Raw genomic sequence first — 144179 nt, 5'->3', positions numbered from 1 at the left:
CCACGAAAATCTATACAAGGGCGTAATGATCCATCCTTCTTTTTGACGAAGAAGAACCCAGCTCCAGCGGGAGAGGTGGAAGGTCGAATGAACCCACGCTGGAGATTCTCCTGTATGTACTCAGATGTGGCTTGAGTTTCAGGTAACGAGAGAGGATAGACCCGACCCCTGGGAGGAGTCTTGCCAGGTAGAAGGTCGATCGGACAATCCCAAGAACGATGAGGAGGAAGACGTTCAGACTGAGCTTTATCAAACACATCGGCAAATGAAGCATACTGAGGAGGGAGTCCCGGGGAGGAAGATGAGATGGAAGATTGCTGTACTTTAAGAGGAATAACTTGAGAGAGACAACGATGGTGACATTCAGGCCCCCAAGACGTAACTTGAGGGGTGCGCCAGTCAATCTGGGGAGAGTGACATTGAAGCCATGGAAGGCCTAAGACAATCGGACTTGTCGTAACAGGAAGAATTAAAAACGAAATTTCTTCATGGTGTAGTACACCAATCTGAAGGGTTACTGGAGACGTACTCTGGGTGATGAGACCATTGATGAGACGTGATCCATCTATAGCCGTCACAGTAATGGGTGTTTTTAAAGTGATCACTGGTAGGGACCATTGATTCACTAGTGATTTAGAAATGAAATTTCCTGCTGCTCCGGAATCAATCAATGCCTGTGACTCAAAGGATTTGGTAGCAAAGGAAATCGTAACATCGAAAGCGCAGACTTTAGATTTCATAGACAATGGAGAGGACTCCAGGGACCCTAACTTCACCTCTCCAGAACTAGTTAGGGCCTGGCATTTCCCGATTTCTTAGGGCAAGAACTGAGCATATGTGTGGAATCAGCACAATAGATACAGAGTCTATTCTTTACTCTTCGTTTCCTCTCTTCTAAAGATAATTTGGAACGTCCTATCTCCATGGGAATCACAGAAGGTGAAACTGGACGAAATTGAGGGTTTAAACGAAGAGGTGCTTTAGCAGAAGTTGTTTTCTCAGATTCTCTTTCACGAAATCTCATGTCTACACGATGGCAAAGAGAGATCAAATCTTCTAGTGACGAAGGAAGCTCTTGGGTAGTCAGTGCATCTTTAATTTTATCGGAGAGCCCCTGCCAGAAGGCGGCAACTAATGCTTCAGTGTTCCACTGAAGTTCAGAGGCTAAGATCCTAAATTGAATGACATACTGTCCTACTGTATGGGAGCCTTGTCGCAAACGAAGAATGCTGGAAGCAGCGGAGGTCACACGACCTGGTTCATCGAACACACTTCGGAACGTGGAAATGAATTTGGCACTATCTTGTAGAATTGGATCGTTTCTTTCCCACAGAGGGGAGGCCCAAGCCAGGGCTTGTCCAGAAAACAATGAGATAAGATAGGCCACTCTGGAACGATGGGTAGAAAAATTTTGAGGTTGGAGTTCAAAATGGACTGAACATTGGTTAAGGAAACCTCTACAAGTTTTGGGGTCCCCGTCATATTTTGACGGAGTAGGCAGGTGAAGCGTAGGAGCTGTAGACACCTGGGATGGCACTGGGGAAACGGAGGAAAGCACAGGAGCTTCAATACTAGCTGTAACAGTCTGTCCAGATGTTCCTTGGGAGGTTAACGATTGGTAACATTGAAGTAACAGCTGTTGGCGAGCATCCTGTTGCTCCACACGGCTGACCAGATGCTGCAGCATCTCTTTAGCAGTAGGTTCCGTATCTGGGTCTGTCATGGCCTGATCTTACTGTCACGGGCACTAGGAGTCTTTACCCAGGGATCACCAGGTGATAGGCTTACCAGAGCAGTATAGGTGGTAATATGGTACTCTGGTAGCAGGGTGATCACGGAACAGGAAATAGCAGATGATGAGATGCTCAGGGAAGTCTATGACTAGCAGCACTGGCAATATGGAGGTAGTAATACACGAGGAACTGTATGGACAAAGGACACGTGAAGGTAGTCAGTGGTCTGCGGTAGCAAGTTGTACCACTGCTATAGTGAGGAGGAATGTCCAACAGAAACGAGGAGGTGATGAGAGTCAGCGGTCTGCGGATAGCAAGTTGTACCGCTGTCAGAGTGAAGGAATGGAATCCAAGTGGAGGTATCCGGGGAGTCAGTGGTCTGCGTTAGCAAGATGTACCACTGCTATGTGAGAGGATACTGGAACAGGTGAAACTGTAAACAGGAGTCAGTGGTCTGCCACTAGCAAGTTGTACTACTGAATATATATGTGAGGAGGTGCACGGGGAGAGACTGCAACACAATATATACACGGGCACCTTGACTTTGATCCACAGTAATATGCACAATATAAATGTATAAATGACTGAACAACACTGCCAATATAGAAAGTCTCTTGAAGTAATCCGGCATAAGATAACACAGTCAATGATGGCAGTAGAGTCAGCAGATAGTACACTCCAGAGGAGAACCAACACAGTCCAGCAAGGTATGCAATACACAGCACAGTCAATGGGAAGTATGCATACCGTGGTTCAGGAGAAGGCAGTCAGACAGGAGTGCAGAGATACCTGAAGGGCAGGAGGCCAGCAGGATACAAGTCCCTGGATGGGTGAAGCAGGGGTCTAGCAGGTGCAGCGCACAGGTAGGTAGACCAGCAGGGAACACAGGAAGGCGTGGAGAGCGGATCAGCAGTAGATGGATGAGTAGCGCTGAGAAGTAACAGCAGCGGGTCTCTGCGGGAACACGGAGGTAACCAATAGCAACCAGCAGGTGCAGTAACGATGGGACACCGGAGCAGAGTAGAACTGGAACAGATGATCACGGAGAGTAGCGGGTAGCAATAGTGGCAGCAGACTCAAGGAAACACGGTAGAGTAGACAAGGACTGAAGACTGAAGCGCACAGAGGCAGCGGATAGGAATCAGCTAAACAGTCACGATGAAACACAGACGGGTTGCAGGTTGAAGACTGTAGTGCACGGAGGCAGCGGATAGGAATCAGCCAAACAGTCACGATGATGAAACACAGACGAGTTGCAGGTTGAAGCCTGTAGTGCACGGAGGCAGCGGATAGGAATCAGCTGGCAGTCACAAACATGAACAGGTGAGTGGATGTGGTTGAAGCCTGTAATGCACGGAGGCAGCGGATAGGCATCAGCTAACAGTCCCAATGATACATGGTAGAGTTGAAGTGATTAGAAGACTGTAGTGCACGGAGGCAGCGGATAGGAATCAGCTCACAGTCACGATGATACAGTAGATGGTAGAAGTGGTATGGGAACCACAGTAGCAGAAGTGGTTTGGAAACCACAGAGATAGAAGTGGTTTGGAAACCACAGGAATCAGCAGGGCTGAATAAACAAGGAAACACAGGAACACCTTCAGAGACTCATGGGGAATGAGACTCCAAGATCAGGCAACGTGGTGTTGACCACAGGTGCTTAATATAGGGAGGTTGCCTGATCTGCCAATTAAGTTAAAGGAACATACACTGAAGGTTTGGAAAGGGCTGCGCATGCGCAGTCCCTCAGGATAGAGGACGTCCACGGTTCCTAATAGTCCGGGAAGAAGCACTCACAGTCCGGTGAGTGACAGGGTATTTAAATGTCTGCAGTATGTTTGCACAGTGCTCCTGAAGAAAGTCAGAGATGCTGATGAAAATGATCATTGGGCTTGACTATGTAAGGATTCTCTTATATTACTAATTAAATTTTGTTTTTCAATACTTATACCGGACTGTTCATTGAACACTGTTTTATATATATATATATATATATATATATATATATATATATATATATATATATATATCATTTATTTATTGTGGCAAAGAGGGATATTTGCCACAGTTCCCCTATAAGGGAACAGGTAGGAACACAGTTAGTCTGCAGCAGCAGGCTGCAGACAGGATTAAGTTTTCCCTAGGTTCCTCTTTTAGCACATATACACACTGGTGTTCCATATGGTTGTATTCGGTGTTGCTTTGCTGTGATTTGTTGTAGTGCTGGGGTGGAGGATAAAGGCACTGTCTGTATGTGTGGGTGGGACCACCGATGCCAGTAAGTGGCCGGCTTGCAGACAGGGAAGTTATGTCCAGTAGGTAGTGGGGATTTTTGTGTTACAGTTTCTGTATGACTGCTGTACCTTTGCTGGTGCTGTTTACCATCCCGACAACTGCTGATAAACAGATAAATGGTTCAGCATACCTGTGTCCGGTTCCTGTGAATGCTGTACTTTCTCAATATATATATATATATATATATATATATATATATATATATATATATATATATATATTCTTATTAATTAAATAGCAAAGCTGAATCATCTTTACTTTTACATATTAAAATCTGCATCTTTAGTTGAGTTCCCTTTAATGTCCCAGCCGCAGCAGCGATGACAGATATGTATGCTCGTCTTCCTGTGACTAGCCCACAGCACGCTACACTGGCCCCCCGTGGCAAATATCATTTCTCAACCACATCTTAATCATCACGTCTGTCACGCTGTTATCTCCCGTCTGATTACAGGTATTTCTTCTCTACAATATTTTGAAAAGAAAAGAAAATTCCATGAATGGTGTCTGGGATTGTTATGACTACAACATCTGTGACAAGAGAGGTACTTAACTACTTACCCAATAAAAATGTCAGCAATTTGTTGTTGGAGGCCAGGATTAACCCCTTCACTGCCAGCGCTGACTGCTAGACGTAAACAAGTGTCACCGATGCACATTAGTCATTTTGGGAATGTTGCAGCAAGGAGGAAACGGCAGAGTAAATGCTGCAGACTAGAAGAAATGGTCAGACCTGTAAATTAAACATACGGATGTCTTGTACAGGAAGAGTTTGTATGCTGATACACACACTTTAATGTTTTACCCATTAGGGGAAAAAACGGGCAATCCATTAGAAAAAAAATTGTTTTGAACCTAAGTTTACAATTGACAAAGACACAGCAGTATATAGTGGTGCAGGACAGAGTATGGCATAGAGGTGTGTGATGATCTGATATACTATAGAGTTTACTGGATACCCCCCGCTTTTGGGGTCTCAGAATAATAGGACACTGTGGGCCTGATTAATTAAGGAATGTAAGGCAAAAAAATGAGCAAGTTTTCTCCTGGAGAAAACCATGTTACAATGCAAGGGGTGCAAATTAATTTTTATCTTGCACATAAGATAAATACTGGCTGTTTTTTCATGTAGCCAACAAATACTTGATAGCTTTATTTTTACACTGAAATTTGAAGTTGATCTAGGACACGCTCCACCCCATCTATAAATCTGCCATCACATTTTAAATTTACCTCCCCCTCCAATGCCACATGTTTTTGCCAAGGTGTAAAGTTACTCACTTTTTTTCTTAACTGACACTTAATGAGTAAGACCCTATATATACAAGATAGAGGGCAGACAATCTGTGGTCCATTCTGTAGATAGCCCTGATTGTACACACCTTTTAATGTGCACACTTTTAAGGAGTACCCCATACCCCTCATTGCCACAGAGATTCGGGCCCCTAGTATGATGCATCAGTGTAATATTCAGTGTGAGAAAAATAAATGTAATTCTACCAATATCTACAAATTTTCTTCTGGCAATATCTCCCCTCATCATATCCAGCAAGATCATGCATCCCCGCATTCCTGATTGGACTGTCCCATAAATAAACAGGACTATGGGCAGGCATGAATAAGTGAAAGGTAAAAGAAAAAGGAGGGACCTTTTTAAAAAGCTGAATTACATCAAGATAAGGAGATAGGCCCAGGTCTTTGTGATCCGAACCTAACTGCAAATTGTCTTAAAGATCCAGCTGCCCACAACTGTGAGAGCTACTTATTAATAAATACTCAGGGATACTGGCCGGGAGTAGTAAGAGTATGGGACCAGGCTAGCCAAGGCCACACCCACAAATCTATAGGCTCTGGCTATTGAGTTGCTTACAGTTATATAGGCCAATAATTAATGGAATTTAATAGGCTTTTTCAAGTGTGTGTTAGCATATGTTTTAGCATATGTTCATCTTAAGTCTAAATGTACAAAATAATAATATATTTATTAACTAACATTTTTTATAAATCAAAACTCCCATTTTTAACACCATTTTTAAATACAAATGTGTTTTTGAATATGCTGCAAATTTATTGTTTAATTCCTCCATATGTTTTTTATTTGCCAATTTGGATCGCAGATGAGCAGAATCTGTGATATGTATTGTACGAACAATTAATTCCCTAAAATTGCACGTTGGTAAATATCAAATAACACGTTTGTTTACATTTTACTGCAAATAAGAAATAGTTGACAAAAGAGTGTGAATAGTTCAAGGAACAGCATGTCCATAAGTCTTTAGTGGGCATTTCTTCTCCACACAGCACAGACAATTTATAACGAAAAAAGCTCAATAGTTTATTTCATTAACAAATTTGGCATATCAGAGGGCAATTCAGTGGGCTTTGCCATGTTTTCCGTCTATGGAATATGTTGTAGGGGCCTACTTAAACTTCTAATATCGTCTATCCGAAGGCCCACTCAAGGATCCTCTTCCGATTTTCATTGACAATGTAAGTCTCTAAAGAGAACATTTCGTCTGTGGATTCCCCAGCATCTAACTTGAGGACATGACCTCTATTTTTTTTTTTAATTTGTTTCCCTCCTGTATTTTGATAAGTCCCGGAATGTACGTGAAAGCTCCTGACATTTCCCACCTCCCCTCAGAGAGAAACATGTAAACGCTTTGCTGTGTCTCGTGTTTAAGCATGTAGCTGGGTGATGCTCCATTCCAGAGACTTCCACTGCACTCTGTCTTCCTTATCAATCTGCATCGTTACATCAATAACCCGGTGTCTAGGTGCAGACAAAACACCTGCTCGTTTTAATCAATGCATAGGTAGCAATGCAACCCTGTCTGTTGTAAATTTGTTTGAAAATGTTCTGAAAATGCAAAGGTAAAGTAAGACTGCCCATCGATCTTTACATTATTTACTGTGCATTGACATTGACTGGTCACCTACACACATTGGAGGAGGTAGCCATTTTGTCAGCCACAAAATGGCTTCCTCCACCACATGTCTATTTTAGCATATGGAAATATATATTATACTGCACAAAGACATTCATTTGCATATATCAATATGAGTTGTTTTATTTGCAGAATATGTATATTACATTACAGCTATGTATATCCAAACTTTTTTTCAGTAAAAAACAAAAAATGGGCAAATACATTTGGTGGATTTCCCATTGCTGGTAATTAATAATGTGTAGACAGGGTTACACAAAGTTACTGCTATTGTAAATGGTATAAGACCTTATTTGATAATTTGTTGGCTTTTTTATGGTTATGTTGTTTGAGTGGGTCAGTATAGAATTGTGCTTTTTTGTTTGTATTATATATGGAAAAAATCAATTTAGATAATTAAAAAAAATGGGCAATACATTTCAATCTTGGTTGAGCTGAAACTGTCGTAATGTTTTTTTCTATAAGTGAGCAGTTGTGCTGGCCTGTACGTAATGAGAGTCCATTATGATTGAAATATTAATATCAGAGATTTAAGTATAAGAAGAGAAAACAATGTCACAGATAGCTGATAGCAAAGTGGTTTATTTACGTATCCATATCAGTGACTTAAGACGTGGGATGGACATTCTCAAGAAAATAGCAGCAAGCAGTGAGATGTTACTGATGTCTAATTTCTTGAGTAAGCAGAGATGTACTGACAGCCCGAAAAAAGGGTAATCCTGTATCACTTCACATCCACAATAACATATTAATAAAAAAAAATAAAAAAAGGTTTCACTTTTAAAGGCCAAATAATTTCCCCCTCCTTCTTAACGATTACCCAGGAGAGCATCAAGTAGTATGATCTGTATAGTACCCGGCCAGCCCCCTCCTCCATGTCCACTCTTTCTACGGCTACAGGTGCTTAGGACTTAATTGAGGAGAGGGCTATGGTGAAGACTCTCAAGGGTTAATTCAGATATTGGCATAACCAGCACCTTACATGTCCGACCCTCTCTCCGGAGGGAACGGTGGGGGAGAAGGGACATTTTTTTCCCAGAAAAAAATTCTATCTCTCTATAGATTTATATCTATAACAGATATTCTTTAGAACTTATTGATCGCACTGACCTCACAAAAGGTCATATAGTAAGTTCTACAAGGGGCCGATAATGGTTAATAATATAAACCAGCTGGATTCTGGGAGGAGGGAATTTCTTTGAAGTCAACCCGTATAACTCTAATTTTATGGTCTCATACCTGGTTGGAAGACATTAACCACATTAAAGAAAAGATTCCATCTTTAGATCTCCCAGTTCTATAGAAATATCAGCATTGTGGAACAGCATCAATAGAAGCAGAAAACAAAAATCTAAACAGGAACAGAGAATTAGGACTGGACCCCCATTCACCAGGTGTGGATTACATAGGGGCAGGCTATTTAGAATTCCAAAACAAGTGCATTGTAGTGTGCCTGCGAGAGACACATCTAAAGACCGGATCACGCTCGGGCCTTGATGTCCCAGTGGTTTCAAAGCAGCCATCAGATACAAGGAGCGATAAAGAGAAATGAGGGATGGTACATCCAGACAAAGAATATCTTACAACAAGACTCTGAAGAAGAAAATCTGAAGAATATTATGTAACTCATACTCTAAATTATCAGGGTATTAGGTAAACCCACATCCAAGAGTTTTTATATTAGTCACGGATATCTGAGGTGACTTCAATTAATGATAACTACAGTGATCATCCCTGTGGGTAGCTGGGTCCTTAGTGGACCTAGGCCCGATGTATGGCTGTGATACGGGGGTATCCATGACATCCTGATGTTGGTTTTTTTGTTAATACCGGCAATGTGGGGCAGCACGGTGGCTAAGTGGTTAGCACTTCTGCTCACAGCACTGGGGTTATGAGTTCAATTCCCGACCATGGCCTTATCTGTGAGGAGTTTGTATGTTCTCCCCATGTTAGCGTGGGTTTCCTCCGGGTGCTCCGGTTTCCTCCTACACTCCAAAAACATACTAGTAGGTTAATTGGCTACTAACAAAATTGACCCTAGTCTGTGTGTGTGTTTGTGTATATTAGGGAATTTAGGGATAAATGTATCAAGTTGCAAGTTTACTGCGGGTTTGAAAAGTGGAGATGTTGCCTATAGCAACCAATCAAATTCTAGCTTTCATTTTGTAGAATGTACTAAATAAACTACCACTAAAACCTGATTGGTTGCTATAGGCAACATCCCCACTTTTCAAACCCACAGGAAACTCGCAGCTTGGTACATTTACCAACAGTGGCTTTGTTAACTAAAGAGAAGCCCTAAATTGTTAATTAGTCCCCCATATCTCACGAGAGTGCATTATGATGGTTTATATGTACAGCACAGTACAACTTTTTGTGTCCTATATCCAGAGGACTTCTTTGGGGGTCCGGCAGGGGTGGAGTATGCCTATTATAAATGATCAGTATCAGTAAGTATGGATGATACTGAATTCTAGGTATGATTTACAGTATCTGTACCATTATCTACATCATAATATTTCTCTTGTTTTGTATGTGATTCTTAGCAGTGGTCGAAGTGGAAATTTAGAAGAGACGGTATGGAAAATGTAGTGGGAATGTAAGTGAATGGAATGTGATAGTGTTACAATGAAGGCAGTAGGAGAAGTGGTGGTATGACACCTCCACTTCAACTACTGATTCTCAGTATCCTCTTATTCTGTATAGAAATACGTACAGTACCACTTTTATTGTTGTATCCAGTGGTCGAAATGTTCTGGTATACGGTGGTACGTCATACCGCCACTTCTCCTTCTCTTTACACAAGGGGAATAATTACCAGTATATTCTACTGAACAAACAGTACCAGCTGCATTGTAATCATTCCCAGTATCTCTTCAAATTCTCTGAGCTAATCAGGATTTAAATGATGCAAGCGTAAGTATTATAAGTAAAACATTTTGGGTGGAAAAAAAACCCTGAATAGTCCTGGAAAAACCAGGACACACAGGTACCCTACGCATTTGTCAACTTTTTTTGAGGGGATGCACTACTCTTTGTCCACCTAGAGGGCGCTGTTTGTCAACCGTATAGACACACCGAGCCAATAGCTAAGCGTCCCTGGAAAATTGTATTTGTTTGTTGGCAACGAGTGAGATAAAGGCCGTAAGGTGGTCTGTGGTTGTTAAGCCCTGAAATTCTATCTGGAAATCAGCTCTGAGCTCGTGGATGGCGGACAAGTCCTGGCCTGAACAGTAAAAAAATGTTTTGACAGATTCACAGGCCAGAAATATTTTTACACTGGAAACTACAGACAATATTTAACATTTCTTCCCATATTCACAATTCCGACTCGTGACTTGAAAACGCATGAAGATAAATAGGAAGTATACTTTAATGACTTTTATTCTGTCCAATTTATAAACTTGGTGCTATACACCAACAATAAGAAAAATACCCGTGCCCACAGGGTTTCTAGTAAGGGATTGTTAAAATGCTTAATTTCGGAGCAAAGCAAAAAATAAATAAATCTTGCGCAATAAGTACGATAGAATCTTTGTAGTCAAATTGTTTTAGTGTAAATAGTTGACTCAAAAAAACATACAAGATGTTATCTAATAACATGATTCCAACAGTTTATTTTTACATTTTTTAAAAAAAAGTTTCCGTGAACTTCTGGCGATTAAGATTAGTTTATAGTCTATGGGGTATATGTACTAAACTGCGGGTTTGAAAAAGTGGAGATGTTGCCTATAGCAACCAATCAGAGTCTAGTTATCATTTATTTAGTGCATTCTACAAAATGACAGCTAGAATCTGATTGGTTGCTATAGGCAACATCCCCACTTTTTCAAACCCGCAGCTTAGTAAATCTAGCCCAATGAGTCAGTGACATCACTGAGGGGAAGTGTCTCAGTGATGTCTCGGGTTCCCTATCAATTGATGGACTATGGATATCAATATTGGATTACTGCATCCACTGTGTATATAAACAACAGGTGCATATTAACTGTGCGCAACATAAAATATTACTTTTATTCTTTTTTGGTATATAACTTAAAATATTACTTTTATTCTTTTTTGGTATATAACATAAAATATTACTTTTATTTTTTGGGGGGTACATAACAAAATATTACTTTTTTTTTTTTTTGGGTATATAACAAAAATTTTACTTTTATTTTTTTTTGGAGTATATAACATAAAATATCTACTTTGATGATTGTTATAAATGATGAAGTTTCTGTCTTTCACATAAAAAAAGAAATTATATCCGTTTTGGCCTTTAGAGGTCATACGATACGTTTAATGCCTGATCCAGTCTCCCTCCTTCACCTCCTGTACAGGACTGAATCCCACCTGCAGTCTATCTCTCAGCACTTCCACCTAGTTACACATAACAGACGAGAGAGCCTGGCTTCCCATCTCATGTATGTGTCTAGTCTCCTAAACTAAAGGGGGGGGGGAGAATTTGAGAAAAATCTACTCCTTAAATTAGGTCTCCGTAGCCTGGAGCTCTGAAAACTCTAATACTTGTGCCAGGATTTTCGGTTCTTGACTCGTAGCCAGCAGAAGACTGACAGATTTATGAAGGTTACAATAATGTTGGGGCATGTTTTTTTTTTGTTTTGTTTTTAAAGACTACCCTCAAGATATGACTTTTACCTGTTATATATTATTATTATTATTATTATTATTATTATTATTATTATTATTATTATTATTGTTGTAGTTTGCAATTTGAGTTTATTAGAAAACATGCAAATAATTATACTTAATTTTTGTTACGATCCATTTTCCTTAGCAGTCTGTCTTGTACATTTTTACAGACAGTCTCTAGGGCTATCTACGACAAGGTTCAGTCACTGTCAATACGCTGTCCACAGGCAGCAACATAATAACCAAGAGGGGGAGCATAAGGAATCCATTTATATAATGAAAAATAAGCTTTTTCCTATGTTTTGTGATTTAGAAAGTAGACTTTTTTTTTTAGATACTTCAGTGAGTATACAGGCCATAGAGTGAAGTTTAATGGTAAGGCTGTATTATTATAAGGTTATAGAAAAGGTTGCTTTTTGTTTCAACGGAGGCCAATTATGAAGCGCAGCCGGTGCTTGCTGCTAAATGCGTTAGTTTGTACTGGTAGGCATCGGTGGTTTGCTCAGAGCACTTAAAGGTGCACGCCTACAACTTGCGCTCTGCAGTGTAGATGTGGCCTGCAAATCCATTTCTCCGCCCAAGGGCAAAACGGAGATTCTAATCTGGTCTCATTAAAAGTACAGGATGAGATCTGGGGGTAAATGTATGAACATGCGGGTTCTTCAACACCCCCGGGTTCAGCGTGTTCGGCGATTAAATTTCAAGCGGCGCTGCATTGTAAAGGGAAGTTTCCCTTTACAATGCAGCGCCGCTTGAAATTTAATCACCAAACACGCGGGTGTTGAAGAACCCGCATGTTGATACATTTACCCCCTGATCTTCAAAATTCAAGTCTTATCGTGGAGTGGAAATGCTGCAAACATGCGGAAAGTCCAAAGGTGACTTTGCCATGCATAGCAGTCATTTTGCACTTTTTTGTTAATGACAACTGGCGTATAGATACAGCGGGCCTGATTCATTAAGGTAAGTAAAGCAAAAAAATGAGTAACTTTGAACCTTGGCAAAACCATGTTGCAATGCAAGAGGTGCAAATTAGCTTATTATTTTGCACATAAGTTAAATACTGGCTGTTTTATCAAGTAGCACACAAATACTTGATAGCTTTATTATTACCCTGACATTTAAAGTTGATCTAGGACATGCCCTACCCCAACTATAAATCTGTCCCCACATTTTAAATTTACCTTCCCCCTCCAATGCAACATGTTTTTTCCAAGGTGCAAAGTAACTTTTTTTTTTTGCTTTACTTTCCTTAATGAATCAGGCCCAGCATACGTCCCAAAATTTAGGCCACAACACCATTACTGCTAGACCAAGCTCTTTTTGTGGTGATAAAAGAGAACGTTTAAAAAGAATATGACAGTGGAGGCAGCCATTCATGAGAATGAGAATTGGAACTTCCCTAAAAACAGGGACACATTCTAGGGAATTTCTCTCTCTTTTTTATCTATGCATCACCCCGGGCTCAGAGGAATGGATTGACCAGGGAAGGACTTGCAACATTGGGGTAAGGGTGTGAGTTTAATTTTTTGACCGCTTATCAGGAAAATAAATTAATCATTAAAAAAATAAATTAAATTATAATTTTTGGTTCAGCCATTAAGAAATGATTTCAGAACTGATTTGCTGAAACTCAAAACTATCGGCCCCATCTAATAAATCATTCCTTGATCCGAACCGTGGAAATCTTACATATGCCACAGGCTGTGTGAATAACTTACATGGGTAGTGCTTCATACAAAGATCTTCAGTATTGTCCCCTCTTGAAATTGCTAAGTACTGTCCACAGACTGTACAAGATGGAATTCTAGTCTGATCCCCTTTCCGCAGTCGATGATCAGCAATACCAATCTTTGGCTTAAGTGCCCGGCATTAAAAGGTTTAATTTGAAAGTGGTCAACATTCCAAAGGTATCTGAAAACCGCGTGCCCGCATTAGCACATACTCTGTGTGCTTCCTCCTGCCAATTTGGACATGGTACAACCGTGAACAGATGCTCTGAATTCTAGGTCTCCAATTACAAAGCTGTCTTATCTGTGCTTTGTGTTTCAACACCATTTGTTCAATTACCTGCAGTTAATATTTTACATCAAATAGCTGTGTGTTCACGTGAAGTCTTGCAAGCGCCGATAATGCACCGACAATTACATTAAGTGCTCGTGAGTGGGTCTAATGCGGATGCCATTCCTCAGATGTGGACCACACCCAACAGCTGAATCTGCTACTTGTATGTCGGGGTCTGTGCGAGAGGACAGTGATATAAAAGTTATCCACTGAATAAAACAAAATATTATTATTATTATTATTATAATCATTTATTTGTTGGGCGCCACAAGGTGTCCGCAGCGCCGTACATAGTACAAACAGTAGACCATACAGGGTTAAACAGTACAGAACAATAAACACAAAGTACCAGTGCTTCAGAAACTCTGGGACAGACAAATGGAGTAAGGACGGAGCAGAAGAACAGGTGTGGAGACACGAGGGAAGAAGTGCCCTGCTCAAACGAGCTTACATCCTAAGGGAGGGTGGACGAAACAGACGCGAGATGGAGCGGTGGTGCCAGGGAGAGAGGGAAGAGCGAGCAGAGTAGGTGAGGGGTTAGGTGGATGGTTGGTAGGGATCATAAATAATAAGGATCATTTAAAAGGGAGGTCCACACCCAGCTGTTGTTTTTGTTTTTGCCATAAACCCCCCACTTCTGGCCAACAGCAGAGATAGGGGCTTCTACCCTGGATTCCCTTCCATTTACAATTTGTCAACTACCAGCAATTTTTGTAGCCAGACTATCTTTTCATTACCCTTGAGGTACTTCATTAATATACTGCAAATGCTCACACAAATTACTTACTTAATGAGGCCATTCTGATGCATCATATGTTGTATCGCTCACTGCGACAAATGCCCTTGGCGCACATTGTTTAGTAGTGATCATATTTACAGTTTCCATGTTCTCTACCGCAGGAGAATGAGCTTCTCAGAGGGTCCAATGGGGTATTTGGTTGTCCTGTAGTATGATGCAGTCTCAGAGCCAATCAATATCTATCTATCTCTCTCCTATCATCTATCTATCTCCTACCTATCTATCTATCTATCTATCTATCTATCTATCTATCTCATATCTATCTATCTAGCTAGCTATCTTATATCTATATATCTGTTTATCTATCTCTCTCATATCTATCTATCTATTTATCTCTGTTTATCTATCTCTCTCTCATATCTATCTATCTATCTGTTTATCTCTCTCTCATATCTATCTATCTATCTATCTATCTCATATCTATCTATATCTATCTCATATCTATCTATCTCATATCTATCTATCTATCTATCTAGCTAGCTATCTTATATCTATATATCTGTTTATCTATCTCTCTCATATCTATCTATCTATCTATCTATCTATCTCATATCTATCTATCTAGCTAGCTAGCTATCTTATATCTATATATCTGTTTATCTATCTCTCTCATATCTATCTATCTGTCTATCTGTTTGTCTCTCTCTCTCTCTCTCTCTCATATCTATCTATCTATCTCATATCTCTCTATTTATCTATCTCATATCTCTATCTCATATCTATCATCTATCTATCTAGCTATCTCTTATATGTCTATCTATCTAGCTATCTCTTATACGTCTATCTATCTATCTATCCCATATCTAGCTATCTGTTTATCTATCTCTCATATCTATCTAGCTAGCTATCTCTTATATGTCTATCTATCTCATATCTATCTATCTCTCATATCTATCTATCTGTTTATCTATCTCTCATATCTATATCTATCTCATATCTATCTATATATCTGTTTATCTCTCTCATATCTATCTATCTGTTTATCTATCTCTTCTATCTATCTATCTATCTATCCATCCATCTCATATCTATCTATCTATCTATCTATCTATCTATCTCATATCTATATATCTGTTTATCTATCTCTCTCATATCTATCTATCTATCTATCTATCTATCTATCTATCTATCTATCTATCTATCCATCTCATATCTATCTATATCTATCTCATATCTATATATCTAGCTTTTCCCCCAATATTGATTATTGGACTATTTATAAAGCATGTCTAGTAAATGATCATTCCAAAAAGTCACAGCCAAAAACTGATTTGATCCCATTACAGTACAAGGTTACTATTTGTGTGTTCTGAAGGGAAATGACAGTACTGCTCTATACTTCTCTTCTCTTTACTGGTTTGATGTGTGTGAAGCTGTCTGACTGTGTCAGGAATCCGAGCAGCAGGCTCCTCCTTCTTTTCAGAAAATGCAAATGAACACTCCAGCAAAGGTTCCTGCAATACAACCATTACCGATACAGTGCCAATTTCCATGCTCCAGAAGAGTATAGATATTTGTTATCCTCCATAAGATATTTTGGCCACATATAAAAAATAAAGCTTTAATGAGAGGGGGGAAAAAAATTCTTAATATAGTTTACAATAGTTAAACATGTTAAAGCCGCTATTTGATATAAATATATTTCAAAGGGTGTGTATTACTGAGCTGAATATAAATGAAATAACTGGAGTGTTTCATACATAACTAAATATCTTCACCTACTGGGCAGACTTGCTTTGCAGAAACGCACAGTGTTGATTGGTTGATTCATACACGGGCACAGCAGGGCACTATTCTTGTTCTTAACAGCGCTGCAGTGTAATGTAACGGGGTAATGCGGCATAATGCATTTTTATCTTCATGTCTCCTGTCTGAAAATGTTGGTTTGTGAGTTTTGAGGTCTGTAGAACAATGGAAATATGTAACAAAGGCAGTAACATTTTGGTGAAATATGAAACAAAGTGCTATAATGCAGGATACATTTTTTGAGACAGAGTTATACATTTTGAGTTTTGTTGTTCATTGAGCACTTATTTACATAAACATAGAAATGTACGGGTGTATCCATGACATCCTGATGTTGGGTTTTTTGTTAATACCGGCAATGCGGGGCAGCACGGTGGCTTAGTGGTTAGCACTTTTGCCTCGCCGCACTGGGGTCATGAGTTCAATTCCCGACCATGGCCTTATCTGTGAGGAGTTTGTATGTTCTCCCCGTGTTTGCCTGGGTTTCCTCCGGGTGCTCCAGTTTCCTCCCACATTCCAAAAACATACTGGAAGGTTAAATGGCCGCTAACAAATTGTCCCTAGTCTGTGTGTGTGTGTATGTGTGTGTTAGGGAATTTAGACTGTAAGCTTCAATGGGACAGAGACTGATGTGAGTGAGTTCTCTGTACAGCGCTGCGGAATTAGTGGCGCTATATAAATAAATGGTAATAATAATAAATGTAGCCAAGGTGTCCCATTTGTCTATGAGTCAGTCAAGGCAGTATACAGCTCAACTCCATTGTTTTACTAGTTGGGTGTTCTTTTTCCTGACTCTAATCTTCCCCATACACATTCCTTCTTCTTCTTTCAAAAGTAGTTAAGTTCATGGGAGAAAACAACACTAGTCTCCGGAGAGAAGGATACATGCTTTTTAACTTGGCCCAAAGTGTGTATGAAAGCAGATATAAATGATAGATATTGTGCAATTAAATTTTACAAGGACCTCGAAAAGCATTCTTCAATTTACAAGGAGGAGATAAGACTTTATCAGAGCCAAATTTTGGACAGGACAGAGAGGGCATTGGCACTGGCCAACCAGTAAGCAAGGATTTATTTTGGATTCACTAAACATTCTATAATTCTATATAGTTTTAGGTATATGGATGACTATGTCTTAGTCAATTATAGCGCTTTTTATTGTTTTATTTAATAATTATACATAGCTTTTGATAAATGATAGTGTTTTATGTAAAACGAACTCTACGTGTATTTATGTTCATCCCAGATTATTTTTCTTCTAATCCTAGCCAAGATCTTTATTTAATTTTCAAGTCATTTGCGTCTCAGGTTCAAAACCAGATACTTAAATGTCCAAAAATGCTAAATATTTTACTAGCCCTATGTATATATCTATTACTTCTATCTGTTATGTAACCACTTCTTCACCTGTGTGTTTGTGTGGATTCTTTTTCCTCCTTCCTGAGCACCGCCTGCCAAATTTTGATTCAACCGCTAGTGACAGGATTGTGAAAGGTATTAGAAAATTATTATAGGATTAAGAGCGAGAATATTAATTTGAGCTGAAGAAACATGTTGGTTCCTTGTCCTGTGTAGATAGTGCAACAAACAAGGCTGCGGGGGACATGGTGAACAATAATCCAGATTTGTGCTATTTATGTTACAAATTGACTCTGACCCTCAACAGTATTCCAGTTTCCTAATTAGGGGATTATCATGTACTGATAATTTTAAGCTGCAAAAATCGGGTAGATTGTGTAAACAGAGCCAAATTGATAGCAGAAAAACGCAAGTTTGTGTTTTGGATTGTCTGTAGTCATTAACCGCTTCACCATTCTTATTTTGCAGATAAATAGGTGGCAGTACAGGTAACTTAGAACATGCCTATGAACAATTTAAGGTGCGTTTCGTAATAGGAATGGCAGGGATCTTGTGGCAACCTTTTCTAGCCTTGGACAAATTCAGGCTCTCTAGCTTTTTTAGAATTACACATTACAGAATGTTCTACCAGCTATAATGTTCATCAATTTTATCCCACCTGTGGCGGAGGCATTAAAAATGTATGAATAATAGTATTTGTTTTGTAGGGGTTCCATGCTCAAATGCTATGCCTCAAAACAGTCAAGGTAGTATACAGCTTAAATCCGTTGTTTTATTATCTGGTTGTTCATCTTCCTCTCAGCAATCTTCCTCTCCTCATTGTTCTTTTCTCCTCCAAAAGCGGCTAATTTCAGAGACCCAAGGGCGGGGAGAGAAGGCTGGTTTCACAATGGCTGAAGAGCCACAGATCGCCTAGTTGTAGCCTAATCTGCTTGTACTCGCTAAATAGGCCACTCCCACTTGATGATTGGCAACAGTTTGTTTGAACAGTGAAATTTACAACAACAACTAAAGTTTAAACTTATCACACCAAGATAGAGTGAGCATTTCTTATAAATATTTTATATTCAGCATGACCATGTTCTATTAATGTAAACAGTTGTCTTATCAAGTCACTGTTTGTCCAGCTTTGCAAAAAGACGGGAAAGATAGAAAGCATGAATAATAGTGACATATGTAGGACTGTGAGGTGTATATAGGAGGAAAACATGTGTAATCAAGGAAAACAAGGAGTAAGGAGCACAAAGTACAAAATAGTCTTAAAATAGTAAATTATATTGGTAGTACTTGTAGATCCTTATCTTCATCATCATCATCTATTTATAAAGTGGCACTAATTCCACAGCGCTGTACAAAGAACTCATTCACATCAGTCCCTGCCCCATTGGAGCTTACAATTTAAATCCCCTAACATACACACACACAGACCGAGAGAGACTAAGGGCAATTTAATAGCAGCCAATTAACCTACCAGTAGGTCTTCCCATGTTTATAGTGTTGGAGTAGATTTAAATCCAAGTTGAGGGTGTCAATAGAGGCAGATTACTGCAACACCTTGAGGCAAGTTAGGTTATCAAATAGGGGCATGGAGAAGGTGGAGGGTGACATGTCGCAAGTTAATCCAATATTCAGGAGATTCTTCTTGTTGAAACAAGGGCTCCTCTCTCTTCCTAGAGCCCCAGGGGGTGAAAGAAAAGCTATTTTATGGACTATCTTGTCCTTTATTATTGTCTACTGATTGGCTTTGGACAAATGCCCCATTAGGCTTTATTACCACCAAGGCTGGGACATTATAATATAAAGAGGTCTTTTCCTCTGTTGTCATGATGAGGTGAAGTTTGCATGAAGACCAGAATGGACACAAATTGAGCATAGTATAACATAAATTGGAGGGTCTTCCATAAATACTCTAGCTTCATACCAAATGGTCTGGTGGAAGCACCTCCAAATGTATTCCTTCAGAGAAGTTGACAGGGTGTTAATGTAACTTTCCCAATATTCAAAGACTCTTTGAGTGGGTTTTTCTATCTGAAGGGACGCCTCCAACCAGTCCATCCGCACAATGAAATGCATTTTCTCTTTAAAAAGTTCAAAGTGTGGGAGAAGAACTCTGGATCCAGATGTGAAGAATGCATTTCCTGGCTGCTGCCAAAATTGCCATTATTATTTTTTGGCTTTCTTTCACAGTTCTCATATTTTGTGGTAAGAGACCCAAGACTGCCCACATAAGCGTATGTTGAGAAACATTTCCACATATTTGGAGTTGGAAAGTTTAATGCAAGTACTCAAGATTTTTAGTAGTATGTCACCACTTAATTTGGGGAATTGTGATAACTACTAAGGCCGGTCCCGATTGTGGCATGGTCTAAGACAGAGGTGTTCAAACCCAGTCCTCAAGAGCTACTAACAGGTCATGTTTTCAGGATTTCTGTCTGTAGAAATGGGTGGGATAATTACTGACCCAGAAAAATAATTTAACTCATAAGTACATTATTAAAATAATCCTGAAAACATGAACTGTTGTCAGCTCTTGAGGACTGAGTTTGAGCCCCTCTGGTCTAAGAGGTTTCTCAGAGACTTATAATGTAACGCCCTTTTCTGAGTAGGATTAGAAGTTAGAAGGGCACCCAGGGGATTATCCCAGTTGTATTCGGAAATTAACGCTATTATACTGATTGAAGAGGAGCAACCAAGGTGTCATCATGAATTAAATTAACACCCACTGTACTACACACTGTATACAATTTTATTTTACATTCACCGGCAGACAATGGTGCAGGTGCAATATAGCACAAAGTCTTTATATCACCAGCACTGGGTGTGTGCTTTTCATTATTTAAGAATATATGCAGTTATCACACAGAAAACACTATTGTATTTATTTTTATCTTTAAATCTATATTAAAGTTATAAGGATCTTTATGTGACAGAAATAACCCAGAGTGTGGATGGCATTAACCCAGCTTTCAATGACTGATACAGATCTGCACACTAATAGTCTTGTGGATTACCAATAATTGTGTTATGGGTCATCAATGGCAGTCGAAATCGATAATATTCTCCATGGCTCCGAAATCCAAGAAAGCCTCAGTGTCTACATAGCACGCCCCCCAGGAGAGTGCGACGAACAGCTTAAATTTACAGAAAGGGACGTGGAGGAAGAATTGCTGCAATGCTCCCTGGACTTGCCTCATGTTCTGTGATCAAAACCGTTCCCCGATGATTCTTACCGTTCCAATTCTGGCAACTCGTTCTTCCAACGGCCTCAGCAGCCCTGATAAAGACATCTGCCCATCTCCTTGGACAATCAACGGTGGCTTGTGAACTAAAGGGTGGCAGGGATTAGCTGTGTCTTGTTGATGATGTTGATGCTCCCGGGAGTTGTGACAAATGCAAAGTATCTCAAGACCGATGGTAAGGTCCTGATATGTGAGCTTGTTTGTCACTCTACAGCGCTGGTTCATGTTGAGGCACGAGCAAAACGTCAAAATGCTGGTTGCTCCCAGCAAAGAATCAGTTATCTGGGGTAGCTATCAGTGACAGGCCAAACCACTTAGTCATGGCGGGATGGGTCTTGAGAGAGGCTGAAGGTGATGGTTTCAGAAGGTAGAATTGTGAGGGAAGACGCTGAAGTTGATAAACAGGCAAACAAAACAAGACTCTGAAACACTGGCAGAGAAACTAAATTCCACTTAAATATTAGTAGGAGTAAGGGCCTTATTGATGCTGCGTTAAGGTCTCTTAGTTGAAACTGACTTGACCTTTAGCAAAGTGCTGATTGCAGCAAGTGAAACAAATTGTGCATTTGTGAATGTTGGTGGTGCACTGCCACCTGTTGTAGATACTATTGTGGCCGGCTCCTCACAGTTGGGAAGTATGTTAAATGGTGGTCTAGTGCTTTCAGACATGCCCCATCGTGGTGTAACCACACCCCATCACGATATTCCTTGGTCCCTTTCGTAGTCTAGATTCAAATAGCTGCAAAGTCGGGAGGTATGGTTATATATTGTCTCTCTCTGTGAGCTATGACAAAACTTTTCTGTCCTTGTGAGGCCTGGCCTCCCCACCACCAATATAGGAACAGTGTCCTTAAAATGTGTTGAAGAGGAGTTTTTAAAAAAAAAAACAATGTTCTAACCATTTTAGTTAAAATGTCATGTTATGAGTTGTTAAGTTCCAAGGTTCTACTGACAGCATAATTGCAACTGCTCAGCAGCAAAATATTTCTTGAAATTGTATTCAAATGCTGAAAACTATGCAGGCAAGGATGCCTGGAGAACATATAGGGTCAGTGGATGTCCCAGTATAGTTATAACTTACATTGATTAAAGGAAAACAAACAAAATAATGTACAGACAAGTGATTTCGCCAAATGTCACTTATGGCGTAGTGGTTAGCACTTCTGCCTTGCAGCACCGGGGTCATGAGTTCAATTCTCCCCCATGGCCTTATCTGTGTGGAGTTTGTATGTTCTCCCCGTGTTTGCGTGGGTTTCCTCCAGGTGCTCCGGTTTCCTTCCACACTCCAAAAAACATACTAGTAGGTTAACTGGCTGCTATCAAATTGACCCTAGTCTGTCTGTCTCCTCCATCATACTGTATACCAAATATGTTCTAAAGATATTTTTCTTTCTATTCTTGCTCCTATGTATATTACAATTTAAAAAAAAAAAAAAATTATCCCAAATATGCTAAGAAAAGAAAGCCCTGTTTGTCCCAATGAAAAATGTAAAAAAATATTGCGTTCCATAAAAAAAAATAAAAAAATATTCCTATGGGAACCTAACACTGTGGATATAAAAAAAACCTTACTCACCTCTATTGAAATTGCAGGTGTTTGTGATCAAAGTGTAAAATTAAGATAAATCGTGTCAGACCTTCTTCCACATTTAATGTAACTTTACAAACTACAAATTTCATGGGAAAAACAAATAGATAATTTTTTTTTCGGAAAAAGAAGTGAAAATAACAAACCTACAATACCCTGGTTGCATAAGTGTGCACACCCTTGCGTAATGGGTCTGTAGTTAATCAACCACATTCCAAATCATGTTCAAAGGTAATTAGCATACACCTGTCAGCAGGGCCGGACTGGCCATCTGGCACTTCTGGCAAATGCCAGAAGGGCCGATGGCTAGTTGGGCCGATCCAGCGAGGCAGGATGCCCGACCAAGCCGCGCAGCAAACTGCGCGCTGCTCGGCGGACAGTTTCAATGTGATATCCGGCCAGTAATCACATTGAAACTATCCGCCGAGCAGCGTAGTTACAGGGTAAGTGTGTATCTCAGTGGGGGCTGGCTGGCGCTGTGCTGAAAATATCATAATTCCTCCCTGTTCCTTTCTCTAACCTGTGCCCTCCTCATTATCATAGCACTTCAAGACTTTTTTGCCAAAAATATTGTAGTAATATTTTATTTATTGAGTTTCATACTGTATATTAGTATATGTGTTGGCCATGTATATATAGTACATGTGTGGGGCCATGTGTATATATAGTATATGTGTGGGGCTATATATATATATATATATATATATATATATATATATATATATATATATATATATAGTGTGTGTGTGGGGCCATTGTATTTATAGTGTGTGTGTGGGGCCATGTGTATATATAGTGTGTGTGGGGGGCCATGTGTATATATAGTGTGTGTGTGTGGGGCCATGTGTATATATAGTGTGTGTGTGTGGGGCCATGTGTATATAGTGTGTGTGTGTGTGGGGTCATGTATATATAGTGTGTGGGGCCATGTGTGTGTGTGTGCTGCCATGTATATAGTGTGTGTGGGGCCATGTATATAGTGTGTGTGTGTGTGTGTGGGGCCATGTGTATATAAAATGTGTGTGTGGGGCCATGTATATATAGTGTGTGTGTGTGGGGCCATGTATATAGTGTGTGTGGGGCCATGTATATAGTGTGTGTGGGGCCATGTATATAGTGTGTGTGTGTGTGTGTGGGGGCCATGTGTATATAAAATGTGTGTGTGGGGCCATGTATATATAGTGTGTGTGTGTGGGGCCATGTATATAGTGTGTGTGGGGCCATGTATATAGTGTGTGTGGGGCCATGTATATAGTGTGTGTGTGTGTGTGTGTGTGTGTGTGTGTGTGTGGGGCCATGTATATAGTGTGTGTGTGTGTGTGTGTGGGGCCATGTGTATATAAAATGTGTGTGTGGGGCCACGTGTATATATAGTGTGTGGGGCCATGTATATATAGTGTGTGTGTGTGGGGCCATGTATATAGTGTGTGTGGGGCCATGTATATAGTGTGTGTGTGTGTGTGTGGGGCCATGTGTATATATAGTGTGTGTGTGGGGCCACGTGTATATATAGTGTATGGGGCCATGTATATATTGTGTGTGTGTGAGGGGCCATGTATATAGTGTGTGTGGGGCCATGTATATAGAGTGTGTGTGTGTGTGTGTGTGTGTGTGTGTGTGTGTGTGGGGCCATGTATATAGTGTGTGTGTGTGTGTGTGTGTGTGTGTGTGGGGCCATGTATATAGTGTGTGTGGTGGTGTGTGCGCGCAGTATTTTAATATAATATGTGAGGGAATGGAGGTGGAAGGTAGGCTATTTAATGGTGGAGTGTAGATGGGGCTAGTTATTTAAGGTGAGGTGAAGGAACCTTTAATTTCATGCTGGGGTGGTTTAGGGCTATCAATTGAATATGGGGCTGATTTTGGGGAGGAGGCCTATTTATTAAATGTGAATATGAATTATTTATTGCTGGGGATGGTTGTGGAAAATGGCTATATTTATTAAACTTTAATGCTATTTCATTTATTGTTGGGACTCTCTGCAGGGAGGAAAATATGTTTTGAGTAAATGGGTATATTGTTAATTTAATGTTGGGGCTGGTTGGAGGGAAATAGGTCTACTTATTAAATGTGAATATTATTATTGTGGGGACTGGAGGGAGGCCTAATTGTAAAACGTGAGTGCTATTGTACCCCATTTTTTTCAGAATTGGACATCCAATATTCCAGGATCAAGACAAGAAAGAACTGAGCTGAAGAAACCAGCTGCTACAAGTGGTGAAAGTGACCAAGACAGGTAGGAGAGAGCAGGACAGTCTGCCAACTGTCCTGAATCGGTGGGCAGTCCTGAATTTGGGTGACTGTCTCACTTAGTCAGGATTTGGTTTGACTACAAGGACAGTTGGGAGGTATGTCCCGCTTCACAACGTACTGCTTGTGAAGGCAGAGCTGTATGCTTCTAACAGTAGTGCACACAGTATTGCCTATGTATTTGTCTAAAATGATAACCATGTTACATAATAGGGGCCCTGCTGTCTTAAATACCCCGGGTCCCCTGAGCCTTAATCCAGCTCTGGTTAGGGGAAGGGAACTGATAGCTGCTCTCAGTTCCCGGACAGGACACAGCCTGCAGAGAAAGCCGAGGATCTCTAAGTATCACAAGATCTGGTAATCTCGTGAGACAAAGAGCTTCCCTGCTCACTCTACAGGAAGTTCCCACCCTTATGGATGTCAGCACCACCAGAAGCATCCCCAGTGGGATGGGGATGGCGTGATGTGGCTGGGAGGGCATGATAAATGTAATGTTTTAATATAAGGTATGTATCAATTCCCCATGTTGGCCACACCCACAACACCATGTGGCCACGCCCTTTTCGGCACACAGTTTCTTTCATGCTGGTACTGAGTTGGGCCTGTGTACTTGAAATGCCAGGGCTGATTTTTAGTCCCAGTCCGGCCCTGCCTGCCAGCAAAGGACAATGGCAGAGATTGTGATTATGGACAGATCAACTGTTCCGGTAGGATTTCCTTATAGTTTTCTTGGTGGAGATTTATGGTACTGTGATCAGAATAAGTTATAGCCCTGTGTTTTACCAAAGATGCATAAGAAATGAAATAAAGGTAAACCCTGCTTAAAAAATATTTTCCCTTTACTGTAAAAACTTTTCCAAAAATGGCATTAGACAAATCCCGTAGTCGTCGTATTCAGCAGCCTGTTAGTCTTTAAGTTACATTCCATTGAAAATTAAAGTACTCTGCATGGTATCTAGTTAATTATTGGCACATAACCAGCCTGTGTAAGTTACAGGCTCCTACAATAGGGGAACGTCACATTTCCGAAATAAAGAGCGCGCATAAATGACCCCGGATTCACATCGGAGGGAGATATCTAGCCCTTTACAGAATTAGCAGCATGGTTTCTCCACCTTCTTCAGTCTGGTTTCTATTTGAAATGCAGACAGGCTGTCCCGGAGAGAATTAGACAAGAACATTAGCTTGCAGAATATATGCCACTGAGCTAATGGTTTTGACACATCCACAATACCAGCTTTGTCGATGGGCAGATCTGTTTTTCTATCTCCTATTTTTTAATGGGTGACTGTTTGTAGGAAACAAAATAGATTTATTATGCTGATTCCTAGGTATAATATCGAGGCTTATCGAGTTCCGGGCCCCAGGACTTCAGACGACTAACAAAACACATCTTACTTCTGCTCCGCTAGTTGTCTGTTATTCTTTTCACACGCAGGAATAAAGGCAGAGAGAAAACGGAGTTAGAAAGTAAATCAGCGCAACTCCCCTCTTCACCTCTTACCATAAGAACCCATCTGTTTAGAAAGGGATAAAACGGTAGCTAATTTACAGGACGCTGATGTGTATCATCTCCAACTACCTGTCAAGAAATAAGATGTTAAGAAATAAGATGTTTATTCAGCTTGTGACTGCCGCGGTGCCGAGGAAAATAAAGGCTGACACATAGGAGGGGGATTCCACCAAATTTACACCAGAAACAGTTTAATTTATTAGTTTTGTAATTGCTCTCTGCAAAGTTATTGCTAACTAAATTGCTTTTACTTTGAGGGGTAAAGCAACACATTTAGTAAATATTGCAGGAGTGCATGTCAAACACAGGAATTAAAGTTGCCTAAGGGTGGGGAACAGTGATGGAAATACTGTGGGTGCAGTAGGTAAAGGCCATTTCTACCCTCCCTCAGAGGCATGCTCAGAAGGGGCCCCTCTTAGCTTTTTTTCAGAGGAGGGGACCCGGGAGGCTACAACGGCAAAATTGTGCCTCTACCCAACTTTTTCTGTGGCCCAGCCCCTGGTGGGAATAGGAGAATACAATGTCTGTTTAACACGATTACATTTCACTCTGTCACATCAAGGTTTTGCAAGGAGGTTGCATTAAATGAATAATCATCATCATCACCATTTATTTATATAGCGCCACTGATTCCGCAGCGCTGTACAGAGAACTCATTCACATCAGTCCCTGCCCCATTGGAGCTTACAGTCTAAATTCCCTAACACACACACACACAGACAGACAGACAGAGACTAGGGTCAATTTTGATAGCAGCCAATTAACCTACCAGTATGTTTTTGGAGTGTGGGAGGAAACCCACACAAACACGGGGAGAACAGACAAACTCCACACATAATTTAAATAACTGAAAGATAAGCACCCTGGCTCCCGTTTTCTGCACAGTGGACGTTCCCCAAATTGTATTTTTGCATATGAGCATCAACTTCTATCTTTATGTTTAATAGTCCGGACTGATTGTAAGAATCTGCATAATACGGTGGTAAATATATAAATTATGCATAGTAATAATAGAAGGCCGGAATTAATCTCCCTATGGGCCTGAGTCATTAAGGAGCGTATCCCTAATGCGTACGTATCGTCAGCACAGAATACATTGCCCAGGCTCAGGACCGGGCGGAACGCAATAGAATCTGCATCCAAGTCAACTCCGAGTGCAAAGATACCACAACCTATGATTTGGGGAGGGGGGGGATTAGGTGGATTCAGGCAATGTACAGTTAAGCGCGTTCCAGTACAGCCACGTCCAAGACAATCTCAGCCGCACTCTGAAGTACTCTGGTTCTCTGCCGTATCTCTAGCTACAAATGGGGGGCTAGTTTAAGTTACGAATACTAGTGAGTATGTATGCGAAAACATGTGTTTGTAATCAGGAGCAAGTGTAAAAATGTATTTGATGTACAGTAGACATTAAGGGCAGCCTAATAAATGTTTTTGTAAGGGGAAAAAAAATCTGAAAAAAAAAGGTTGTTTTTTTACATTTCCATGTATAATTTAAATGATTATATTATTGACAGATAACATGAATTAATATTTTTGTTTCTGTGCATCCTTCTGAAATTTTATATCTCAAAAGAATGCACAGAACCCCTGTCCTGCAGTAGTGACTAGTAGAGTAGAGTCTACCTACACCCGTAGTCATCACCACACATCTGATATGTTTCTTGTTAACTTCGGGAGTATGCAGAGCCGATTTACAAACGCAGGATGTGCTCAGTACGCCCGCTTCAATGACTCGGGCCCTATATGTTTAGGTTACATCATACTTGCCAACTTTAGCAAGTTCTGCTCCTGGAGTTGGGGACGGGGGTGGGGCCCGGGAAAATTGCACCATTTGGCCCTGCCCCCTAAACTGTCATCACATTTCCTGGCCTATTACAGCAGGGGGCAGGGCCAAGATGATGTGTGAATCGCGTCACTAAGCCCCCCTTCCCCCGCCATTTAACTGTTGAAGTAGCCGGGAACCGGGAGGCTGCCCTGCTCTCCCGGGAGTCCAGAAATTCAGGAGTCTCCCGGACATTCCGGGAGAGTAGGTAACTATGGGTTACATTTATGTTCTTTCCATAGTACACTGTTTACTAAACATTTCTCCCTGTAGCGAAGCTTGGGCACGCTGTTATCTACGTTTTCAGGGCCAGCCAAGGGGAATGTTCCACAAGGTGTTACACCAATGGTTATTCATTTCAATCAAAATTCATCACTTTACCACTCTTATTTCAGTGTTGAAAAGTTAAGCAGTAAATTGCTGGAGGGCCTCAGGGACAAAGGGCCTGATTCATTAAAGAGAGCAAAGCAAGAAAAGGAGTAAGTTTGCTCCTGGACAAATCCATGTTACAAAGCAAGGGGTGCAAATTAGTTTATTATTTTGCACATAAGGAAAACACTGGCTGTTTTTCATGTAGCACATTAATACTTGATAACTTTATGCTTACACTGAAATTTAAAGTAGATCTAGGACATGCCCTACCCCAACTATAAATCTGTCCCCAAATTTTAAATTTACCTCCCCCTCCAATGCAACATAGTTTTGCCAAGGTGCAAAGTTACAAATTTTTTTTGCCTTCCTTTCCTTAATGAATCAGGCCTGAAATGCACATAGCCATTGATTGATGCCACCATTGGACTTACATGGGTGGCTCAAGGGCACAGCAGACATCATTTTAAAATGATCATTCTTTGGTCACGTTAGAAGGTTGTTATAGCATGTTGAGTGATTTGTAGGGCTTGTTAAAGTGTTTTGTAGTGTCTTTGTAGGAAACCTTAAAAGAATGTATGTTAAACCTGTGTTTTTGTTAGGAAAATGTATTAATAAATGTCAACAATTTTGTTGGGGTGTTAAGTTACTGGAAAAGTTAGACGGCATAAAAAAATAACTTTTGCCACCACTTATAAAACTCCCTCGGTGTAGTTTTCTGTTAATACCATTTTGGAATGAAACTCCGCTTTCAAGAGTCTGGGCTGTATTTATGATGTAGATAAAGTTGGTACTTCCTTTGGGCAGATGTGTTCCTTGTGGCATGACAAATTATTTAATGTTTTCTTATATTGCTTTTATCGTCTTTTTCTGTGTTTTATGTAGTCTAGTAAAAATAATGATGGAGGAGTGTTAGATACAGGGTCATGGGCATAATTCAGGATTTACCCACTATGGCATTGTCTATTGTGACTGTATCCCAGACAAGAGCTTTGTACCTGTAGCAGTGTGTGCATGGATAATAAGTGTCAGCTTATCACAGACCCACCACAAACTTGCAGCTTGATACATTTACTCCCTTGTGTGGTGTAACTGATCCCCGCACCATTTTAGAAGCACTGTACGGGGAAGAGGCGTTCCACACAGGGGAGTTGACAGAGGTTTGGGGGTCCGGCGATGGCAGATTATTTTGGGGCATTTGAGCAAATTGTAGTGCATAGACTCAGTGACACATGGCCACTTAGATAGACCTGCTGCCCTTCATAAATATCCCTAATTGTTCCACATAAAACTTGCATTTCAGGGAGATTAGAAACCATTAGAGGAAAATAAAAGTCCACAAGATGTGATAACCTCTGATCAGGTTTACATAATTAATCATCCGAGACGATGGCGGAATAAGTCGATACTTGACTTCCGTGGCATTTTAGCCGGTCTCCTCACCAATCTGTCTGTGCTCAAGAGTGACATGTGACCTTACAGCGCTGTATTTTGTCATCACAACGCATTGCCATGGAGACGATTTTGATGTCATGAATAAAACTCTTTGTGCGATTCCCAGTTCCTGGGTCTGGGTGAGTCATCGGTAAAACAACACACAAAAAAAGAAAAACGATTTCATCAGTTAAACATTATTAGACAATACATTAAACTCCACAAGTTTGCAGAACTAGCTAAGTGAAGTTCGCCTTCACTGAGAATAAGGCCGAAACAGCTGCAAAACTATCAGAACAGGATTGACAGATTTCTAGAGCATGTAAGCAAAGTGATCCCAAGAACTCACACTTTATGATTTACTTGTATTATTGTTATCATTTATATAGCGACAATCATATCACACAGCTCTGTACAGAGATTATATATCATTCACATCAGTCTCTGTCCCATTGGAGCTTACAGCCTAGTTCCCTACCACGCACACACATACTAGGATCCATTTCTGTCAGAAGCCAATTAACCTACCTATAGTAACAATAGGCACATACGTATATTGATGCGTCATGGTATTATCCAGCTGTGATCATGTCCAATAAACAGGTTACATCCAACCAGAGAGGGGGCTGTGCAATTGGCCATCAGAAAACAAATGAGGACAAATACTGAGATTTAGATCAAGGCTGCGTTAAAAGAGGAAATGTATTGTGCAGTTAACTATATATTCAGACTAAGGCAGGAATACAATTGCTAAAAAAATCCGGTTACTCCAGAACGCCGACGAGACACCTGGCCCAGATTTTTTTTTACAGAAATAATGCTCGTTTCTGCTCGCGCCCCATAGAGGTGCGAGCAAAAATGGGCGTAATTTTTTAACTGTAATAATGCGTGGCCGCGATGTTCTGAGGAATATCGTGGCCAGTTGAATCTGCCCCTAAGAATGCCTACACAAGAGCAACTGTCTAGATGTACAAAACAAGACAGATCCTGGGAACCATCTATGGTATTCATGACAACAAATGTCATACTGCACAGTGCACTTACAAACAGAAGAAGAGGATTCTATCCACATTTCAGAACAAGAGACAGCGGCATTCCAATCTGCTGTGTCCTCCCATATGCTAATCAGGGATAAGGGACTATAGCAAGAAGTTCCCAGAAAGTCCATGGATGGTGATGGTGGAAGCAGGCATACTGTAGACGTCTTTCACATGTAATGTATGAGTCTGCCATGCACAGGTCTTCTGGAAGCCGGGAATAAGTGAGAAATAAATCAATACCACTAATATACAGGATTCGCCATGGACCCAAAGTTTTGATGTTTTGATCCCCGAGCCACTTAGTTATCACTTTTAATAGGTGCTCTATCATGCTGGAAAAAGCATTGTACATCACCAAACTGTTCTTGGATAGTTGGGAGAAGTTGCTCTTGGAGGATGTTTTGGTACCATTCTTTAGTCATAGCTGTGTTCTTAGGCAAAATTGTGAGTGAGCCCACTCCCTTGGCTGAGAAGCAACCCCACACATGAATGGTCTCAGGATGCTTTACTGTTGGCACGACACAGGACTGATGGTAGCGCTCACCTTTCCTTCTCCAGACAAGTCTTTTTCCAGATGCCCCAAATAATCTGAAAGGGGATTCAGCAGAAAAAATGACTTTACCCCAGTCCTTAGCAGTCCAATCCCTGTACCTTTTGCAGAATATCAGTCTGTCCCTGATGGTTTTCCTGGAGAGAAGTGGCTTCTTTGCTGGCCTTTTTGACACCTGGCCATCCTCCAAAAGTCTTCGCCTCACTGTGCGTGCGGATGCACTCCCACCTGCCTGCTGCCATTCCTGAGCAAGCTCTGCACTGGTGGTGCCCCGATCCCGCAGCTGAATCAACTTTAGGAGACGGTCCTGGCGCTTGGTGGATGTTCTTGGGCGCTCTGAAGCCTTCTTCACAACTATTGAACCTTTCTCCTTGAAGTTTTTGATGATCTAGTAAATGGTTGATTTAGGTGCAATCTAACTAGTAGCAATATCCTTGCCTTTGAAGCCCTTTTTATGTAAAGCAATGATGATTGCACATGTTTCCTTGCAGGTAACCATGGTTAACAGAGGAAGAACAATGATTTCAAGCACCATTCTCCTTCTAAAGCTTCCAGTCTGTTATTCTAACTCAATCAGCATGACAGAGTGATCTCCAGCCTTGTCCTTGTCAACACTCTCACCTGTGTTAACGAGAGAATCACTAACCTCATGTCAGCTGGTCCTTTTGTGGCAGGGCTGAAATGCAGTGGAAATGTTGTTTTTGGGATAAAGTTCATTGTCATGGCAAAGAGGGACTTTGAAATTAATAATTAATTCACCTGATCACTCTTCATGACATTCTGGAGTATATGCAAATTCCCATCATAAAAACTGAGGCAGCAGACTTTGTGAAAAATAATATTTGTGTCATTCTCAAATCTTTTGGCCATGACTGTAAATACCAGGTCCGGCACTAAACGAGGCACAAGGGGCAGCAGGTAGGTAGAAGAGATCTTTGTGGCTTAAGTCCAACACTGCACATAATGGATTTGTGCGTTGTCTTCTGCAAATTCCCTGGTTTAATATATCATTTCAGATTTATTTTTGACTGTTAGATAAACTGATAACAATTTTGCCACACAACACTATGCGATGTGAGGACCGGGAAGTTTGGCACCTTAGCTGCATAGAACTGGTTTTTGGAGTTTGTGGATGATCCATTTAGCCAGTTACCAACCTGAATGCAGAACCAGGAGGTGATCGTTTCAGGGGGGAAAAAAACTAAACAAAAAGGTGTAAAAAATGAATAAAGGGGCCTTAACTTTTTCTGGTGTGGACATTGCAATATGGGCTCACAATCACGGGGCAGTGGTCGCACCAATTATTTACACGGTGGCACCCAAAAGTATAATGTTGGCGTTTGACCTCTGTATGCACATGGTGGACAAATAGGTTCTTCTCCCCTACGTTGTGTGCCAGTCATCATTGCCGGCTCGGACAGGGAACTGAGATCATCATCACCATTGTTTATTTATAAGGCGCAGCAAAACTTTGCGGCATAAAAACGGAATCAGTAAAGACGAGGATGATGAAGGAGGTGAAGTGGTTTATACAGTAATTCCGTAAGGGCTCCTAAAGGTACTTTTTCCATTGACTTCAAAAACTACCCTACTATTCCTCAGTCTTATGAATCAATCAATCTTTCAACAGAATCTACAGATAATCACCAAGTAGTTCCAAACTATGTTATTGCCATATTCCAGGTCCTTAGAAACATCCAACAGTATAAAAGCAACGAACCTCCCACTCAAATCCTCACTTTTGAAGGCTCACTAGACCCTGATGAAGCCGTGCAGTCTAGTTTGTTGACAAACCAATAGAGAAAGTGACGGTCCATAGACCTGTCTAACATTGTAAAATGTAACGAGTAATCTGATCCCAAAGCATTTCTGCATCTCAGGGAAATAAACGGTGAACTTCCTCATTCTTCACTGTCAGGAGCAGTTGAGGCCATAGAGCATTAGGCTGAAAGCCACAGAACAGTACCTCATTTCTGGGCTCACCTGTCCCAGGAGTTATCTCTGGGATACAGTTCCAGTCTACTGTAACGCAAGCAAGGGATTATGTGGAGGAGACCTTCGGGGCCACCTGAAATAACTCTGGAAAAAGGCCGTTAGTCTATTCAAGGACTTCCATAGGAAAGCAAACAAAGTCTGAATTCCAGAAAAGGGTTAACAGTAAAAAAATATATAAGACTGGTGCAAAGTTTGGCATTTTCGTGAACAAACAGTCTGTGATCTCCAGTGACAGAGAAGTAAGATTGACAGGCAGTAGATAATAATCTCCTGGCCCACCTAAGTTGGCCATTTGTTCTACCCGCTGCAAATCCTTCCAACCTGTGCCCTCTACTTTTGTTTTTTGTTTTATAGAAGGAAGAACGCAAATATATATTTATTCACAGGGCTTATTTTATTTGTAGTTGTCTTTAAATGCTCAGTCAGCACAGAGAGTGACATTGTTCCTACTCTGCATATTTCCATCGAATAATATTGATGGCAGCTGCCATATTGTTTGCTTGACCAATGTTGGACAGCGCCCCCTTGTGGCTAAAATGCTCTGAAAGGTGGTATATATTATTATCATTCACATTTCTGTATTTTATTTTTTTAACAGGCAGGTTCTTTTATTCAGTTCAGTAAAAAGCCTCAGTATAATTTGCCATATGAAGCACTTTAACAATGGCCTTGGTTCCTAGCAAATGGATAGGCAACTTTATCCAGAATATTGGTGCAGACGACAAAATCGCCGCGTCCACTGTGTGCAGACAACAGGTTCGATGTAAATGAGTTTTCACCTTCAGATTGTGTTAATGTTTCAGTTAATTTATACCCTCCTGCAGCCTTTACTAAATACACAGCTTTTCTGTTCCTGATATTTTATACCTGGAGATCCCAGAGAGTTATAAAAAGTAGGCAAGTATGCTGTGAATTGGATATAATCGTACTTAAAGGACAGTATTGTAGCCTATTTCAGGGCAATGAATATTAACAATTCTGCGTAATAATATAATTACACGTCTACAAATCACAAAAGCCCATAAGAGCCAATAAATTATGTTATCTAGGTTGCAATAAATCTGCTACTTCCACACTTCCGAGATCATAAGTGAGTGTAGAGTTTTATCTGTAGCGATTCCTATAAAATACTCTGCAGACAGCATTAGAATCTAAAGAATCAGCTCTCAGCACCTTCCACTAAAGATGTCAGTTGTCACCAGCCAAGTTACACAGAATATGAAATATGTGTTGACCCTTCCCCCCCAGCTTACACAAATACCTGAGCTCTGAATCTTGTCTCTGTTTAAATAACCTGGTCTGTGCAAAAAATGTCCATACTTCAGGTTAGCGTGGCTTCTTCCAGCCTATGTTTCTGAGTATTTCTACAGTCTGGTTATTTCTTAAAGGGGAACTCCACCCACCTATAATATTTGACACTAATTCCTATGATTTAGGCAAATTCATTTTCCCGTTGCAGGACAATTTTCAACCTCTCTACTACTGACTTTGTTGAGACCAGCTGCAGATTACAACTACCACAGGTCCCCACTTCACATTGTTGGTGCCGGAGCATTCACGGGTTTTAATATTATCTGTGGAGCAATTTAAGGGTTTAAATTTACATTAGGAGACACAGCACGCCCCTCATTACAAAGTGTTTTAATACATGTAGCAATCCTAATACTTAGAAAAAACTCCAATAACATCTCACCAAATTCTATAGAATACTCAGCAAGTAGCTCACCTCAAACTCTCTATTTTATACAGTGGAGGAAGCAGAAAGCGAGGGGATTTTGTAACACAGCAGACAAAGAGTGACTGACATTTCGTCAGACTTGTTAAGGTAAATTGATGATAAAATGGTGGTAAATGTGCTCTGTATTCTATAAAATCTCTAAAAAAAATTGTGTGGCGATAAACTGGAGTATAAGTGACAGTGTTTATTGTAGAATAAAATGTGCCAGGACTTTGCCAATCATGAAGGTGGTGTGCAAAGCCAAGGGCAGGTCAGCAGTGTGTGACTAGTGTGAGAGTTTTGCAATGTGCTCCTTCTTTGTGTTTTTAAAGGACCACTAAAGCCAAAAATCTAGGTTTACATTTACCCAACATTCCAATGCAGCTCTGATACGTAGTATCACCCCCTCGCTCCATTACAGACAGCCGAGACTGCGCCCACATCTGATATTGCAGTCGTATTAATTACTGTGACATAACTACCCTGTGTATGTGTCTACCAATCCATTCCGCATGTCTGCAAGGCAAGGCTGGCAAACTGTCAGTCACTCTGTGTCCACTCTGCAAGAGAAGCACCTCCCTCCTTACATAGGAACTTTCTGCAGATGACTGATAGAGAGTGTGGTGGACTTTTATTTAATGTATTATTATTATTATTAATTTTTATTTATAAGGCGCCACAAGGCGTCCGCAGCGCCGTACAGAGACAAACAAATTACAATACAATGGGAGACAGCACAGTACAGTAAACAGTAAGCACAGCAACTCAGTAAGCTCAATGCACAGCTAGAGAGGGCTGGGAAGGGGGAGGGAGGATCCGCAAATGACGGGGCCCAAGAAGGAGGGCGCGGAAGACAGGGAGACCCCCAGGGGGGAGGAGGGAGCGGGAGTGGACGTGGGGTGGAGGACCCTTGAGGAGGAGGGCTAAGTAGCTGGAGAGCAGAGTTAGAAGTGGTAGAAACAGAAGGAGAGATGGACCTGCTCAGAGGAGCGTACAATCTAAGGGGAGGGGTGGACAGACAGAGAGACGCAGGGGAGAGTAGGGGGACGGAGGCAGAAGATAAGGTAGGAAGTTAAGTGGGAGACAGAAAGGCTTTAAGAAAAAGGTGGGTTTTTAGGGCCCGTTTGAAACTGGACAGATATGGGGAAGTTCTGATGGAGGGAGGGAGCTTGTACAGCTCAGTAATACAGAGTGTTTGTTATGCAGTACAGTATATGAATGCCAAATAGCGGGTTTACTTGCTCTTCCTAATTGAAATATAATTAGCATTAGAAACTGTGCATTGTGTACCTTCTAACACAAACCTGAAGCTTTCTATGGAGTTTTGATAACGCCTGTAGAGCTTGTGAGTATGGAGTCCAACAAATTACCAATATATAGAGGAAGTTGTATCACAGTTATACTGCAAAACCAATATGGAGCTGCAAAAATGGTAATCCTAGGTCAATATTCTATGTAAAATTCAATTTTGCATTTTAAACATTCAAAAACACATACATAATGGTAATGAGGTAATTTACTGAATATATTTTAGACATTGTGTGTGCGCCTAATTTGTATTTAACAAGGCACGCTACATCCATATACTTACCTGTAAATACTTTAACATAACGTCACATAACTAATCTTTAGTCATAGTTTCCTACTATCCCAGAATCTGCGGAAGACTCCCAAACTAAGGTATGACCTTCCAGACTCCCAGAGGGCAGGCAAATTTACAGTAGCCTTATCCGCCGCACAGTGGGTGGGATGGGCTACGATGTGGCAACACCTCAGTACGTACCTAGTGGGCGGGAGTGTGATGACATCATTACCGTCATCGGTAATCAGAATGGACGTTGCCATATTTATGTGAATGTCTGTTGCATATCCAAGTCCCTTACATAAAGGACATACTGTCCAATGCTCAACAATGCATGTGACAGCCAACTGATGTTTTACCTGATTTTCTGCCTATATCTTAAATATGTGTTGCCTATTTACATGAAGATACAACGTATTATTTGCACAGGTTTAATTTGGTCGTCATAATATTCAGTTTTAATAGATGTTTTCGTTTTTGTTGCATGTAATTTTGTTTTCAGCTCATTTCAATCCTTGAGCATGCTCGTCATGATTTCCAGATACTCCTCTATTTACTCCCAGTACACACTGAAATGGTTTAATACGAAATAAATCCTGTGAGGAACTTTCTGCATATCTGCCCTCATTACTGATACAGAATAAGCCACACCCAGTTCTCCCCAAACCACACCCACACCCACCAAAATCATGCCCATTTTGCAGTAGGCCACACCCCGTTTAGAAACTAAAAATTGAGACCATGGGGTAAGATTTACTAAACTGCGGGTTCGAACAAGTGGAGATGTTGCCTATAGCAACCAATCTAGCTGTCATTTTGTAGAATGTACTAAATAAATGATAACTACAATCTGATTGGTTGCTATAGGCAACATCTCCACTTTTTCGAACCCGCAGTTTAGTAAATCTAGCCCCATATCTAAAAATCATGATTGATTGCAGGTATGCATTTGTGATATTAGGTTGCATAATCGCTTTCCTAGGATGAAGAACGGTTATAAACCCTGCAGCCATTGCAGAACCCCTAAAATACGATAACCAAACTGCCCTTCCAATCAGAAGTCGCTTCACGTCTTAATGGAACAGATAACCTAACATACAAGCTGCGGCTCATAAGAAAACACTAGCTGCATTCACAAGTATAAATCTTTCAGGAACTTATCAGAACTGAAGATATTTGAGACAGAGCTGGGATGGGGGGGAAGATTTATGTCTATTGTTACTACAAATATCCTCTCTCTGATAAAAATCTAAAGTCGCTGATAACAGAAAAGAGCAGCTTACGCTGCTCAGCTCCACAGCAAAGGCCTATCGGTAATCAGAATTTGTACATATATATCTGTGAATTCTAGAGGACTTTCCATACTGGGACTTCAGATTTAGGGGCAAATTTACTAAAAAAGCGTCTGAAAAGGAAAAGTGGAGGTGTTGCCCATAGCAGCCAATCAGATTCTAGCTATCATTTATTTGGTATATTCTAGAACATGATAGCTAGAATCTGATTGGTTGCTATGGGCAACACTTCCACGTTTCCTTTTTAGAAGTTTTAGTAAACCTACTCCTTAGTGTCCCTTTAAATTGGACCCAACACAGGATGATACCGGTGTCTTTAAATCATCAAACTATTATTTAGTCAAGATTTCACTGGACTTTTGTTTTAAAAACAGGACGTTTCTTTCACCTCCTTTTACTATAATTTCCTTAAGCACCGTGGAAGTGGCCATTTTTCTTTCTACTCCTCCCACTTATTTCCATCCATTATGGATGCCCTAAGACCAAGTTGCCTACTCTTCCGGAATGTCCGGGAGACTCCCAAATTTTTGGGAGTTCTCCCGGACTCCCAAGAGATCAGGCAAAAATCCCGGATCCAGCTGTCCCCGTTGTTGCAGATGGTGGGGGCGGGGCTAAATGCGCCATCGTGGCCCTGCCCCCGGTGTGATTGGCTAGAATAGCCTAAGATTGTCAGGGGCGGAGCCTTACAGCACACCACACGCGGCCACGCCCCCCTCGATGGACCCCCTCCCGGTCATCTGCCTTCAAAAGTAGGTAAGTATGCCTAAGACAAGTCGGCAGCACAGGGAATAGACAACCTAAAAATGCAAAATAACTACAAAGTAAACATTTATTGAACAAATAGCGAGCATTGATACAGTACGTAGGTAGTTGTTTTATATACCACTCCTGGTGATGGGGCACAAGGAAGTCCTGCAACAGCCGAGGTCCCGGACAGACAAATGGGAAAGGGCGAGGGCTGCGGGTGGTGTAATACCTAATCAATAATATTAATCTATCAATTTGCTGACACACAGCCGCTGTACTCTCTAGCACAGGGCTGATACAAGGTTAATACTCTAATTCTGTTCCAGTACAAAATAATAAAATACAAAGCTTAGGATCCCTCTATCAAGAGTTCAGTAGCACGGAAGATAGAAAAAAAAAAAAAAACATATACAAAAGACTCATCATAAGTCAGACAACTATAAGGTTAACATTTAGTAGAGAATTAAGACACAAGCTACCCGTTAGTGCTCAGAATTTGTTCGTACTATTAAAACATAAATTAATAATAATAATTTTTTTTTATGTTCATTACAATAATTCCAGTGTGACTGGTAGGTGATACAAATTGTACTTATTTTAACTGATAGTTGAGATTTGTATTAGTTCCTTTTGTTTGGTCCCTCCTCAGCAAGTCCTGCAGTTCTCTTAATATAATGTTGTTGTTTTATTTTTCTCTCTCTCTCTCTCTCTCTGTTCATTTAGACTTCTGTAATATGTATAATTTAAAATATCTACAAATAAACCCTCCGTCGTCGTAAAGGTGCGATGCTCCCGGTGGGATAGAAAATCCATTATGAATGAAGCATTCCCTCCCTGCCTTTAAGAAAAGGGTCTAATTTTCTTAATAAAGAAAATTAAGTGTGCAAAATGGCGCCATAGTGGTCCTGTAATGTTCTCTGGTTTTGACGGGCACCCCGGGCGTGCTTTACTTGCAGGTAAAAACTTCTGTCCTTTCGCTGCAAGTGTTGCATTTGACGAAACAGCACCAGTGGAACTTACAGTTGCACTGCCATACTTTGGTGTACTGGTGAGTGTTGTAGCCCCGGCCGCAACACATCAGGTCGCAACCGTCCACGTGCGGGGACGTGCGGTTACACAGCCGCCCCGCCGTCCCCACGCTCCCCGTCGCGCTGTCTTCCTCGCAGTAGTTCGGAGAACGCTCGATGTACACCAGATCCGTCTCCAAGGGCTTCTGGTAATTTTTTATTTTCTTGATCTTGAGGAAAGTGGGTTGGCGCAGCCGGTTGGCCCTCACCACCTCCACGTGTACCGCGTCGTTGTACTTCTCTTTCAAAATGAATCCGATATCCCGGAACTTCGGCAAAGTGTTCCAGCAGGTCTTTGTGGTACAGGAACCTGACACTCCATGACACTTACACTCCAGCTTCATCTGCTCTTCCAGTACCTGGGTGGGGAAAAATATTCATTATGGAATGTTGCACTGTGTGGTCAACAGAATCAAGTACTTCTGGCTAAATTCAGCTAGCAGGAACACAACACCTGGACATTGATGCATTAGAAGGCTACATAACACTTTCATTTTCTTATACCTTTCTTTAAAATGTTTATATGAAAAGCCCTTTGTGTTGGAATTATAGGTATAAATGTTAACAATACAAAAATATATATTTATTACTGTTATTATTATTTTATGGTAGATTAGAATAAGATAAGAACCCCACCCCCCCCCCCCCAATCTTTATAAGCAAGTTGCGTGCATGCGCGGTTTTAGTCGCTGGTTGTGATTACAAACATGCACCTTTCGCAACCACAAGGTTGGTAAAGAATGATTATTTTCTTCTGAGCCGTAAGCTAATACTTTCATAGGTTTGGCAGCCTTCTCATCTGAATTCCTCACAAAATGATGCTCTGTGAGGAATATTAATACCATGCTTGGCTTATTCTCTGCAAGCGTCTTAGGACATAGACTTCTGCGGAATTCCCACCACTGGCTTCCGGCCAAGGGATATAAAGTTAACCAGCTTCACTAGCGGCTGCCAGGGAGCCCCTGATTAAAGATTGAAAAACCATTAGCTCACATGATCCCTCTTATTTTACAGATCCATTAATCATAGATCAAGCCCTCACATGCAGCCTTATAAAGATCCACACTTTACTCCAATGCATAAAGCAAGTTTCCTTCATAACAACCATGCCTGAGGCGACTGCAGGACCTTCCATGTGCCCGAATAGAGCATTGTGCAACCAGAGAAACACAACGCAGGTGTAAAGGTTTGGCGTAGTGTCAAGGGAAACTAAAATGTGAGATGAACTAATATTATATGATATCTTGAAAGAATCACAGATATCTATCTATATATGAGCCACAGCACCTGCCTAATGTTGTCTAGTTCCCTCATGTGGCCAAAACAGCTCTGACCCTTGAGGCATGGACTCCACAAGATCTCTGGAGGTATCCTGTGGTATCTGGCACCAAGACGTTAGAATCAGATCCTTTAAATCCTGTAAGTTGTGAGGTGGGGCCTCCATGGTTCGGACTTGAGTTTCTAGCACATCCCACAGATGCTGGATCAGATTGAGATTTGAGGAACTTGGAGGCCCAGTCAACACCTTGAACTCTTTGTCATGTTCCTCAAACCATTCCTGAAAATGTCAAGAGTGTACTTGGTCTGCAGCAATGTTTAGGTAGGTGGTACATGCCATGAACGCCAGGACCCAAGGTTTCCCAGCAGAACATTGCCCAGAGCATCACACCGTCTCTGCCAGCTGCCTTCTTCCCATAGTGCATCCTGGTGCCATCTCTCCCCCAGGTAAATGACGCACACGCACCTTCCACATGATGTGAAAGAAAATATATAAACTATCCTAAACGTTGGCACAATGTGATCTATCGGTGATGTGTTTAATGTCAAGTTATTGTGCTCTCCGATCAGCCATTTGAGGCTCAGAAACGTTTCCTGCAGTGGTTTTCAATTACTGACAGGAATTGTAAAATGAAAGTGTCTTTTCTCACTATCAGGCCATTCTCTCAAGTATATTGAATTCAGGTAGAGCTACCAAAAATGTCATGTATTTGTGAATATATAGCACTATATATAGTACTTCTCCATGCCAATCATCTCATAATGCCCCTACATTCCCCAAAATTCCACCACTTGCCAGTCAGACCTCTCGCTTGCACCAAAGTAGCCCTCACACCCCCACTTGCCACAATATGCCCCCACAGCACTCAGACCCCAACTTGACATAAAATTTCCAAACAAGCCCTCAAATCGAATCAAATCCCCAGATCACTCACGTACTCCAAAACTCTCCATCGTGCCTCTCACACTTCCCCCACATGCCTCTCCCACTTCCACAACATGCCACACACACTTCCACCACAAGCCACACACACTTCCACCACATGCCACTCAGACCCCTCCCCCACCTGCCCTCACATACCACTCCAACCACCCCACATGTCTCTCGCACCTCCCCCACATGTCACTCATACTTTGCCCATATCCCACTCACATTTTTCCCACATGCCACACACACTTCCACCACATGCCACTCAGACCTTTCAAATGCCACTCAGACCCCTCCCCCACCTGCCCTCACATACCACTCAGACCTCCCACATGCCGCTAAAACCCCCCCCCCCACCTGCCCTCACATGCTATTCACCGTCCCCACATGCCACACACACTTCCCCCACATGACACTCACACTTCCACTACAGGCCATTTGCCGTCCCCACATGTCATACTTCCACCACATACCGCTCACACCTACCCACATAAATAAAAATACTTACCTGCACAGCCAGAACCCGCAGAGCAAGATGGGAGACCATGTGGTGCAGAATGCCCTGCACTAGCTCCTCCCCCTAATCTGATTGGTTATGCTGTGCCTTCTAGTGTGCAGAGGAGGTCACATGACACAGAAGCCAGCTTGTCCCTTACATTTAACAAAGCAGAGAATAGGTTAGATTGGGACACAGAGCTGGAGGCCACTAGTGGGGGCTCACCAGGCCACCCCTGCCACCACTATATATATTTAGATGACATTTCTGTTTAGGAAAGTGAAAATAGGCCTATCCTCAAGGAGCTGACAAATATAATAGCTTTAACATTACGGCCTCTTACTGTACCTAGCTGTTTGTTTTGGGCTGTTTGGGATCATTGCTGGAAAAAAAGCACATTCTTGTAGCAGATGTTGACTGCAACAGAATTTACACTGCCTTTTGTATCTGCTTGGTAGACATAGAATAACAGGCTTCTGCTACACGTCAATCAACATTATTATGAGCTCAGCTCTTGACTGATCAAAAATGACACGTATGCGAGGAATCTGATGCGGAATTCAGCTTGGTGAGCTGCTCGTTGTAATTGTGCATTTTACAAACATTCAGACACCTTCTGTTGTAATCATACTGGCATTAACAGCCCGCTGTGTATTCACACAGATACATGTCAGCAGTGGCTGCATGGGTGGATCTTGTTGGTTCTATAAAGCAGAGAGTAGAGGAACCTTCAGGTAGGGTCAGGGCAGGTGGAAAAGCTTTGAGCAAATGTTTAGTTGGGCCTCCTAAGAAACAGGACCAATAAAAACACAATGGAAAGTTGTAAAGGACAACTGGAGATCAGAAGACTATATCTTCCCTTGAATCTCCTATAACCAATGAGTTTTTAAAAGACATCTCCACTTGTTTTTTTTTTAATTATGCTGCCTTATGGTTTAAATACAGCAGTTACACATTAAATGTTAACTGTGTTCTAGAGTGAAAAGTAGTCCGGACAGATCTGAATGACAACAGCAGGCTGCTTGGGTTTGTTGCAATAAAAGCAACAAGGTAACCAGAACTAAGATAATAGATACTGCTTTAGTTAAACAGATGTGTCTAAACAACATTTGTAAGGACTGTATTTCAACCATAAAGTTGATGCTGCTTGGTGCTGGGATATTTTTGTGGAAGTCTGTCACTTATGTCGCGCTCCCATTTTTGCGTAAATGCACTCGTTTTTACAGGGAAGGTCGTAAGTTTGTGGGTCAAGACGGCAGCATCTGCAGAGATTTACATGGGAGTGTAGGGCATTGTCCTCCCCATAAAAAGCACTTACATTTTACTGGTACTCAGTAGCAGAATTAACCGGCCATCGGCAGTCGTCCTATACTTTTAATAGACTTTATAATGATATTTTCACTGTGTTCACCATGCACATATCCAGTCACCCCCACAATCCTGTAAATGGGAACACACATAGGGCTAGATTTACTAAGCTGCGGGTTTGAAAAAGTGGGGATGTTGCCTATAGCAACCAATCAGATTCTAGCTTTCATTTATTTAGTACCTTCTACAAAATGACAGCTAGAATCTGATTGGTTGCTATAGGCAACACCCCCACTCTTTCAAACCCGCAGCTTAGTAAATCTAGCCCATAGACTTTCCCGGAGCCAGTTATTTTTATTAGTATTAACATTTAGTTATATAATGCCCTGTACAGCTGGCAGTTCCACAAACTGGGATGTGGGCATCTATGAATGCACCAGGCAGACATATATAGAAATAAAAATGTCCTCTGCTTTGGCCCTTTTCTAAATAACCTTTATTGACTTTACTTAAACAATAGACAGCTCTGTTAGCAGCTTTGTACACTGCAACAGACTTCATTAACTTCAAATGCCTGCTTACATATTAAACTTAAGAAAATCGATAACCCTAGCAAAGCATTTCCATCGTTATACACTTTCCAACTTTCTTTGATTTCAGTATACATATGTGGTGTCCTGATTTTCTCTAGTATATGGCATTGTGCACTATAAGCCATTAGTGTGACCTCAACCTTACTTCAAAGTCAATATTAACAGAAAAGCTGCTTTTTACCACTGAGGTTAATACGCAGCAATTCTCTCCCTTCCCAGAGTTTTACTATACAACACCCAGGGGTTGTCTGGCAGCTTTTACCCCGGGGGGGGGGGGGGGGGGGGGGGGCAAGACTTGGCTCAGCAGCCTATTAGGAGCATTTTAAAGACCAATGACCCAGCCCAAGGTAGCCCACTATGGGTCCGGCCCAGATGCCCCCCTGTCCCCCAGCCCAGTTAGCACCTGACCGCAACGGATGTACTGTGAGGTTCCCTCTTACTTGAGTGATCCTACATCAACACTGACAGAGGAACATATCAAACCTGTTCTAAAAAGGAAAAGTGGAAGTGTTTCCCATAGCAACGACAATTAGATTTTAGTCATCGTGTATCTGGAGCATTCCGAAAATGATAGCTTAAATCTGATTGGTTGCTACAGGCAACACTTTCACTTTTCCTATTTAGAATCTTTAGTAAATCTGCCCCTTAGTGTCAGGGAACCAGGACTGGGGGGGAGTGGAGAGTTCCAGTTTTCCAGACACCCCTCCTCTCTCTAATCATGGAACCTTCCAGTTAGTAGGTATATTAAACAACATTAACGCATTGTCTGCAGCCTAGAACACATTACCATCAGCATATGAATGTTTTCATGAACAGTGGCTTCAACAAAATGGCTGCTGTCACTTTTATCTCTAGTGTTATTATTTTTACAGTTTTGTATGTAGTGCTCTAGTGTTTGTCTGACATAGAAAAATACCAAAAGTAAATGACCTGTTATGTTATTATCTGCAGTCTGATATGCAGCACTGGGTAAAACACTAATTTTAATTGTTTTTATTTTAATTGGGTGTGAGTGGAGATTAATATTATTTCATCATCATCATCGTCAGCTATTTATATAGTGCCACTAATTCCGAATTAGTTTTGAAGATTAATATTAGTTTGATAAGACGATCAGATTTATTTATAGCAGTGTTCACCTTAATGTACAGCTTACTTTATGCCTCATTCTTTTTTTATTGTAACATTTTATTACATTTATGTACATTTTACTGTTTTAATTCTAGTTTTCATATCTGAATACAGCACTACTACCTAATTTATGTTTTCTATGCAACTCTGAATTGTTTTGCTATACTGCATGTGTGGCCATGTCTTTTTAAAAACGAAAGTTAAACTTAAAATATTAAAATAAGTTAAGTTTCCCAAAACACGGGAATGAAACCGGCAAGTTGAAGCAGTGAAGCAAACGCCTCTCAGTAGCCGCTTCTGCGGCAGTTGTTAGATTACGTCTTACACTCTGTGACTCAACCAAACTTCTTGTTTACAGTCAAACAGTTTCACTACATAAAAGTGTCTGTTGCCGATGTATTGCAACAAGTTTATTTTTGTTTTGTTTTTGCAATCAATCATTTGCCAACCCCCCTTAATAAATCCTGCATTTGCCCCTGGAAAGGGAATGTTACAAAACTGACAATATATTGGGTTTGAAATAAGTAGGGTTCAGTTGTCCCAGTTTAAGCATACTTGCCAACTCTCCCGGAATGTACGGGAGACTCCCGACATCCAGGTAGGTCTCCCGTATTCCCGGGAGAGCAGGCAAGTTCTCCCGCATCCTGTAATTTGCTAACCAAAATTATGCGATTTGCAGTGAATCGCTTCATCTTGGCCAAAATGACGCGATTGACCATGCCACGCACCCTCCTGCCCTCCAGCCACGCCCACTGTCCGTGATCTCCCGGACTTTACTATTTAAAAGTTGAGTAAGTATGAGCAAGTATGAGTTTAAGAAGGACAGTTCTGATTTAAAGGTTTTGCCCCACGGTGGTAATGTTGTGAGGTATTCCCCATTCACTGCTAGTTTGCAGAGCATATATGCATAATGCATCTATATCAGACAACTAAATGGCAGACAAAGGGTTCACTATAAAAGGATATCAGGCTGCAGGTGATAATAATTGTAGTAATAACAGACACTCATGCTGTGGCTGAGGAGATCAATTCCCCTAACCAGGGAGACCAGAGCAGCCAACGCTCAGGAGCAAAACAAGTCTGAGGTGTAAAAGTTCCATTGTCCAAACCCCTCGCACACTGTGTAAAACGCGCTATTGTCCTAGTGACAGTTTTATGCCATTGCACCAATCATTGTGCAGCTCCTGATTGGCTCAGGAGATGAGCTTGTTCCCTCCAGGCGAATGATTGGCATTCTTTGTGCCATATTTACAGCTCCCTTTCACCTTTCACACCCACAGAGCTCTGTTGAACATTTTTAGAGGGATAATTTAGTAATTAACCCTTTTCCTGGCCATGTAGCCAGCCCTTGTAGTTGTGAGGTTAGATGTCAGAGGGTCAGGGTCTGTGTGGTCCCTTGGACAGGAGAGGGGGGGGGGGTCCTTTCACACATTACCTCACCTGCTTAAAATTCAGTTTGTGAACTGTTATAGGCGACTGTTTAGCCGTTTAGGTCCTGATTTATTTGGCATTAAAGGAGTTTTAAGAGCATAAGCCGAGCAGAGGCAGCGAATGTGAACTTCCATCGGGCCGCGGGTTAATGGCCGCCTACAATCTGCCGGAGATGATCATGTTTGATAATAATGGAAAGATTGAGTGCGAGACAAACAGGACAATCCACATTGACGACTCGGAGCCGTCCTACACAGCTAGTTTATATCGGTTTTTCCTGCTGATGCGGAGGGATGACCGCCAACAAATGGGTACAAAGTTGAGCCAACTGTAGCTCTGGAACGTCCATTAAATTGATGGGCAAAGAGGGCGATGGAGCACGAATCCTCTTCTGCGGATTATCATGGAACATCACAGGCAGAGTTGTATTTACCTGGCTAGTGAGCCGCATGTCCAGGGCAAGTCTCCTTTATGATTTTTTTTTAAAAAAAAACAAACCCTTTCTCTTGTTGCTATTTCAACTTTACTTTACTGCTTTAGTTAAACAGATCTAAAGACAATATTCTACCTTTAGATAACTGTAATCTATTGGCTTGTACTTGTCTTCATGCAACCACAGAATACATTGCTTTAGCATGTTGGTTTCCTTTCTGTGCTTTTGAGACGGGTCTTTATATAATCAGGGGGAGTTGTCTACTGCCGTTTATCGCCCCTGGGTTCCGAAACGAAGCTGCTCTCTGGATACAACTGTATCCAATGCAGAGAACATGTCAGGGCTGTACCATATCCAAGGGCAATGGAAATAAACAACTCTGATAGTATAAAGACCTGGCTGAAAAGGACGGAAGTTGTCCAGATAAATAAAACAGTTTGTTTAGTAAAAGTTACAGGATGCCGTGAATGAATCAAAGTCACCCAAAGGCGGGAGAACACTACAGAGTTTAGATTTTAGATACACCCATCCCATTCCCCTCCTCATCACCCCTATAAATGTGGCATGGTTTACCCTGATCTAGAATACCTTTCTTCCGGCCTCGTTGTTGTGCATGTTCATCAGCCGCCGGGCGTTCTTCCTTATTTCCCGGGCGTCCATGAACATCTTGGAGAATTCAATGCCATATTTGATGTCTGCAGAGCATCCCCCCCACTTCCAGCCTTCCTCCTGGTTGTAGTATCCCTGCTTCTCCCGATCACAGCCACAATTACTGAAGTTTCCCTGGCTGCAGGCGGAGGTGACAGCGTGCGCTACCCCGGCAGCAGTAATGGCGTAGGTGAACGCGGCTTCCCTGCTACCTGCGGGAGAAAGAAAACAGAGGCTAGATGAGTCTGACAAGCGCAAATCTACATCCTTCATTCACAGAACAATATTGTTTCATCATATTACATGGCAAGAAACCTCAAAACGATCTTTGTCTCAGTTTGGCGCAGTAACCTGAAGATGTCTCTATCATCATCATCACCATTTATTTATATAGCGTCACAAATTCCGCAGCACTGTACAGAGAACTCACTCACATCAGTCCCTGTCCCATTGGGGCTTACAGTCTAAATTCTCTAACACACACACACACACACAGAGACTAGGGTTAATTTTTGATAGCAGCCAATTAACCTACCCAGGGCCGGTGCTAGGGTCCATGGCGCCCTAGGCATTTCTACAAAATCGGCGCCCCCCCCCCCCCATCCCGGAAAAATCGGCGCCCTCCTCCCTTCTCCCTCCTCCCCCCTCACCCCGTCTTTCCTTACCTTGTCTCACCACCGCCGCCTCTCTGCTCCGTCTCCTCCCCTCCACTCACTGACACTAGTGAGTGGAGGGGAGGAGACGGAGCAGAGAGGCGGCGGTGGTGAGCAATAGCCTCTTCCCCCCTCCCCGTGCATCTGAATGCTGTGCGGCGGCCGTGACAGGTATGGTCAGTAATTTTAAAGTAATTTACCATTCTGTGGCGCCCTCCAGGCGCCCTCCAGAGCCCGGCGCCCTAGGCAAGTGCCTAACCTTGCCTAATGGGAGCGCCGGGCCTGAACCTACCAGTATGTTTTTGGAGTGTGGGGGGAAACCGGAGCACCCGGAGGAAACCCATGCAAACACAGGGAGAACATACACACAGATAAGGCCATGGTCGAGAATTGGAGTCATGACCCCAGTGCTGTGAGGCAAAAGTGCTAACCACTAAGCCACTGTGGTGCCCTCTATGCACCTACTTTAAATGCCTAGGTGGAAATCTATCGCTGCTGGAGCTTATCACCTATGGTGGCACAAAAAAATTCCTTCTCACCACAGTTTATCAAATAAAATATCGCTGAGACAGCTGAGCAATACACAACTGCCCCCCCCCCCACTACAGGACTAGAGCGGGAAAGGTAATTGTCTGCCACTGCGCGCATGCGTGAGCCGAGTTGACAGCTGGCGCATGAGCAGTGGAACTGAAAGCCCAGCTTTGAGCAAAGAAGATTTAAAAATAGATCAAATGTATTAAAAAATATAATAATAATAATAAAAAAAAAAAAAAAAAATTAAATCCTAGAGCCATTTTTCATGGTTGTGTTTGTTTTTTGCCATCCTGACATGGAGACACCGGAACGGGTGTAGTGATGGCACAAGTACTGTTACGATACTTATTAAATGAAGGCTTCCACCATGCAAAGGTTATTGTCAGCAATAAAAGTGCTATCTTTGGCAATAAGCCCTTTGATGAATTGGGCAAAGTGAAAATAAGCCCTAGAGCGGATGAACACTCCTGTCCATAAATATGGTCCTTAGAAAGAAAAAAACAAAACATAAATAAAGCAAGTTGATACAATATGCCGGAATAGGGAGAGGCAGAACAGGCAGCTGCCTAGGACATAGAGAGGTTTGGGCTCCAGCCTTTCTACTTCCCAAGCCATAGCAGAACACACAGCACTACCAATGAACTCTATTGAATTATTACAGACTTTCTATACAGTTATGATAATATGGGGGTGGAGGTAGTTTGGCATTTCTGCCTTGGGGTCCAAAACCCTTGACCTGACATATAACAAAGTGAACGTCTAACCACATTCCCAAAATTACCTGTAAAACGGAGGATATTTGACACTCTGTGTTAAGTTGCTCAATAGTTCTGCACATGCAAATATTTTTTTGTGGTTCACAGAATATCACACTAAGTAATTAAGAAAATTAAAATACACAGCAATACATACATTGACATATGTGCATGCAAATTGGTGGGCAGCACGGTGGCTTAGTGGTTAGCAATTCTGCCTCACAGCACTGGGGTCATGAGTTCAATTCCCGACCATGGCCTTATCGGTGTGGAGTTTGTATGTTCTCCCAGTGTTTGTGTGGGTTTCCTCCAGGTGCTCTGGTTTCCTCCCACACTCCAAAAACATACTAGTAGGTTAATTGGCTGCTAACAAATTGACCCTAGTCTGTCTGTCTGTATGTTAGGGAATTTAGACTGTAAGCTCCAATGGGGCAGGGACTGATGTGAATGAGTTCTTTGTACAGCGCTGTGGAATTAGTGGCGCTATATAAATGAATAGTAATGATGATGAAGGCTACATATTGCCCACACACAGCGGAGGCAGCCACTTTGTATACTGAACCAGAGTTGATTCCTTAGTGAGCAGGAGGTGTGATATCACTACTCCCCTAGTGATTTGACAGGATGCGTTCTCATAAATGTTATTTCTACCCACAAAGGGTCTGAATCATCAAGGAGTGCAACATGCATTTGTTTTAAAAACACATGTAAATCGGCTCTGTGTGCTCCCAAATTCAACAAGGAGCGGATCTCAAGATACGTGCACTGATGAATTTAGGAGGAGGTCAGCTCTGCTACACTAGATACTGCAGGATACGTCAAATGCACAGAAAAATATATATAGAATTAATGACACCAGTTAATAATATAGGGCCTGATTCATTAAGGAAAGTAAGGCAAAAAATTAGTACGTTTTTTCATGGACAAAACTATGTTACAATGCAAGGGGTGCACATTAGTTTATTATTTTCCACATAAGATAAATACTGGCTGCTTTTTCATGTAGCACACAAATACTTGATAGATTTATTTTTACATTGACATTTGAAGTTGATCTAGGACATGACCTACCCCAACTATAAATCTGTCCTCATCCAATGCAACATGGATTTACCAAGGTGCAAAGTTACTCCTTTTTTTTTTTTTTGCTTTACTTTCCTTAATGAATCAGGCCCATAGGCATTAATAATGAAACAAGGATTTATTTTTATTTTTTTCCCCATGAAATACATTTATTAGGATGTTCTTAACCCCTACTGAACATAAAAAATTTTTTTTTACAGTTGCTCCTGTTTGCAAACACATGTTATAGCATGCATACAAGACTGTCATCACTAGTACTCAGGACTTAGACTAACCCTGTAGCTGGAGCAAGAGATACGGCAGAAAAACAAGTAACTTTGCGACGCTCATAGCTTGATTCAGACTTGGCGACTTGCGCTTGTGTTTGACACACCCTTACTGTACATTGACTATGGCAAAACACCCTTCCCCGCCCTGTTCAGTCCCTGAAATCGTAGGCTAGAGTTAGTATCCTATGCGTTCGAAGATGAAACATGCGCAAACTGATTATGCGGACGATACGCTCAAAATCAGCACCTTGATGAATGAAGCCCCAAATATCTGCTTCTACTGTGTGCAGGCAGATACACTATAATCTGCTAGAAACTGGAGTCATTTTATTTTGGCATTCCGAAATTCACAATCTAGTTGTCTCGCTACCCAGTCTACCTTAATTATTCAAAAATAAAATAAAAAAAAATTACCTCACAGATACGGTGTGCTATATCAATATTATATATACATTACCGGTCACAATGTCACAGGACTAGCAGCAAAAAATCTAGGTCTGGATTCCTGAGATACTGTGTGTGTGTATATATATATATATATATATATATATATATATATATATATATACGCACAATAAATATCTGAAATCTCTCTCACATTGTTCTGTAACCAGTATAAGTACTCGGAGGTGCAGTAGTACTGGAGCGCCAGAAAGAGGCCATTCTGTCAAGGTCAATCCCTGTCATTCTTTGCATACACAGACCAACATAAACATCATTATATGTAATGTGTCACCTGGGGCTAGTAAGACACTGTTTTGTAAAGCATGGCAGATTAAAGTGCACTTGTCACCTACAGACGTGGGGGCAGCCATTTTGTGGCCTGAGACAATTTCCCCAAGAGTATCTATGAGAAACAATCCTGCCTGGATTTAGAATTAGGGACAGAAGACTTGTGCCTAGGGGCCGTTCAGGATGAAAGGCGGCTTATTTTCTGCACAATGGATGCATATTACCTCAGGAAAAAAGCAAAAACTGGAGGGTTGAGAAAAATGAGCTGACGTGGGTTAAACTGAGCTGGGGAAATGTTAAATTGACCTGATGAAGGGGTGATATATCCGAGGAAAATTATATAACTGAGGGGGGGGGGGGCTGACAAGTTTTAGCCCAGGGGCCAACGCTTGACTAAGCAGCCTGTTAGGGACAAAGGAAAACAATGCAGGTGGGCCGGTGACCCAGCCCGAAGTAAACCACTATGGGACCGGCCCAGAGGAGCAGATGCCCTCCAACCCAGCCTTTCCCTGGGCGGGGGTAAGTTATGAAAGGTAGTTTAAATACTATGTTCTGTAAATGCACCACCACCACTAGGTGGACAGGTCGAGGCTTTGGACTCCAAAAGTTGTGTGCTAATGAGCTAAGCATGGCTCTCCTTTTAATAATCAGATAATCAGTCAATGTAGCTGCAAACAGGTAATCCTACACAGAATACTTTGTATTTGAACTCCTCCAGGCTGTTTCTCAGGAGGTTCATGGACTCCCAAACCTGTTACCCAACAATTCTTTTACTGTCACTAATGTCACTGGTGCCTAAGGAATGAAAGAGCTGCATTCCCCATGAATGTTGGTTCAATTAACACAATGGCTGCCTCCGCTTTGTAGGTGACTGCATACTCCCAACTGTCCTGATTTAGGCAGGTCAGTCCTGATTTAAGGGTCCAGCCTCACGGGTGGGAAAGTTGAGAGGTATGTCCTGTTAACTTTAGTTAATGGGTTATTAATATACAAAATAAAAATAATGCAGAGTGCCACCCTTATAATCCATCTGAACTGGACACAAGACTATATATCCTTTCCACAACACTGCTCTGTGGTAGGGTGGTCTGACTGATCAGACGTAGACCAAGGATTGGCCTAATCAACATCACCATTTATTTATATAGCGCCACTGATTCCGCAGCGCTGTACAGAGAACTCACTCACATCAGTCCCTGCCCCATTGGAGCTTACAGTCTAAATTTCCTAACATACACAGAGAGAGAGAGAGACACTAGGGTCAATTTTTGTTAGCAGCCAATTAACCTTCCAGTATATTTATTTGGAGTGTGGGAGGAAACCGGAGTACCCGGAGGAAACCCACGCAAACACAGGCAGAACATACAGACTTCACACAGATAAGGCCATGGTTGGGAATTGAACTCATGACCGCAGCGCTGTGAGGCAGAAGTGCTAACCGCTAAGCCACCGTATCTCCCATTAAGACTCAGTAAATATAAAGATGCAATTTTAAAAAAATAGGTGGTATAACCCATAGCAACCAATAAGCTATGTGTATTGGGCAGTCTAGTTGAAGTTACACAAGTCTTATTGCATACCTTGCAACTGGCCTGATTTTGATGGGACAGTCCTGATGTAAGGGCTCTGTCCTGTGGTTAACTCCCGACCGTGAACTTTGAGAGGTGTGACCCGTTCACTGGGCGTGGCATGTCTGGCTCAGGATGTGAATTGGGGTGTGGCCTAATTGTGTCCCATTTTGAATGTCTTAAGCTATGTTATGGGTTTACATTCAGCAAATGCAAATTAAAATTTCTTTTAATCTTTTAAAAGTTTAGATGTTTTTACAAGTATATTTGTAAATGGCAAATGTCAGTTTTGTTAAGTTTTTTTTGGCATATCCTGCCTTCATGTACAATGAATCTATTATTTGAATGATAATTCTCAGTACCCTCCTGCATCTGCTGGATTATCCATGTAACATCCAGGGACTGGAAGAAAACATTTATACATTTATACACGGAGGCTCAGTTTTCTAATCATTTTTTAGTGTGAGCCAAAGTCTGACAGTTAACTCCTTGTGCCAGGTATTTTGGGTAAAATCGATGGTCGACTGCTTGCATTTTTCATAGCTTATTATACATTAATTTCCACGATTCCTCCTCACCACTCCTCATCAAACGCTAAACATAAAAAGATGACTTTGGTATTACAGAAATGTGAAACATGTTCTGGCAGTCTAGAGACATTCTCTCGAAACCCCATTCAGGATTTAAAGCTGACTGGATCCTGGCTACAGTAGCAACTAAGGATAAAATTCAGAGAAAACTGCAACCAAAACACAAACACACATTTGTGCAACGTGACTACACTCTTCAATGAATTATTCCCTATACCCACCCATAAAGTTATTTTTTTTTGGCCAGGACGTGCATCTAAAAAATTATCTCCTTTTTATGATGTCCCTGTCTCTCACCCCTACTCTCAAGACCAGCTCCTTGTATTTCAATTTGGGGAGTAGAAGGAATAAAATAATTCCTGGTGGAAGTTAGAGACAATGCCGCTACCTCCACCTGGGTGATAGGTACAATATAGAGGCAGTCTCCCATAAGATGGCCAGGTAACAGGTGACATTTCACCCCAAGCACTGCTGTTTTGATGGAGCACAGCCTGAAAGGTAAACCTTTCTCAAGCACTTGAAGTTCAATCACCATAATACATATGGTGGGAAACCACCTAAACTTGTAGAAGTTATCACCCTATGGGATGGGTTTATCACACATTCTAAAAAGGAAAAGTGGAGGTGTTGCCCTCAGCAACCAATCAGATTCTAGCTATCATGTTCTAGAATGTACGGGATAATCAGTTATCGCATACATTCTAGAATCTGTTTGGTTGCTATGGGCAACACTTCCACTTTTCCTTGTGAGAAGATTTGACAAATCTACCCTCATATCTACAAATAATGATGTAAAGTTTCTTAATGAATATGGCTTCTAGACTTATCTTAGCCCTTCCACACCTTATCCATTATGTTCAGGTGAAATTTATTGTAGGCAGGCCGGTGATAATACCAGGCAATCAATTGACCTAATTTATTAGAGAATCAGGCAAAATATTCCTTCTCTTCTGCTATTTTTAGATGCCAAGAAGGCATCTGACTGGATCCTATGGCCCTTTATGTTTGCCCTTTAACAAGTTCGGTGTAAAAGGTTTTAGAGCAATTTATAACATTCCCTTGTAATAAATGGCGCTTTCTCGAATCTTCTTCACATTAGAAACAGTATTTGAATTGGTTTCCATTGCCCCCCTTATTTTTGCATTGACAATCGTTAAATTAGGTTATCAAGGGAATGAAAGTTGGACAACGTTCTCACAAACTGTCCGTTATTTAGAGAATAACAATTAACAGTAATAATGTAATGGTATATTTTTAATTAATATACTGGCTAAGGCTGGCTGCCCTCTGACACTGTGAAGTCGGTGACACTGCATGTCCAGCGCGATTGCATTTGATGGTAACCAGAAGTTGCTGTCGAGGGAGATGAACAATTGAGGACACTAATTGACACCAATCAGGGCCAGTGAACCTAGATTGCACCTAGTTCACAAAGGTTTTGGAGGCGCCTGAAAGACATTAACTGGCTTAGGGGCCTATATATGAAGCAATGCAATGGGTCAAAATAACCCTTACCGTGAATCCACCGGTAATCTAAGTATCCTTCAAATTTATGAACGTTGCATCGCAGCACATATAATGTGGATATCTGCTGCTTTGCATGTCATTTCGTTTTTCTGTGCAGTCCCCATAAAAGAGTAAGGGAACTGCTCCCTAACGCAATTCAACAAGTTCCGAAAAAGTCAAATTTTCGGAATCCTGTTATGTTAAAGTACGCCAGCTTCACGTAATTGAAAACTTTCTTATCTGTCGGCAGGGCCGATTAACCCGAGGTCTGTGACTGGGGGGGAAGGGTGCAGCAGGGGGGGCCTCCGGCCCTGGCTGTCAACTCTGTTCCGAAGAGCAGAGCTGGACAGCGCATGTGTGGAGGGATCATGTGATCCCTCCCTGTCACATGCTCAGAACTGCGCTGCTCTCCTCATTACACACTAGGCTGCTCTGTGCGTATGTCCGAGTTTTGCGTTCGGCACATGCGCACAGGGATTTAAAGGAGGAACGAAAAAGGCAGACACGGTCGTATTACGATGGTAAGTAAGTTTTTTTCTTTCACAGGAACAGCAGTTTATTGGAACTGCTGTTCCTGTGTATGCTTTTTGATAAATATAAATAAATATTTAAACAATAGTTCAATCCTTATCAATGCGAGGAGGATTGAAAACTATTTTTCATGTTTTGCCATGCTTCTTAAATATGCCCCATAACGTCACTCAATGTGTTTATATTCCCCGCAGTGCAGTTTACTAGTTTTACAAAATGTTTTTTTTACACCATTGGGTAAGGGGTCTAAAAGGAACAAATCATATAAAACTGTTGCTCTTTATAGTCTGAACACTTTACAAACACTTTATATCAATGGAATATAGTTTAAAACTGATATATGTATCTGTTATCCAAGTTTGTGAATATTAAAGAAGTGCTATCTGATTTTTAAAGAGATATATATATAGTATCAATTTATAATAAGAAGCATAATCCTGCTATAACTTTAGAAGTACAAACCAATGTAGTTATATTTGTATACATTTTCAGGTAACCTGTCACTATTATTGTATATGTTTTCTTTTACTTTTTTTGTATATAGATAACAATTTTGTAACGCATGGCGGGCTACTGGGTGTTCTTGCAATTGTGAGCTAACTAATGATAATGATAAACATTGTAGAGCAGAAAGAAATCTGAATATTTAGTTCGAAAAGATTTGGGGCTTTAGGGGGATTACGGTTAACTCTAGATCCCACAAGTAGGTACCGTTATGCGGTAAAAGTAAGACTCCCATTAATCTGGGAGTGCCCACCTGTCCTTACAGTCACAGGTAACATTTCAACAGCTTGTAAAACTTAAAAAACAGCCCTAATACATCATGTGTCGTGCACACAGCTCAAGAATATTAAGGACCATCAACCACTAAGACCTTTCCTGCATGCTCTAGAGAGCGTATCCGAGCAAGGTACAGGCCAGGATTGGGTGTTATGATGTCATGCAATGAAAAAGCCATGGAGCTAATTAAGATCACAGGCACCAATGCTCCTGAGAAGATCTCTTTGAAAGCCACAGATGAGGTGTTGATGTGAGACAACATACATCACCTCAGGGTTGAATCTGGAGCCCTGAACTATCCAAGTGCCATAGACTCTCTCATGCAGAAACATCTATTAACTCTTTCGCTGCCTTGATAAAAAACTATTTTAAAACAAGGTATTCACAAGTCCAACATGCGCACATATTATAATCCTGTATTTACATACATATTCTGCAGCACTGTGCAGTCCTCAGGTAATATAAAGGCTTATCATCTGACCCAATGGAAATCCTTATCACAGGCAAACACAATAATCAGGGACAATGTAGCCAATTATCCTATCAGTATGTTTTTCGAACCATAGGCAAGGGCGTCAAGAAGGGGGTCGGGCACAAAGGCTTGGGCCTGGCTCTGCCTTGGGGGCCTGTCAGATTATAAGTGGGGGAAACAGGGTGTCCACAAACTTTTTGGCCCATTCGTTGAATGAAAAAACGGAGGCAGATAACTGTGTAGACCAATAGCAAAGGTCTTGTGGCTTCCCATGCGGTAATGCCCTAGGGATTGCTGCACCGGCACATGAACTCTCCTTCAGTGACCTAGACCATAGAAGAACTGGGGCACCAAGAAACCCACAAGAACGGCTGGAGAGAAGACTTCATGCAGATAGTACACTGTTCATAATTATATCTAAGTCTCCAATACTTCAAGGAAGCAAAGCTAACGACTGTGTCACCTCTCACCATAGCCCTAATAAAACTCAACTGCAAACACTCAAAATTGTAGCCCAAGTTCTGGCTCCTAAACACAAGCCTAGGCCAGTAGTGCTCAACCTTGGGATAGTGCCTGGGACAGTAGGACTCACAAATAGCTCTACCCAGGTCCAGTAGAAATCTGAATAATCTCAAACTTCTGATAAACGTTTACAGAGACTGTCTCTCACTTTGTGATTGTAGTAAAAGCATATCAATGTCTGAAAAGCCTAGACATGATAATGTGTCTTGTGGTTATCAGCCGACAATCCGACTCAGCTAAAGAGACAGAGCAAATACACAGTCGTTTCCTATCATCACTGATGTTTAATAAAAAAAAAAAGGAGCACTGGATAGTCAATGCCAACACCAGCATTATTCAATATATTTCTTAACCCAAAGTGATAAGTTTTGCATTTTTTATGAATAGTTTCCTTTAACTCCTCCAATACTGGGTTGGATGCTCTACTGAAATCATGTACAGTGCAATAGAAAATACAGAAGTAGAGATGCCCAACCACTGGCACCTTGATTACACTGTTTCCTTGCCATGTCTCAGTGTAATTTACATTTGAGCAAAGAACCGCACCCATAGAGTTTTGCTTAATGCTCACCTCATTTGTCCATAGAGGGATACAGCATATAGAATACAGTGGTGAGGAGGAAGACTGGATAGAACAGGATGAATGAAGGACAGTGGTGAGGAGGAAGACTGGATAGAACAGGATGAATGAAGGACAGTGTTGCGGAGGAAGACTGGATATAACAGGATGAATGAAGACAGTGGTGAGGAGGAACACTGGACAGAACAGGATGAAAAAAGGACAGTGGTGAGGAGGAAGACTGGATAGAACAGGATGAATGAAGGACAGTGGTGCGGAGGAAGACGGGATAGAACACGATGAATGAAGGACAGTGGTGCGAAGGAAGACTGGATAAAACGATGAATGAAAGCAGCGATGCATAGGAAGACTGGATAGAACAGAATGAATGAAGGCAGTGGTGAGGAGGACTGTATAGAACACGATGGAAGAAGGACAGTGGTGGGAAAGAGACTGTATAGAACATGATGGAAGAAGGACAGTGGTGCGGAGAAAGACTGGAAAGAACAGGATGAAAGAAAGACAGTGGTGCGGAGGAAGACTGGATAGAACAGGATGAAAGAAAAAAGTGATGAGGAGGAAGACTGTATAGAACATGATGGAAGAAGGACAGTAGTGGGTAAGAAGACTGGATAGAACATGATGGAAGAAGGAAAGCGGTGGGGAAGAAGACTGGATAGAACACGATGGAAGAAGGACAGTGGTGGGGAAGGAGACTGTATAGAACACGATGGAAGAAGGACAGTGGTGGGGAAGAAGACTGGATAGAACAGGATGGAAGAAGGACAATGATGAGGAGGAAGACTGGATAGAACAGGATGAAAGAAGAACAGTGGTGAGGAGGAATACTAGATAGAACAGGATGGAAGAAAGCCAGTGGTGCGGAGGAAGACTGGTTAGAACGCGATTGAAGAAGGACAGTAGTGGGGAAGAAGACTGGATAGAACATAATGAAAGTAGGACAGTGGTGGAGAGGAAGACTGGATAGAACAGGATGAAAGAAGGACAGTGGTGGGGAGGAAACTGGATTGAACATAATGGAAGAAGGACAGTGGTGGGAGGAAGACTGGATAGAACAGGATGAAAGAAGGACAGTGGTGGGGAGGAAACTGGATAGAACATAATGGAAGAAGGACAGTGGTGGGGAGGAACCAGTTCCTGAGAATACCATCTATCAGCTTTCTAGGATATAATGACATTAGTTCCTAATGAATTGATAGGCTGAATAAATAATTCTAATAATATATAACGAAATACTCGCTGATGTAATAGTAGTAAACCCAATTGTATTATTTTAACAGTACATCCTTATGTCATACCCATTAATTAGACAAGATCATATGGCATTAATTAGACATATGAAAAACTGCCAAATAGATAAATAGATACCTGACACTTATCAGTGTCTTCCATTTCCCTCCTATCTTAAACTTCCATGACTCGAGATATAGACTCACACAATCCACTATATAGAAGAGCAGCAGCTGAGTACTCTGTATTTGTATCGGAAATTCTATTGATCAACATTTTATCTTGTAAGTAACAATATCAAATATTGACTGTATCTCTTCTGTAATGGCATGTTTATTTCTCACAGCTGCCTATGTGGATATTCTGTGTGTGTTGTGTAGCCATCTCTGTTCCTGCGCAGATACTTATATAAAATCCTAAATAAAGAGGTTAGAAAAGAAATGCTGAACTGGTTTCCAAATGAATATTTACAAGAGGAAGAGCTATGGACTAAGTCCATACTTAAAGAGTCATTACTCATGTGTGCCCATTAATAAAATAGCTACACCCTGTATTTTCATCCTGTCCTCTACCCACAACACGTAAAACACGCCACAAGTAAAAAAAACTTCCTGTCTGTACTGATATTAGGCATACTAAGGATAGCAGGCATTGCGATGGGGTCTATGTTGGAACAAGCTTAGCAAGCTGACATCACCTGTTAGGTTAGATAAACGTACCTTTGTTTGGTTATATAATTAGGCAATAAAATATTATCTGATGAGAAGTCACGTCACCGCCGAGCAGTGGACGGGAAATAATGAAGTGTCTGCTCTCATCCTATCATCATGAATTTCCCTGTCTGCTTAATGACAACGTCTGTCTTGAGTAGTTACCACACCTGCGGTGAAGTGTGTTTTCCAAGAGTGCTTACAGGTATATGAACCTCCTGGTGATAGGTCTCTTCAGCTGTGTTACTAACAAACTGTCAGGAAATCAGCCCCTGTAGACAGGATATCATCAGAAGATATTTATCAAGCCAGATGGAACGATGGAGGGCATCAAAGGTGTTTGACTGTGTCTTTATTTAAGCTTCGGCAACCTGTGACTCTCCAGCATACAAATGGACCTACATCTGCCCCGGTCATGTTTAGTGATTATGGGTCTATGGCCTTCTTAGTGTGTTAAAAGCTTGATTATAATTACAAAGAAAATAATCTGTTTATACCCTTTATACAACTATTTTTAAAACCCAGACTAAAAGTGTAGCCAGGGTGGTATATAATTCTATACTTCTTATATTATTATTTGGTTAAAAAACAAATGATCATATGTTGTTTTCTGCACAGAGAGCCTTAATTATGTCTGTTTTTACTAAAAATAAATAGGGCAACTATACAACTTTGTCTGCAAACACAAATATCATCCAATGGTACTGTGCTCACTGTGGTAAAATTGTAATTAAAAATAATAAATCTACTCAGGAGGAAGTGCCAAGCAAAACATATAACGATTCCAAAATATATTTATTTTCAGTATATTGTCCCATAAAGTCGAAATATACCATCCTGACCAAAAAAAAGGTTATTTCCACTGAATATATTTTTATAACACATTAGAATTAATTTATTGTATTTTCTCTGTACAATGAAGCACAGCAAGCTACCATTTTGACCCTGTATGCATTAAAGCAAAATCATGAAAATGCTTATAAGTCTTTAATCATCTAAGCAACGTTTGTCTTTTGCCTATATTGTAAGTTCTTAGAAATAACATTAGCAGTTTTGGCAAGCCGCCAGGTCACATGGGCCGCAGGGAACTTAGCCCTTCATATGCTCTAGTTTTTAAGGAAAAGGGTGGTACTTACTGTTTTAAAAGCTCAATCTGGTTCACACCCCTCCCCTCTGCTCTTCTTGTAAGAGTTCCTCAGGGCTTGGTTCTTGGACCTCTACTCTTTTGGCTGTACACTGCATCCCTGGGTGATCTCATCACCTCTTTTGGTTTCTAATATCATCTCTAAGCCAATGACATTCAATACATCTCTTCTCCTGATCTTTCCCCACCCCTCCTCTCTCGTGTATCTGACTGTCTTTCCGCCATCACTTCTTGGATGTCTTTGCGTTTTCTGAATATTGACATTGCCAAAACCGAGATCATTGTCTTCCCTCCTTCTAGAACTTCATCCCAACTCTCTAACAATACCACCATCTCTTCCATTTCCCAACTTCTCTGCCTGGGAGTCACCCACAACTCTTCCCTCTCCTTTGCACCCCCCATTTAATCTTTCGTCCAATCCTGTTGCTTCCAACTCCGCAACATCACCCACATCCAGCCCTTCCTATCTCAGAATCCCTCGGAAAATCATTATCCATGCACTATTATTTCCCATCTTGATTACTGCAACCTTCTCCTCACCGGCCTCCCCCCTCAGGTCTATACTTAAAGCTGCTGCAAGACTTATCTTCCTCTCCTGCCGCTCTTCTTCTGCCTCCTCTCAGCCTTGCCTTACACTGGCTCTCCTTCCCCTACAGAACCCTTTTCAAACTGCTCACCCTCACCTACAAGGCCCTCTCCCACTCTACTGTCCCATACAACTCCAACTTCCTCTCCTTTCACACTCCATCCCATTCCCTGCGATCAGCCAATGACCGACACCTCTCCTCCACTCTGATCACCTAATCCCACTAGAGAATCCAAGATTTCTGTCAGGCTGCCCCCCTCCATTGGAACAACTTTCCTTGCTCCATCCAACTGTCCTCTACTCTGTGCACCTTCAAACAGATACTTAAAACTCATTTGTTCCTTAAAGCCTACCCCCCGTCCACCTAACCTTCTCTCCATGCTTGATCTCCTCACCTCTCTCCCCTGTCCTGCTACTCTCTCCTCCCCTCTGACTCCTCATTGTGCCTCTCTGTCTGTGTCTCTCCCTTTAGGGTGTAAGCTCTTACGAGCAGGGCCCTCTTCCCTCCTGTCTCTCTACTTATTCTTCTCCTCCAACTCCACTCTGCAAGCTTTGTTTGGAGCTATTGAAGTACTGTTATTTTTGTTCACTGTTCTGTACTGTTTTACCCTGTATGGTCCACTGTCTGTTTTCTGTACTCTGCTGCGGAAATCTTGTAGCACCCTATAAATAAAGATTAATTATAATAATAATACTTGGGAACTCAGGTCTTCCTTGATCTGCAGACCTTTTATTCACATCTATCACTTACGTAATATGACTTGATGTTCCTACATCTTGACAGAATATAAGATACATCGGTGGTAGTCAGCGCATCGATGCTGACTACACCGACAACACTTACCCCGACATCTTCAGTCCGGACGGCTGCTTCCCGGCGAGGATCCGTGACGTCTGTTCTGTGAACCGACTTCAAACAATCCCGATGAAGGAAGAGGCCGGAGCGAGTTGATGACGTCAGTGACGTAGGTGACGCTGTTGACACTGTTTTTAAGGGGTAATGTAAGTATGCGGCTATGTACAATGTACAACATTTTCCAACGTACATTGTACATACCCACATACTTACATTACCCCCTTAAAAGCAGCGTTAACAGCGTCGCCTATGTCACTGACGTCATCAGTTCGCGCCGGTGTCTTCGTTTATCGGGATTGTTTGAAGTCGGTTCACAGAACAGTCATCATGGATCCTCGTTGGGAAGCAGCCGTGCGGACTGAAGATGTCGGGGTAAGTGTGGTCGCTGTAGTGAGCACCGTTATGCCGTACCACACCCAGATACAAAGTGTTTTTTAAGTTACATAAGTGTCATTGGCCCACCACAATCTACTGTCTCTAATCCCACCTCTTCTCTCTCCTGTGTCTAATGTAGCTAACAGCTAAATATACCTGAACCTAATGTGCCTACCAGCTAAACGTACCTGACAGCCAAAGCTCTGCACGTGTTTATTAGTTAGAACAAGGAGTGGGAGCCATGGTAATTGCCTAAACAGGGTGGCAGAACTCCCTGTTAACATAATGCATTTGACGTTTACTTAGCCCTATTAAATAGTTAACAATTTTTTCTTTCTACTGTCAATCTAATTAACTCTTTTTTAACTTCCAGTCCTTCAGTGCTCCCATTGGTGAGTACTGAAGAACAGGACGTGATCAGTTTCTTCCCCTCACTGAGACAAATATATTGAGTTTTGCCAAGATCTGTTAACTGTACCTTTACATTCAAGCTTTGGGTTAATCATAAAATTGTAAGCACTAAGACTCAAATTAAGACAGCTCCATCTATATCTTAACTCTGCATTGAAACCAAAATAAAAGTCTCCTCTTAATCCACTTCTTAAAAAACAGTTGACAAATACAGTCAAAGGATCTGGTAAGACAACCAAGTTGCTCAACAGACGAGAAAGCCGAAACAAAAGGCAACAAACACGGTTCAAGTATTAGTGTGCTTCTGATGTCAAAAGAATAAGACGGCCTGTTCGCGGCTGGGGGATCTCTAAGAAAGCCGGTGTTCAGAGTGTAGACAAAACGCTGCTTGGGTTTTTTTTTGTTTTTTTTTTAAAGAGTTCCACTAAGAATGACACAACAAATACTTGCTCAGTTTTGTCTGCCTTGCAGTTTCCATTTTGTCCATGAGCTTAAAGAGGCAATAGACGTGGTCTCTTCAAAAACCCTTTGAGACCGGATAAATGACAAATGACTTGGAGGTGGAATGAGTTACACGGAGAGCTTGCATTTAATATGGTTTACTAATGATCTGTTCCACAGTATGTTTAAATGCCTACTGGAACTTTCTATTAAGAAACTACAAGTGGGGGCTCTGTGAAGAGCACAATAGACGGCGGAAAAACGGGGGTCCATGGAGGTGTTGTAGAAACACCTCTGTGAATGGTGGTCTTCTATGTGACATTGCTGCTGTATGTTAACAAAGTCTCCACATGTAAGTTTTACAGAGATGTAGTCTCGCCGTACCACTTCGCCTTCCATGAATGGTCTGTGTTGTTGCGGCACCCTGCTCATTCCACCGTCTAACCCTCAGTCTGTGGCTTCCTGCTCATATCACATCATGACACTGCCCCTGCTGCTTTGTCCACACTTATCAGCACACTCATCTCCTGAAATACTATGTGCTGCAGGTTCTCTAGCTCTCCCCACTATATAACATACAGATGGGCCGAAAACCAACAATTGATATTATTGTTGCTCTGAACCTAACCAAGCCACACTTGCCAACTTTTTTCCTCTCCCCTCTGGGAGATCATAGAAGTGAGGCCAAATAGTATTATCATGCCGCAGTGGGTGGGGCCAAAATGATGCAAATTGTGTCACTGAGGCCCCTTTCTGGGAGGATGCCCTGCTGTCCCGGGAGTCTGGGAGAACAACCCAAAATTCTGGATATTCCGGCAGAACAGGCAAATATAAGTCAAACACACCCAAAAAAGTTTGAGACCGGATATTGCCACTGAGATGACTGGATTCCATTGCCCTGTCTTGGATCTATATCAGGTTCGTACCAATGCTCATCACCATCCCCACTTTCTATTACTCTCTTATAGGGTCTCTCCAATGTTCACTCCTCAAGAGACTATATATAATCCTTCCTGTATTTAGATAAGCATCATATACCATCCTCTGTCCCTAGTACAATCACCAGTCTCCATATATGTCAGAAGCATCTGTCACAAGAAGCATCTTAAAGGATGGCTTAGGACTCAATTACCAGTTTTCCCCAAACCATCCTTCCCACCATCTAGTAAAACTTTAGGAGTCCCTTCCCCAGGAACCATGTAGTTAGGGAACAACTTATCGCTGGCGTAGTCCAAATTGCTTTGCAAACCAATTTATCAATGGGTGAAAAGACTTTTGCAGTCAAAAACAACAATAGGGCTTTGTTTGCTTCGTCTTTTATATATATATATATATATATATATATATATATATATATATATATCTATATCCATATATATATATATATACACACACACACACACACATATATATATATATATATATATATATATATATATATATATATATATTTGTATATGAAAGAGGTTACATCTTTAAGTGTCATCTCGCCGTTGAAGGCTATTTAACAAATACAGATCCCTAGTCTGTTAATGACATCTCAGGATGGTGTTAACATAATTATTATTAAAACCTTAAATACAATTATTTTTGCAGCCAAGTCTATTTGAAGTAAATCTGGCTATTGCCCAACCTCCAGGCCATGAGAAGTGTAGATTAAATAAATAGGCCCTTAAAGCATACTAAACACAATAGCAAATATATATGTGAAATGTAATGTATAATACATTCAGTAGCATTGCTACGCAGGGGCGGGCTCAGAATCACTGATGTCAGGGCTGGGGGGTGGGCCGGCCGCCCCCCAGATTCAAAATCGCTGATTTCTGCGTGATCGCACAGGCAGCCGCATCACATGACACGGGATGCGGCCGCGTCATCAATGACGCGGCCGCATCCCGTGTCATGAGATGCGGCCGCTTCTGTGCCCCCCGGGTTGAAATTGCCAGCCCGCGCCTGTTGCTACGTGATATAATATCTGGAATAATGCTGGGTACACACTACACTACACTACAGTTTTTCCATCCGATTATCCGGCCAATCACGCGATAAATGACCGTACTGATATCGCATTAGTCTGTACGCTCCCACCATCATGTTTCATTGTTCCAAAGCACATGGTATTGTTTGATTTAAATTTAAAAATGGATTAAAAATCTCTACAGACGATGGAACGATGTTGGCCAAATTCTGCAGGGTGTGTGGACCAAACCTTCCCATATCTGTGAATTTTGAAAATCAGCAGGATTTGTGGAGAATTAGCACTGATGCTGCTCATTCCCCGGAACGCTGTGGCTCATCCAATCAGCAGCTTCCTGAAAACCTGTGCAGGCTCTTTAAACTCTTGAAAAAAAATTCTAATTGCAAGAACCAAAGAAAAGAAACTTCTGCAGCTTTATTAATTCGGGGGGTAGTGATTCTGAGGAACAGACTGGATTTCTCTGTTCACACATAAATTCAAAGCTCCTGTTATAGCAGCTATTTTCTCAGCATCGCAATGTAATGACATCAGAACTCACCATTTCTAAATATATAATTTACAGGACTCTATAATATACTGTATATTAGCATCACTTGTGTATTATATGCAAAAAATAGATGAGATATTATAGATTTTATAGAATAAACATATAAAAGTATCGGTAAAGGTTCCCTAAGGATTAGTTTAAGAATTTCTGCTCTATGGCAACAAATGGCTGGTGTATAAATATCAGTGTTTACACGGCTCCTGGCACGGAGGGAACACACATCATCTACAACACAATACTGTTGGGCAGCTCAATTAGAGCATTGGAGGTTGTAAAACAAAATGAGTTTGTCTTAGTGGCTGTTCACAGGCCGGCTCCTTCTCTGTCCTCATTCACAGATCGTTATGTCATTATATGAACAAGTGGCTGCTACACCACTTTGCAGAACTTACCTCGCCAATGAACCGGATCCACCCTTTCAGCTCCAGATGGCATCTGTCTCTGACGGTGAAAAGGTTAAAAAAGCCCAAAAAAATATAACTGCTGTAAGTGAGACTTCTGTGATGTTTAGATAATAAAGACTAGGGGCCTGGTTCATTAAGGATCTTAACTTAAGAAACTTCTTATTTCAGTCTCCTGGACAAAACCATGTTACAATGCAAGGGGTGCAAATTAGTTTTCTGTTATGCACATAAGTTAAATACTGGCTATTTTTTCATGTAGCACACAAATACTTGATAGCTTATTTGTACACTGAAATTTAAAGTTGATATGTGTGTGTTACATGAAAAAACAGTCAGTACTTAACTTATGTGCAAAACAGAATACTAATTTGCACCCTTTGCATTGTAACATGGTCTTGTCCAGGAGACTGAAATAAGTTAAGATCCTTAATGAATCAGGCCCTAAGGGGTCTATCTATAAAATGGTGACTAAGTGTCACCATGTCACGCTCACGCAGATCCCCTGAGACGGGCGCTGGCGTGGCGGCATGTTAACCCTCACCTCTCCGGGCTGGTACCTCTCAGCTGCCTCTGCGATATTTTAACGGTAAATTGCAGAGTTTGGTGATTTTCTTTCGCCACATTAACTGCCGCATTTTAAAAAAATATAGCACTAGATTTGGAAGGATTAAATTGGAATCAAAAATTTGGTTTCCATACACTGTAAACTGAGTTTTCTGAAGCTCAGTCCAAGATTTGCACCCCACTTACGTTGCACAAAATGTATGGTTCCTGCCTGGAAGGAGGAATCCGTGGCCATCTCTATATGGTATCACTGAACGTGACACCAAGGTGTGAGCTGTGCCTAGTCATCCCAATGACATGTACACTTATAACAAGAAATATCTGGGTGCTGTAACAAAATGTTGTTGGGACGCTCTATACACCATCGTAAAGTCATAGCCACCAAATGTCTACTCCTTCCCCAGTACATTTCCAATAGGGCAGAGTACTAGTTAGTAATTATATTAATAGCAATCTGGCACATATTATATTTATATACAATGATGGGATCCTCATTATTTGACTAATGATGGCTAATGGCACTCTCTTGCTTTTGTATAATATTTAGACGTGTGTTATTTGATAAAGAAATGTTCCTACTTAACCCACCAATGCCAAGTTCCCAAAGTACTGTGAAATATCCCAGTCAGCAAGGAGGTGTGAGTGTGTCAGGGTGTGTGTCTCTGTGAGTGTGTCAGAGTTTGTGTCTCTGTGAGTGTGTCAGGGTGTGTGTCTCTGTGAGTGTGTCAGAGTTTATGTCTCTGTGAGTGTGTCAGGATGTGTGTCTCTGTGAGTGTGTCTCTGTGAGTGTGTCAGAGTTTGTGTCTCTGTGAGTGTGTCAGGGTGTGTGTCTCTGTGAGTATGTCAGAGCTTATGTCTCTGAGTGTGTCAGGATGTGTGTCTCTGTGAGTGTGTCAGAGTTTGTGTCTCTGTGAGTGTGTCAGGGTGTGTGTCTCTGTGAGTATGTCAGAGTTTATGTCTCTGTCAGTGTGTCAGGATGTGTGTCTCTGTGAGTGTGTCAGAGTTTGTCACTGAGAGTGTGTTACATTGTGTGTCTCTGTGAGTGTGTCAGAATGTGTGTCTCTGAGAGTGTCAGAGTGTGTGTCTCTGTGAGTGTGTCAGGGTTTATGTTTCTAGAGTGTGTCAGGGTGTGTGTCTCTGTGAGTGTGTCAGGGTGTGTGTCTCTGTAAGTGTGTCAGGGTGTGTGTCTCTGTGAGTGTGTCAGAGTTTATGTCTCTGAGACTGTGTCACAGTGTGTGTCTCTGATAGTGTGTTTCTGATAGTGTGTCACAGTTTGTGTCTCTGAGAGTGTGTCAGAGTTTGTGTCTCTGAGAGTGTGTCAGAGTTTGTGTCTCTGAGAGTGTGTCAGGATGTGTGTCTCTGTGAGTGTGTCAGAGTTTATGTCTCTGTGAGTGTGTCAGAGTTTGTGTCTCTGAGAGTGTGTCAGGGTTTATGTTTCTGAGAGTGTGTCAGGGTTTATGTCTCTGAGAGTGTGTCAGAGTGTGTGTCTCTATGAGTGTGTCAGGGTTTGTGTGTCAAGGTGTGTGTCCCAGTTAGTGTGTCACAGTGTGTTCCTTTGTGTGTGTGTGTGTGCTCAGTTCAGATACCTGTATGTAGAAATTCTATCTATATATTGCAAACTAGTTTGCGGACTGTCTAATGCCGGTTATGAAGGTAGAGGTTCTATTATAATTACTTTGTAGCTTAATAGGTACATCTAAGCATATCATGCACTGTACTGATCGGCGGACCTTCATGTACCATAATTCCCTGATTCCTAGATGTATCGTCCAATCTGCTTGTATTTGAATACGGTCATACGTGCGTACAAGTTATGTGCTTTTTTTAAGCGCAAGTTGTGTTCACGTTGCGTTTGAAGATGAATCAGGGACAGAATGACTGACAACTTGGACAACTTGCCCTGCAGGCATGAACTGTGTGGATTAGTTGATTCATACACTGTGAGTGATATTCCAGTAGCTCAAATGACTGGAGCCTCAGCTTTTTGACCTGTATCACATCTAAAGGATATTATTCCAAAAACGTGAAGGGGGGAGGAGGTAATACTTTACATTTTAGCAGAGCCGTACTGTAAGTTTTGCAGAGCAATGTGTTTTTACCTTTATGGTTCATATACTTGCAACTTCTATTTTATTTAAATTTTCTACTTACTTTGCATATTGCCAAATCTTATCACATTAGGCAACAAACATAAACCCAAAGCGGTTTCAAGTTATAATTGGGTCAAGAACTAACAATTTTAACTATGCAAAAAAAATCACTATTATTTATACAGATATTATATATACATGCACTATGAAATGTATTATGAAATGTGTACACCCAGGGCCTAAGATTTTGAAAATTACTGTCCTTTGAGTTATACATCATTGCTGCAGACTACACAAGAAGTGTTCTGGACTGAGCTTCTAGTGGTCTATCTGTGCTGGAGGCTGAGCCACGATTGGAGGCCTAGAGCTAACTAGAACTCTGGGTATCACTATTCAGAGGACTGTAAAGAAATGGCTCTATGGCATGGTGCACCATTAGTCATTATTACAAAAAAACTACAATGAAAATACATTTACAAGGCATATTTTTCAATAATAAATTAGTCCTGTATACAGCATACTTCCCAACTGTCATGATTTCGGTGGGACAATCCCGAATCGTGGACCTCGAAAGGGGCGCTCTTTCAGGGGTGTAGCTAGCATGGTTATACAACTTTCACAGGTTTCAACTCTTGCTGAGTGGAAGCTGCCTCAATGTCTCATGAATAAAGTAGTACTGTCCTTTCCAACAATCTAATAAAAGGGACCAGGAGGTATATTTGCTAAACTGTGGGTTTGAAAAAGTTTAGATGTTGCCTATAGCAGCCAATCAGATTCTAGTTTGCATTTATTTAGTACATTCTACAAACTGACAGCTAGAATCTGATTGGTTGCTATAGGCAACATCTCCACTTTTCAAACCCGCTGGAAATTCGCAGCTTGATAAATTTACCCCCTGGTTCCTGCACTCTCGAGTACAGGTCTGACAATGCAGCAATTATAGTGCTGAATGCCCGGTACACTGAATGGTAAATATCAGTGTTCAATCACCAATCAGAGTGACAGAAAATATTTAATACTTGTCTGGCACTCTAATTAGTGAATGGTCAACGTTATTCACCAGAGTGCCAGGAGCTGTCCCATGGCTATGATAGCTTCCCAGCACCTCCTCTCCAGCATGATGAAGATGAACAGAGTGGGACCACAGCATTGGTAAGCAAACTATTGGGGTTTGCAATGTGTTACCACCAGAGATCTGGGTCGGCATTGTAGATCCACCACAGATATGGGGATCCGTCTTCTAAAGCAACCAAAGACTTAGGGGTCTGCATCCTAAAGCCATCAGAGATCTGGGGGTCTGCATTGTAGATCCACCACAGATTTTGGGGTCTGCCATCTATAGCCACCAAATACTAAGGGGTCTACATCCTAAAGCCACCAGAGATCTGGGATCTGCATTGTAGCTCCACCACAGATTTGGGGGTCTGCCATCTATAGCCACCAAATACTAAGGGGTCTACATCCTAAAGCCACCAGAGATCTGGGATCTGCATTGTAGATCCACCACAGATTTGAGGGTCTGCCATCTAAAGCCACCAAAAACTGAGGGGTCTGCCATCTAAAGCCACCAAATACTAAGGGGTCTACATCCTAAAGCCACCAGAGATCTGGGTCTGCATTGTAGATCCACCACAGATTTGAGGGGTCTGCCATCTAAAGCCACCAAAGACTTAGGGGTCTGCATCCTAAAGCCACCAGAGATCTGGGGTCTGCATCGTAACACCACCACAGATTTGGGGGTCTGCCATCTAAAGCCACCAGAGATTTGGGGGTCTGCATTATCTTGTGTGTATATATAAATATATATATATATATATATATATATATATACACGCAACGTAATAAAGAATTGCTATAGGGCTATGAAGTGTCTTGTTTGTTACACTGCATGGTTAGTACTAACTATGGCTCTATCCAGCAGCCGCATGGGGAAGGGGTGCATCATTCTTTCTAAAAAAAAAAAAAAACAGCACAGGGAGCATCTGGCCTCTTACCCAATATTTAGCAGCTTACAGCGATAATCATTTTCTGATTTATGTGTCCATTATTTTTAACAATAAACGTTTGTTTTTAAGAGTCACAAAAAATAAAATATCTTACATGTTAGCTCTAATTTCCTGCTTATCACTTATTCTCTATTTAAGGCTCACTATCCACTGATGTATAATCTACCGTAAGATAATTGGGTTTTAAAAAAAAATAGAAGCAAAAAAAATAGCACAATAAATGACTAATGGTTTAACTGTATTTGTTACCTGATCGCGTTATCTCTCTGGACCTGAGAAGGTCTCCTGAGTTCTGGCATCACAAATGGACCTTAAATTATCATTTTTGGCACTGATAACAAAAGAGGCCACTATACTAAGACTTACTAATCTCGGCATACCTGGCATGCTTTTCTTATTGTTTCTGATGTTTACCTTTTTTTTATGCAAATGTCTTGAAAATTCTGAGCAGAAAAGCCAAGTCGAAACTGCGCTATGTGAATAGTCCTCAAAGTATTATATAATCACCATTATATGGCTATTAAGTCAGGGGAAGTGTGTATATCAAGGTGTTGTCAAACTATATATCCCAACATGCTCTGCTAGACACGGGTATTCTGGGAATTGTAGTTTATTAATAAAGAGAGGGATTGCAGGAGATTCAAAATAGGTTGAACATGATGAACTGGTGTCTTTTTTTTCAACCTCATCAACTACGATACTATGTCATTACATTACAACAGAAAGCCACTGTGCTACTCAGTATACCCAGCCAGAACCTAAAAACTGGCCGTGAAATTTCGAGTGATCCCTATGTTTGTAACAATATAATCAGAGTTTGTCTGACACAATGAGCACACTTACCTGCTTTAAAGTTAATCTCACCCAAAGCTTTCAACCATAAGTGGGCCCAGGGCAAAGATCACTTTAGTGGGCCACCATACCATGTGTAAAGTAAGAGGGGAAACTGTATCCAAAAAGAAACGTGTATCATGGTCTCTCAAGAGAAAGGCACAAGTCAAAAACCAAAACTGTACTTTGAGTTCCCACTGGTACAAATGATGGCGTGTGAGGGTAAGTTAGATTTTTAGAATTTGGGGAAGAAAGTTCATGACACTACTATGCAACTTGATCTTGGTTTACCATCAGGACTGTTTGGATTATGACCAAAGCATGACATTGATAAGTATATCTTGGGATCACCTTAGATCACCACCGTGCATCTTAAAAGAGAAGACTGCCCTCTTGAAATCAAGGGTCTCCAGTCTTTCTAGGACATGAGGCTGCTGAGATGTGAGCTCTTGTCGGATCCCTAGGACCCATCACTTGTCGGTGTAACGGTCTTCTTGTCCTAGTGGACCCAAGACAAATGCTCTTTGTGCTCCTTTATTAGAATAGCCCTGAACAATGCCACCTGCTTCAGTTAGGGAAGTGTAGCTAGGATAGATTTATATTTCAGGTGGGATTCTGCAACGGGAGATCAGAGCAGAGCAATTTGCAGACATATGTCCGTGTTGTTTGGTGCCTTGTTGAAGCGTCCTTATTAATGCACATGTAGAGGTTTGCCCAGTCTGCCATTCTGCAAAGTAGGCCACCATACCAGCTTCTATGTGACACTCGTCCATGTTTGGTCCAGTATGAGTAAATGGGTGATAAGACATGAGAACCGTAATAAGTAGACGCTGGCGTTCAGGAAGGCCCCATGCCTTGAGAACCTCAATCAACCTCGGACATTCCAAAGCAGATCATAAACATGACCTTATACTTAAACTGCTCAAACACATGACATAATGCCCAGTAGGTGTGGTAGGATCATCAGCCAACTATGTCTTATATTCACATGTGATCACATGTCAATAGCATCCGCTTCATCTATCCTACATAGGATAATATCTGCTGAGCATCTTCAACTATAATCTGTATACAGCTATTGAGGAGGGGCTGGGTTGGCTATGAGGCAGGGGGCATCTGCCCCTCTGGCCAGTCCCATAGTGTGCTACCTTGGGCTGAGCCACCTGCATTTTTTTATTTTCTTTAAAATGTTCCTAATAGGCTGCTGAGCCGAGTCTTGACCCCCGGGCTAAAATTTGCCAACCAGCACCTGCCAGCGAGGATTCCACTGAACTATCAAAAGAAATTACCAGGACACCATTGCCCCCTAACACTTCCCTTCTACATAGGAAGAAACCTCACGGTCCACACAGCAACACGATGACTCCAAACTGCTTTCCTGTCCGTGCTGAAATCCACAGAGCCACTGGCATTATTCTTATCCACTTACCACCGCACATTAACCGGACACACCTAGCAACATCATACATCAGTAACATCACAGCTGAGAGACAGAGAGACGGATCCAGTCATGCCTCTGAAAGTCGTAGACTAATAACACAGCTATGGGATCCATTATCCAGAAAACCATTATCCAGACAGGTTTGAAAACCAGAAAGAATAAAAAGCAAATTATTGCAGCCGTTTTGGTGAGTTTAGACGACATCTATGTATTCGGAGCTCTGGTTTTGTAACAAAGCGCCACCATATGTGACACTTGTTTTTTACAAGGCAGCTCTGCTTTAAAAATCAGATCTGACCTCCTCTACACCTGATGTGGCAGAGGATTTTGCCGCGCAGTGAGCGGGATGCTGCCCGCCTCATTTATCTCTCCGGCCGCTCTATCTCTGCTATCTCTACAGTCACTACATTGGCTCCCCATACCCTACAGAATTAAATTTAAACTCCTCACCCTCACCTTTCAAGCTATTGGTCAATCCTCCCCTCCCTACATCTCCAATCTCATCTCTACCTACACTACTAGCCGACCCCTCCGCTCTGACTGTAACTGCCGCCTCACTACTTCACTGATCACCTCCTCTCACTCTCGTCTTCAGGACTTTGCCCGGGCTGCTCTCCTGCTGTGGAACGATCTTCCACGTTCCGTCAGGTTAGCACCTACTCTCAAAGGCTTCAAGCGTGCCCTTAAGACTCATTTCTTTATTCAAGTCTATCAGCCCTTCTCCTAACTTCCTTGTCCTGGCTCTCTCCCCCAGTTAGCACCACCCTATTTGTGCCTCCTCCTTCCCTTTAGGATGTAAGAATCTCAGGAGCAGGACCCTCTTTCCTTGTGTGCTCCTTCTACTGTTCCATCACCCTCTGTACCTCTTGGCCTGCTTCCCTAGCCCTGTTATCTTAGCTTCGGCCTACTTCTCACTGATTTCTACCATCACTTTCACACATTGTCCCAGAAATAATTTGATTTGCATTACCATGTTACCTGTGTGTATTTTTTGTTTTTGCGTTTTTTGTTCTTTCTGTATCATGGGTCACTGTTTTCTGTATATGTCATGTATGGCGCTGCAGATTCTTTGTGGCGCCTTACAAATTAAAGATAATAATAATAAAGGGTGAGAATTCCTATTTCCAGTGAAAACTGGTAAATTTTTGCCTCAAAGCATTTTTTTTAACGCTCAATGGATTAAAAACTAAATTTTTGAATCTACTTTGAACATTTTGTTTTAATTATATTTTTCTCATTTAGTGGCACTGAAAGCCCAAAGCATGACCGCTAGTTGACTGACGCATGCGCATCCCCCCAGAGTCTGGCTTGGAAAAGCGGTGAGTTAACCCTTACTTCTCCAGTCCAGTATCACTCAGCTGACCGGCCCTCCAACCTTCCAAAGGGCCGCACTGAGGCCGCACTCCCTCCTCCTCCCTTATTCAACATGACCTCCCTCAGTCACGTGAAACAGAGGAAAGCAGAGAATAAGATTGGGAGTAGCCGACTAGCGGGGCTGCAGGTGAAGGCTCCGCCCACCATGAACTAATTCCTCCATTCATTCAGAATATTTATCATTAAGAGGAACAATAATAGAATGTTACCAAAATAAACCTAAATATTCTCCACAGACAGCAATAGAACAGTGTCACCCAATACTGAAACCATCACGTACATGATATATAAACATACTATAAAGCAATGACTTATGAACTACATGTCCCTCAACCAGGTTTACATGTGGTGTAACCCATAGCAACCAAACAGCTTACTGTCGTTTCCTATAGTAGAGATTGGAAAATGAAAGCAGAGTTCTGATTGGTTGCTACGGCACTAGGTTTATAATAAAATGCTGAACACAACTGAGACCTCAGTTTTCCTTGTAAGAGAGGAGAACGGCAGGGCTGTGTCAGGACACTCAGTCTGTCAGGGTGTTTTGTGTGGGTGACAGGACTCCAAGCTGGACAGTAACTTCAACTGTCCCGAGCTTAGCACTGAGTGAGGAGAACAGATGCATTGTCACCTGACAGCCTAGTGACAGATAATTGTGGCAAACACATCAAAGCGAGGGATAAAATGATATATAAGTGCTAGAGAAGAGAGAAGTACACATTTGTGTCAAGCTAAACTGTTAACAATTGTCAGTCAACTCCATCTGTAGCAAGTGCAAAATGCAACACCCATTAAGACTAAAAAGCCATCGACAACACAAACAAATAATAAATGACACAGTTTTAGTTTTAAAATATTTCTAAAAACTAAGGGGTAGATTTAGAAGTGTTTCCATAGCAACCAATCAGATTCTAGCTATCATTTTCTAGAATATCTTAGATAAATGGTAGATAGAATCTGCTTGGTTGCTATGAGCAACACCTCCACTTTTTCTTTTAAGAAGGTTTGATAAATGTAGCCTTTAGTTAGATATTTGCTAACAATGGGCGATGATTCCCACTGCATCCATTGAAATGCTTGCTTTCATTGTCTAATTCGCACTAGATCGATCAAAGCTAATCTATGATTGGTTGCTATGAATTACTTGATATATGCACTCTGCACTGCCGGGCCCCAGAGCAAAGATTGACAAAGGGCCCGGAGACGGAGCTGTAAACTATGTATGGCCAGTGCGCCCGCAGAGGAGGGTCTGCAGTGCTCAATGGCCTCTGGGGGTGATTTGGAGGACTGGGGCGTGCGGGTGCTCTCCCTGCCCCCATGGTAGTCCCGCCACTGCCTGCACTGTTAGTTAATAATGTTAGTATTTCTCTAGGACCACCCCCAAAAACCCACCCACAATGGAGGAACCGTCAGAGCTGTATCACAGAACAGGGGGTTCAGCCCTACATACTTCTATTCTATTCTTTTTTTATAGCCTATTCCAAAAACTTGCTATAACAACATATTTACTTACAGTATATATTATCTATTTATACAGTCCCACACATTCCAACCAGGATTGGCCGTTCAAACTCAATAGGTCATGAACTTATTCCAACATAACCGCTTGACATTACTGTGGAAACTTTACATAAACATCCAAATGGATACATTCCTTTGCCATAGGTATCATCAGTTCTTGTACAGATAAGGACTCTTTCTATAACCTAAGGCCTAAACTGTCAATAGGACACATTCCCCTGTTCCATAAAAGGAGTAGAGATCCTGGAGCAGTAACGCTGTGCCTTTGATGGGCTTTCGTGCCCAATGGCGGACGACGGGCTATTTTTTTTAGTTTCGTCTTAAGTACATAGACACCGACAGTGTTTTCTCTGTGGCGCTTCCTGAAGCTTATTTAAGGCCTGACACGTTGATTGGGAAGTTTGTATCATTGTAATAATCACTCAGCTACTCTATCAACATATTCTAAGGGGGGTGAATTTTATCTTAAGGTTATATATATATATATATATATATATATATATATATATATATACCCTACTGGGAAGAGCTATAAAAACAAACATACAAAGAAAATACATATACATGTTGTTGCAAAAGGTTTACATAAGAATTGAACAGCACAGTGGTTAGCATTGCTATCTCAGCACACTGAGGTCATGGGTCAGATTCGGACCCGGGCACGAGCTTTGTGAAGTTTGTATTTTCTCTCGTGTTTATGTGGTTTTCCTCCGGATGTTCCGGCTTCCTCTCTCACTCCAAACACATACATTTGGTAGGGTGATTGGCTTCTGATACATGGACCCTAGTGTGTGTGGGTGTGGAAGGGAATTTAAGGGTAAATTTATCAATCTGCTTTTTCATTAAAATCCCCTGAAAACGGACGTATATTTAAAGATTGTGTTATTTATTACTAGGTCATTGCAGCAGATATCAGAGATCTGCTGTCCCTGTCTATTCGCGGGACAAAGCAGTCCCCATAGGTTTCTATGGGAACTATTTTGTGCAATTTAGATTCGAAGATTAAATATTTTTCTGAACTTGTGTCCGATGGCTGACACCATCTGAAGATGAAGCCTACGGGAAGAGCATTGGGGTAGAGGGATCTTCAGATCCCTCATCACATCTTACCTGCTCATCCCTCTGGTTACTTTCGCAAAGGTGGCCACTTGAGATAGAGGACATAGGAGATAGGTGTTTCCAGGAATGAGAATCTTTCATGACTGCTGTTCCAAGAGAAGAATTCTCATAGTGACAATCTTTCATTCTTTATCATTGCGCTAAGGAATGAAAATGATTGTGTTTAAAACGTGGTGCTTGTCAATTATGACCCTTAAACTGTAAATGTCAATGGGGCAGGGACTGATGTGAATGGCTACATATCATCTGTACAGAGCTGAGCAATATGATCATCACTATATAAAGAAACAATAATAATAATAATCATCATCATCGTTTATTTATATAGCGCCACTAATTCCGCAGCGCTGTACAGAGAACTCACTCACATCAGTCCCTTTTCCATTGGAGCTTACAGTCTAAATTCCCTAACATACACACACACACACAGAGAGAGACTAGGGTCAATTTTGATAGCAGCCAATTAACCTACCAGTATGTTTTTGGAGTGTGGGAGGAAACCGGAGCACCCGGAGGAAACCCACACAAACACGGGAAGAACATACAAACTCCACACAGATAAGCCCATGGTCGGGAATTGAACTCATGACCCCAGTGCTGTAAGGCAGAAGTGCTAACCACTGTAACATCACAGAAGGATACCACCCTTGAGAAGGAACCAAATCTAGACTGTATCTATCATGCAAACTATGCACAGAGCAGAAAGACAAGAATGAAATAAACAGAAATTAAACTATGTATAAATAATAGATAAAAAGGTAATAATTTAAGTTATGGTCTTTGTCCAACCCAATCACAAAGCTGTCGTGTAGACAGTTTCCCTGATATTATCTACCACTCAATGCTGTAATCATGGTATAACATCGAAACGGTCAATAGACAACATTAACAATGCTGCCACTGAATACAAATAAACAGCTTCACTTTCACTAATTCTATAAAAACACATTTTTCTAAAAGAACTAGTGAACAAAATCACCTATATACAACTTCCGCCAAACCTCTCCTTCTGTCTTCTCCCTTGACCGGCACCTGGAGTCCCGAAACAGATACGGAACGTTGCTGAGAATATTCTCAGATGCCTGATCGCCCAGAGTTGGAAAAAACCTGACCCCTTCCCCCACAATTGTGGCTCTCGTATATAATGTTTGGCAGACATATAAAGTAGGACACGTCACAAGCATCATTCACAACTGGCCCAATCAATTCTTGTCAGTAAGGAATGGTTGGACTGAATACTTCCATCTATGAAGATCCCCCCAACTTGCAGTTACTGGTACAAACGTGGACTGTGAACTTGACCACGTAATTACAATCTCTTCCTCCCCTCTGTCCTGTTGAACCCTATACTAACAACCCTGTGTGCCCCTTCCTTCCATTTCCCCCTAGGTTTCCTTTCCAATATTTAATAACTTAGATCAGCGGTTCCCAAAGTGTGCACCGCGGCTCCCAGGGGTGCCGCGGGCCAGCCAGAGAAAAAAAACAAACAAAAAGCTGCGTGAGAGGAGGATGCTGGGTCCCGGCGCTGCGCGGATTGGTAAGTTTTTGTTTTGTTTGTTTTTTCTCTGGCTGGCCAGCGGCAGGCCTGTGGCAGAGGGCAGAGGAGTGGGGCAGCGTGGCAGAGGGCAGAGGAGGGGGACAGCGTGGCAGAGGGCAGAGGAGTGGGACAGCGTGGCAGAGGGCAGAGGAGGGGGACAGCGTGGCAGAGGGCAGAGGAGGGGGACAGCGTGGCAGAGAAGGGGGACAGAGGGCAGAGGAGGTGGACAGTGTGAGAGGGGACAGCATGGCAGAGGGGACAGTGTGAGGGGGCAGAGTGTGTGGATGCCTAGGGGGCAGAGTGTGTGGATGCAGAGGAGGCACAGAGTGTGTGGATGCAGAGGAGGCACAGAGTATGTGGAGATGCAGATGGGGCAGAGTGTAAGTTAGCTGTAAATTATTCTTTGACAGAAATATAATTGAAAAAAAAAAATATATAAAAATATTCTTTTCCCTTGGATTTATGTGTATTATTTTTGCATACAACTAAATAAGTTTCTCTATACTGACCTAAATATTTATTAAGTTTTTTTGACTGCTTATAAAATGGGACTGCTCGATAATTATTTGGGGTGCCTTGAAAAAATTATGGAGACTCTAAGGGTGCCGCGAACTGCAAAAGTTTGGGAACCACTGATTTATATCATTTTTTATTCTGTAATGACATATATTATTAGCTCATTATGAGACATGTAGTATTTAAGACTAATGCATAGCCAAACCAAATGTTGTTCTACTGCTCCCCCCATTCCCTTCTGTTCTTTCCCCCTTCTTGTATTGTATAAAAACTCAATAAAATATTAATTAAAAAAAAATGATCACCTTCCAGAAAAGGATTTTTGTGCCACAATAATACGGGAAAGTGATTTCCTTACACACAAGAACCAAGACACATTGACATGACTTTTGATGACTGAACAGAAGACGTCAAAGTCATCACTCATCAACCATCTCATCCACAGTACACATAGAAGCCGCTTACCTACTCGTAGCTCTTGTCCGAACACTGTCCTCTCTCCGAGTGCAGAGCAGTTCCATCTTGAGTACCGGAACTGATACTGGCATTCGTTGATCCCCATCTGTGCCCCTTCTCCAATAACTATAATGGCATCGGGGCGGCTCTCGCAGATGGCTCTTTGCCGAGGTGCCAACCCTGGAATCTTGTTACAGATGATATTTGCTCCCAAAGCCACCACAGATGACAAAGCTCTAGAGAAAAATAAAATCAGCTATCAGAGAGGAAAGGGAAGCGTTGTGTGCAGTAATGTAAGTGTTCTATATGCAGACGTTTATGAATTACAAGGGAAAGTAAACTTTATGTTAAGTAGGGTCAATTTGAATATAAATATTCGTCATGCCAGCTCTGAGACGTGCATTTATACTACAGTTGTAGGGTTGGATATTCAATGTAACATGGTTATACAAACAAGGCTATCTGGAATGTCGTCAATATACCGCACCCCTGATGTGCCACAAAATTCAATGTCTCTGGACAATGGTGGCATATCAAGTGAGGTGATGAGCTAGTGTGGTTCACGTGAAAACACCAACATCTATCGTCCTAGTTTTGTCGGCCGTTGGTTTGTACTAAAGGTGCTTGGCTAAAAAATGCTTACTCTGCAGGAAAACAACTGTGGTTCGTGGAGATGGATCACTACACTTAACGAAAAGGGGACAGCATAAAAAAATGACTGCACATACCTAGCGGAGAGGCGTGTGCACAGTCGCGGCCTCCATTCCTGGAGGCCGTGAACTCGCGGCCTCCATTCCTGGGATGCACACCCTCTGGAGAGTATGCGGGGGCCATTGAATCATTTGGTGTGAAACCTCTATGGGTATAATTGTCATTGGCAGTTGGAAGACTGAATAATTTGGAGTTATGGGGGCTGAGTCATTAAGGAGAGTAAAGCATTAAAAAGGAGTAACTTTGTACTTGGGCAAAACCATGTTGCATTGAAGGGGGGGGTAAATTTAAAATGTGGGGACAGATTTATAGTTTGGGGTAGGGGATGTCCTAGATCAGTGTAAAAATAATGCTATAAATTTTTTGTGTGCTAGATGAAAAAAGCACAGTATTTAACTTATGTGCCAAATAATAAACTAATTTGCACCCCTTGCATTGTAACATGGTTTGTCTCGGGAGAGCATTTACTCCTTTTCTTGCCTTACTTTCCTTAATGACTCAGGCCCATGAAGTCTAAATATAGAGGTATCAGTGGGAGTTCTCCTACTGAGTCTGAGGGCATGCCCTTAATAAACAGATAAAATATAAGGAAATATAATATGCAAGGTATATTTTCCACTTAACAACAATTACTCTGGTAATAGAAAACAGTATACAACAGATTTGCCATGACTTATAATTGTCAGTGACTATTAGGGTCAGACAGATGTCACCGTAAAAAATTGTCAAACATAAAGTATACAGGACATTCTTCATTATACTATATTATATTATAAAATACACAATGTATGTACAAAAATAACAAACACACATAGCAGTCATACTTCCGTTCCTGGCCTAGAATAGCCTACAAGGCCCAGTGTCCATTTCATAGGCAATCAGATACTGGTGTAACATACAAACTGATAGTGATGACGACAAGCTGCGTTGCGTCTACCTTGGCATACTATGTAAAATGAGTCTTTTTCAGGACGCAATTTACGCCTGTGTTTTAGTTGAAAATTCTCTACATTAAGCCCGCAATGCTCAGGAATAACTCACAATTTGTACCATTAAAACACTTCACATTAAAGTAAAGCCTTGACGGGAGCATAGTTATATTTGCTTGATGAAACAGAAATGACATTAACATCTATGCAAAAAACATTCATAAAATGACTTTATTGCAGAATTCTTGCAAATTTGAGGTAAGTGCGGGTGACACAAATGAAGAACATGGCTACACGGAAGCTGGGATAGCAAATGCTGTCCAAATTAGACGCAGATCTGGCAGCTCACTGATTGGACCAAATCTGTTATTTGCTCTTTAGTGAAGTAATTAATAGTAACAGTGAAATCAACAGAAATGTTTACTATTCTCAGGCTCTTATATGGGCTCCCAAGCACGTTTCCATACCTCCCAACATTTTAAAGTACAAAAAAGTCCCCACCCCAGATCCAGCCAAACCTCTCTGTGATCTGCTCAACCATACCCACAATTCGGGGTATATTTACTAAACAGCGGATTTGAAAAAGTGGAGATGTTGCCTATAGCAACCAATCAGATTCTAGCTGTCATTTATTTAGCACATTCTACAAAATGACAGCTAGAATCTGATTGGTTGCTATAGGCAACATCTCCACTTTTTCAAACCCGCTGTTTAGTAAATATACCTCTTGATGTCAAGCCATGCCCACCTTTTGAGTGGTCTGCAAATGGTGTTAGTCTGTCCAAAGTCAGGACTAATCATCATCATCATCACCATTTATTTATATAGCGCCACTAATTCTGCAGCACTGTACAGAGTACTCACTCACATCAGTCCCTGCCCCATTGGGGCTTACAGTCTAAATTCAACCAATAACAGGTATTCCCATTACGATAAATTTATTTCATCATAAGAACTGCATGCGAATGCTTAGATAGCAAAACAAATAGACAACACATTCCGACTTCAGTTCCAAAATCTCCGCTGTTGCTGCCTGGACACAGCCATGATAATAATTCTAAAAGTATATTGTAATGTGCGCTATATACTGAAAGGAGGTATGAAAATGTACACATACTGTATGTGAACTTATCCCCGACCTGCAGTGGAAGCAGCCATTTTGTTTGCTGAATCAATACTTGTGAACTTGCAGCCTATCAGCACCCTAGGTACCAGTGACATCACTAAGGCATGCAGCACTTCCTGTCTCTGTGATATCACAAAATGGCTGCCAATGTGTCTTTCAATTCAGAAACAGTTCAGATACATGTCCGTAACCAGTGATTCAGAAATAAATAATTTTTTTAGTAAACAGCTGTTTTGACAACTAATGACATTAACCCAACTTTACTATATGTAATTTAACATATATTTGTTTTCCCTTCCATTCCACTTTAAAATCATCAACTGTGCTAACTTAACTTGGAAATGACTTTTTCTTACTAGGACATTTTATGTTTTAAGTCCAACCTGTATCTTTGCTCTGCGGATAAAGATTACAGTCCTGTCTAGTTGGCATTTTTAGGTTTTACTAAAGGAGAAAGGGGGAGGGGAAGCCATTTTGTTCTCAGTACTAAGTGCTCTGTCTGGCACTGAAGAAACAAGAGATATTTACAGTGTAAGGTCCTTACAGAGCATGTTGTGACAACACAGAATCTCTGGATAAGCCCCATGTTCTTAAGAGCCACTTACAGTGGAGGTTGGGACGACGGTCACAATGCCAACATGGAACGAGATAGCTATTCCTTCCAAAGTATCTAAGGTCATAATATGATTGGACCCTTTCCACCTTGCACCCACGCCAGGCCTCAATTTGTAGAAATGCTGCATAGGTCCAATACTATGGGGCAGATTTATCAAACCTTGGACAAAGAAAATGTGGATGTGTTGCCCACAGCAACCAATCAGTTTCTAGCTATCATTTATCTACTACATTCTACAAAATGACAGCTAGAATTTGATTGGTTGCTATAGGCTTTATTAAATATACACTTTAATTTGTACTGAGTCATGGGCCAGCAATCTCTTTATAAATTATAATTACCCATGGGCATTATTAGTTTCAATCTATTTATTTTATATAGATTGGATGCTTTGGCAGTGCAGACCTTGGCGAAGTATGTTTGGGTGCTCTAAGCATGGGACAATATCATAATCCAGAATCCAGTAATTGGGGTATGATTTTTTTTTGGGGGGGGTTCTCTCTTCTCGACTAGTCTGCATATAATATAAGCTAACTTTCATCTGCCTCTCCCCCTCAACAAATGTATTAGTATTTCCATTTATACACTATTATACAAACTCAGCAGCTTTAATATAACGGTACCTATATCTTTGCCGACACTAAAACTAATTGACTTACTTTTTTAAATATACTATAAAAAAAAATAATTCTTGACACATCGTTATGTTATTTCAAAATATGTCTACAAATTCAAATTTGAACAGCACAGAGAAGGATAAAAGGACTCAGGTATTGCCACCCATAGGCAAACCGAGGGGGGGGGGTTCCTAGTGCATGGAAACCCCCCTCCAAGCATAGGGCACTGTATAATTGAGGTAGCTGGACCCTGCTCCCGTTTCATACAGCTCTGCTAACAGTAGTGCACACAGCATTGCCCATGTATATTGTGGGGATAGGAAAAGTTGGCCAAGTGCTGTCTAAAATTATAGCCACATCCCCATGCATGCTGGTCACGGCCACTGGCAGCGTGGTGTGGAAACCCCCCTCTACAAATCCTGCATTTGCCCTTGCCACCCTATGCTATATGTATAAATCATTATATGATGCTTATGTATATTTTCTCAGTATCTATTTTTTTTTACCACTGTCTCTTTTTCCTAACTGCAGATCAAAAGGTACCTTTATTTTTTTACATAGTGTGAGTAAATTTACTGACAGTCGGCAGTCATGACATCTCACTACAGTTGTTCATCAGCAAGGAATTATATGTACACACACTGCTACATATAGAGAAGTCTATTTCTGCCACAACACAATCTGCACGTGTGCCCCGAACGCTTGGGAATTTCCGCAGACTAAGTAAAAAAATGTAAGACATTAAAAACACATGGTCAATGGGGACCTTGTGATTGACTGCAGGAATTACACTGTAAAAATAACAATGCATTTTGAAATAACTTACATATGACAACCAAGTTAAGCATCTCAAACACCAAGATACACAACGAGGTCGCAGACAATGTAACGTCAGATTAGTGCAGAGTGCTTCAACTCTCAGCTCGGGAATGATGTGAATGGACGATGCCATGGAACAGGCAAACAAAAATCCCCTAAATGTCTGGGATGAGATGCCCTGGTAAAACCTAATAGCTGATTGAACTTAGGTTAGTCAGTATAGTCATAACAACTAATACCACATAGTATATAATGGTGATGCCGCGTACACAAAGACTGCTGATGTGCGTAGATGTACGGATCATGGTGGTCAGACATTAAACACAGGTGGGCAGGCAGTGTCAGCCGATGCACCAATATAAATATCTCCTGTGACTCACCGCACTCTCCTACACCGATTCACACAAGGTAAGAATTGCTGAATGTTTGTTATCAGCTTCCAAGCATTTCCTGATAAACTTCAGTTAACAATAAACTGGGTGATAAGTAGCATATCTAACAACTGTTCGCATAAATGACCTTATGGGTACCAGGAGCAAGCGCAGGATTTTTAAGGGGGGTTCCCCCCCCCCCCAAAAAAAAACTGCTGCGCATGAGCAGCAGCTCCACTTTGACGATGCTGTTCTGTACAGCAGCCGCGGCGTTGTCAAAGAAGCATCCGCGGCAGTGCTGTATTGTAGTAAATACAGCACCACCGCGGACTCTTCTGTGACAGCGCCGCACCTGCTGTTCAGTACAGTGCTGCTGTGTAGGGGCAATCTTTAGTGCCTGTTCATTCACGGAGGGGAGGGGTTTCTGGAGAACCAGAAACCCCCCCCCCCTTGCGTGCGCCCCAAGGTACCTAAAGCTGGGTATACACCGATACAATTATCGTGAAGATCACACCATAAATGACCTTTGGGTCGTTTGAGTGTATACGCTCCCACGATCATTGTTTCACACCAAAGCATAACACATCGATTGATTTGTTTTATAAGCTTCCTAAGAATATCACGATCAACGATGGAACGATGGCGGGCGGAAGTGGAAGTGTGTATGCACTCACGACCGGCAGTGTAGGCAGATATCTGTAGAGTGTGCAGAGCCACGATCTTTTCAGCCGTTGGTTATGAGAGACGAAGATCACAGATCTGATGGTAAATTGTGTAGATGGTAAATCGGCACGATCGTCGGGGGTGTCAGTCGTTGGTAAAATTGTTACAGAAATCGCATCTGCAGCTACTTTTAATAGTGTGTAGTGTACTCAGCTTAATAGTGTGCGCTCGGCCCAATGCTTCTACTGCCCACTTGCCGGCTCATTTTGAAGGTACTGTAGTAGGGTGTTACGTAGAACATTAAAGGTCATTTATAGACAAAGAAAAAAGCAGCGGTCCTGTGTAAATGCCGTTCCTTCCTATTTCGCTTTGTAATGAACAACATTTTGCAGATTTTCACCATTTTTTATGACTATACAAACAGGGGAAAATGTTGTTTCTTCTTACAGAACTTCTTCCTTGCATAGTGCAGCCTAACTGTTGCTTGTCTGCTTAAATGTCGATTTTGCTTTTTTGCGGGATGAGATATTCAAATAACTCTTGGGGGTATATTTACTAAATTGCGGGTTTGAAAAAGTGGAGATGTTGACTATAGCACCCAATCAGAATGTAGCTGTCATTTTGTAGAATGTACTAAATAAATGAGAACTAGAATCTGATTGGTTGCTATAGGCAACATCTAAACTAGATTGTCCTTATTAGGACTTATTCTCAGTCCGCAAAACAACCAAATAAATGTCATTAGAGGTCCTTAGCAGTGGCAATAGTCAGCTTTCAGTTTATACTTTAAAACCTTATTTTTTATAAAATATTTTTATTAGAAACATCTAAGAAAAAAAGTTATAAGAGTAACATACTATAAATAACAGTTGTACACCCTACGCAGAAAGAGTTATAGACATAGGGACAACAGAAAAATACAAATTGTTGTATAATACAGCCAACCAATTGTAGAGTTCAACATGTATAACAGACTGAAAAAAAGCGAATCTTGCGTATATTTTATTTGAAACAGAGGGGGGGAGATGAGATGAGCGAAGAGGAGGAAGGAAGCCTCATCATACTCATTTATTTATATAGTGCCACCAATTTCGCAGCGTTGTACAGAGAATAATAGTCAGTCATATCAGTCCCTGTGGACCCTACCCATTGGAGCTTACAGTTTAAATTCCCTATCACACACACACAGGCTAGTGATAATTTTGTTAGCAGCCAATTAAACTACCAGTATGTTTTTGGACTGTGGGAGGAAACCAGAGCACCTGGAAAGGGATGACAGAATTGGAGAGAGAGTCTACAAGGAAGTGGACATCTGACCTGAATCTGGGAAGAACCAGACAGGTCCACCATATGAGTAGAAGGGAGCCTCTTGGCACTTTAAAACCTTTTTCACCATCAGGAAACAAGCTACTTGGAACATTTATAGGTGCAGACAGCTGCCACCAGGAATCATGGGGCCCACAAAATACACAGGGCCCTGTCTGACCCCTCAATTCAATGATTACAAAACAGAATACTCTCTGGTGACTAGTATACAAATTAGCAAAATTCCCCCTTCACCCCTCAATCTGGTGACTGTTTTTTTAAACCAGTGGCTAATATATAAAACAGTCTCCGGTATAGCTGCCCTTCAATCTCCAGTGACTACTTTATAGCACACTGTAGATCATTAGTGACTAGTGTACAGCAGATCTCCGATCTATGGTAGCTAGAGTATAGTCCTCCACTCTCTGGCTAGAAGACATCATACTCCAATCTCCACTGTCTGCAAATTTCATGAAGAAAGTCTCAGTGTCCTCTTATTTTTACGGCTCCCATGCCCACCGCTATGTCTTTGGGTCTGAATGGAGTATTATCAATATCTTTTCAAACTACTAAAATCAAACAACCAATGTTGGTCTGGTGATGTTGGTCAGATGATGCGGGATGTTGGTCAGGTGATGTGGGATGTTGGTCAGGTGATGCGGGATGTTGGTCTGGTGATGCGGGATGTTGGTCTGGTGATGCGGGATGTTGGTCAGGTGATGCGGGATGTTGGTCAGGTGATGCGGAATGTTGGTCAGGTGATGTGGGATGTTGGTCAGGTGATGTGGGATGTTGGTCAGGTGATGCGGGATGTTGGTCAGGTGATGCGGGATGTTGGTCTGGTGATGTGGGATGTTGGTCAGGTGATGCGGGATGTTGGTCAGATGATGTGGGATGTTGGTCAGATGATGTGGGACGTTGGTCAGGCATAGGAGAAGGGCTGCATAACCCTCCCCCGCCCGCACAGATGGAATATTTTCAAGAATTTTGGGTGATGGCAGTGGTGCACTACCACTGGTGCAGCAGATGCAGTGCACCATGGAGTAAATAAGACCCGCTTCTTGGGGAACTAGCGAGCCGTTGCCCCCAATTCCCTCCTCCCTGCTTCCCTGCACCGGGGCCCACAGCTCACTAGTTCTGCCTCTGATTGATAGATATAATCTACCAGAAAGTGTATCTAGCAAACAATTACACACAGACTAATTTTGGGCAGCACTGTGGCACAGTGGTTAGCATTACTGACTCACAGCACTGGGGAAAGGGATTGTAAATTATATTCCAACCAGGGCTCTATCTGTGTCTTTGTATGTTCTTCCTGTGGTTCCATGGTTGTCCTCCAGATGCTCCAGCTTTCTCTGACAGTCCAAAAACATGACGATAGATTGGTCTATAAGCAGGAATTATCATATATATATATATATATAAATATATATATTATCAATATTAAGTCAGTGTTCCACGGATTCATATTATAGACTTTGTTTGTTTTAAATGTCAGTCATTGCAATGAGAGGGAAGGCTCACACTCGTCATCCTGCATATCTAATGCAATGCCCCATTACACAGAGATGAGGAATGGAGTCTCGAGATTGGAAATACCATCTACATTTACTGAGTAATACATCTTGCATCATTACTCTCAGTTATGCTGTAAAATAGATGATCATTTTTACGCAATATTTGCTCATGGTACATAAGACTGCCAGACACCCATTCCTCAGCAGTGACTAATTGCCGCACATCAACAATCACACAATGTCCCACAATAATATTTGCCAACAATTTGATATAGTTTCCCGCGGGGGCTCACAGTGCTGTCTGGAAGGACTGTGGTGTTTATCGAGCTGGGCTGTAGAGTCATTATTTGCATATTAGTCCTCTTCAATAGGTAACAAGAATAGAGAGTTAGATTTGAATTCAGTATACAGAATAAAATGATTTTTATTGTGCAGTGATGAATTTAACAAGCCAAGGACATCTCTAGGGACAAACCTTTAAATTCTGTAAATTCCCTAATGTCCCTAATGCCTCTGTGAATTAGGGACAACTGGAAACTCCGGGGTTTATGTACTAAAGCAAATATGGAGGAAAGAGAGGCAAATTTCAATTCCTTCATCCATATTTGCCTTTTCTCCAATCCAACACCTACTCCAAGCACACACAGTGGAGCTAAGGCTCTCTCTCCTGGTCCGTGCACCAAACTCCTCTGTCACCTCTGAGGCGGTGGATGTCATTTCTGCCCAGAGTAGAACTGCTTTGCAGAAATACATAGAGCATAGCTAGGAAGTCTGATGCGCAAAGTGAAAATGGTCCCTGTACGATACAAATCTCATCTCAGATATCCTAAAACCTCAGAAGCTCCTAAAATATGTACATATATTGGTGAATAATATTAGCATTTACCTCTATACACAGTAGCATGAACTATGCATCTGGTATTCTAGGATTCAGGAACAACTGTAAGAATTTGCATAATTGTCAATATTGTAAACTAATTTCCAGATACTTTGACCTGAACAGCAGCTCAGCACGGTGGCTTAGTGGTTAGCACTTCTGCCTCACAGCACTGGGATCATGAGTTCAATTCCCAACCATGGTCTTAGCTGTGAGGAGTTTGTATGTTCTCCCCGTGTTTGCGTGGGTTTCCTCCGGGTGCTTCGATTTTCTCCCACACTCCAAAAACATACTAGTAGGTGACTCAAGGACAAGTTATGCACTGATGTAAGAAAGAATGAGGGTGAGAAAAGATTGTGGCATGTTGGTGCTACATAGATAAACGTCAATAGTAATAATAATCTACTATATAAATGCCTAGTGGCGTGTGTGAAAAAAAAAAAAACAAGCTGCAGCGCCACCTGCTTGGCAGAGTTATACACTGACCTATATATTTCTTGAAGGAGAAGTGACAGTTGGGAGTGGTTGGTGGTTGCCGGGGGTGACAGTGGGGAGTTTTTAACACCTTAAGTAGCTTGATGAAGGATGTGGCGATGAAGATGAAGGATGAGGTGATGGAGAAAAATGATGAGGTGGTGACATGTGGACAAAACCACGTTAAAAAAGGCCGCTTGCATCGGGAAGTAACGCTCTTCCCCTGAGGAGGTCTGGGCTAGGCCCAAATGCATGACAAGAACCTTTTTAACACCTTAAGTAGCTTGATTTGACTAGAATGCAAGAGTATCATGCACGGGTTAACTTGTAATAATAATATTTGGTCACCCAAGTATGTGGCCAAATGAGATGTAGATCTGTCTGTTTAAGGCTAAGGCGTATAAAAGCAGTAATAATGCCATTACAAGTCAAGTAAATTAGGAGACAGATGTTGAACAATAATTTCTGCACAGTATATAACAAGTAAATTATCCTTTCTTATCAGCATATACGGCCTGTGTGGTATATTGGAGAGTACTTGCGCACAGTGGAGGCGCCCAGTTTTGGCCTATGGATATCTATGAGGCATGAGGTGATGTCAAAAGTTCCTTGAGAATTTATAGGCTGCTTTCTCATCAACACTGGTACAGCCCAAGCACAGAAACAATTATAGCAATTAAAATGTGCTGAATTCCCCTCACCCTTCTACTAGCAGAACTATGTGGGTTCCATACCAGAAACTTATGCAGCCCCCACCAACAAATAAGATTTTTTTTATTTTTTTATTATGTAGTCCATTTATCAATAGGCCATTTTCCGGGATCAATAAATCCCTTATCACCACAATTTATCAAGAAAATATTGCAGGAGTATCTGAGCGATACTCAGCTACTCCAACAATACAGGCCCAGGGCTATAAGGGTTAACGTACCTAGTTTCTGCAGATATGTGTTTGCACAATGGGAGGAATAGGATAACCAGCAGTTGCTGTGTGGTCCTTAACCTGCTGAATAAGAGGCACCATTACCAGGCTGCAACAATGGCCTCCATCAGTGTCATGGCGACCTGGCCCTACTACCATGAGATTAGCATGTGATGGCCCTAATGACAGAATTAGTGCATCGTCTGTCCCAGACTTATCAGGATTCCACACAAACCACAGAAATCTCAGGCAAGAGAAATGAGTCTAACGAGGCTTAATGACAGCCGCCCCGTCGCCCCCGGAGGAGGAGCCGGATAAAAGGACAGAGTAATGTGGTTGCTAGATCCATTCTTCTCAGGAAGGTCACAGACATTCACCAGATCTGTTCACCCATTTGTAATGGACATTTTACAACCTCGCAGACCTTACACATGCTATCGGATTATAAGGTCAACGGTTCAATCTGAAATAAAGGCCTAGTTAGCCTGGTGTCACAAATCTCTGTAGTAGGCAGCCGGGATCATGGGAGATGACATCGCCCTGCTCCCCTCAGAGACACACCACCTCCCCAATCACGCAGTGGTGTGAGACCATGTCCGACTGCTGTCCACCCCCAGCAATTAGCAGTCTTTTCAGCGCAAAGCCTTTACAGCCATTTGCATGAGCTCAATGAGACCTCCATGTATCCAGCAGTTTATTGACAAGATTACCCATTTTAGGACAGAGAAAGAATCCTATTAAAGAAACCAACGCCTTGGTTTGCAGTAACCAGTTTTGGGAGAACTATGACCAGTATTTGTGAGTGATCTTGATAGATACAAAAAAAACTAAGGGGTAGACTTACTAAAACTTCCAAAAAGGGAAAGTGGAGGTGTTGCCCATAGCAACCAATCAGATTGTAGATATTATGTTCTAAGATGTACTAGATAGATGATAGCTAGAACTGAATTGGTTGCCATAGGCAACACCTCACTTTTCAGTTTTAGAAGGTTTTGATAAATCAACCCTAAAGGGGCATATTTATCAAAGGGAGAGAGGGTTTGTCCCTGTACATCAAGGGGTTACTATCGGTGATACCTTTCCAATACAAGCAACGCAGTGGTACATGTATCGCTACATTATTTATTCTGCCAACAAGAAAATTCATGAAGAGATTTTTGGGGAATAAAGCATTTTTTTCAATGTTCCATCAGTTTACTTTAAAAAAAATAAAGATGAATCTATTTTTTTCTTCAATGTATATATTTATTTTTGGAACTGAAAGTCCAAATCTATGCATGTGCGAATCATACTTGTCACTGCATATTGATAACTATGACCCCAAATGCCTCACAGCACTGGAGTCATGAGTTCGATTCCCGACCATGGCCTTATCTGTGTGGAGTTTGTATGTTCTCCCCGTGTTTGCGTGGGTTTCCTCCAGGTGCTCCGGTTTCCTCCCACATTCCAAAAACATACCGGTAGGTTAATTGGCTGCTATCAAAAATTGACCCTAGTCTCTCTCTCTCTCTCTCTGTCTGTGAGTGTGTTAGGGAATTTAGACTGTAAGCTCCAATGGGGCAGGCAGAGCTGGATTAAGGCTTTGGGGGGCCCGGGGCACTTAAAACAGGGGGGCCCCTAAGATCTGAAATTAAGAGCATAGTGTCATCATGCACGAGAGAGCGTTACAAGTAGGTGGTGAATATTAAAAAGACAATCTGACCAATTCTATCATAAAAGGAATATTTATTTAACATGTATCTAAACATGATAATGAAAAATTAAAATGTTTTATATATTATATGTATCTATACACACACACACACATATATACAATAACACAAATACATATGTATACATACATATATATATATTTATATATGTTACAACTACTTACAGCTACCTCTACTTCTTCTGGAAAGCTGGCTAGGTCCACAAAGATGTGAAAGTATGATGGCTAGACGTAATATATATTAATATTAGTACAGGTACTTGTAAATTGTACAGGCACCTCCGTATAAAACGCATGTAATATAACGCCATTGAGTATAAGGCTATTAGCATTAACACATCCTGAATTCCGACACCTACAGCCCACTATATGACATCCAGAGGGCTCGCCTAGGTTGTACGCACAAGAAAAATCATTGCTTACACAAGCTAAAATACTGTAAATTAAAACAATCATAAAAACCCCACATTAAAACTAGCAATGATACTGCACATTAAAACTAACATAAAAAAAAACATTGATAACATAACACCAATTTTGACTATAAATGTCTGTCTGTCTGTCTGTCTGTCTGTCTATATATATATATATATATATATATCTCAAGCAATAAACATGCTATTAGGGGTCTTCTTGATATATTTCATCATCATCATCACCATTTATTTATATATCGCCACTAATTCCGCAGCGCTGTACAGAGAACTCACTGACATCAGTGCCTGCCCCATTGGGGCTTACAGTCTAAATTTCCTAACACACACACACAGAAAGACAGACGGACAGGCAGACTAGGGTCAATTTGAAAGCAGCCAATTAACTTACCCAGTATGTTTTTCTAGTGTGGGAGGAAACCGGAGCACCTGGAGGAAACCCACGCAAACACGGGGAGAACATACAAACTCCACACAGATAAGGTCATGGTTGGGAATTGAACTCATGACCCCAGTGCTGTGAGGCAGAAGTGCTAACCACTACACCACCGTGCTGCCCCATACCAATTCATTATCTGGACATCTGTGTATATGGTCTAATTAAATATAATTACATTGCAATTAAAAGTTGTTGCATAAGTAGGCATCTACAGTGAAAAGCCATCACCCTACACTGTCGAAATGCAACGTTACACATTTAACATCCGCTCTAGGTCATACTCATTAGAACATGGCTTACAAACACAAACTTTATACCTAGCTTTCTATTAAGAGTATTACAGCATGGTCTCCGTATAGTTACTGTACAGCCACACCTCCCATTATCACACTAGGGGGCACATTTATCAATCATCGGCAGAAATGAGAAATAGTTATCAATCCTTATCGCATGTATAAGGATTGAACTATTTCTCAAATTTATTAAAAACGGATCACAGAAACAGCAGTTCTGAAAAACTGCTGTTTCTGTGATAAAAAAAAAATCATACTTACCCCCCTCTTCGGGATGCGATGTCTCTAGGATCTCCTACTGGTCATCTTCATTCCTCTTCTTCCTTCAATTGCGCATGTTCGCACAAAGATCCCTGCTCTGTCTTTGCAATTCAGCGAGCGGTGAGTGACAGGGAGGGATCATGTGAAAAAAATGTTTTTCTGAACTTGTTAGATTGCAGCCGGGAGCAGTCACCATACTGTTAAATGGTGACTGCTCCCAAAAATGAAGAGGAGTGCAAAGCAGGCGATATCCACGATATCTGCTGCGATGCACCTTTCATAAATTTGCGGAGGACACGGAGGCACCTTAATTACCCCGTAAGAGCAATATCGTGCTTTCTTAAATATGCCCCTAGGTGACATAAACTTAAAACAATATATTTATTACAGAATGCCCGGGACAGGCATAAAACAAATTTGGTGATTATGTTAATGCAAAATGCCAGATCATTTCCCAACATAAGTAGGAAGGCAACAAGCACATGCAGTGTTACTATAGGAGGAAATTACCAGTAAGAAGCAGTATAGGAGACTGCTCCACCTTCTCAGGCCTCCAACCCATTCAGCTATTTTCAAACCACTCCATACATACTACTACTGTTGTGTTACCATCAGTGTTCCAAAATAAACTACATAATTCTACAAGCAAAACCAATTTTAAGATATGGGATATATATAATGAACTTTTGTAAAACTCCATTACTTCCACTACTGAGGGACATCCACTGACCTTCTACACATGCTATATTTATTTATATATTATATATTATATATTTTGTGACTTACAGTATGAATATGAGCCCAGTGAAACGACTCACCTGCTCACTTGATGTCTTGGAGGAGCTGCTGCTGAGCATGCGCAGCAGCTCCATTTCGGCCATTTTAGACAGTACAGCAGCTCCTCCAGCAGGTGCTGCTGTACTACTGGCGCACAGTTAGAGATCGTAACGATCTCTATGCGCACACGGAGCGATTCACACACAAAGTGTGGGCATGCATCAGGGGACCCCCGCAGCCGCATCTGACGTTACTGATAGATGCGGCTGCGGGGGTCCTCTGATCGCTCCGTCTGCGTATAGAGATGACATGGCAGGTGAGATGATGCGGGGGGCCCTTGGAGAGAGGGGGGCCCCCCCCTTAATCCGGCCATGGGGGCAGGGACTGATGTGAGTTCTCTGTACAGCGCTGCGGAATTAGTGGCGCTATATAAATACCTGATGATGATGAAATTCTTAGAAGAGCTTCAGCGTACAGAAAGTGACACAGCTGTTCCCTACGTCCAGAGTAGGATCAGATACTGAGTATTGTATTCAGCATATACAGAGCATCACAATTAAGTTTTATTATGTTTCAATAATAACTGGAATCTATTCAACAATATTCTGTTTGTTCAGGTGGATCAGGGGTCTCAAATCTGGGAAATTAAGTGTTTGTAGAAGTTTTTCTAAAACCAGTGACATCAACTCTACAACTCTACTTCAGTGTTCATGAGACGATGCTTCTCAGTGAATCAATAGGCTTCACTCTCACATATATTGGGTGATCCTATAAAGCAGCTGTCTCCAGTGAGTATAGGTGACGGGTACTCTTTAAAGATCACAATAATAATATAAACCACAACAATGACGTATGCATTCATCCATTCCAGAGTCTGCCTCCCCCCCCCTCCCCCCCGTGACTCATTGACTCCAAGTTCTCGCTAAATATTTGGAAAAGGGGGGGTTGCGGCGTCATGTTCCGAATGATCACAGGGACCATCTGTTCCAATCACGATGATAAGATTTAAGATTCCTGAAGGTGAATACTTTGAATTCAGTCCATGCCAACATTGCATCTAAATTAGACTCTTGGCAACGAGCACATGAACCGAATCCTCAGCCAGATGCACTTCAGTGTGTTTTTGTCCTGTGTATGATAATTAATTACAATCGACGACTTTAACACACAAGATACGGAAGAAACGGAAGCTAAATAAATTGTGGGAAAACAATGGCAGTAGTCCAGCTGCTGTCCTCAAGCTCATCATCATCATCATCATCATTTATTTATATAGCGCCAACAAATTCCGTAGCGCTTTACAATTGGGAACAAACATTAATAAAACAATACTGGGTAATACATACAGACAGAGAGGTAAGAGAACCCTGCTCACAAGCTTACAATTTATGAATTACAACACTCAGAATGCTCAGCCAGGCCCAATCACTAAAATAACGGCCATTCACAAACCAAAAAATATAACTACAGGCCTGATACTGGTTCTAATGAGGTACTGAAAAGATGTCTAACCTGTGCACCAGGCTAAAAATAATGTTTTGAAAGATCATTTCTTATGGGCATCACAGTGGCTCAGTGGTTAGTACTTCTGCCTTACAGCACTGGGGTCATTAGTTCAATTCCCGACCATCTGTGTGGAGTTTGTATGTTCTTCCCGTGTTTGCGTGGGTTTTCTCCGGGTGCTCCAGTTTCCTCCCACACTCCAAAAACATACTGGTAGGTTAATTGGCTGCTATCTAAATTGACTCTAGTCTCTCTCTCTCTCTCTCTTTGTCTGTGTGTGTGTGTGTGTGTATGTGTATTAGGGAATTTAGACTGTAAGCTCCAATGGGACAGGGACTGATGTGAGTGAGTTCTCTGTACAGTGCTGTGGAATCAGTGGCGATATATAAGTAAATGATGATGATGATGATGATGAAACAGAGCCCTTAGTTTACAATCACTTACCTTAGAGCTCCTGAAGAGCAATTGCAACTTTCCCTGGAAGAATACCAAATGGGGAATCGAAACTCTTTACATAGAATATTTTCCCTGAATCATTAAATGAATAAAATTGTTTCTGTTCAGATGTGAGACAAAATTAATTGTTTTGTGGTTGGGTAGAATTATAGTACTCAAGATGAATCTCGTGCCTCGGCCGCTCTATCTCTTCCAGATGTTTCTAGTTCCTAGAGTCACCTTGACACAATAAACCTCCACCTACAAGTTTTTGAACTTGCGTAGGGTCCAGACATCCATTTCTACTACCTTGCGACTCACCTCGGCCAATTTGTAGCTGGGCATAGTCCACTGGAATCCTCGTTCTGTAAACGATCGTCTTTGGTGTCAGCGTTGGGGTTCCAGCTAGAGATAGGCTCTCTCTAGTGAGGTCACTGCCTTCACCTGTCAAAATTGGGATCACTGAAAATCCCATTTTGGGACTACCTGAATCATAGCCCTGTGGAATAACCCTGACTTTTCTCCAGGTCAGTGTTTGTCCCGCTTCCTACCCTGGCACGGGGGCAGTATCAGGAGGGTTTGGGATGTCACTGATTTTGGCCCCTATTTATCATCCTTCTCTTATGCCATTTCCTGCCCAACACAGAGGGTTACACACGTCACTATATTTAGCTTTCTGTGTTTTCTTCTTTGTTTATTTACCATTACTAGATATCAACAAGCACTTGTTGTGTCCTTTCCTGCTTCCCTATTTTGTATAATGACTATTATCCTAGTCTCTGGTATTGGTGTTTATTTTTTGTATTGCATTTGAAAACATAAATAAAAGTCTTGCAAAAAAAATAATAATAGTGTTTTGATGACAGCTCTGCAAGACTGAAAGGGAGTAAAAATTACACTGAGAGGTTAATCACCTCTTACACAGGGGAGTCAATATTACAAATATTAATGACAATATTAGTGAAAGTTCAGCATGTATGAATTTACAGGGACCTCCCAATTCATAAAGGATGATCATCTCAGTACTCTGGGCTTGAGTCATTAAAGAGGGCTTACTGAGCGCAGAGTACGTTTGTTTTAGAACGACCGTAAGTTCAGTATCCACACACCCGAAGTCATTAGGGAACGGATCAGAAGATACATGTGGTGATGACTATGCAGGGGCAAACGCAGGATTTGTAGAGGGGGGTTTCCACACCACGCTGCCAGTGGGCGTGACCAACATGTATGGGGGCGTGGCTATAATTTTAGACCGTGCTTGGCTGCTCTCCAACTCTGCCTATCCCCATAATATAAACGGGCAATGCTGCGTGCACTACTGTTAGGTGCACACAGCTCTCCCTTTTCAAGCAGAGCCGTGTGAAGCGGGGGCAGGGTGCAGCCACCTCATTTATACAATGCCCCAGGCTTGGAGGGGGTTTCCAAGCACTAGGAAACCCCCTCTCGGTTTGCCTATGCTATGGGTGTAGGTTTACTCTGATGTACTAAACAACACACTGCAGGATACATACAACACCTATGTAAAATATAAACTTACTAAAGAATGTACAGAAAAAAGAAAAAATATTCAATTAATGTTACCTGTTATGCTACCAGTTCATGTAAATTTATATATATATATGTATTACATTTTTTTTTCATGAAAAGCAATTATTAGGCTTAATGTGTAGTAAGTGGCCTTTGCGCTACAACTTGGTTGTGTTTCTTGGTGTGTAATCCGATTCTGGGCCTACGCAGAATAAATGTGCGGACGAAACGCACAATATCGGCAGATACGTTCCTTAATGACTCCGATCCTCTGTGTTTAAGATAGTACATCATCATCATCATCATTTATTTATATAGCGCCACTGATTCCGCAGCGCTGTACAGAGACCTCACATGAGTCCCTGCCCCATTGAGGCTTACAGGCTAAATGCCCTAACATACACACAAACCAAGTGAGAGACACAAAGACTTGGGTCATTTTTTTATTTTTTTTTATAGCAGCCAATTAACCTACCAGTATGTTTATGGAATGTGGGAGGAAACCGGAGCACCCGGAGGAAACCCACACAAACACAGGGAAACCATACAAACTCCAAACAGATAAGGTCATGGTTGGGAACTGAACTCATGAAAAAACAGTCAGTATTTAACTTATGTGCAAAACGGAAAACTAAATTGCACCCCTTGCATTGTAACATGGTTTTGTCCAGGAGACTTAAATAAGAAACTTCTTAATTTAAGTTCCTTAATGAATCAGGCCCTATATGTTTAAAACACTCCCCATGACTCTATTATAAAATAAAACATTTAATTATTTGACTTTCTGTCTTTGTAATCCAATGGTAAATTCTTCAGTCCTTTTGTTACAGCGTGAAAAACAAGAAGACGAAAATGCTGGCTATCGACACCTGCTGCTGAATGACAGTGAGTTGGCATGACCGAGAGTCTCATTAGCCGCTCAACCAATCGGAAGTATTTTCCCACACTGGCCTCTTGTGATTGGTTAATGGAAGTCTCATTCAGATTCTGGTTAGTGGGGGGGGGGGTGATGTTATTCTTTATCCTATGCTAAAGTGGAGACTAAGGGGATTCTGTGCTATATACAATTAAACTTTATTTTTTATTTTAAAATGTGTCTGTGTCTTTTTTTGGGGGATGGCGACAGCTCCTGAAGAGATTAGGTAAAACCAGTTGAGGAACAGCATTGTTCAAAGTTACACCCAAAACTTTCAGCTTTCCATCCAACTTTCCTGCTCGCTAAACCCTGTACCCTGAGATCCGTAGGTACTTCCACTGGGTGAAACTGGGTTACAAATGTGGAACTATTATACCATATTCACACAAGTTAAAAAGTTCCGGCCCATTAATGTCTTTATTTTGTGAAAATGTTGTTCAAACTGTACTTTTTAAACGGGTACATAAAATAATAATATAAACGTTTAAACGTTTAATGTCTTAAAATGATTAAGAAACGGGACTCAACGGTGGTGAATTATATCAAGAAAACAGCCGCCCCAGAAATAAACTGTATAAACTATAGGAAATACAGATGATTGTAACAGCACCCAGCACAAGGAAGGGTAGTAATGAGAACTACATATTATTTAAACGTGTTGAAATTAATAATGTCTGACCATCCAACACCAGCCAAAACCAGTCTCTGGATAGGTATTTTAATTAGAAATAATACATTTTATTCTTATCAATTCCTTTTCTCTCTCCCTCACTCGGTGTTCTACAGCACAAAACTAGGTTTAGAATGTAGAATGTTGGGTTTTCCTGCAGATAACAGAATATAATGTATCTCATTGGTTGTTTACCACCCAGTTCATCATCATCACCATTTATTTATATAGCGCCACTAATTCCGCAGCGCTGTACAGAGATCTCACTCACATCAGTCCCTGTCACATTGGAGCTTACAGTCTAAATTTCCTAACACACATACATACGCAGACCGAGAGAGACTAGGGTCAATTTGATAGCAGCCAATTAACCTACTGCCTGTGCTGAACTTCTAATCCAAGTCACTGGGGTGAATATATGTGGACAACATCTAATTTCTTTCCTTTTAACCCATATGAGTAATGCGGTGAGCCGTTTGGTGGCATATAAACCATCAAAAAATTAGCCAGCGATTTTATATGAGCTCTATTACTATTAACTATTATACTATTATACTATTACACATTATTAAGTGTTTTTGTTGATGTGTATTTTTTTTTTATATAAATTGTGTCTTGTTTTGAAAATATATCCAGGGTCATATGTATATTGTTCAGTTGAAGCTGACCATAGGAGATCATACAAACTGCATGCGAATAGTACATTGGTTGGGTTCAGTCCCAAAGCCAGCGTGTAGTGGCAGTAATGGTTGAAGCCTGTTAAGTGAGATAGAGTTCTAGAGGATAGGAGCAGTTAGTGTGGGAGATATAACGCAGCTGATTTATCAAAGTGTAAAAAACCCTATTTCTCCAAGTCTTATAGGCACAGAGCTACAGCTGAATGGAGTATTATAAAACTGAGGCGAGGGAATTGGTAGGTAATTATTTTGTATTTCAATTACTCACTTTTAACAACAAACAGGATGACAGCGCAGAGTGAAGTTTGTCTATAGAACTGCATACACTGAGAATGTGTGGTAGATTTATCCAACCTTTTAAAGGAGAGTGACAGTGTTGCCCATAGCAACCAATCAGAGTCTAGCTAGCATGTATCTAGTACCTTCTAGGAAATGATTGCCAGAATATGATTGGTTGTTATGGGCAACATCTCTACTTTTCCTTATTAGAAGGTTTGATGGATTTCCCCATTTATGTTAGAAGAGGTTATGTAGTCTCTGTGCTGTTGTCACTCTGCCCCAGTTCACTGGACACCAGTCAATTATCACAAACAAGAAAATGTGCTGAAAATTAATATTAAGTAATTTTCTGCAGCCCTCCTTACTATAGGCAAGTGCTTCCCCAGGCCAATCTGTTAGCACCTTCTATATATAGAATATATATATTCTACCTATGGTAAGGCTGTATGCAGATGGTATTCTATAATATAAGTATACCTTAGACTTGTTAGTGAGACTTGTACAAAGATTACAGAACAATTTAAGTTACACTATGCAATTCTTAATAAACTTAGACATATTTAGTAGTATAACATACAACATACATAACAAGAGAGTTGTTTGCTATGCACTGTTCCCTGAAGGCTACTTGCCGGCCTGCGGAGTTGGAGAGAATGTGTCAGAATGATGTAAAATGCGTTGTTAAACCCCGCCTACCTCAGAGAACGCAGAGGGAGCAGGGGTGGAGAGACATTATTGTGGCGTCATACACCTTGACACGCCCACTTGATGACGTCATGACCTCAAGCCACAACTATGACTCATTTTCATACATTCTCCCAAATGGAAGTTATGAAAGTAGTCAGTATAAATCCGTTCACAAATCTGTCTGTCTGTAGGTGGGTTTCTGTCTCAGCACATTGCTTGTGTCATTCTCTGAGGTAAAACACTGACTCAGTGAGTAGCTATGTACATACTTGACCTACTCTGTTATAGGGTCAGGGAGACACCCACATTTTGTGTAGTTAAACTGGACCCCAGGGAGAACAGGCCTTTCTCCCAGATTCCACCCATTTCCTAGTGAAGTAGGCACAACGGGGACCTACACTACGCGATTCGCCTAAAATCACGGTATTTCCCCGGGGGAGGGGCGATTTTAGGCACCACCCCCACTGCACTTTTTACTAGACTTTCCCTTTGGAATCTTCCATTGGGGAGGTTTTTAAAATAGGCAATATCCAAAAGTGAGATCTCCCGCATAGTAGATGTAGTTTGTCTCTAGCGAGCAGCTTAAAACTCTTCCTAACCATTATCACTCTTTCACAGCGACTGTTTTTAGAGCACATCACATGCTCAGCAGAAAACTCCTACCTACACTGATGAGCCCCAAACAGGGGCAACAGTCTGTGTATAGGTGGGGTTTTTCTGTCTCAAGAACATACTGACTCCTCTGAATACACCACTGGTTAAACAGTGATAGGCAACCTGACACCTGCCAGGGGCCACATGGTGCATTTCTTTAATCTTCAAAAGGGCCAGCATATTCCTTAACCTATAGAGAACCCTTCCTTTTGCCAGGCGAGGTAGGACTACAACATAAGTATTTTACTTTGCATCCAATGACAGCCACGTCCGCTTTGATGTTATTAGGCTCTTTATTGAATCCATCCAAACATGCCAAGACATACAATGAACACAAAGGAATTAGCTACATGAAAGTCCTTGTAAAAAGCAAAAAGCAAAAAAAAAAAAACACAGACACCAGGCAAAAATTACTGCCAACCTCCACTTAACTTATTACTCTTGCAGAGAAAGGATTAAGCAAGTTCTTCATGGAAAACCCCCACACACAAATGACATCAATAATTATTTTTTGTTTTTGGAAGGTGGCTGCTCTTGTAATGACTTTCAGTCCACAGTGACGTCATGGTTTTGTACCTGGAAGACACCGCAGACGGTAGCTGTATAGGTAATGCATTCCTAAACAGTTACATGACAGAGGAAACAGGAAGTAAATATATCTCCTACTTCCCACACAAATACGCAATAACAGCACATGCGTTAAACCATCGCCTGGACCTCTGCAGGAAGTCTATGGTCAGTCAGCATTAGGACAATATCCCGAGCGGGTGAACCCAGAGAATACACTTTCTGTGGTGAAATGTTAACATCCGTCATGACAATGTGTCTTCATAAACTAAGCCTAGAAATCTGCAACCTGACATCATAGTAACCAAGCGTCAGATAATGTCAGTAAAAAATAAGCTATATATTTAGTTGTCAGTAAGAAAAAAACCAGAGATCAGTAAAATGATAATATGCTGCGGTACTTACTTGTCCGGGAGGTGGCTCCGTCATAGGGGTGTGGCCTCGAGAGTCGCATCATTATGCCCAACCCCCTGTCAAACGTTGACATTTTCGACCTATCACAGCAGGGGGCAGGACCAGGATGACACATTTATTCCCACTCCAACCAACGAATGGGGCATGATCCGGGAGGTTTCCCTGCTCTCTCGGGAGTCCCGGGAGAGCTCCCGAAAATTCGGGAGTCTCCCAGACATTCCGGGAGAGTAGGTTACTATTTACTAAACTCATACTTGCCAACTTTGACAATTTGTTTTGGAAGAGGTCCAGGAGGCAGGTGGGCGCGTGCGGGCGGGGCTCAGAGAATCGCATCATTGGGGGCCACGATGACATGTGAATCGTGTCACTAAGCCCCGCCCCTTCCTTTTTGCTTACCGAACTGGCCGGAATCTGGGAGGTTGCCCTGTGGGTCTCCCTGTTATAGTGTCACAGCCTAGTACTTATAGTGCCCAGACTGTTTTTCCCTCCGAAATTCCCATTACCAACTTAGGCTATGAACGTTAGTGCTGGTAGCACTTTTGGGAGGGGGCACCACACTTTTTTCTAAAAAAAATAATAATTTATTTTTAAAAAAGTTCTCTTAAAACTCTAATCATCATCAAGTTAATAATGATAACTGGTGCCTCTAATTATAAGCTTAAAGCACAACACACTAAGGGGGCCATTAAGAGACCAGATTATTAGGAGAAAACCCATTTACCAAGTCCTCCGTATCGCCAGCGATCGCTTTCACCAGGTCAAAAGCTAAGTACACGGAGCCTATATACCAAGAGCAGCGGTGGTATAATTACTAAATAGGCCCCTAACAAACAATAAGATATAGCTACTATTTTACACTGTATACAAAACTCAATAAACAAAAAGTTACTTTAAATAAAGCAATGTAGTAAAATTGCTCTCTCTGGTGCCTAAAACTGCACGTTCCTCTCAAGGTCCCAGATTTGAAGTTTCCCTCAATCCAGACTACACGGCAATAATTAAAGTTAATTTATGACTTTATTCCTATTTAGCAGCGGGCTGAAGCACAATATTCTGTCTTGTGTAATTAAGTAGTATGAAGAGGGGGAATCCTTGGCCCCAGGAAGGTTTTCCTTTGTTTACCGGTTCCTAAGCAACGACAATACTCTGTAATTACAGATTCATTTATCGCTGAGCGTGCAGTTCCTCCCATGTTAGGTACTGGGTGAAATGTTCAAACTTAATACATAAACTGAACAAAGTAACTTTGCTACAAAAAATCTCCAAAGCACAACATAAAATATATACAATGTGAACAAGTTTTCTAACAGTAACCTACTGTTGTCAAAGTACACTTCAATTGTTTGTAACCCACTGGTACACTAAATTGTCACCAACGGGTAGGACAGAGAGGAACTGGAGAGGGTTCAGAGTTGCCATCTGGTGAAGGTTGGTAAAATAGAGGTAGGTAGGGAATAGGGGAGTAATATTATAAATCGTCCACTTTGGCCAGAAAAAAATAAGTTTTACCATCAACACAGAAAGGGTTCTTTACTGTTAAAGCAGTCAGACTATAGTTCTCTCTGCCATGGTTATGATGGCTGACTCATTATCTAGATGTGATAGTGGATTGGACCTCTTTCTTGGTATCACAGGTATAATCTTTAGAAACATTATTGGGGCCACTGATCCAAGCAATTATCCGTACTTTTGGCAATAAAGTATCTATTTATTATACTTTATTTCTATAGCGCCAATCATATTATGCAGCGCTGTACAAAGAGCAGAACTTATTATAGAATGAAATTGTTGGCCTTGTTTTCAACCTTACCATGGACCTATACTGCGTGCCTATAGGCACTGAAAGGACATTTCAGCTACTATAGGCACAACTATTTTTATCACTAAATAATAAAGATCATACATTAAAAATAATAGACCCTAAGGGTCCTTTTTGTAAATTACCCCCTGCCTATAGTAACCACAAATTCCGTGCTGAGCCTTGTAGTCCCACAGTAGTGTCAAATGTCTCCATTCATTCTCTGACCTCCTTAGAGGTGAAGTGTCTATGACACAGAATGATCGTTACATGTCTGTGCAGTTTGCGTGTAAAATATTTTATGGGGAAAAAGTAACAACATAGCTTCATTGTGATCAACCACGTTGTTATAACCTGAACAACAGAAGAAGCGGAGAACTGCTCTGTGCATTCCCCAGTGACAGGGCTCAGTCCTACACCAGCCTTGTTATTACTGCTGTACAGTGTGTTTAACCCCATGAGCACCACCGGGGAATGCAGAAGACTTGGTGAGTCCTGATGTCACTTGTGTATTATAAGGAATAAATAATGGATGTTATAAGTAACCTCGTATTTCCATTACCTATATAAGAGCACCTGACTAGAAAAGAGCAAACTTTTCAAAACTGTTTTGCAAAATATTTGTCTTGCGTTACAAATTTTGCACCTTTTGCAAGGCCATGAAGAGCTCTCAAGGGCCCCGGGGCTAGAGGACTTACAGGGCCCCGTTCCCCCTAATCATCCATCACTTCACCACAATCACTGGTAATTGCAGGCAACAAGTGAATTCCAGGGCCCCCTATCACCCCCCAGAGGCCTAGATCCTGGGCCTCCAGCCCTGGATACCCCCCCCCCCCCTTCCCAGCCACACCACACCACACCACACCACACAGCAGAATGAATTGATGATCATTGAGCCAGATCTATAACCAAATATGGCCTTGCAAATACAGTATGAAAAGGGGGAAGCATGGCCTTGCAAATACAGTATGAAAAGGGGGAAGCAAACTGGTTTGTATGAACCAAACTCTGCACCTCGGCAAAGCGGCCTGTTCGGTTCGCTGCAATTTTGTCATCTTTACACCTAACCATTGGCGTTGTGCCTTTATTTTGCCGTGATACTCCTAATAGCCTTACTAACAAATTGCGAAACAAATAAAATGCAAAGGTTCAATGCCCATAGCAACCAATCAGAAATTCTCTCTCACTAAAGATCATTTAGGAAAGATCAAAGCAGGCTCCTCCCACAATGCACCAGTTGTTACGGGGTAGCATATGACAGTGGCGCCTGCAGGGGTGCAGGGTTTTACATATTCTGATGGGGGAAGCAGCAAAGATCAAGCCGTGGGATAGGCAAAATAATAGGTGAAATCCTGCCATAGAGTCCGCACCCCTTGTAGTGGCGGTAATTCCGTGACAGGTTCGGTCAATACCTGACTATCAATGGCAGCTCTGTTAAAAAGTAATGCACCATTAAATATTTCTTCCCTGCTCCATCACAAACAGTTACAGTTTCCCTCAGTCTTATACAGTATACACAGTGGAAAAAAACTTAAATCATAAAGCACAGCATGTCAGTTATGCCTGCGGTGACATCACTGCCCAGAGCATTTGTGTTACTTAAAAGAATGCTAAGAAAAACATGGCATTCTCTAAAGTAACAGGTAAGAGCCGAGGTCATGGTGTAGTGACAGCAGTGTACTCTTCCATACTGTATTTTTAATTTGCTGTTTGAGTTGCTGTAAATGACACAGCCAAAAAAATAACAGGGTAGGCGGAGGGGGGGGGGGGGTGTTTCTGGCACCAAGCAGACAGTTGTTAAGTGAAGACTGTCTTGGAGATTAGATAAATCTGCAGTTGGGCTGACTTTCCCTTTAAGTGTAAACAGTTATTCCAGGGGGTAAATGTATCAAGCTACGGGTCTGAAAAAGTGGAGATGTTGCCTATAGCAACCAATCAGATTCTAGCTGTCCTTTTGTAGAATGTACTAAATAAGTGATAACTAGAATCTGATTGGTTGCTATAGGCAACATCTCTACTTTTTCAAACTCGTAGCTTGATACATTTACCCCCAGGTATATTATTTAACTTGGTAATACATAGATTTTAATATATATGAATGTTCAAAATAGGTTTTGTACCTACTCTTTATAGAGGACCCTATCAGGTTTAACAGTAATGAATAAAATTCTACAAATCATCAAAAATTGTTTCTGTTTTTATTTATTTATATAATAATGCTAAATTATCAACAGCAAAAATTGTGCACCCACTGTGATTCTCTATGGGCCGTATTTTGCGTAAAATTGCGCTGTTCACGCTGAGAAAGGGACGAAATGCCAGAGAACACAAAGACATGTAATTCATCTTCGAACGCAAATGACACCAGCTCTGTTCATCTCGCAGGTGCATATATTTTGGCCGTATCACTTGCACCAGCCACAGAGCAGGTGTCAGTACCGACTGATAGTGATGCCGGCCGTGTATGCACGCTAGAACATGTGTTTGCAATTGAGAGCAATTGTATAAATCCATTTCATGTACAGAACTTACTGATTTATGTATTTCGTGTAAAAAAGGAAACTAATTTTCAAAAATGTGCGTATCCTGCAGTGTTGCATCTATCTGCTTACAGCAAGTAACGTATAGGTAGAGCGTATTTATACCTGTATTCAACTGGAAACGTTTCGTGAGATCCGCCTGCACCTGAATACAGGTATACGTGCATGCAATTTCCGTCCAATTTTAAAAAGCGCCAATTGCATTCACCTTGATGAGCAGTAAGTGTGCCTACTTGCCTATCTCATGCATTTCAAGATGCGCAGCTACTTATCATTCTGATTCAGGAGCTACCTTATAAAACCCAGCGCAAATGTACACACGTAGATGCGTGACATCAGGGCCGTCTTTCCCATTGGGCACAATAGGCAGGTGCCCGGGGGCCCTGCAGCCCAGGGGAGCCCGTCGGAGGCAGCACAAAAAAAAAACCTGAGAAAAAAAAAAAGAAGAAAATACTTACCTTGCGGTCAGCTGGCGATCCGGCTCCCTCCCTGGTCTCCTCCTCCGTACGGCGCTCGCAGTGCATGTCGGGCGTGACATCATCACGCCCGCCCGACATCCATTGCGGAGCGCGACGGAGGAGGAGACCAAGGAGGGAGCCGGATCGCCAGCTGACCGCAAGGTCAGTATTGTCTTCTTTTTTTTTTTTAAGGTTTTTTTTGGGGAGCTGCCTCCGACGGGCCCCCCTGGGCTGCAGGGCCCATATATACAATCATTTTTTATTTTTTATATATATATATATATATATATGTATATATAGGGGCCCCGGTGCATTGCTTTGCCCGGGGGCCCAAAATGTTGTTAAGAGGGCCCTGCGTGACAACATGGTGTCACACCCGGGCACAGGGTTACCGCTATGTACACAGGGCCAGATTAACCCAAGGTCTAACTGGGCTACCCCTTAGCCCAGGGTCCTCCGTTCCCTTAATCCGGCCCTGTCTGTACCTACCGCAGCCGGGCAAAGCTCTGCCCCAACTATAGGCATTATTACATTTGTCAGGGTAAGCATAAGACAGTTAATCATTAGTAGTTTTTTTTATGTAATTGAACCAACAAGACTGATCCTCTTTAATAACAGCAGTTCAGAGAATAAGGAGTTAAAATAAATCCAGTTTTAGATCTCAAATCTGCTAGTTATATCAGTGTCTATTTGCCAATGGACACTTAGATAATGCAGACGTCTAACAACCAGCAGCTCAGTTAGTGCAACGAGTAAGGGAGATGTAGTTCTGGTTTACAGACTCATACAGACAGATGCTGCTACAAATGTCATATTCTTGTTCAGACCACGATCAGACAGGAAAACACCGTAGAAGAATCAACATTGACATCAGCGAGAAACCATCAAGATCTGAAATGTGGAATTTGTGCACCAATTTGCATCCGTCGGACGGGGTTCAGTAACCTCAGCAGATCATCAAAAGGAGAAGAGATTTGTTTTAGTGATGCAGAGAACAATTGTATCCCCGTCCTAAGAATGCATGGGAATCCTAGGGGGAGATGTCTATAATTACACTGCCCGAGCAGAACCGCACTTGAAGTATCAATGAGATTCAAAACCACAAGAGTCTCTTCTTCAGCTGCCCAAAAAGAAAAGAAGACTAGTGTGGTTTCTGAATCCAACACAAAGTAAGCAAAATAACCGACGTTTTCTTCAAACCATATCTTTCCCCTTCATTTTGAGCTTAACCCTTTCAGCATCAGTTACTAAAAAGCTACATAAAATACTAATGTTATTTATTTATTTTTAATTAGTTTAGTAAATGTATTTAAGGTTAATTATTTTTTTATTGCGCGTTGGAAAAATTAAAATGCACTGTATGTACTAAGCGTATTTATCTATATTATGTGTGGTTGCTCCACGCTGTGAATCCTAATTGTCTGTTCATAAATAGGCCCTAAATTTTGTGATATTGCTCATTATAAAGCTAGATATCATACACTAACGGCAGATCATCCCTCCCCGGGGCTGCTGACTGTCAAACTATTGTGTAAGTAAGTAATCAGTAAAGATGACAATACTACCATGGACCATACCACTATTTGGCCCTGGGTAGGTCACTAAAACCTTATTTACTACTTGTGAGCCCCTTGTCCTCTAAATTTTGTCCTGACACAAATAATTGAAGTCAAAATTGGTGGGTTTGTTTGGCAAAATTATCTTTCCTAATGATGACAACCTTTGTTTATTGTATCACTTTGTGAATGACAATCTGATCTGAAAAGTTCTAAACGATTTAATCTTATAAACGGTGACCAGTAGATTTTATTGTCAAAAATCCATAATCTGAAGTCGCTCTCTCTAAATTTCAGGTGTAGCGTATATTGTGACGTGTTCAAGTATCAATTTTGGATTTTTTTCGATTTCAATTTATTTTATTTTCAGAAATGCATCAAACTGTGCTGTTCATAGGATCAATACCTTTGTACAGCCATGATATCAGTTTAACGGCGAAAGGTGGGTGACATTGCAAGAAATGGGTGTGGTCCTGAAGAAAAGCGAACAGATATATTTATATATATATATTTATATTTAGATATAGATAGATGGACAGATATTTGTTTCTGTCCATTATCTCTCCGCCATAACAGGTGGATCACAGCCGAAAAGATTCCCAGATGGTAAATATATATGTATTCTCAGGGGAGATCTAATTATTTAATTTAAATTTTGTCATCTATAGACTTCAATGACACAGTGCCTCTAGTGGCCACGTACAATGGTACACCTAGCTTATCTTTACCAAAGACTAATTTGACTAATTTATTTTTAAACTAATATGTTTGCCTTACTAAGTGGGTCGTTCTCAAAGATAGCCAACCTTACAGAATAATCCAATGACACACGCATTAAAGGGTAAGAATTTCACAACCAGCAAAGGAAGGGGTTCTTTACAGTAAGGGCAGTCAAGATATGGAATTCATTGCCAGGGAAGGTTGTGATGGCAGATTGAATAGATATGTTTAAGAAAGGGTTAGACAAATTTTTAGCGGAAAAGTGTATCCAGGGATACGACCGTTAATTAAAATTAAGGATAGTACTGAATATAGGGAAAATTAGGACTGCATTATTGGGTCTGGGAGGATTTTCACAATTGAAACAGATTGGCGGTTGCTTACTCTGGATCAATTTCAAATATAAGTGCAGGATCGCAGGAGATCCAAAACAGGTTGAACTTGATGGACTGGTGTCTTTTTTGTGACCTCATCAACTATGTTACTATGTAAGCGTTGCTTATTGATGAAGATTAGGATAATTCTACAGTCTTACGTGTAAAGAAGTAGAAGATTCTGTTATTTCGATAAAGTTTTTGGACAGAGGCAGAAACCGGGGTCATAATGAGTGAGAGGAGGAGATTTCATTAACTTGGCCATGGGCCATTTAAGTTGACTTCTACTTGATTCTGTAGAACGTCTTCGGTGAGGAAAGGGAGTTACCGTAGGCTTGGATCCTCCAACCAAATAGCAACCAAGCCCCTGCCGGAAAAAGGAGCCTCTCATTATACGCAGCCCTCCGATTCTCTAGAAGCCAGTCTGAAAAACCCCCTGCCAGTAACTTTTGTTTTTGGGCAAGTTACTTCTCATTGTGCCATTGGCACGCAAATTAAACTATTTTCTTTTTTTTTTTTTTACAGTGTGAATTCAACGTGCATATTAATGGTACAGAATACAGATCACCACTGTGATACTCACAATGGCGCTTGTTGGTATAGAAAGCACATTCTCACGAATCGTTATTCAAAACGAAATAAAAAAGTGTTTTTTTTGTTGAACATGCTGTGAGGAGGTATATCGGTGGAATTCATAGAAAAAGTTTTCAAGAAGTACGAAACGCCCCAGAAAATCGTCACGGAAAAACGAAGTAGAATCAATCAATGAAGGGTTTTAATTGGTTGTCAACTTTCAGCTTCTTAATATATGTAAAAGATGCATGCAGAAGCGATTCCCCAGGGTTGTGCTCCGACTGTGCTCCATTCATCTGCAGTTACACCTCAAAAGGGCGCACTTCACAACTGTCCCAAACTTCTTAAGAAAGCGACAATATCCAGCAGTCAGAGAGTTTGAGGCCTACAGAAAACCATGCCTGGATTTGTGGGACATTGACATAGTCTGGTCAAGTTTGGTCACTGTCTGGGCAGCCTGGGAGGAATGGCCCAATATGTATATATTTTCTATTTTGGAAGTTTGGGAGATACCGAAGGGCCTTGTATTATCCCTCTCGGTAGGACAGAAGCCTGTTATATTCCATGATCTGTTTTGCATTCTCCTTGTATTGCCTGAGGCGATCAAGTGCATGTCCCTTGTGCACGTCGTAGGGATAACACAACACACCATCTGACCTGCAGCACCATGAAAAAAAAAACATTTAAACTATTGTGAAACAGATTATCTTTATCACGTGGCCATAGAGGTTGATTTTGTGAGTTAGTGCAGCTAATCACTGCATGTATGATATTGGTCTCACCAGAGCTTGGAGAACTACACTTTCCATCATGATGTGTTTAGTGTATAATATTATAAGGTATTTTCATTCAGTTTCATTCCTACAAAAAATATTAATGTATAAAGCTTGTGTAGCTCTCTATTAAAGCAGCAATCTCACGTAGATTGTTTTTCTTCTTTAAATAGCAAGTAAAGTACCTTTTAAGCATGCGTCTGATGCTTTTCTTAGCTTTCCTCCTACAAATCATTATCTCATTTTCAAAAGCTCTCTGTTTTGCAAACAAAAATGGCTGCCAGACACAAATACTGTCAGACGCAGGCTGACAGACTCGCAGCATGTCATGCCATGGCAGAGGTGGAGAAGGAGGATGTCACAGTGCAGACAGAGCTCAGAGGGGCGTTCCAAAGCCTCACTGCTCACTACATCATGTGCCATGTGACTGTGGTTGCCATGGTAGTCTACAATCATAACTCATTAATAACAGCCTGAGGCAGAAAGAACAAGTGAAAATGGTAAATATCAATATTCATGTTATAGCCTGCCACAGTGATTTATGTTAAAAAACACAGCTGAACTTTTTCATGGGATTGCGGTTTTTAACCACATGCAAGTTTCAACTCTTTTCTAACGGTGTTGTACAAGTGAAATCCAGTTGGTACAGATGGAGCAGCCTGTATGAATCTTTAGCTCAACTGAATCATGAATGATTGACAGTGAGAGATATTAGTATCCTACCCCTGTATTTTTATTGAATGGGTATATATAATATAATAGTATAGAGCAATTTTAATTGAATATATTCTATTGTCATAGACAACCCTCCTACACCACAGCAGACTTTGTGACATTGTGACACTCAGACTGCACATTAAGAAATGCTATTTTAGCAGGTAAATGAGTACAAAGCAAAACAGGTAAGATATGTTATTCCTTACCACTAATGGATTCAAACCAGCTCATACAATTCAGACGGCCACTAGATTATTTTTTGGGCAGCACGGTGGCATAGTGGTTAGCACTTCTGCCTCACAGCGCTGGGGTCTTGAGTTCAATTCCCGACCATGGTCTTATCTGTGTGGAGTTTGTATGTTTTCCCCATGCTTGCGTGGGTTTCCTCCGGGTGCTCCGGTTTCCTCCCACACTCCAAAAACATATTGGTAGGTTAATTGGCTGCTATTAAATTGACCCTAGTCTCTCTCTGTCTGTCTGTGTGTGTGTTAGGGAATTTAGACTGTAAGCTCCAATAGGGCAGGGACTGATGTTAGTGAGATCTCTGTACAGCGCTACGGAATCAGTAGAGCTATATAAATAAATGATGATGATGATTTTAGCCATATCTGGCCATAAATCTCACCATGAGTGGACATCTTTAGGCCAATAAATATTTTGCCGAAAATGACCACTTTTCCGATCAACATCTTATCGAGCTCTATCAATTGTCATTCGGGACTGGCACACAACGCAGTTAGGAGATAACCTGGCTCTGACCATACATGTGGTCGTCATCAGATCGCACTGCCTGGTCCCAGAAGATCCATCAGTTTGGCCAGAACACGACTTGCCCAATTGTATGGACAGCTAAAGTCAAGGTTTCGAATTTTGGGATAGACTTTAAATGGGGTTTTCACTATTGTGGTGGGGTTACAAGCTCTTCCTCTTCCCCCTATATTAGTAGTATGAAGCAACTTCTAAATTATTTCTTTAGAAATAGACTTCAACAGTTCACACATCCCTACAGCCAATCAAAATATTGTTTGAGGCCATTTTAACTTTTGCACCAATCCACAAGCGGAAGACCTCTCCCACCAATCCAGAGACTTTTTTTTTCTTTGGTCTTATATTTTCTTCAGGGGGCTATCCTTTATTGGTAACCTGACAAGGATTCTTACATTTTATACCACCATATACTGTTCTTTGCTGTATTGTACTGCTCTGCAACACTATACAGTTCTCAGATGCTTGGCACCACTGTGTACTGCTGAGGGCACACATAGCTGTCACAAATGCTACCGAAATTCTCTTTTGCGCTGTAGTCTATTTACTGTATCACTGACCTTCTCGCAACTATATATACAGCTTCTCCAATGGCCCTTTTTATTTTCTCTTCCGAATTCAGACACTTAATTTAGTGGGAACCTGTAACTCTGCCAGTTACGTCCATTAGTCTCTTTCCAAAATTCCCTTGCCGAAATCACACATTAGCTGTGCTGCAATAACTACTGTTTATTTTAAAGCCATTCAAAAGCATTGTCCTGTAAAAATAAACTACAAACACACACACACACACACACACACACACACACACACACACACACACCCCTTGAAAATAGTGTTTCAAATCTGCAGGGGACTGTAACACAACCAATCAGAGTGGCGTTAATGCCAATGCGGAACTCTTCAGCTGGTAATTATAGTCTGAGAGCAGCTAAAGAGCCTATAGTTGGCCACCTATGTATCGGAACAACCAATGAGTGCACTCACTACAAAATCAACGTGAAACAAGACAGTGACTAAAGTCAGACAAAGTGATTAAGGTGCGTGACCTAGTGACGTGTGTTAGCTCATATAAGGCATTATGGTGTCATGTATGTCACCCACTTGCGTGTAATAATAGTTACTTTGTCAATAACATAATTTAAATTAGCATTTTGAAAAACATAAACAAGGATATAAAAGTGAGCCAGACACATCAAAAGCAAAAGACATCTGTTCAATTGTCTATAACACTGTATTGCTGATGTTTACCAGCCAAATACACTGCGTAATAATAGTAATATTACCCCTCCAAGGATCCGTACAGCTGGTACCCAGTGCCCAGGACAATAGATTCTGTAGGTCAGGCAGCTCTGGTGAGGAACAAACGTCACCCATTCAGGAATGAACCGAAGAAGCGTTTCCTGTTCTCTTGTTTTCCACATTATTTTAATTATATCTCTACATTAATGACCTAATATAGGTAATTCGCCAGGCCTCTGATTAGATTTCGCAATAGTGAAGCCAACGTTTCACATTAATATACATGAAGGTTTATGTGTTACTGAGGTGAATAATATAACTGTAGTGTTTATGAGTTATATTAAGGGTACTGTCAAACTCTATATCCTTCCTCTTCAGCAGGCTGCGATGGTAGCAGGGAAGTGACTGACAGGCTTGCAGACCTGCTCTTGAAGAAGTGATCTGTGTGGATTGGGGATTCATACAGATGGGTGGGGGCCAATGATATAAGCACAGAACACGGGATTTTCAGCTTTTTGACCTGCAAAGGATCCCATTAGGACATTGTGCAAATGATGTGGAATGGGGCCTGTCCCGCCCACTTCCTAGTAAAGAAAGGCCTCCCAGGGTTCCAGGAGAACTACCCAAAGTTCTGGAGCTTTCCCGGACATTCCGGGAGAGCAGTGATGTGTGTGAGCCATAGCAACCAACCAGACATCAGCTTTCATTACTCTGTACTGGACTGTTAAATGTTAACATCTGATTGGTGGGTGTGAATTACAGCACATCATTGTTCTATGCATTATGGGTTGTAACCTATAACAACCAATCAGATGCGTCCTTTCATTTTTTTGAACCGCACTATAAATAAGACAGCAGAAGATATTGGTGCATATTCAGGGGTGGAACAGTGCATTGCTGGGCTACATAGCAGCAGTTCCACTCTGCCAAGGCCCCCTCTCTGCTCTCATTATAGAGCTGGGTCTCTTCTGAGTATGAGCAGTCCAGCTCATGCACCCAGTGACACTAAACAAGCTCTAGTTATGCCATAAATTATTCTGAAGTGTCCTCTACTCATAACATGAAAGGGGACTTTTGCTTCTCTCGCAGACCTCCACTTTTATTGCTAACTACATAGTGCACACGGTACTAAAATGACAGAGAAAGTGAAATGAATGAATGAATAAATAAATCAATGGATGAATGAAATCTTTAAAATAATGTGCAAAACTCAAGAAAATGAAACTTTAAAGATCGTTACCAACTTTTCAGACTTCCCCTCTGGGATATGCATTGCGTACCTCCCTGAAGCAGGGGCAGACAGTGGTGCCATGGGAGGAACTGGGCATGATGACGGGATTGCCGTCATTACGCACTGGCCATTGTGGCATGATGGCGGGCCTTACATCATAACGCCGCCTCCACAACAACGATAACATTGCGTCACTATGCCTCAATGGGTTCCTCCCACTGCATCTCTGCATACTTGCCAACTCCAGGGGGCGTGACTGGAGGGCGGGAAGGGGCGGGGTGAGGCCAATCGCATCATTTTGTACCCGCCCCCCCGCGCAAAAACATAATTTACATCGCGGCGGGCGGGGCCAAAATGACACGATTGGCCTCGCCCGCCCCCTCCCGCCCTCCAAAATGGCGTAATTCACAGAGAATCGCGTCATGTGATATCCAGGATCCGAGAGAAATGCCAGCTCGCCCGGGAGCCCGACCCGAATTTTGGGAGTCTCCCGGACTTTCCGGGAGATTTGGCAAGTATGCTTCTCTGTCTGCCCCGGCTTCAGGTTGATTGTCACGCTCTCTCAGGAGTCCAAGAGATCATTTCGGATGGCACCTAGCCATTCCAGGAGACTGGACAAGTATTATTATTATTATTACCATTTATTTATATAGCGCCACTAATTCCGCATCGCTGAACAGAAAACTCACTCACTAAATTCCCTAACACACACACACAGACAGACAGAGATACTAGGGTCGTTGGTGGGGGGGCAGGGTAGTTAAAAAAACAAACAAAACATACTCACGTGATCGCGGCACCGATATTCCTCCTCTCTGCTGCTCTGTGCTCCATTCAGACTGTCTGAATGCCGGGTGTGACGTCATCATGTCACGCCCAGTATTCAGTCAGTCTGGAGCAATGGAGCACAGAACAGCAGAGAAGAGCAAGAAAGAAGAGAGAAGAAAAGGTAAGTGAAGGGAGGAAAACGAGGAGGGGTACAGAGGGGTTAAAAACAAAGGGGGCAGCATGACAGAGGGGTTAAAAAATGAGGGGGGGCACAGAGGGGTTAAAAAACAGGGGCAGAATGACAGAGGGGTTAAAAAATGAGGGGGGCACAGAGGGGTTAAAAAACGGGGCAGCAGGGCACAGTGGGGTTAAAAAACAGGGGTCAGCATGGCACAGTGGGGTTAAAAAATGGTGGGCAGCATGGCACAGTGGGGTTAAAAAGGGGGGGAGGCATGGCACAGTGGGATTGAAAAAGAGGGGGGAGCAGCATAGTATAGTGTGATGAAGGAGAGCCAGGTGAAGGGGGCAAAAGCAGCATGGGGGCGCAGTGTGATCATAAGGCATGGCGATGATGAAGGGGCACATTATTGTAATATTGGAGCTGGAGGAAGGCCTAATTATTAATTGTGGATGGTATTGATTTAACGCCAGGGTTGTTTGGAATTATCTAAATGTAGCTATTTTTTTCCAAATAGGGCCCCCAGCATTCCAGGATCCAGACAAGCCGCAACTAAAGAAACATGCAGCCACAGCTGGTTAAAGTTAGAAGAACAGGTAGGAGAGAGCAGGACAGTATGTGAAATGTTGTGATTCTAGTAGGGACAATGTCAATTTTTGGTGAGTGTTGTGCCCAATGTAAGGTGCAGGCCAAGACTGAACTCTTTGTGTGCACACTGCATTTTTTCTATAACACACTGTGGTGCTAGGTGTCCTGAAAGTCAGGAGTGCTTGGACATATGTGACGCTCAGGCGAATTGAGAGCCTAGTGATTTTGATGTTTTAGCGATGCCCCAATGGCGCATTTGCCACGCCCCCAAATGCATGACCACACCTCTACAAAATTATGCGCCGCCGCGATGCGCCACAATTTTTTTTAGCATACTCAACTATAAGGGGGGCTCCATGAATTTGTTGTACCGGGGCCTTGAATTCCTCTTGGCAGCCCTGGTCATCAATACTGCAAATTATCCCCTTCATACTGATGGGCCTATAAAGCAAATCCCTCCTATGCCACAAGTTACAACAACACTATACATTACAAAACAGCACCTAATAATGCACATCCCCGACTGTCCCGGTGTCAGCAGGACAGTCTAGAGTTTTAGGGCTCTAAAAGATTCACTGTCTCACTCACAATAGCTGATCTTTGTTACACAATTAGTAACAACCTTGCATCAGCAACAGATGTAATCCAATCCATAAACCAAACTATCTTCAGGAACTACAAGTTCCAGCATGCTATGCCAGCTGGAGAACCATTGCTTGTCAGAATATGAGCTGGAACAACCGATGCACTTACGAATTCCACACAGTACAATGGATTTAGTACAATGTCTTTATAAAATAAAACCTTCTTTCACCCATACGCCATACGTCCATAATATACATGTACCAGATATGTTGAGATCTGTATTCCCATATTATACATGTACCAGGTATGTAGAGATCTGTATTCCCATATTATACATGTACCAGATATGTAGAGATCTGTATTCCCATATTATACATGTACCAGATATGTTGAGATCTGTATACCCATATTATACATGTACCAGGTATGTTGAGACCTGTATTCCCAAATTATATATGTACCAGGTATGTTGAGATCTGTATTCCCATATTATACATGTACCAGGTATGTTGAGACCTGTATTCCCATATTATATATGTACCAGATATGTTGAGATCTGTATTCCCATATTATACATGTACCAGATATGTTGAGATCTTTATTCCCATATTATACATGTACCAGGTATGTTGAGACCTGTATTCCCATATTATACATGTACCAGGTATGTTGAGACCTGTATTCCCATATTATATATGTACCAGATATGTTGAGATCTGTATTCCCATATTATACATGTACCAGATATGTTGAGATCTTTATTCCCATATTATACATGTACCAGGTATGTTGAGATCTGTATTCCCATATTATACATGTACCAGGTATGTTGAGACCTGTATTCCCATATTATATATGTCCTAGATATGTTGAGACCTGTATTCCCATATTATATATGTACCAGATATGTTGAGATCTGTATTCCCATATTATACATGTACCAGGTATGTTGAGACCTGTATTCCCATATTATATATGTACCAGGTATGTTGAGATCTGTATTCCCATATTATACATGTACCAGATATGTTGAGATCTTTATTCCCATATTATACATGTACCAGGTATGTTGAGATCTGTATTCCCATATTATACATGTACCAGGTATGTTGAGACCTGTATTCCCATATTATACATGTACCAGGTATGTTGAGATCTGTATTCCTATATTATACATGTACCAGGTATGTTGAGACCTGTATTCCCATATTATATATGTACCAGATATGTTGAGATCTGTATTCCCATATTATACATGTACCAGGTATGTTGAGACATGTATTCCCATATTATACATGTACCAGATATGTTGAGATCTGTATTCCCATATTATACATGTACCAGATATGTTGAGATCTGTATTCCCATATTATACATGTACCAGTTATGTTGAGATCTTTATTCCCATATTATACATGTACCAGGTATGTTGAGATCTGTATATCCATATTATACACATGGCGGTCACCTCAGATTACACCCTGTATACGCATGTTATACATATGCCAGGAACCCCACATAATACTGTCTATAGACATATCATATGTGTGCTAGGAACCCCAGATTATATGATGTACACTGATGTCATATATGTGCCAGGCACCCCAGATTACCTCCTGCATAGGCATGTTATACATGTGTCATATAGCCCAGATTATACCATGTATAGACATGTAACACGTGAGCTAGGCACCGCAGATTATATGATGTATACCGATGTCATATATGTGTCATGCACCCCAGATTATACCTTGTATAGGCATGTCATACATGTGTCATGTACCCCAGATTATAGCCTGTATAGGCATGTCATACATATGTCATATACCCCTGATTACACCCTGTATAGACATGTCATAAGTGTGCTAGGCACCCCAGATTGTATGATGTATATCGATGTCATATATGTGTCATGCACCCCAAATTATACCCTGTATAAGCATGTCAAACACGTGTCATGCAACCCAGATATACCCTGTATAGGCATGTCATACATGTACCCCAGATTATACCCTATACAAGCATGTCATACATGTGTCATGTACCCCAGATTATACCCTGTATAGGCATGTTATAGATGTGTCATGTACCCCAGATTATACCCTGTATAGGCATGTTATAGATGTGTCATGCACCCCAGATTATACCATGTATATGCATGTCATACATGTGTCATGCACCCCAGATTATACCTTGTATAGGCATGTCATACATGTGTCATGTACCCCAGATTATAGCCTGTATAGGCATGTCATACATATGTCATATATCCCTGATTACACCCTGTATAGACATGTCATAAGTGTGCTAGGCACCCCAGATTGTATGATGTATATCGATGTCATATATGTGTCATGCACCCCAAATTATACCCTGTATAAGCATGTCATACACGTGTCATGCACCCCAGATATACCCTGTATAGGCATGTCATACATGTACCCCAGATTATACCCTATACAAGCATGTCATACATGTGTCATGTACCCCAGATTATACCCTGTATAGGCATGTTATAGATGTGTCATGCACCCCAGATTATACCATGTATATGCATGTCATACATGTGTCATGCACCCCAGATTATACCTGTATAAATATGTCATATACCCCAGGTTATACCCTCTATAGGCACGTCATACATGTGTCATGCACCCCAGATTATACCCTGTATAGGCATATCATACATGTACCCCGTACAATACCCTGTATAGGCATGTCACAGATGTATCATGCACCCCAGATTATGCCCTGTATAAACATGTCATACGTGTGTCATGTACTCCAGGTTATACCTTCTATAGGCATGTCATACATTTGTCATGCACTCTAGATTATAACCTGTATAAGCATGTCATACATGTGTCATGCACCACTGATTATACCCTGTATAAGCATGTCATACATGTGTCATGCACCACAGATTATACCCCATATAAACATGCCATATATGTGTCATGCACCCCAGAGTATACCCTGTATAAGCATGTCATGCACCCCAGATTATACCCTGTATAAGCATGTCATACATGTGTCATGCACCACAGATTATACCCCATATAAACATGTCATACATGTGTCATGCACCCGATTATACCTGTATAAACATGTTATACATGTGTCATGCACCCGATTATACCTGTATAAACATGTCATACATGTGTCATGAACCCCAGATTATACCCCATATAAACATGTCATACATGTGCTCGGCACCCCAGATTATAGTCTGTATACACATGTGATACATGTGCTAGGCACCCCAGATTATACCATGTATAGGCATGTCACACATGTGTTAGGCACCATGGATTATACCTTGTTATACATAAGGTTAGAAGGCAGGCATGCTGAGAATTGTAGTTCTACAACAGCTAGAGAGCCGGAGGTTGCCAAAGCTTCTTATTCAGTATCCTTATGCTGAAATGACCTTGAATATAAAACACATCCAATGGTTTCTGCCATCATTCACTTGTAGGTCCTTCAGCCTCTGTGCTCTGGTATCGCTGCTTCCAGTTCCAACCTTCCAAACTTATAATTATGTCACACAGTCAGGGTAACCGCCAGCATCTCAGCATCTGGTGTGCGGTTCAAAACTTTTGTTTCAAGATCTGAACTATTTATAGGGAGCAAAATTTTTCAGGATAGTAATTTCCTATACGGTTTTATGAAAATATGGCTACATTTATGTAAAAAAATATTTCAGATATTATAAACGTTGCTTTTCGAGAGCCAAACTGGAGGTTCTGCTGCACAGACTGGGAGCTGAAAATCTACTTTGAAAAATTCTAATCTATTTAGTTCATCAAAAATGTCCAACTAAACAACAACATTTAATGCAATCTTGTTCCATAAATCAGGATTTTCGTCCTTTCTGTACATTAACAGCCAACCCACGGGCATTACATAGAAATCTGAAAAAGAACGGTTTGATATAATACTTCAACAGCTTTCTACTACATAAATCAAGGTTGTAATCAATCCGGAACCCACAAGGGCAACTTGTAATAAGTTGTGTAAAACTAATATAAATGTTATATAAATATTGCCAAAAATAAGCCAAAACTAACGAAACAATGAAAACGATTAAACATTTCACACCAGTTAGCAATAAACTAGCAGGATTCCTAGGCTGAGTATAATGAACAAATTGGAAAAATGCAATTTTATAACTTGAATTCTGTCTGTAAGATACCAACGTGCTTAAGAAAAAAATATTGCAGTTTTTGTCAATATTGAAGTCTCACCAATGGGAATGTGCATGAAGACAGATCTAAGCAGTTTATTTCAGTAATAAAACGCATGTGAAGTGGGACAGATTAGTGGTCTCTCTGTGTATTTTCCTTGCGTAGGTTAGAGATTATTTGGCAGGTGAACAAGCCTTTGGCATATTATCTAAACCATTCTGAACTCAACCTCAACAGTCTTCTCTCAGGTCAGCAATATTTTCAAAGATTTATCCCTGTTTTGCTAATAAAGAACAGACACCTTGAAGTGTTGGCAAACCGATTATAGTTTAGATTTGCATGATGACTGATAGATCAGAAAACACCTATCCGCCCCACGCATTGACAGATCTGTATATGACACAGAGAAACTAACAGTATTCAAAAATGCACAGTAATTGCCAATAACCAATACGAAAAGCAAAACAAAAATTGGTTTAGCCTACAAATGATACTCTGTGGAATAAATTACCATTCTTCTGTGATACATACATGACTCCAACAAACAGGAATGATACCAAGCTTGACCCTATTATCACAAGCACATAACATATATCGAGATCACTTAAGGTACGTCTGTTTTACAGTGGTCCATCGATCAAAATAGCAAACTAGATCCATGTTCCAGCCTTTCATCAACACACCTGCACATTTTTGGGAAAACGAAAATAACGAAATATCCATGGACACGAAGGTTCATCATCACTTTAGAGTAGAAATGAGATCTCTCTGTGACCTAATGATGGTGTCTCTTAGCTCAGGAGAAATAATTGCACACAATAGTGCACAGGTGTCTGGGCTAGGACACAGCAACCAATCACAATCATCATTTATTTATATAGCGCCGCTAGTTCCGCAGTGCTGTACAGAGAACTCACGCACACCAATGCTAGCAGCCTGAGATGTCTAAACGACTCACTAGCATCTCATACTGCCTTTGCTCATTCATTCACAATGATACTATCCTGCTAAGAGTAAATTCTTACATAATGCAATCAATAAGACAGGAGGTATTGGGGAGGAGAGGGGGTAATACTTTATTTTTTCACCACTGGAAACTTTTTGTGACTTTCTAAACTCCAAAAACTCTGTTCTACGACATGGGTATAGGCCCCCTTCTAATACCAGCCTGTATTCACCTGCAATTTAATGCGCACGGCGCCAAGTTTAGGAATAAATGAAAATGAAAAGACTTACAGGTAACTGCCGCTGGTAAGGATGAGGAAAATCTGGGGGTAATAGACTGAAAGTAATACACTGCGCGATGTGAGCAGAATCATGACTGTCCTCCTGTCACAGAGAGAAAGATCCTTTTAATTCCTCTTAAGGGCCCCCAAATCCTTGACCCCCGCCCCAGATCTGATAGCACAGGTCCAGTCCCTTGGCTCGGATGCTCAGCTGCTGAATGTGACACACCAACTGCAGATAAGTCATTAATACAGACAGGGAGCTGGTAGAGCTGCTGCCTTGGGCTGTGGGACTGTGTCTGTCATGTCTCAGTGGTTGCAAGTTCACAGACTGGGATCTCTCTGATGATGGTTTAAAGGATTTAGATGGCAGGGAGCACCTCTCCTGTCTCCCTCTCTCTCTCTCTCTTTCTCTCTCTCTCTGTCTTTCATGAGTCTGTGAGTTGCCATTGGGTAGAGTGATGCTGCAGTCCGCCTACTTGTTTTGGAGAAGAAAGGGGGAGGATGACAATAGGGTGACAGAGATACAGTTTGTGTATTCACTGGCTGGGATGCTGCCGTCCCGTGTGAATGTTCTGGCCACTTTCTCATTCCTCTTCCCAGCTGTCCCCAACACACTGCTCAGTGGTTGGACTGAGTACAAGTGGAGTACAGGGACGTAAGGACACCTTGGCAGCCTGATATCCTGGTGCAGTAAAGCCTATCAGCTGTCAGGGAGCTATGTACCATGCGTCCAGCCCACAGCATTCACTAGCACTCTATTCTTTTTGAGATTTTCCAAAATAAAGTTGTTGATAAAATGTACATGGTTACAGTGACCGGCCTGCATGGTAAATCCTCTTTATCGCTCTATAACAACTCGGGTGATTTACTAAAGCATGTAACTGTCTACAGTATTTTGGGTCATAGTTCACCTGCATTTTATCCAGTTATGTGTTAGGGGGAAAAATAACCCAGATCTGATTAGATAGAATGTAGAACTGGGGACCTACCAATCTGTGGAACGCTGCATCAATCCTGAATTTTCAAATGGTTTTAAAGCTCTCATTTCTTCCCAATCCTCCAACCTCCGTCGGCTTTTTGCCACCTTCAACTCCCTCCTCTCCCCTCACCCTCTCCCACTCCCCCCACGCTCTCTGCTGTCGACTTTGCTACCCACTTCACCGCCAAGATTAAGTCTATACGTCATGACATCTCCCAGCAGTCCCTTCTTACCCCACCCTCTCCCCCCTCCATGCCCACTCTGTCCCCCTTCTCACCCTCCTCTGCTGCTGCTATCTCCTTTCTCCCCTCCCCTCCTGCTAGCTCACCCTCCTTCTCATCCTTCACTCCGGTATCTGCAGATGAAGTCCATACCCTTCTCTCTTGCTCTCCCCCTTCCACTTGCACACAGGACCCAATCCCCTCCCACCTCCTCCGCTCCCTCTCTTTTGAAGCCTGCTCCCACCTTGCACACCTCCTCATCCTATCCCTCTCCTCTGGAATCTTCCCCTCCTCTTTTAAACATGCCCTTGTCTCCCCCATACTCAAGAAACCGTCCCTTGATCCTGCCTCTCTCTCTAATTACCGCCCTATTTCGCTTCTTCCTTTTGCCTACAAACTCCGTGAACGGGTTGTCTACAACCGTCTCACCTCCTTTCTCTCCTCTCACTCACTCCTTGACCCGCTCCAATCTGGTTTTCGCCCCCTCCGCTCCACTGAAACTGCCCACACTAAGGTCACTAAATCCAATAGACACTACTCCGTTCTTATCCTTTTTGACCTCTCTGCTGCCTTCCATACCATTGACCACACACTCACAAATCTATAGGCCTATGTAACACTGTCCTATCCTGGTTTTCCTCTTACCTCACCAACCGCTCCTTCTCAGTCTCTACTCATGATTCTACATCACCCCCTCTTCCCCTACCCGTTGGCGTTCCTCAAGGCTCCGTTCTTGGCCCACTGCTTTTCTCCCTCTACACCTCCTCCCTTGGTGTCCTCATCAGCTCCTTTGGCCTCCAGTACCACCTCTATGCTGATGATACCCAAATTTATCTTTCATCCCCTGACCTCTCCCCTTCCCTTCTGTCTCATGTCTCCTCCTGTCTCTTGGCCATCTCATCTTTGATGTCCCAACGCTTCCTTAAACTAAATATTTCCAAGACCGAGCTTATAGTCTTTCCCCCTTCCAGGACTCTCCCACCTCCCTCCCCACTCTATTTCTGTTAATAACACTACCCTCGTTTCTGTCCCCCAAGTCCGCTGCCTTGGGGTCATCCTTGATTCCTCCCTCTCATTCAAGTCTCACATTCTGTCCCTCTTAAAATCCTGCTACTTCCACCTTCAGAATATATCTAAGATACGTCCCCTTCTCACAACAGAAGCCACGAAAACCCTTGTTCACTCGCTTTTTATCTCTCGCCTTGACTACTGTAACCTCCTTCTCTCTGGCCTACCTGATTCTCGCCTTGACCCTCTTAAGTCTATCCTCAATGCTGCTGCCCGCCTCATTTTTCTCTCCCACCGCTCTGTCTCTGCAGTCTCCCTCCAACAGTCACTACATTGGCTCCCCATACCCTACAGAATTAAATTTAAACTCCTCACCCTCACCTTTAAAGCTCTTAGTCAATCTTCCCCTCCCTACATCTCCAATCTCATCTTTACCTACACTCCTACCCGCCCCCTCCGCTCTGCCTGTGACCGCCGCCTCACTACTGCACTGATCACCTCCTCTCACTCTTGTCTTCAGGACTTTGCCCGGGCTGCTTCCCTGCTGTGGAACGATCTTCCACGTTCCATCAGGTTAGCATCTACTCTCAAAGGCTTCAAGCGTGCGCTTAAGACTCATTTCTTTTTCAAGTCTATCAGTCCTCCTCCCTTGTCCCGGCTCTCTCCCCCAGTTAGTACCACCCTATTTGTGTCTCCCCTTCCCTTTAGGATGTAAGCTCTCAGTAGCAGGACCCTCTTTCCTTGTGTGCTCCTTCTACTATTCCATCACCCTCTGTACCTCTTGGCCTGCTTCCCTAGCCCTGTTTTCCCTGTTTTTTTAAGCTTTGGCCTACTTCTCTCTGATTTCTACTATCCCTTTCACTATCTGTCAGATATAATCTGATTTGTTTTACCCTGTCACCTGTGTTTGTATACATTTGGTTCTTTCTGTATCATGTTGTGTCTTGGATCTCTGTTTTCTGTATATGTAATCTACGGCGCTACGGACGCTTTGTGGCGCCTTATAAGTCAAAGATAATGATAATAAAGGTAAAAAATACCACATTGCCTTTCGAATCAGCGCGTCGGTGACCAAATTAATGTGTGTTGGGAGGGCTGATGTTTAATTCAAAGCTAGCGACACATGCTGCAATCTCAGGTGATTGCTCCAATATTGCAGCCTCTATGCTAGATAAAGTTCCAAGGATCACGATCAGGCATGACGGACAAGGTGGTGGGAAGATGATTGGTAGTAGAGCCGATCAGTCTATGTGTGTGGCCAAATGTTACTATGATCCGATCGTTCAACACTGGGGTCATGCAGCAGGACTGGCCCAGGTTGAGAGCAATCTCAGGCACTTGTGCAGCCGCATTTTGGAAGCTCCATTAGGCTGGGAGTAAAGCATAGATGTATGCCAAGCCAACTAGGGGTGTATGGACCAGATGAAAGCTATTTTCTGTGCCACAATATGGCTCCAATAAAACTTTGGTCCTATCTGACCCCACCCAGGACAGGCGTTACCACTAGGCACACCTAGGCATCTAGTGCCCCCAAACTGAGTTCCGGCTGCTGGCTGCGGGTCCTCCATTTTTGTAAAGGGCTGGGGGTGTGGCACTTGGCTACGATGTCACAGCCCATCACCACACTCCACTGCACACTAGGTAACAAGCAAGGAGGGGGGGGACTGCTGAGTGGGGCACTGTCATGCTTGCCAGGGCACCAAGGATGGCCCGGGCACTTATTATCTCTCTATTCCTGTGTTTTAATAGAAGCTATCATGACAGCTTTTTTCACTATTTATTCCGTACATCCTGGGCCTGATACATTAAGGAACGTAAATGCCGATACTTGCCATATTTTGCACTAAATTGCACTGCGCATGCCCAGAAACTAACTGTATGCCAGAGAACGCAAGTGTATACAAGTCATCTTCGAGCACAAAGGACAAGGCTACGGTTTCATGGGCGGAACGGGGTGGGGAATGGGCATATGCACATAGTCATGGTACAGTAAGAGCGAGCCAAGTAGCTGAATACAGACGTGCGTATGCCCAATTTAAGTGCTCTATTTCCCTGTCTTTAAGCATACTATGCATGTATATAGATTTATAAATGGTCCATAGTAATGGTCATTTACAAACCAGAAAATATGTGGTCCCTGACGGAACCTTTTAATTTGTTAACGAAATCACACAACAGACACTTCAGGTCTCATCTACTTGCAATTAATTGTACCATCCAATCAGACACATGCTCTTATATTGCACTAAACAACTCAAAGCTAATTGCTGATTGGCTACTGTGCATCAGTGCAACTTTTGCGCCTATGTTCAATAATAGTGAATAAGTTGTTTTGTTTTTTGATTTGTTACTTGTTTTTTGAAATTCAATAAAAAGAAAAGTGAATGACAAAGTAAAATGGTCATAAAAATCTAACCAATAGTTCCTTTTGGTGCCTTATAAACTAAAGCAAAGCAGGAAATACAGGAAACTTTCCCCCAATTTGCGGCTGATTTAAGTGCACAAGAAGGAAGCTATTTTCTGCGCCACAATATGTCTCCAATGAAGCTCTGGTCCTATCTGACCCTGCCCAGGGCCGGCGTTACCACTAGGCACACCTAGGCGTCTAGTGCCCCCAAACTGAGTTCTGGCTGCTGCTCCTCTATTTTTGTAAAGAGCTGGGGATGATGTCACAGCCCACCACCACACTCCCTGCCTCCACTGCACACTAGATAAGGAGGATGATAGGAACATCACACCTCCCAACTGTCTCAAATCGGAGCGCTGTTCTGCCATCTCCAGAGTCAGGACTACTGTCCCCGATTTGCGGGACTGCTGGGAGGTGTGTCTAACGCATATGGGAAAGCAGGGCTGCTTCCCGGGGGAAGATCTAGCAGTTCAGGAGCACTAGACACCCCCCCAGTGGATGTGGCGCACCCCAATATATTGCGGGCGTGTTCTCACAGTGGCATCACCATGCTTTATATTATGTGGCCACCAGAAGTGTCATGATTTTACATTTGGTTTGCATGAACATATTGATTTGCTTTGTCTAGAAATAGTCTGAGCCAAAGGCATTGGCTGGTAAATAGTTGCCGCTCTCCAGAAACAATCTGACCATTTTGTCTAAAGGCTGCTTCAAAGGCGCAATCAAATAAGCCCAATTTCCACAACTTTCGTTTCATTAGAACACCCTGTACTGCAGAGTTGAACCCTCGTCCTTGCAGATGGGTACACAATAAATGGAAGTCCACTGTCAACAACTTCCGGATATCTTACTTGTCCTCGCCCATGTTGCAAATAGGTACCCAGACATTTATCTAGAGTCACCGGGTGCCATGTGTCCAGTGACCTCACGGAATGGGTAGAGTGTGTCCATCGATACCGCTCCAATAGAACACAATAGACGAGAATCATGGTACCCACACTGTAAGCTCACGGCAAATCGGCTCCTGGTTTCAGGTATCTAGGGAGTTCTGGGGTAGAGACCCTGACATACTGGCTACATGGGGGCTGATAAGCTAGCGGTTATTTGTCAGAAAGTGGACTTCAGTGCACTTATTTTATAAGGAAAAAATGAAGAAGAGGAAGAAGAAGGTGGAAGAATGAAGAAAAATTAAGAAGATAAAGGTGAAAGAAGAATAAAAGGAAGAAGGAAGAAGTAAAAGAAAGGAGAAGAAGGAACAAGAAGAAGAAGAAAAAAGAAAAGAAGGAAGAAGTAGAAAGAAGAAGGAGGAAGAAGAAAGAAGAAGAAGATTAAGAAGAAAAAAGAAGAATCCCAATAGATGCTAAAGTTTGATTGCTAAACAAATAAATAGGTATTGCTTAATTCAATAAGATAATAATTGTAAAATGAATATCACTACTGCCTGAAAGGGTCCTGCTAGCCAGTGGCAAGGGGGTGGGTGCAAGGGGTGTAGATGCTACGGGGCCTGGACTGCACATACTCAGTAGAGCTCCCCTGCACTATTTTGAGAATAGAGCATGGGGCCTGGAAGGTTACAGCGCCATCGCTGAGCCATTACCCAAAGATTGCTATGAGGCGGGGTGACGTACTGTTCTGCCCCTGCTGCTAAACCTTTACAGTTTACCTCTGCTAAAACCTCGAAAGCATCAGGTCGGATTGCTTAACGTTCATAATATCAATTCCTCAGCTCGCTGAGAAGACACCATTCTCAAACTTTTAGATACAGTACTCTGCTGGGTGACAAAAATATTTGGTAAGCGCTGCAACGGAAGAGCCCCATAAGCCATTCATAGCGATGTCTTTATTGATGAATCTGGAATGCCATCTTTCCGAAACCTCAGGATAGATCCCCGGATTATCTTTCTAAACTGCCTTAACTTATAAGCAGCAAGATTTAATTGCCCGGGTTGAGGTTCCTCCCATTGGTATAACTGTTCTGGATCACCTATATTTATAGCAGTCTGCTAATAACGAATCTATATCTACCGGAGTGGGACGTGAGTAGTTCAGCTATCAGGGGATACACGGACATTGTGCCATGTTCTACAATACTTATTATCCACTATACTCTCTCCTTGTCCTTGGTTTCTAGGCTACATTTTCATGAATATTGTCTACAGCGCACAATGGCATCTTCCACTGTGTGTATGTGACGTGTGCATCTTAAAAGCCATATATTAGCCAAGAAGGATCTTAAATACTAATCCACTTGTGCAAGAGAGCAAACAATGCAAGGAATGACAAATATTAAAGCACTTGAAACACCTTGCAAGGGATGGGTACGATGACTTCATGTGTTAGAAAATGTTCTGCTAAATATTCACCTGTTTTCGATTTGCCCATGGAAATCAGCAGGTTTTGCTGGCAGAATTTGTCCTTAATTGTCTCTAATCTTCCCCAAACCATAACGCACGGCAGAATGAACTGGCGGCCCTAATCCTAGTTCTATTCATAGACTGTAAATTAAACAGCACCAAATTGTCCAGTCGCTATAATTCCCTTTAAATCTGTAGTATATCATATGGATATACTATTATGTCTTTAAAGCAATTTGGTTTTAATACATATTTACATTTATACTGTAGTTATGAATAGATAGTGGAAGCCATCGTGCTGACCAGTGGGGTATGAACAAGAGCACTGAAACAGTGTCACCATCTAAAGGCCATTGAAGGTACTGCATGTACAAAATGAAACTGTGCAGATTCATGACATTTGATTGTATATCAGATATTACAGAGATCCTTTCACAAAACTTGCATGATATGTATGCTTTCTAGTGTTTATGTACAAAATATTCTGAATATTATTAACACAATTAATAGCTATTTCTTTGTTCTGTCCTGATTTTTTTCCCCCAGTCATGTCCTATTTTCTAATACTAGCTGAGTGCAGAGTAACACTTCTCTTGTCCTGTATGCTAGATTGCATTCTCATGATCTGTTCTTATTCTATCAATAGGAAAATTGCTTAGTACTACTTCCATTGAACTGCATGCAATATAATTGTATTATGACCAGGCATAGAGATGCGCCAAATATCCTTCAAAAGTTCCTGGCCTCTAGTCCGTATCTGGGCATGTCCAATGCTATTTAACGCAATGTATCGGCATTTACATTCCCTTAATGAATTAGGCCCATAATCTGCACTGCTATACACTGTCCACATACACTCTGCACTCTTATATGTAGAAATCAATGAATTGTTTTGATAACATCCTGTTTCTCCTGTGGCCTCACACACTCCTACCAACAGATAATGTACATCATTGTCACGGTATGTCTTTGGCTGCAGTTCTGTATCTTCACCCTAGATGCTGTTGTGTCATCCCCTGATCCTGCCTACAAAGGGTTAAGCTCTCATCATTGGACCCAGATAATGCTCACCTGTATCTGGCCTTTAAAAGACTGCCTCTCCCAGCACTCTGGGCCAGTTCATCAATTTGCTGCTGCTGGTTTCTCAGTGTAACGCCTGTGTTCTGATCCTGATTGACATAATCATCTCATGTGCCTGGCATCTAGCTTCAAGCTTCCCAGCTTTCCCAGCCTCCGTGCTACCTGTGCCTGCAGACTATCACTTCCACCTGGTATTCAGCTCGAAAGCTTCCCAGTTTAACCTGGACCTGCAGACTCTCTGTGCCTGCAGACCACTTCACCTGCCTGGTAACCAGAATCCTCAGGTTCTCAGCTTTATCTGCCAATCCAGTACTTGAGTTATCTGCCTCTTCGTTTGCTACATCTCAATTCTACCTGTATGTTCTGTGTTTAAATAAACCAACTTGTTTCATTTATATTTCTCTCAGTGGTGTTCATACTAGATATCCTGACAATCATTCTGTTGACTTAATCTATAGAAAATGAATCCTGGCACCACTTACTAATCTAAGGGTTCATTTATAAAAAAAATGGAAAAATTATATTGTAAAATTACAAATATCTCCGATGTCTTTCCACCATAAAACTCTCTAACTTGTTCCATTTATTGATCATAGTTTGATATCTTCATTGTCAAAGTCAATATGTGTCATGAAAAGTTAAATGGTAACGAATGACGAAACTGTAAAATCATGAAAATCCAAATCAATATATTTAGAACCGTTACAGTTGAAATTGCGCCATGGGGTCTTACTTCCTGCTTGCAATGTGTAGAACCGTGAAAGCATCACAAAGAGAGTAGTGAAAATGGGCCATTATCCTGTGCTGCAGTTTGGGATATTGTACCCGTCTTGGAATGTAAATTTTATATATATATATATATATATATATAAAATATTATATCCAATGCTCAGAAGTTATGCCCTCCATACACCAGAAAACAAAGGATCTAATGAAGGGTTGGGGCATTTTATATCCTAGTAATCATTTTTAGCAATCCCATAGCCACTCCTATTTTTAATATGCTACCATAAATTTAACTTCGGCCACTGAAATGATAGAATGACTGATTTTAAAATTATATAATTAGCTGGCTCTGAGGTGGCTAAAGGTCTTGACATTAAAAAAAACAAATTAAACATTTAAATAATAACCATGGCCTTTGATAAAATATTTGTTTTACATTGACTTAGATGCTCTGACAAAGGGAACAAAATGTAACACAGATTTAAAAAAACAAACAATTTTCCACGTATACTATATGAGCAACAAACACAAAATTGTTACATACACTAAAACAAATTATGCTCACTTTGAATTTTGATATATAAGTCACCAATAAAACTACAAAGCACATACATATATCTCGTAATACGCTGCTCTGATATGTAGTAACCTGTAGTGCAGTAGCCTATAATATATTACTCTGATATACAATATCCCTTAGTACATTGTTCTGATATACAATAGCCTATAATAATATATTGCTCATATACACTATCCGCTAGTACATTGCTCTGATATACACTAGCCTCTACTACATTATCTGATACACAATATCCCTATATACATTGTTCTGATATATAATATACATTAATTCATTGCTGTGATAAACAGTAGCCTCTGTTACACTGCACTGATATGATATACACTATCCTCTACTACATTACTCTGGTATACAATATCACACAAGTACATTGTTCTGATATAAATAACCGCTAATACATTCATGTGATATCCGGTATCCTCTATTACATAGAGGCCTCTAACACATTGCTCTGATATAACATAGCACCTCATTCGTGGCTCTGATAATACATTACTGTAAAATACAGTATCCTGTATTCCAGTTCCCTGATATAATATACAATATTCTGTACTATAATATTTCTCTTATACGCAATCACTAATACAATAGCTTCTATTACATTGCCTGATATACAATAGCTTCTAATATATTAATCTGCTGTACAGAATTACATTGGTCTGCTATGCAATAACCCCCAATGTATTGCTCTGATTTACAGTAGCCTATAATAGATTCTTCAGACATACAATAATCACTAATATATTGTTCTGATATAAAGTATCCTTTCTCATATAGTTTCTGATATAGAGAAGCCACTATTACATTCTTCTGATATAGAGAAGCCACTAATACATTCTTCTGATATAGAGAAGCCACTAATATATCATTCTGATATAGAGAAGCCACTAATACATTCTTCTGATATACAGTAGCCACTAATACATTCTTCTGATATACAGTAGCCACTAATACATTCTTCTGATATAGAGAAGCCACTAATACATTCTTCTGATATAGAGAAGCCACTAATATATCATTCTGATATACAGTAGCCACTAATACATTCTTCTGATATACAGTAGCCACTAATACATTCTTCTGATATAGAGAAGCCACTAATACATTCTTCTGATATACAGTAGCCACTAATACATTCTTCTGATATAGAGAAGCCACTAATATATTATCCTGATATAGAGAAGCCACTAATACATTCTTCTGATATAGAGAAGCCACTAATACATTCTTCTGATAGACAGAAGCCACTAATACATTCTTCTGATATAGAGAAGCCACTAATATATTATCCTGATATAGAGAAGCCACTAATACATTCTTCTGATATAGAGAAGCCACTAATACATTATTCTGATAGACAGAAGCCACTAATACATTCTTCTGATATACAGTAGCCACTAATACATTCTTCTGATATACAGTAGCCACTAATACATTCTTCTGATATACAGTAGCCACTAATACATTTTTCTGATATACAGTAGCCACTAATAGATTCTTCGGATACACAATAGCCACTAATACATTCTTCTGATAGACAGAAGCCACTAATACATTCTTCTGATATATAGTTGCCACTAATGCAATTTTCTGGTAGACAGAAGCCACTTAAACATGTATCTGATGTACTATAATCTCCAGCACATTGCTTTGATATAAAGTAGCCTCTAATATATTGCTCTGACATACAGTGGCCTCTGATATATTGCTTAAAACACATTGACATCCAATAAATTGCTGTGATATACAATGCAGTCTAATATATCACTTTGATATACAAAACCTCTAATACAGTGATCTGATATACAGTAACCTCTAATACAATGATCTGATATACAGTAACCTCTAATACAGTGATCTGATATACAGTAACCTCTAATACAGTGATCTGATATACAGTAACCTCTATACAATGTCTCCTAATACATTCCTCTAATATAAGTATCATCTAATGCATTGCTCTGAAAATCAGCAATCTCTACTATATTGTTCTGATATACACTATTCCTCAAGACATTCCTCTAATGTGCAGTGTCCTCTAATACATTCCTCAGACATACAATATGTTCTGATATAGAATAACCTGAAATATATTGAACAGATATTCAATATCCCATAATATATTGCTGATATAAGCATCCCTTTATACAGTCCTAGACATTGTTTTCTAACACATTCCTCTGATATACAGTAGTACCTAATACATTTCTCTGATATGCAATGATACTTTAATACATCTGATACTTTAATACATTGCTACAATATAAAGTTTGCTCTAATATATTGTTCTGACACAATACATTACTACTATACCCATTATGCACAGCTCTGTTACACAAATGCCTCTAATCTATAGCTCCAAGATACAGTGCCCTTTCATACATTGTTATTATACACAATACATTTGTATACATCACTGATATAAAGTATCCTGTATCACACTGCTGATATATAGCACAATACTGCTATTTCTATTCACATGTTTCAGCTTTATTTTATACTGTATAAATTCATAAAACCTGTGCCTCAAACAGACAATATTTACTATTACAGTATACATGGAATCAATATGATGTGTTATAAACAGTGCAACACTCAACATGAAATACAACTAGGTGATTACATAACTAATCGTTATCTCATAATATTTCTTACTACTAAGTCTTATTACTAAATGAGAGATATAGGTAATACCACTGTGTTTTCTGAGCACAAAACTATCCAGATTTACCGTTAAAATCTAATACAGACAAAAGAAAAAACAGTTTTGTCCCTTGCAGGATATACAGGCATTATATTTTCCTACCGTTTATATAGATAGAAAAAGAAACATAGTTTTGCTAATTCTCCAATACTGGTTTTACTAGATCAAAATGCTGTTGTGAAAACTCCAAGGTAGTTTCTTCATTCAGTCCTTTCCTGCAGTGCAATGGTTTAAACAAATATACTGTATATATAGCAAAACGCTAAGAAATAATATTGTTGATATAAAACAAAACACAGTCTTACTTTCCTACTGCAAATAATCTCAGGAAAGAGAACATTAAAAAAACAAAAACAAAACTGCAAAATCATAGCAACATAATGATTAACACGACATAGGTTCCAAACACTTGTAATGATTTGTGCAGGTAAGTGTCTATGAAAAAAAAGACTAACCGTTCCTCCAGACCTGGCAAGAGCTGCCAGGGGATTTTAAAGGGTTAATACATTCCTAGGTCTGTTGTAAAATGAATTAATTCTAAAACTTCTAGACATCCCAATGCCTTTGCCGGGAGAGCTGCAAGAATCCTTATTTGCATATCAACAGGACAATATTCATTTAGATGTCAGTGTTACATAGTTGCATATATGTCGCTATTGTGCTTTAGCAGAAACTTGTATTGCAAATGCAATGAATCTATATCGAACCTCTGACCATCAAGTATACTTCTGCAGTTTTGGTGAACTTGATCACTATTTTATTACATTACAACCCTCTAGGAGGTCTGTAAACGAATGGTTCTGGGTGCAGATGGCAAAGCATTAACAGCAGCAGTATCACACAACATAATTTATAATAAAATAAAAAAATATCCACTGTGACATTAATTTAAAGAAGCCCTGTGACACTTTTTAATACTATATCTCATTGCACCAAGGGGTTTAGACTTCTTTAATGTTTCCTATATGCAGGTTTGGTGTTTTTTTGTTTTTTTGCAGGTCGCTGTATGTGTATAATAATCACACAGGCAGATGCCAGTGTAACACCTGAGACTGCAGCCATTGTCTAGGGGTCCCTGTATCACAATCACCGAGACACAAAAAGTGGAATCAATCCCTTAGCTGGGAGCTGGTGATCTGGTACAGGGCTGGGAGCGACAAGTAATATGAGCCTCTTATCCGATAGGTGGCACCAGAGAGTGTCCAGGTGACAGCCCAGCATAGACTATCACTATCTGTCTATCTCATGTCTACTTCTCCAATGACCACCTGACACAGATGCAAAGCAACAGCTCAACTTCAATTTTAATCATCGTAATAGCCACAAGGCAGATTTCTCTCGTTCTTCAGTTTTTTTTTCCTTTCCCCTTGTAGTGTTTGCAACAAAACAGGTAAGAACTCAGCTAGAACTCAGGAATGTGGAAAATCAACTCCTGGAACGAGCCATATTAATAAGGGCACCCAGGTAGGTTGGGGAAGAAACTTGGCAGGTAGGAGAGGTACAAATAAATATAATAATTGAAATAATCGTGATCAAGTATCAAGGAGCAAACAGGGTGGTGCAAAAGTGGCCCAGATCTAGATGTCCTATAGAGCCAGCCAAGCAAGTTCCCTAAGTCTGAGACCCAACTACCCAAAGGAGGCAGACAGACCAAATGTCAAATCACTGTCGACACCTTTCATTGATGTGTCGATTCTCCAATTCTGTCCGCTACAGAGAGAATGAAAGCGATTTCTGGCAGTGCACACAGTTTAACCACAATTGCACCCTGTTTTAATCATTATTGTAACACAGTGAGTTAAGCTAAGAGAGGTTTAAATGTCTCACTTGTCAATACAAGCAGGGCAGTAATATAAAGCTATAGCTATACACGTGGTGTAAATAAATCGTTTTACAAAACTAAAAATAAAAACATTTTTTTTCCATCCTATTGACCCGGAAAATCAGTTATAATATAAACTCTGTTTTGCATGATCTCCCTTTTTTTTTTGCAATTTATACATTGTAGAGGTACTCACCCTAATTTCATATAGATGATTCCAAAACAGAGAAACACATAGAAAATCCACCTCCGGGAGTGTCTGTGCATGGTCTAGACAAAAGGCTGATCCATAAAAAGTTATGAAAAAATGAGTGTAGTTTTCAGAGTATATCCAGGCAATTGCATGTTTCAGTTAACCCAGGAGAAGTCGGTTGGCTTGTGAAAACACAGTGTTCAGGCATTCTGCTCTGCCTGGGTCCATGGAGAGGGGTTTTGATGTGAACAGTGGAATGGAAAGAAGGATTATCTCTTAACCCCAAAGAAGTGAGAGTCAGAGAGGCTCTGTTTAATCATCACATCCAGTGTGAAGCCCAATGTGTCCCTACATGTTCTGACTACTCCAGGTAATAAGCTGCTTGTGTGAGAACAGGTAGGAGGAGGATCTCCTCTACACTGTCACTCTCTCTCTCTCTCCTCTCTCTTGCCTGTCTCTTTGCTGTGTGTCTCTCTCTTCCTCTCATGATCTGCAATCGTGTCACCTGCTGTCTCTTTCACCTTACTGTCTGTCATTCTTGTTTTACACTGTCTAAACAAACTTTACATTGTGTGTTCTATGTCTCACTGGCAAGCTGTCACCACATCACACAACCTGTCTCTTTTACTTTCTGTTGTGCAGTATGTCTCTTTCTTCTGCTGCACTCTACCAATGATGTTATTATTAAAGACCATGTATATGACTTGTTGTGTCTGTCTCTCTCACAGTATGTCTGTCTCTTATCCCTTACCCATTATGCATCTGTCACCTTGCGATGTGACTGTCTACTATTGTACTGTCTGTTCTGTCTCTCTCATACCTAACATATCTCTCTTTCTCTGCTATACTGAGGTGTTTCCCTCTCACCTTAAATTCAAGTTTGACCCAGGTAAGTCTCAGTCTCTCTCTCACTTTATATTGTAAGTATGTGGGTCTACAGCTGCTGTGGAACTACAAGTTCCAGCAGGCTATGTCAGTCAGACTGCAGGAGAGCCACAGGTAGTATAAGCCTCTCTCTCTCTCTCCTGTATGTCCTCTCTCCCTCCCTCTTATTCCTGACAAATCCGCTTGACTTGGTTAGTCTGTCTGTCTCTTGTATGTAAAGTCTGTCCGTGGTCTGTCTTCTCTGTACTTAGAGATGCATGTTGACAGAATGGTAGAAATGTATTTCAGACGGTGTGTAGGAGGACCTGATACTTTTCTATCAATACAAATCAGATGATCCACATAGGAAGTAATTGTACATAGTGAGCAATTGTACATGGAGAGTAATTGCACACAGGGAGTAATTGCACATAGGGGCGTATTCAATTGTTACTCCGGCCGCCGGAAGAACGAGCGTGTTAAAACTATTAGCGTTTATACAGTAACTACTCGCTGAATTGGGAGCTGCGAGATGAAATTCAGCGAGTAAACTACCGTATTAACGGTTTTTACGCGCAAGTTTACCGTATAAACGGTAATAGTTTTAACGCGCTTGTTTTTTTGCGGTCCGGAGCAACAATTGAATACCCCCCTTAGGGTCTGATTTTGAGTTATGAACAAAGCAAAGAAAAGGAGCAAATTTGCACCTTGGCAAAGCCATGTTGCATTAGATGGGAGGTAAATTTAAAGCGTAGGTACAGATTTATAGTTGGGATACGGCATGTCATAGATCAAGTTTGATTTCAGTGCAAAAATAAAACTATCAAGTATTTGCGTGCTATATGAAAAAACAGCCAGTATAGGGAGTATAGGGAGTAATTGCACACTGGTAATAATTGCACATAGGGAGCAATTGCATATAGGGAGCAATTGCACACAGAGAGTAATTGTACTGCATTCAATGCCAGAATCACAGCAAGTCACTAAGACACTGTCATTTCTCATCAATGTAACACCACAGAGATACGTTTGTCTTTGTATAGGAGATGTCTTCATCCATCAACTACATTATTATTGTGACACAAATAATCTAGATCACGTGCTGTTATCCATAACATTCAATCAGTCATTGGCTTTCCTTGGCGTAACTTGCAGTACATTGTTTGAAGTTATTTGAATACGCTTATTTCTGTCTTATACTGTATCACCACATCTGGATGAAGAATATAATGTACAACCCTGCTTTATTTTGTTCAGATGTTCTGCAGCAGCTGAGGACCTCTGTGACTGACAGTTGATCTCTCATAACTGATGGACAGAATAATTCTCATAGAATGTAACTTGGGGAAACAGTTGTCATAAAACTATTCCGGCTCCAGTCCTGTGACCTCAGTGCAGTGAAATGGGCTATTTACCACAAGATGGTCAGATAAATAAGATTATCATAGTAATTTATTTATGGAGTTATTCAACATACTCTGCAGAGAAAATAAAACTATTAGTCAAAGTTGTTCGATGTCATTTTCATGATACTGAGGACAGATGGATGGTTCTTTGTCAGATTTGATGCACATCTAGTGATTGGACCGTTAGTGGGCTCCCCACACTTTTATCATTCAAAATATTCCTAGTAAGCTACACCCCCCCCCCCCCCCCACCCCCCATGAAATTTGCCAGACAATCCCTGGCCCAGTCTCACCTTCGAAAACATCCCCATGCATAAGTCTACTATCAGGATGCGGATAGCATAATATTATTTATTAACATAATTTTATTATTTAAATGATAAGCATTGGCTTCATTGGGAACTCTTAAAACTATTTTTTTTTATATATATAATTTAAATCTATTTATAATATTTATACCAAGAGAAATCTGTCCACCAGGCACGAACCAGCTAACGTATGCGACTATTCCCTGAGATTGGCCCGGCAAAGTGTAAAGTAAATTCTTGCCGATACCTGACCACTGAGTATGGTTCAGCCGCCTTGGCGATATTTTATTAATAAATTGTGGCGATCAGTGATTTTCTGTCTCCGTGATAAGCGGCAATAAAAAAAAAAACAGCCTTATCCCTACAGATTAATAAATAGACCCCTAAGTCTTTGTAAAAGTTTAGCAAATTTGAAAATGATCTTATTGGGCAGCGTGGTGGCTCAGTGGTTAGCACTTCTGCCTCACAGCGCTGGGGTCATGAGTTCAATTCCAGACAATGGAGTTTTATGTTCTCCCTGTGTTTGCGTGGGTTTCTTCTGGATGCTCCGGTTTCCTCCCACACTCCAAAAACATACTGGTAGGCTAATTGGCTGCTATCAAATTGACCATAGTCTGTGTGTGTGTGTGTGTGTGTGTGTGTTAGGGAATTTAGACTGTAAGCCCCAATGGGGCAGGGACTGATGTGAATGAGTTCTCTGTACAGCGCTGCGGAATCAGTGGCGCTATATAAATAAATGGTGATGATGATGATGATAGAACTGTCCACATACATACAGTGATCTGGTTATTTTGGCATGTTCTCCAAAACAGATGGATCTCTGGATTTGTTGGTTGTAGATAGAAAGGAACCCGATTGCACAGATCACGTTGTATTCCAACCTTATGCGCTCGGTGTGAGGCGAAATTTGCTTAAAACCAAAACGTGCTTGTGTTCAGCCAGTGTCTATTTACTGTTCCCAACTGTGTGGACATCTTCTGGATCTACAATGATAACACATATTTCTCTTCACATACCTGGTTTTAAATTTTTGTTTCCTCATGCACTGAAGTGCCACTAACATTAACACTGTCAAAGTCTCCACATCCCAATACCTTAAAGGACCTGAGCCATAACCCTTAAAGGAGCATTAAATACAAACGCACGTTGCTAAATGTAAAAGATTACTTACAACATTCACTAATACAATACATATTTAGACGTTCCAGAAGCGCATCAGTACTAAACATACTTGAGGTAACCGTTTGCTCATTGGGAGCTGGTCTTCTGTGCTCATCAGACTTCTTGTCAGTAATGGTGGCCACACACACACTGACATAATGATCCTATCGAAATCGAAGTTGGTTAATGTGGTTGTAAAATGATAACTATTGGCTGGTGTGTGCAGACATCTTATGACCACAGTTACAGGGCCGGCGTCCAGTCGGAGCGCCAAATGGCCGTATCTCATCCACCGAGGCCAAATCGTCACTAAGCTTTCCAGCCGTGTGCCATGATTGCTGTGCATGTGCATGTCGCCGGCTTACTGTGTTTGAAAGACGATGCAGGGAGCCTTTCTGAGCCTTAAATGGCTGATTACAGAAGACAAAAGGCTGCGGCGAGGTAAGAGAAGAAGATTACATACAATTTGGGGAGTTTAGACATTTATGTGAATTTACCAAGAAGCCATGTCATACTGGATCAACCGTGTTTTTATTCTACAGCGTTAGGCAGCCCTCTGGGGGTGGCCACGCCCCATCGTTACGTAACCGCGCCCCACTGTGTTGTGGCCACGCCCTGTCCTGCTGTCGGTGGCTTGCATTTTGGGAGGTGTGGTGGTGGTGGGGGTGGGGGGGAAGGGGGCTTATGTGGGCCGCGGAGCGGGCGCCCCCTTCACCTCGGGACCCTGTTGTTGGCACACCCTCTGCACCTACGGTAGTTCCCCCACTGGGTTCTAAGTAAGATAAATTTAGTTATAGCTGGTTTTCCATCTTCATCTGACTTTAATGGATTTGCCTAGTGCACGCCCTCCCGCAACTTCTACCAAATACATTCATTTATATTTTTGTATTCCTTGTGTGCATTTCAGCCCTGCCTGTACATTATCCACCTGAGGTGATTATAGCCATTTCTTTGGGAGCACATCGGTCCTCTCTGGATATAAAGGCATCTAATGCAGAGGGCACAGCGGAGCTGCCTCATATCCTAGGGCAGTAGAAATGAACGAAACGCCCTGATGATATAAATACGTTACTGAAAAGAACAGAACAATATCAGAAAGATAATGCTATGAATCATGTACAAAGCATTAAGTTAAAGTGATCTGAGGGAGGAAAGCTCCTTTAGATATATGTAAGAATACAGAAAATTGAGGAATCTCTCCATTATCATTAGCAGAGGTAGAGTATAATGAATCTACAGCTTTTGGAGAATTCCATGGTTCCGAATGCCCTAGGCTAGACCTGGCCAAGCTGTAACTCTCTAGCTGTTGTGTAACTACAAGTCCCAGCATACCTTGCTAGCTATCAGGTGGCAAAGCATGCTGGGGCTTGTAGTTTCACCACACCTGGGGAGATGTAGAGAGCCACAGGTTCCCTACCTCGAACCTACAGCAAAAAATGTGTTCCATAAAATCCTCAAAAAAAGACGAACTACTATTTAAACATCTGTACTTTCTCCTGCCACCGTTACTGTGATGAATGAATTTGACAACTCCTGATATTGAACAATTCTCTAAAACAACCTGCAGGGGACAGTCTCTATGAATCCTGCTTGCACCAGAGGTCAGCCATTGATGCTTAGATTTGGGCATTCAACCCAAGTGTTGGGTCTAAGTTCCCATCAAAATCTCAGCGCGTATGGAGGCGCCTTTATAAACCTGCTTAGTCAGCGACTAAACAATTGTCCATCCCCCGTTACTATAATGTCCGTAATTCAGCAAGAATAATTGTGCAGAAGGGCAATGGATCCTTCTCAGAGCCCGATTTCAGGGATTTGGCTGTTAAATATTAACAGATTGTATCTACGCACATTAGGAACAATGGTAATAGGAGAAACTACAACTTTTTAAAGGCGATTAATTGTAACTTATGTCTATTGGCTGTAGTTCCACTTTAATTACACATTGTGCAAGAGTCAAGTGTACATAGAAAAGGAATGAGTAATGGGCTGACCAGTCCTTCAATGGAAAGTAAATGGTCAGAGAACACATCAATAGAAGTAAACAGAATGCAGGAGTGAGCAGGGATATAGGGACGTACTTAGAAGTCTCAGAAATATTTTGGGAGATATTATACCATATTTTACTATTTATGATAATGTCAAGTTGTC

At 41.4% G+C, this 144179-nt stretch overlaps 1 protein-coding gene and 1 non-coding gene across 3 annotated transcripts; both read right to left on the bottom strand.

Moving 5' to 3' along the window:
- Positions 1–38787: 38787 nt before the first annotated feature.
- WNT7B (Wnt family member 7B) lies at positions 38788–138817 on the bottom strand. Of its 2 annotated transcripts, none has more exons than XM_075210343.1 (4): positions 138296–138817; positions 80755–80981; positions 47977–48248; positions 38788–40149 (listed from the first exon to the last, which is right to left on the bottom strand). In XM_075210343.1, exons 1-4 carry the CDS (start codon positions 138364–138366, stop codon positions 39670–39672), a joined length of 1050 nt encoding a protein of 349 aa, XP_075066444.1. In that variant the 5' UTR covers positions 138367–138817; the 3' UTR covers positions 38788–39669. The 2 variants fall into 2 exon arrangements, with proteins under 2 accessions (XP_075066444.1, XP_075066443.1); XM_075210342.1 differs by lacking the exon at positions 138296–138817 and adding an exon at positions 124226–124811.
- Positions 95267–95386, bottom strand: LOC142156293 (small nucleolar RNA SNORA47). Its single transcript, XR_012692358.1, has one exon. It is a non-coding gene; the product is annotated as a small nucleolar RNA SNORA47 (small nucleolar RNA).
- Positions 138818–144179: the final 5362 nt, after the last annotated feature.

This window comes from Mixophyes fleayi, chromosome 4 (assembly GCF_038048845.1).
Source record: "Mixophyes fleayi isolate aMixFle1 chromosome 4, aMixFle1.hap1, whole genome shotgun sequence".
In the NCBI taxonomy this organism is placed as follows: Eukaryota; Metazoa; Chordata; class Amphibia; order Anura; family Limnodynastidae; genus Mixophyes; species Mixophyes fleayi.
This window is presented reverse-complemented; position numbering and strand designations above follow the sequence as displayed.

Excerpts from the sequence above, each read along its gene's own strand:
- WNT7B (XM_075210342.1), bottom strand. The coding sequence starts at position 124,308 with ATGATTCTGCTCACATCGCGCAGTGTATTACTTTCAGTCTATTACCCC. Across the intron at positions 48,249-80,754 it reads CGGACAAGAGCTACGAGTAG|GTAGCAGGGAAGCCGCGTTC; the intron begins GTAAGCGGCTTC and ends TTTCTCCCGCAG. Across the intron at positions 40,150-47,976 it reads ACAACGAGGCCGGAAGAAAG|GTACTGGAAGAGCAGATGAA; the intron begins GTATTCTAGATC and ends TTCCCCACCCAG.